General features: G+C 39.0%; 1 protein-coding gene across 2 annotated transcripts; it reads right to left on the reverse strand.

Annotated features, from left to right (window-relative positions):
* Nucleotides 1-3,468: 3,468 nt before the first annotated feature.
* SLC12A2 (solute carrier family 12 member 2) lies at nt 3,469-72,516 on the reverse strand. Of its 2 annotated transcripts, XM_063319479.1 has the most exons (27): nt 71,775-72,516; nt 53,536-53,655; nt 49,647-49,722; nt 49,031-49,126; nt 47,080-47,219; nt 45,354-45,464; nt 42,228-42,336; nt 41,659-41,786; nt 41,487-41,571; nt 37,610-37,758; nt 33,868-33,975; nt 32,745-32,868; nt 31,251-31,352; nt 27,578-27,733; nt 26,426-26,525; nt 20,468-20,579; nt 18,217-18,357; nt 17,902-18,008; nt 15,869-15,948; nt 14,406-14,546; nt 13,683-13,730; nt 12,016-12,138; nt 11,726-11,837; nt 11,158-11,244; nt 8,840-8,975; nt 7,309-7,376; nt 3,469-6,413 (listed from the first exon to the last, which is right to left on the reverse strand). In XM_063319479.1, the coding sequence occupies exons 1-27, from the start codon at nt 72,372-72,374 to the stop codon at nt 6,278-6,280; spliced, it is 3,495 nt and encodes a 1,164-aa protein (XP_063175549.1). In that variant the 5' UTR covers nt 72,375-72,516; the 3' UTR covers nt 3,469-6,277. The 2 variants fall into 2 exon arrangements, with proteins under 2 accessions (XP_063175549.1, XP_063175550.1); XM_063319480.1 differs by lacking the exon at nt 13,683-13,730.
* Between the last annotated feature and the right edge of the window lie 71,663 nt (nt 72,517-144,179).

Consider the following 144,179-nt stretch of genomic DNA (forward strand, 5'->3'; position numbering starts at 1 on the left):
TGTGGAAATCCTTTGCTTGTGACTCCATTTTACCATCTGTTTTGTTGAGACAAATTTAATTGCACAGAGATGTTCCAAGATTTAGTTATTAGTTGTAAAACACTTCAACAGAGTGATAAAGTTATTCTCAAGCTTAATAAGCATGGAAATACTTAGTACTACACTATTCCGTTTCCTCCAACACTTTAAATAGCCAGTACCTGAATATTTTGGGATGACTCAAAGCTTTTATCATCTTGCTCCTACCTCTGTACTTGTAGAAGATGGTGGATGTTTGTCTTGTTTGTTGCTTATGAAGGAAAAAATATCTTGTTGAATTGTTATGGATCGCTCTGAAACTAGATGGGACACATTTTGTTTTCTAACATCTCTTTTCTCTCTGCCTGCAGATTTTATCCTTCTGCTCTCTAAGGCTAACACAGATCAAAACAGCCACTAAGAAAAGCAAGCATCACCCAGTGCTTTATGAAATGGTGGCTCCTTGGTGGTGAATACGCTGTTTGAACTCAGTATCTCCCTGCAGATTCCTGCATCCTTTAGGACAAAACCAGAGTACTTTTCCCACAACGGGAGAGGGAGGAAAAAATAATATTAAATATTTATCTAATTCACAGTCAAGATTATGAAAAACTTAGTGCAAAAGAATACTATTTTGCGGATATGCGTTTATTGAGAGCACTACGTCCTTTAGCCCATGAAACCGAAGGAACAGTGCAGGAATAGTGTATTTGACAGAGCAGTTTCAGGCACTACCTGACATGTGGAAAGACAATAGTGCCACCTGGCGTTACTACTGCAGTTTGAATTCACGAAAACGTGTACGGAGAAAGTATTTCTTTCACAAAAAATGATCTTTTATTAGCAGGATTTTGCAACTATTACTGTGGACAGGAACTCAGGGGCTATGAAGGCGACGCACCTAGACCCAGAACCTCACACTAGAATTTGTTTAGACTACAGCTCATCAGGGTCAGTTTTCCCTAGCTGCCTGCAGGGTAGGAGCAGAGTTGTGAGGCCCTTTTCTCACCTCCAGGTCCTAGTGCGCTTAGATTCCTGTTAACAGCAAAAATACATTTCCGGCACACAACACCACGCACCAGCAAACAGCAGAGCACTTTACAAAAGGGCAGGCTTACGGCAAGCCAGCAAGGGCAGCTGTCCGCGGAGGCTGCACGGCATCCCACGCCACCCTCAGCCGCCGCCACGCTCCCACGGCCACCGCCGGCCCGCGGCGACGGTTTAACGGCCGCCCGTACCACAGGACAAGCGTCCCGCCCCCCGCCCCGCAGCAGCCAATAAGAGGACGGGGGGAGACGCCTGCAGCCAATAGGAGCGCGGAACTGCGGGGATGGGCGGTGCCGGGGTGTGCCCGGTATTCAGCGGCCGTGTCGGAGGGCGGCAGGCCTGTGAGGGGCGCGAAATGGGGCTCTTTGGAGGGAGGCTGCTTAAGAAGTTAAATTCAGCATTGCCTGGCATTTTAAATGCTGAGCGCTTCCATTTTCCCTCACCCCATGACATTGTGACAAAGATGGCTGTGCGGGCTACGTGAGGGCAGCTTCTCAGCCCTGGGCCTGCAGAAGCAGGGCAGACAGGGAAGGGAGACAGGCTGGCAGGGTGAAAGCAGAGTTCTGGAGCTGCAAAGCCAACCGTTTCTGGAAGAGAGAGAGCGAGCAGATCAAGGGTGAGACCAGCAAAGAAACCGTTCTCAGACTCCTCGTTCAGCTTTCAGTTCTGTGTCCACTGACACCAATGAGAACAGGGGTGTCAGCAGTCAACGCAGGCTTGACTTGCGCCTTGTCACACAGATAACTTCTGGTTGTGCACCTTGTCACCAAGTGTGATGTATACAGCCTAAAGCATAGAGTACAATTTCTTTGTTATTGTGAGCTGGACCTCTGGGCATATAAGATGCCTGACGAAATTTCAAGAGAAAGGTCTTCATGTTCTGTTTGGAGAAGGTGCATGCTAGTGCTGCAACACTTAACTCTTCCGGTTCAGAAGTTGAGAAAGTGGTGATTTTCCCCAGCTTGTTTCCCTCTCCTAAATGCAGGCATCAGGCTCCATCAACTTAATCCACACTGTTAACTCTGAAAACCTGTTCCACACCATGCTGTCAAGAGGCAGAGTAGCAAGAAAGATTTGATGATTTTCACCCAGCACCAAAGGGAAGCAAGGCACTTGTACTGGAGCAGAACAACATTCAATGCCTTCATAGTCTCACAGACCTGCAGCCTAGCTCCTGTGCCAGCTGAACATAAACCAGGTTTTAGGTATGGTGGCAAGCTTCACAGGATCCCACAGAGGTTATACAAGAAGTGTAGCTATACTAATGACAAATATTCACCAAGGTGATGGGAGTCGTGCTTTCCTGCTTCAAAACAAAACCAAGAGAGTTGTGCAGGGTGAACCTTCACTGTTTGATTGTGTAGTCACATGATGAGATCAACCTTGATCCAATTTTCATTTTTAGCTTTGAAAGCATACATGAAGTCACTCATCAGTGAATTCAGATAATAGTACTCTATCATTATCAAGCACTTCTCCAGCAAAGAGGAGGATCTAAAAAACTGCTACATACTTTCTTCTCTACCTCTTTACATTCTGAAACAGGTTAGAGCCAATGCCATAGAAGTTGGCAGTGTTAACAAATGTTTCAACTGTCCTCCAAACTTCACTCTCAGGGCTTAGACTTAAATGCATGAAGAAGCTTAATCATCAATTATTTAGTAAATTAAGGATATACAGTAGACGTCTGAATTGATTTGAGGTTAGTTTCAAAACAAAAAAATCTCAGTTACCCAGCTACACTGGGAAACACCAGAATTGATGAGGTTAAAAAGTTCTTCAGTGGTTCTAAGTATCTATCATTTGATAGGAGAAAACAACTTGCCATTTCTCACTATGCTCTTGAACTTACGATTTTTCAGCTATTTTCTAGTTGAATGTGCATTAGTGGAGTTAAGGCCAAGCTTGTCTTGCTTACAACCAGCTTTGCAACTGAGTCTTAAAAATTATTTTCCCAATGTATTTCCTCATATCCCAGTGGACTACTGTTTTCAGGAAGGAGGAGTTAGACAGTCCTTCGCTATTCTAAGAGGCAAAACAAATTACATATGTAATAGGAACAAGTTTTCAGATACTAATGTTCCAGCTTAATCATACCACGTATTGCAGACTGGTCTGCATTGTCTGTCAAGTCATGACAAATTTTAGACAGCAAAAGAAGGTTTATTTTTCTTATGCAACCACTGCTGTTCCTAGCCCAGTAGCAGCAAACATTCCCCTTGTACCAGACACCTGAATGGCTTTAAGTTCTACTCATGGTCCTATGCAAATTCTACAATAAAGGTAAGCATCAGGTGCATGCAATAAGCTTATTCACATATCAGGAACTATTTTCAGCATTATCTGTTGAAATAGGAACATCATTCCCTATCCCCCACCGATAAAAAAGGCTTTGTTAGACAAGGCAGTTGTATTGAACTCATTTCCTTTTATTGCAGTGACATCCCCCTGGTACAAAGTATTAACTGCAATAATTACGTTAAAACATTAGAAAAGCATTTGTGTGTGACAGTTACAGTACAGTATCAAATCTTACATCTTCAAACCAAGTGGGCCATTACCCACTAACGCTCAAATCTTTAAATTATTTTCAGTTATTTTTAAATATGTCAGAAAAAGCATATAAAAAGAATGTATGTAAAAGGAAACCTAAATACAAGTGAACAAATAAATAATTGATTTTCACCAGCTATTACTGTCTTTCTAAACCCATACAAAGAAACCTAATCTACAGAAGGTATGAATTGCCATGTGTAAGTGATTTCATTTTTCAAGTAATTAATAGTGATTGGAACATAACTAAATTTGGCGTCAAAATCAAAGCAGAAGTTGGAGTGACTGCCACTAACTGACATCTGTTGCAAACAATTACCATTAGCTGTTGAAATTTTAGTGTAGCAAATAATCATGAAACTTGACCTCATGCCTAGCGTTAGTGGACTTCTGAGGGTGCATGTGAAAAGCATTCTACGTTATTTCACAGACATTACCTTAACTATCCCCATATGCATATTTAGATATATTTTATATAATTTTATACACATATATGCATGTATACACACACTTCATTTGGTTTCTGTGTTACAGATCACAAGCAATGTTTTCCTGAATGGGCAAAAAAACCTTTTAAATAAGTGTACCTGTGCACATTTTTTTTTTTTTTTAAGATAGCAGCACTAAGTCCATGCCTTACTGTCCATCTGTTCAAAAGAATGTAACCCACAAAACAAGAAGAAACATGGCAATGATTCCACACATTCACAATGTGACATCCTTATACCCTAAAATACACTGTAAAGCCTGTAATCGATACATTGCTAAGTTTGATCACCACCCCCTCACCTGGAAGGAAACAGCACTTTTACTGCAAACTGTCTTGTCTTACAATGTTTATCATAACAAGCTGGGTTCATGCTGGCATCAGTTATCTCACACTTAGCAGCAAAACATGCATGTTTATTTTTCTTTTTTTTTTTTTTTTTGGAAGTGAAATGATTCAATAGTCTTAAATCCAATTGACAGAAACAGCAAAAAGATTTTCTGCAGTTTACCAAGAACTTGACAAGTGTCTACTGCACTGTGTAGAATGTTTTTATCTTTATTCACAACAACTCGAAGCTCTACCTTGCCACACAATGATTATGCTTTGTCCTTCAAAAGGAACAGTTACATTTCAATTTGATTATGTATTTAGCATAAAAATACATCTTTTCTGTGCATCCTTAAATGAAAGTCACTCAAGCACTGGTAAACTGATCCAGTAGCATCTCCTATGCTAATATCAAAAGCTTGTGAAATGTTTTTAGGCAATCCTTTCTATCCAAAATATAATAGGAATTTAAAAAACAGTTCACATTACTAACCTTTATACAAAGGCTCAAGTGAAATTTCTTGTGTAGGTGTTCATAGTAGACTAAATTATGAAGTTTTCAAAATACACAATGAAAGGGCACACAAGATTGGCAGTTTTTTTATTGAACATAGAAAATGTATAAAGTAGGAAGTATGGAATAGATCTAAACTGCTAGACAATCAAACCTGAGTATTATTTAATAAGACTGAATATATTTTCTGACAACTGAATGAATTGACCTAAAAACATCTCCCCTAGTAACTAGTGGTCCTTTTAACCATTTGTTGAAAAATGCGAGAGAACTGTAGCTTTTACATTTCATATTGGATAGCAAGATTCCACATAGTGTTTACTGTTTTCTGTTAGATAGCATCACATTGCTTATATTATCCCCATTCAAGCCTTAAGTTGAGTTTTGTTTCAAAATAAGTTGAAAGTGACACCAAAACATAATAGGCCAAGAACTAGGACAGGTCTCTAGTAAGATAAAATCTGTAGTAAGATAAAAAGCCTTAGCCAGTAAGATGAATTTGATTTTCTATTAAGAGTTACAGAGCAGAGACTGGTCACTATCCTTCGCCAAAGCAGCTGATGTTAGCTGTATATTTCAGACTGGTGCCAAAGTATACCTTGTCAGATGTGAGAAAATGATCCTCTCTGCTGGTAAAATTAGTTTTATTTTACATGTTCAAAATTTAGTAGCATGAATTATTGACAATAACATCAGGAATTTGTTTTAGTTCAACTGACCTGCCCGAATTCTCACCTTTACATCTAACAGATAAAATAACAAAAAACCAAAAACTTTCTGACAATAGAAAACATACAGTACTAAAAACTAATAGCTCAATGGAAGACTGAAAAGCAGCATTCATTTTTATTGTAATATGGAAGAGACTAGAAACTAAAAGAAGTCTGATCTAAACTATTAGTTGAAGGCAGATTTTGACATTCTATATAAATTCACAAAATAGGATGTATGGATGAGATTTGGTTAATTTCAGAAGGCACCTCAAGGCTAAAAGGCTTTTATAAATCTATAATCCTTTCATTGATCAAAAATAAAACATTTTATTGCTGCTATTCAAATAGCAAACAAAAAGCTTGTCTTGTTCTTCAGTCTAACAAGGAGTCCTCCCCCATTAAGCAAGATTAAATTACAGAAAATATAGAATAAAACTGAAGATGTCACAACTTTAGAAATACAGTGACTTTCCTTGTGTGCTTTCAAGTCAGTGAAATAGTGAAAGAAGAGTCACTTTTTGCCTTTGTAATGTTAATAAACTATAGACCATGTCAGTCACTCTCCCCTGGGCACTGAAGTACCATTTCATCGTAGCTGTCCCATGTGCAGTACTCTTAGGAATAGAAGGTAAGAACACTCTGATGATTCCCACGAACAAGGAGAATTGGTGGCAGATCTTTAGAAAGAGCTTCTAACCAGGCCATGTATAGTGCACTAGAAACCGCACCTTTTCGTGCAACTGGCAAACTCCTATAATTCACAAGAGAAAAAAGCATTCAATTAGAAACACCTGGTGGAGTACAAGTCATATCATATAAATACAAAAGTATGATTCTGCGAAGAGGTAGCTATTAAGTAAAATTTTGGAACCTTTTTGGTTTTTGGGTTTTGCTCAGAATTCAGTTCGTGAGTTGAGAATTCGTATCTTTAGCACCACAGTCCTTTACATCTATTTACCCCTCACTTTTGGCCTCTTACCACCATTTTGTAATTCAGGTAGTTTCATGAAGAATTCTCCTCAGTTGGAGATAATTTCTTGAAAGACTCTTCAAGATTTTAAAATACAGCTTTTTCTTAGGACGCTAGGGGTGGTGCAGTCTAACACTGCTTCTCACAATCCTTCCTAAAACCTGCCTTGCTCTTTTCTTTTGAAAACACTAAGTCTATTTGCCCTCCTCAAACTTCACTTGTAGTACTACTTCACGGAGTTCTGAAGCAGGTTCCTGAAGAAAAACACAGCAAAGAAACCTACAAAGTAATTCCATGGAAATTCGTTGTCAGGATGATGATCTAACTTACCTATAGAGATTTCCTAGAAAAATAACTGAAAGGAAGGACCCAAAAGAGAGGGGAGTACCTGGCATGTGGGAGCAGAAGGAATGTGAGAATCCTGAGCCACACTACAAATGTGGAGGTAGTCACCTAAAACATTGTGTCAGAAGCACAGAACTACACAGGACATTCTTCATTCATCAGTGTAGTAGCTCCATGCTTCTAATAAATACTTTCAGCACTGAAACCTTCTTGGATATTTCTATACTTTAATGCCAAGCACAGCCTTTTTCCTAACCTGCATTTATGTATGTTTGTATTTCAAATTACAGTTCTATATCAATTAGGGTAAGAGCACAAATCATTTACTTACATGACAATTATGTTAGCTGTACTTGAATGTTCTTTCAGCAGCTCATTTAGTCTAATCTGGCGGTAAGTCTGTAATTAAAAAGAAACTAGTTAGGAAGATCTTTTATAAAAAACTCCAAGTTCCTTTATGCAAGGAAAAATGAAAACCAGTTAAGATCAGTTCGTATGAGTCACTTATAGAAAGCATGTACTTCCACCTCAGTTTGGCAACTTGTTCGTTTTTCCTAAATGCCTACAGTTGCCCGGCTGGGAGAGAAGAAAGCAGCAAGCTTAAAATGTGCAAATAAGCCAAGTAAGTACTATGAAAGCTAAATTTAAGACAGTTCTTCTAATAATGATACCATCCTCCGTAGCTCCTAGAAGCACGGGCCCCTTATATTCTCTTCAAGGTTCTTTCAACTATATCCTAGAAGCTCATAGTGGGCAGGTGTTACAGAAGTAAAGCCCCATCTTTGTTTGGTAAGCCTACCTTCATAATAGGCCTTTTTTTACTACCCTATCCTGTCTTAACGTCTGAGGTAGCTTCCTCAGTAATTTTCAGTTCTTTTATGTCAACTAACTTTCTGGCAAAGATTTTGAGTTAACCATTTCTTACAGTTCTGTTGTTCTCAGATGAGATGAAGTCTAGTTAATCTCCAGGCTAGTGTCTGCAGAAACAATTAACCTATCAGCAGACAAAAGAATACATCACTTCAGTTACCTCACTGAAATGAATTTTGGCAGTGTTTGTATACATGAGGAACATCAAGGCATCAAGCAGTTCCTTAGCTATAAAGTAACTGTACTTTGTAAAATCGTCCCCCTTAGCCCCTTGGTAATATGCTGTTAAAGAGATCTCAGCAGCAGCTGCTGTACCTACCCATTGAATAGATTCCTGCCTTTTTCACACTTACAGTGCAGAATGACCTACAATTCCCATTTCCTCTCTACTGCAAATCCTCACAGAAGTTGTAAAAACTCAGGCAGGAAAAAGAAGATAAGGGTGGAATATACTCAGGACCGTCTTGAAGGACTTAGGATCACTGAAACTTTAACGAGTCTTTCTTTAGGTCCTGGTCTGTATCTGCATCCTCTTATAGGATGCTACCTGAGTCTTCTCCATAGAAGCACTTGAGAAGGAATACTTCTGGCATCTCTACACCACACAACTGCTTGTGAAAAATGTCAAGCATTTAATTGCTCCTTAACATCACTATTAGATGTCATGTGGTGTTTTTTTTTTTTTTAATAATGAAGCAAAAGTGTTAGTTTGGTCAAAAAAGACAAGCAGCTGAATATAGACAATGGTATTTTAAATTAACTGCTGAAATACTGTAGGAAAGTAGTTTAATCCACCCCCCTCAAATGCTGGAACATTTCTTTTTTTTTTGTGAACCATCTAAATGGTTTCAGATGCTGCTTTCCATCAGCCATTCGTAAAACAGCTATAAAAGGAGAATAACAAGAATGAACTCATTTATATCATATCCACAAATGCAGCAGGAGAAAAGAGTTTAACAACTTTTAACATGAAGTCCTAAAGAATACAGAACCTTTGTTTTGTAAAGCTCAAGTTCATTATCTGTTATCCTCCATGGTTCATCCTCCTTCATTTTATCTGCAACTTCTTGTTCTTTATCATCTTCATGAAGTCGGAAGGGCTCTATCATTTCTTCAAATGCTGCAATACTGTAACGAATAAGTGAACAGCCATATTAGAACAGATACACGTCTGTATGTCAGCAATGACTTTCATGATATCAGAAAGTAAGTTTTATTACCATTTAAAGTGAACTGAAATTTTTTTACTGCCAATTGCAGTTAGAACATCAAATCAGCTATTTGTATACAAAGACATTATGATTCAATAAACAATTAGGGACACCTGTAGCTTTCCCTGTTCCTCATGTAACTACATTTAAATTTTAGCCAGTTTAAAAAAAAAAACAAAACCAACTTTTGCTAGAGTTTTACTGGAACTGTTAGAAAGTTGAAGAGTACTACCTTAGAGAATGTATAGTAACTAACAGTAGCTTCGTCTGAATTAAATTTGAAAAAGAAGGAGTTTACATGTCGCATTGAAAAAAAATAGCTATCAAGTCTCATGCTAGTACCATTAGGATTTTGGCTCTGATATTTTTATTTTGCTTCTTTTTAATCTTTACAATACATTCCGAGAGCGCATTCAAATGCAAATAGCCACAGCCATCTTGTATAGTCTTCCTGTTGCACTTAGAATATGAGATGTTAATTTTAATGTACTTGAACTTTCGCAAGAACTTAAAAAGAAAACCTTCTGAAGACCAAAGAGGCATTCATTTCTACTAGAAAAAACAACTTACATGACCCTTCCTTCTCTACCCACATTAAGATGGCCACAAGTTATGAAAACAACTTGTCTTTGAATAGCCCCAGCCCATGAGATGTGAGAAAAATAAACAAGATTTTTAGCAGAACATACTGAAATATATGCCTTACATCCAATGAAATAAATGCATTTTGATGCTATTTGAATGAGCTTTTTTATAAAGATGGCAAGGTATTGCCAATCTCCTGTGGTTGCAAATTACAGTATGGGAAGTTTAACAAACTTTAAGGAATACCTCTTGGGATGTATTACTGATATTGTAATATCAGTATGTGTCACGTGTTAGCTTCCATATAGTTAAACACTCCCCCCATGCCCATTTACCTCCAGGAAAATCCCACACTACTAAAAAACCCATCTTTTTCTCCACCCTTGGTGGTCTTTACTGAAGTCAGTTGATACGATGACTTCACCTTCCTCAAAAGGGAACAATCAAATGTGATCTGCTATTTTTTGGCTGAACAAAAAGGAGAAGTATTAACAATATTCTATTATACAGCACAACAATTGTTAAAAATAAATTGTCTTCCTCCACTTAGTTTACAGCTATCGTTAATGCCAACTGATATCTTAAAAAGGCTTTACACATATCCACAGAGATAGAAAAAATGCTCTCAGAAGAAATAACTCATGGATCAATTCTATGAAATAAAAATAATTCCATGTAATTCTACAGTCTCAACTTTTTATGCATAAATGCCTGCTACCTCTAAGCTTACACATTTCTCAGTAGCAGGCTCCCAGGAGCAAAGACATCCAAAAGCATCAGAGTTCCAGAAGTACTCTAGTGTTTTAGTTGCTTCATATATTCTATACATTTAAGAAAAGGTGATTAAAAAGCAGGGTACAAAAAACGTAAGTTGTAAAACAACATTTCCTAATTTGCATGACTTATCAAATTATTCAGATACATGCATATCCATGTAAAAAATATTTTTACAACTTCAAAGTACTAAAGAAGACTTGAAGGGAAAGGAAGATACTATTTTAAGATCTTACACATTCTGTTATAAATTTGTACTGAAAGCCATCTAAAATTAATATTTTTTAAATTCAAAAATCAGAAACATCACATGTATGATCATTCCTGTGAAAATTACAAGTCCAAGCAATTTTTTAAAAAAGAAAAAACAAATCAGGCTATTTGAAGACCAAGCTTTGTTACATTAAACTAAGACTCCGAGTCAGATAAAGACCATTTAAGTTTTTGTGAGCATTTCTCTTTTTAAAGAAGATTGTTCCAGACAAATTGGATTTTTTAAAATGTATTTTTCTACATTTAGTATTACAGCCTAAGGGCCAGAGATTTAAAAAATACAAAATTCTATGTTCTTCGATGTAGGAGTTATTGCTTAATTTATTTCCTGCATTTTCATGAAACACTGGATGTTATAGGAACTACTCTTTCAAAACTGTTATGTAGGAAAGAATGAGGTTATTATAAATTCATGAAAGACATCAAGAATTCAACTAACAAACAAGTTGGGTTTTTTTGAGACTTACTTTTCTTTCTTTGGCTTAGTATTAATATCCCCAAGAACCATAATGTCCGAGAAGTCTATCCGAAATTTGCTGAGCAAAGTAGCCATCCTGTATCAGAAAAACAAGCCTTTACACATCATCAGATTTTTAATTATTTCACAGGGTAAACAGGTAGGTGTTTGGTAATAAAAACACTAGTTTAATAAAAAAGAGGAACTTAAATATGATAGGAAAAAAATTGATCCAACTTACCTGGCATATGGATATAAAACAACATGCTTTGGGAAAAAAAATAGATTTTTAAAACCAGAAAACTAAGAGAAGAGCTCTCCCTCAAAGACAAGTTCAGAAAATATTTGAAAAAGAAAATGTTAGTGTCAGACAATGCTGCAGATAAATTAATTTAACTTGAGGTATCCCATCCAAAATAATCTGGGGGTAAATGGAACTTTTTTGGAGAAACAGAATCAAATATGATTACACCTCAACCAAAGAACAACTGAAAGAAGGCTACTAGGAAGTGAAAGTCATCTACCAGGTAACATGCTCTATTAGCATTTGAAATGAAAATTTTTAAAGGTAAACTTACGCTCTTCTGTCATGATCAATCCTGTTTATTTTTCCACCAATGAACACCCTGATCTTACAGTCTTTCCACTTCTTCTTAGTTGTAATAAGATACGGAATCAACAGTGTCAAACCTGCATTTTGACCAGGATTTGGGAACATTCAGAAAACATATTATCATGTTAGAGTTTAACAGTACAAATTTGTAATCCATATATGAACTAACTGAAACATACCTATTAACAATTAGTTAAAAATCACTTCAGTATTATTTTTTTTATATGTTTGTTTTTTAAGTAGAAAACACATTACCTCCATCATCAAAGAGCCACCACACATCAATATTGCTTTTGCCTTGTTTCTTCTGAAACTGCGTACTAGCATCAAGAAGTCTTTGGTCAGCCAAATTTAAAGGAGAAGATGGGCTCTTTGAATCTGGAAAAAAGGATGAGGAAATTTCATTTTTGAAGTGTTTTGCTTAATCACCCTGAAATTCATCAAATGCAACTTAATATTTTGTGGTATCTCTAGGTTTAAATAAAAATTGTTTCTTCTCCCCCGACCCGATTCCAAACTTCGATTAAATGGATATAAACTGAGCTGTATTTAGGGAGTGTGCAAATTCACAACTTCAGAACTTAAAGTTTTAAATCTTAAGTCATTTGGCAGACACGTGAAAATAACAGATATGTATGATCTTTTTACAGTCATTTGCCTGGACAATTTAGCTTTGCATACATACTTCAGATCATTGTTGCTACCTCTTGCATACGACAAAACTTCCCTAAACAGATGTAAAGATGTAGATACTAATGTATGTGTAAATGCCATGTCCTAAGCACTTTTATTCCCTCTTTAAGTCCATTTTTCTTTAAAAATGTGGTGAAAATAAAAGCTAGTTCTGCATATTGTAATTCTGTCTTTTGCAGCAAGTACTGTTTTACATGTGCAAGGCCCTGAAGCACAATATAGACTATTTTCTGTAACAAAGTTATTGGATTTGGCTGAGACCAAGACAACAATGGCATTTTCAATTAGATTAACGGAGGTAAATTTATTTTTTTTAAAACTACAGAAAAAACTACCCCCTTTCTCTTAATTAAAACCTCAGCTTGAACAAAAGCCAGCAGTTTTATACTCATCTCAGTCATTATTTTATTAGGAATTTTAAAATTTTGAGTACATCTGTGACTGATTTACATTAATATACTACTTTACTGCATACTGGGACTTTTTCCAAACTGCCATCTTGTGCTTCAAGATGTAATCTCGCTTTCCATTATTAAAACATAACAGCTTCTAGCTGTTGAAATTATGAAGAAAATGTCCAAAAAAAAGGTAGGATGAATCTTAGTTAAGGCAAAAATCTTTGCTTAACTCAAAAAAGTCTGAAATAAACCAGGAAGTGAAAACTGCTCAATTCATCTCTCAAAATGCTTCACGTTATTTCAGGTGTTAATCTCATTGAGTGTCTGTATTATGCCTTAATTTGCAAGTTGTTGAATAATTCCAAATAACAAAGCAACAACTATGGCTTTAGAAGATCTACTGAATAGTCTGATGGAGCACTTCCACTATACCATTAGGTAGCATTTCCCTTCCTCCTAATTCAAGTAAGGACCTAGACAGAAACGTGAGACAAAGAGAACTAAGCAAGCTCCTGAACACATTTCAAATGTTACTTAAGAACAAAAGCTTTAAAAAAATAACAATTATCCAACATTCATATCTTAGACACATGCACAATTCTTTTGCAGTAGCAATTTGTTCTGGGAAATTTCCACAAAGTTGCATTTTTCCACAGCCTAATCCTTAAAGATGAAGCAATTCCAAAGCGGATATGAAGAAGCTAATTAACATTGCATGGCTGGTATTTTCCTCTTTCTCATATGTATATATGTAGAAAGGAGTACAAAAGGAAAACTGAAATTAACAATGCGAAAGAATGATTCAACACAAAAAACATGGAAAATGCCTGCCTTTTTTCAACAGTGGTTGTGTTGGAGTCTTTCCATCCTCGTCCTCCTCTGGAAGATTTTTAAAGATACAAAATAAAAAGGTTAATTTCCTTTATGATGTTAATGAAAACACTACTAGTGTGTATAAAAAAAATTAGAAAACAAAGATGTAGAATGAAATGGATTTTCATACAAAGAAAAGCACACAAATGCAGCCTACAAGACCCTGACATCTATTTGCACCTTAAAAAGAAAAAAAGCGTACATTGCTCACTTAACTATCAAGTCACACCAAGCTTTTATTTAAAATGAGTAGTTAAGTTGTTTATTGTCATGTTGAAGTATCCTTAACGATTTGTGTCTGTTAACATGAATATAATATTCTAGTCTGAACTGAAAAAACCTTCATAAATTTGGCAGCCTTAAAATCACACTTACATGTGTGACACGATTCTCAAGCAATTTTTCATGCCTGTCAAACTCATTAACAAAGAAAATCCATTGTAGGTCATTGTCTACTATCCGTTTTATTCTGGGGACTAGATTTATTTTACATACGGGTAAGCTCTAAACCAAAGTACTTAAGTGATTAGACATCAATGGCTGGAAAAGCATGACACACACCTGTTCTGCAGACAAAAAAATCCCTTACATAATTCCTTGGTGAGGGGAGAGAGGAACTGAAGAGGGAATGAGAGAGAGAAAGACTGAGAATTCAAGTTTCACTGCTAACGAACAAGTTACCTTTATGTAGAGTGGGAGTTCTTTCACTAGATGATGGAGCAAAAGCTATAGAAGTGTCTGTCTCAGACTTCTTGCTATAATCCACTTTTACTATGACATCCTTGGCACATGGAGATTTTTCTTGGGATGACAGTAACTCTTCTTTAAGAAAGCAAAGAAACACATTATAAACCACTTAATTGTTCCAAATGGTATCAAGAGAGGTATGTGACTATACTGTGATGGTTCACAGTTGGAGAAATAAATAAAAGCAGAAAACAACAACCAAAGAAATCTTCTATGAAATGCCTACAAAGAGGCTGCTCCTCCTAGCAGAGCTGTAATTTCTTGCTACTTCCTTCCCAGATTTTGCGTGTTGATAGCATTACCATGGGATAAACATAAAAGAGAGTTAGCTAATACTGAGGAAGTACAACCAGGAGGGAAAAAAATTACTTGGTGAAACGCTTTCCATTTCCACTGTAACTCCAAGACGCAGATGAGCTTTAGACAAGGTCTAGACCAAGTATGTCTCACAGCCTAGTTTTTTTTACAGATTTGGCTTCAGTGGAGATACTTGGTAGCTGTCAGAGTTAAAGCAATCTCACACTGAGTCACTAAGACTCTTCTGACACCTTGGAGTTTTATTTCCTAGTCTTCTCAGCAGTGTTGTTTTCACAGTACAGGTTCACTCTTAGTTGTTTCTCATACTCCTCTGCCCTCCTGCACACAGTGACAGGCTCTCTGCCTCTCTCCAAATCCTCAGACATTCATATGTTTCCAGGAAAATTCTCCCCGCTTTCAGGAGGATCCCCCAACTACAGAGCTTGTGTCACAAGCATTCTTCCCCCTTGTAGCAATGTTGTAACAACAAGCAAATTAGACATTATCAACTCAGTAGGCAGTTGCTGCCAAAGCTCATGTGCTTCCTCCATTAGTCTGCTCAAAATTTAACTAAAATTACACCATTTGGCTTCAGAACACTACCTACAAAGCATAACCAAGTCTTCTACATTGAAAATAGAAAACCTTTCCAAACTTGAGACAGACTGCTGCTGAGGACTCTACACTGGTGTGCATAGGGGTGCGCTGGCAACCCACACCAGACACATAGCATTCCTGGATCATGCAACATTTGTTGTGATTTTCACAATTTCTAGACTTAGGTCGCAAATACTTGATACCAATTTGGTAGCTTCTTTAGTGTTTTTCAGTAAAATAGTAAATCCTTGGGAAGCAACTATATACAGCTTAACAAGTACAGAAAGTTGAGACACGCAGAAAACCAAGTTCTGTTCTGAACACGGGTAATTCTTATTTTACATTTCAGTCTGGCTAATTTCAGTGATTTTTGCTCTATAAGAGGAGTGGTGTTTTGGTTTGTTAGTTTTTTTAATAACTTATCTTCATTTAAGATTTTCAGAAAACAGTATTCAAAGGGAATTACAACAGCTGTTCACCAGATGAAACAAAGCAAATCCTACCTTGGCCCTGAAGGTGAGAAATGTCCAGGCCTTCCTTTAGACGGATGACAACTACACCATACTGAACATCAAAGGCATCACTAAACAAAACGAACAAAAATGAAATATTTTACAACTTTTTCTTTCCCAAGGGACCAACTTGACACACCCTCTTTGAAGAAATTCCAGTGATTAAACACTGTCATTTAAAATCCCAAATCATCAATTTGTGTTACAATTTCAGTTTCAATTCCAAACCATCAACTGCATCAGTGAACCATTCACCATATCATGAAAAGCAACACATAGAAAGGATATCTGGTCTGTCTCCTCCCTCTTGCCCCTACATAAACAGAGATTAAGTAAAAGTACATGAACAGATCGGTCAAGATCTGCACAGATGATGACAAGATATTCTGAGAAATCTAATTTTTTATCTCCCCAACAATAAAGGGATTTATTTTGAGTAGATCTCCTTGATCTGATAACCAAAAATTTCTGACATCTTTCCAAAACATTTGGGTATTAAAAATCTATGAAGTTGCAATTTAGAATCAAATTAGCTGTACGTTAGCTATAACGTGCCTGTTCTCATTATATCTGATGGGGAAGGCATTTGTTCCTTTAAAAAAATAAACACGGAAAACTTCATTATTGTAGGAACAAGTGAAAACCTTGAATAAATTGTTGAGTAAAAGTGAAGTAGAATGAACGGCAACCCCCCACAAGATATAAGGCAGATAAAAATGAACTTAACCATAGCATACAGTTTGCATTAGCCATTAATCATCAGTTGTTTCATTAAAAACAACCATAAATCAGAGAACTCCCTCCCATGTCATTTCCACAGACAGAAATTTCTCAAGACTTCACTCATTAAAAACTTCTCTTTAGAAGCAGTAAGACTTGATTAGAAATATTCAAAGTATCGACATATTCTATAATAAATGCAAGAAAAACTGAGATTGATTCAAGAAGAAAATGTTTTGTCCATTAGTGAACATTTTTAATTCATTATTTAATTTGTGAAATGTGTACAGATTAGGTGTGTTTTTATTGTGTGCTTTAGAAACTTTCAATTTTCCAGAAATTTTCCAGAAATACGCTTGACCTACAGTTATTACCTCCAGAGGTCCCTCTTTTGGGTTGTGGAGAACCACATGATTTGTTGGCCTTGACAGATCTTCCAGCACAAACCATTCCAAAATAAAATAGGAAAAAAAAGAAAGACCAAGAACAAACCAACATGTTTCCTTATTTTTCCCTGCATTTGCTGCTCCTGCTTTTGTCTTAAGGAACTGGGAGAGTGTGAGGGTATGGTTTTTTCCTTTTCTAATCTCTGCCTGTAATCCCCCATCCTCTCTTTCTTTTAAATGCAGAGTAAATAAGAAGTGTAAAGCACAAATGAAGTGGGTTAAGCAGCGCATAAGGAAAACAAAAAACGCTCAGTGTTAAGTGCAAGTTTTCTTAATTGTTTGTAGCATGAGTTATTCTACTGTATTTTTCAGTGCGAATTGGTCTGCCTTTCAGTACTGTCAAACTACCCTGTGATTTCCTTTTCCATCTCCTTTTTGGCTATGATATTGTAAGATACACAGCACTGACACCCAAGGTAAGTAAAACAGTTCTTCTATATGAGAGCAAGTTTTAGTGAAGATCGAGCTTCAGATAAATTTGATTCATTCTCTACTACACTTAATCTCTACAGAACTAGTGTGCAAAAAATCCTGCTTTCAGTAGAAGCTATGCTTCAAAGAATTCAGCAGACTGGCACATAAGAGACTAGTTCCATCTCTAAAGATCGTAATTCTTGAACCTCACACCTCTAGACACAGAAAGAGTTCTTATATAGAAATCTAACCTGTTTAAACTATACAGACTTGCTTACTCATTTCCATATCAGAAAAACCCAAGGTATTGAAGACTGCTGGATCAGCAATATGGAAAATCTCAGTCTACCTGAAAGAGACTTCATGCAACTAAGATCTTCTTGACATATTACCAAACATACTGAACTGAAACGTAAGAGCTGCACCTCCGCATTTTCTACTTACTGGAATAAATTGATATAGGTTTCAACATCTCTCATGTCACATTGTCTCCAGTCTTTCTTAAATCCAACAACAAGGGTGTTAGGTCTCATTCTGCCCAGACCAGCAGCCTAAGAAGAACAAAAATTATTTTTTTAAAACCATGTCTTTGTAACAACTGAAGGGTCTATTTTCTTAAGCTGAAAACAAAGTATTTTTCATCAAAGTTTTAAGATAACTGCAAAATGAAAGTATTTCAAAGTATAAAAATGCTTCCAATTTTGATGTTCATCTTCACCACTTTCATTTAAAAAAATAAAGTTTGAGAGAGAGGTATACCTGCATTAAGTATTGTCCTCCATCCCTCAAGTCCTCCGCATGCACTGGTGCATAGAAAGCTTTCATCTTGTTTTTAATTAGCCATCGCTGATATTTAGCCAGATCAGTTGACAGTTCCTTCATAGCTTGCCTCCGAGGACCCTTTCAAAATAAGGAAACAAAAAGAGGAGAGGGAACAAGAACACAAGAATTATGAGTGTAAGTAGTAATAAATCCCCCTCCCCCTTCTTTTTTTTTTTAATTTCACTGCTAGAATACAATTCAAACTTGAAGAACCTCAAAATGTTCTTCCACACAATCAAAAAACCCCAAAATAACAAAATACCAGGCATTGTCAGCAGCAAAGAGCAGACCAGATTCCCATAGTTAGGAAGAGAGCTGTTCAAGCTTTAGCAATCTTGTTCCTGCAGAGTACAACCCACTTTCCCAGCAGGCGGCACAAGCTCATCCTTCAAAGAATAACGGAGTTTTAAAAGGAAAGGGATTTGTAATGAAGCATACACAGATACATGATGACTTAATATTAGGCTTTATGGGAATATTTGTTTCAAGCTGTACAAGTGTGCCTCTGTGTGTACATAATCCTTATCTGAAAGCCTTTGTCACAGTAGTGTCACTTCTGCAGTTCTGTGTTGCAGTCAAACTCATCTCCTCTTTAAATACTTTCTTTTTATTACTTCCATCAGGAGGAATTACTGTGTTCCCCCTAGACATCAAAATGCAGAATAAAGGACAGTCAAGGACACAGTAGCTCTGTTTTTGCAGAGGGATACAGATTCTGATGGTCAGGGTTGGTGAAGACTAAGGTAGTGTCATCCTTCTTGTAGGAAAGGGATTTTAAATAGTGATAGGATATGCTCCCAGAAAATCTCTTATCAGAATTGCTTTCCTACAAGGATGACACTATCTTATTCTTTTCAGCACAGCCCTACTTTTGAAAGACTGTAATTCCATCAGTGGTATCTTACTTGTCTAGTTTCTGTCCTTTGCACTCACTGAAATTTTAAGTTTGTATAGACAGGAATTAAAAGAATTAAAGTTTCTGAAGAAAGAACTGGTCAATATTTGTTTATGTTCTTATGTATGTTCTGTGGATTGCCTTAACTTGATTTGCTCTTATCTGTCATTAGCGCAGAAGCAGATCATATTGAGTAAGAGTGTTAAATTTAAATATATTTAAGGGTAATAAATCTTTGTATTTAAATTATGCTTGTTAAATGTTCTTAAGTGATGTGACAGAAAAAGTCTGGCCTTAAAATATGAAGCTAAACTATATAAGCCCTATATGCTAAAATGCGTTTACCAATGTTTATCAGAAACACAATTGCCTCTCTGTATCTAACTGAAGTTTGGGTACAGATCAGAGTACGACAGCCACCTTATATCACAGTTAACACAACTCACAACAAGCATGATTTTGAAGAACAGTTACTTGAAGCTTGCTTGCTTCCTTCCCCCTACACCAAAATGTCTACAGGTCTGCCATAGAAGGTACTGCTTAAAAAAAAATTAAAAAAAATAAGAACTGCTGAAATTATGTCCTTGCAGAATAGCCCTCACACATCCCCAATCCCCCCCAAAACCACCACCTTATATCCTCGCAAAAAACAGGGAAAGTTAGTGAAGTTAGTGAAGCTGGTCAGAAAGGGGACAGGAATGGAAAAATCTGTTCACATTACTGTTTCACCTGCTGATGAAATGAATCTGGTAACTGAAGGAATAAAAAACTACTTGAAAGGTTAAGAGCAATTTTTAACTATTGGCTAATCTGATACTGAATTTACTGCTCAAGGAGGTTTGTTTTAGACCAGGCTTTATAAGAAATCTACACAGGAATCAATCTCCCTGAAACAGTGACACTTGAGAGGAAATCTAGCTGTATACTGTGCATCATTTTGACCAACTGCTCTGTCCAAAGCCTGAGTACAAGAGACTATGACACAAGGACAGAAACTGACCCAGGCTGTAATCCCATGTTCACTTTACTCCTACAAAGCCTCCTCCCTCAGCATTTAAGCATCAAATGATCAAAAGTATTAATTTTGCAAAGTTTCCCCTGTAGTATACCTAACTGGAATAGTGATGACCCATACATCGAGTGGATCCTACCAGTAAATCTCTCTTTTTGCAGTTCTCCATGTCTAATAATGCCCCACACAAGCAAGAACAACAAACAAAAAGCAAACAGGTTAAAAAACAAACAAACAAAACATAAAACAAGGTAACTTTGAAATAAAGCTAGAGTACTTACCATATGCACATGGCCACAGATCATCAAGCCCACATTCTTGGTGAAAGCATGGACAAGGTGAAGCAAAGCTGGACGTGCATTTGGAGCACCTGTCATAATTAAGCACTGAGGTCTAGATTTGTGAATAGATGAGGAGGAAAAAAAAAAAGATGATGAGAATTCATTTCATCCGGAGTTGTGGGGCTTTTTATTAAGAGAAAGAAGTTTCTTCCAAATATTGGCAATAAGAACATAATCGTCGCTGGAGAGGTAGTAACCTCACCTACAAGATCAATTTTTCCATGACTGTCATCAAACCTATGATTAATTGGTTCCAAACTTAGTAATCCCACCAAATATGAAAATTTACACATTTAACAAGATCAGAAACAGATTTTAGAAAAGACTAGGTCAGAGGGATGAATTTCTTCACCCATTGCTAAGTCGCATCCCTTTGCATTTTCTAGGTTAAGATTTTTCCATACCCAATAGAAAAACTGGAATCACATGCTTTTGTGAAAATTACTATCACTCAGAAGGTAGAGCCAAACAACTGCAAGGAGGTTATTCTAGAAAACTTTCTAAGCAATTTTAAAAGATGAAGTGTCCAGACTTTTATCAGGAAATAATTTTTCATAAGAACCACGTACAGTCATCTGTCTCGATCTCTACAGCAGTTCCAGTTCCTTTTCCATATTAGAATCACAGAATAGAATTATAGAATTATTAGGTTGGAAAAGACCCTTAAGATCACCGAGTCCAACCGTTAACCTAGCACTACCAACTCCACCACTAAACCGTGTCCCGAAGCTCCGCATCTACATGTCTTTTAAATACCTCCAGGGGAGATGACTCAGCCTGTTCCAATGCTTGACAACCCTTTCGATGAAGAAATTATCCAATCTAAACCTCCCTGGTACAACTGGAGGCTGTTTCCTCTTTCCTATCACCTGTTACTTGGAAGAAGAGAAAAACACCCACCTCACTACAACCTCCTTTCAGGTAGTTGTAGAGAGTGACAAGGTGTCCCCTCAGCCTCCTTTTCTCCAGATTAAACAACCCCAGTTCCCTCAGCTGCTCCTCATAAGTCTTGTGCTCTACACCCTTCACCAGCTTCGTTGGTGTTCTTTGGACACACTCAGCACCTCAACGTCTGTCTTGTAGTGAGGGGCTCAAAACAGAACGCAGTACTCAAGGTAGGGCCTCACCAGTGCCAAGTGCAGGAGGACAGTCACTTCCCTAGTCCTGCTTGCTACACTGCTTTTCTGATACAGGCCAGGATGCTATTGCCCTTCTTGGCCACCTGGGCACACTGTCAGTTCATACTCAGCTGGCTGTTGACCAACACCGCCAGGTCCTTTGCTGCCAGGCAGCTCTCCAGCCACCCTTCCCAAGCCTGTAGCACTGCATGGGGTTGTTGTGACCTAAGTGCAGGATCTGGCACTTGGCCTTGTTGAATCTTACACAATTGTCCTCGGCCCATTGATCCAGCCTGTCCAGACCCCTCTGTAAAGCCATCCTACCCTCAAGCAGACCAACACTCCCACGCAACTTGGTGTCATCTGCAAACTTATAATATAAATAAATAAATATTGAACTGCTCTGGTTTAGAATATAGAACTCAAAGTATTTTTTGCCACAGGTTACAAACTAATAGCAGGCCAAAAATAGTTCTCCTAAAGCCACTGTGCTTAAAAGTGGCTTACATTAAGATCTGTATCTCCTCTGAATAACAATTAACAAAGTTTAAAGCTCAGAAATCTATATACTAGCTTCCCAAACAAAAGAGCTGAAGTACTTCCAATGCAGTTCTAAAAACATACTGATCAGCAAAGCCTTTCTTTACTGTATCAGCACAAGCAGGAAGTTACACTTGGCAAGAATTTTCCTATAAAGCTTGTTCCTACATCAAAGTTTGCAACCCAAAATAGACTAACAGCAGACAGAAATGAGGTTGCCACACTAATCACAGTTAGTTAATGCCAGCCTTTAGATTTGCGCTAGGGAAGGTTTTAAAATTGCTTCTTGAGATACTTAAGCAACAAACAAGTTTCTGAACGTAGACTTACTTTTCCTGTTAACAACACAGCTTGATCTTTGTTATACAATGTTTTTAAATAAATCAGGGATTTTAATATCACATTAGGACTTAGGACTTCAGAAAGAAGAGCTGTTTCATAATTAAACTTCAAGTTTTGCGGTTTATACCTATGAACAGCCAAGCCTTTTTAGTCTGGAATTGGAATGCCCATTAATACTCATATTAATACACTTGTAATTTAGTTTTACTGTCACATTCTTCAAGGTTGTGCTGGTACCTATCATAATTGGTTGACACATCTAATTTCAACTGTCTGTATGTATGCACTATAGACATTGTAAGTACCTATCCTGTACTACTTCAAGAAAATACAGTCACTTCAAAGAGAGGCCAGGAGTCAGAATGAGAGTATTTTTCCAACTGACAGGTAATACCATAGATCTTTTCGTTCAAAAAAGGCAGCATGTAGGAGATAACTGCTCGATTTGAAAAGAGACAGGTCAACATGACCTCCATCCTTGGAAATACTAAAAACTTGGCTGGATACAGCCCTGAGCAATTTGATGTAACATCAAAGTTGGATCTAACTTTGCAGCCAGATCTACGGTGAGTCAGCCGAGTTCGGACTGGACAAGACCACATGGTAAAGTCACATTCAATCTATGATTCTATTTATTTGGAGGAATTAGTTGAAGTCAATACCTTTTGTTAAAATTTTTTGATGCATCTTTCTTCTACAATAGCTTATTCCAGAAAGTGGCATAAATACTATAGGACAGAAAATTGCCTTCTTGAGTAGGACATTCCTGGGTTGCCATGCTGGCTGACAACAAATCAGACAACTATAGCCTGTTTGCCAGTACTGAAGTGCAATGAGAGTGCAATGAGAGTGCAATGAGAGTGCAATGAGAGTGCAATGAGAGTGCAATGAGAGTGCAATGAGAGTGCAATGAGGGACACTGTTGTGGGTGTTTATTACAGGCCACCTGATCAGGATGGGGAGACTGATGAGGCTTTCTACAGACAACTGAAGGTAGCCTCGCAAGCGCAGGCCCTGGTTCTCATGGGGGACTTCAATCACCCCGATATCTGCTGGGAAGACCACACAGCCAGGCATGCACAGTCCAGGAGGCTCCTCCAGTGCATTGATGACAACTTTTTGACACAGGTGGTACAGGAGCCAACAAGGAGAGGAGCACTCCTGGACCTGGTACTGACAAACACAGAGGGATTGGTAGAGGACATTAAGGTTGGGGGCACCCTAGGTTGTAGTGATCATGAAATGATTGAGTTCAGGATCATGGGTACTATCCACAAAACAACAACAAGAAGTAAAATTACAACCTTGGATTTCAGGAGGGCTAACTTCGACCTCTTTAAGAAACTGCTTGGAGAGATCCCGTGGGCTAGGGCTCTGGAAGGCAAAGGGGCTCAAGAAAGCTGGTTGATATTCAAAGACCACTTCCTCCAAGCTCAGGATCGATGCATCCCTAAGAGAAAGAAATCGGCCAAGGGACGCAGGAGACCTGCATGGTTGAGCAGGGAGCTTCAGAAAAAGCTCAAGTGGAAGAAGGAAGTTTATAATAAGTGGAAGAAGGGACTGACCCCTTGGGAGGATTACAAGAATGCCACCAGAGCGTGCAGGGATGAAACAAGGAAAGCCAAGGCTGCCTTGGAATTAGACCTGGCTAGGGACATCAAGCAAAACAAAAAGAGCTTCTACAAGTATATTGGAAGCAAAAGGAAGACCAGGGAAGTTGTAGGCCCACTGCTGAATGAGGCAGGAGTCATGGTGACGGAGGATGTGGAGAAGGCAGAGTTACTGAATGCCTTCTTTGCTTCGGTCTTTTCTGCTCGGCCCAGCCCTCAGGAGTCCCAGGCATTGAATAAAGTAACAGGGAAAGAAGACGACTTCCCTTGGGTTGAGGAGGAGCGAGTGAGGGACCAATTAGATCATCTAGATATTCACAAGTCCATGGGCCCTGATGGGATGCACCCGAGAGTGCTGAGGGAGCTGGCGGAAGTCATTGCTGGGCCGCTCTCCATCATCTTTGAAAAGTCCTGGAGAACAGGCGAGGTGCCTGCGGACTGGAGGAAAGCCAATGTCACTCCAGTCTTCAAGAAAGGCAAGAAGGAGGAGCCGGGGAACTACAGGCCGGTCAGCCTCACCTCCATCCCTGGAAAGATGATGGAACAGCTCGTTCTGGGTGTCATCTCAAGGCGCGTGGAGGAAAGGAAAGCTATCAGAAGTACTCAGCATGGATTCACCAGGGGGAAATCATGTCTGACTAACCTGATAGCCTTCTACGATGGCATGACTAGATGGATAGATGAGGGGAGGGCGGTAGATGTGGTCTACCTTGACTTAAGCAAGGCGTTTGACACGGTCTCCCACAGCATCCTCATAGGGAAGCTTAGGAAGTGTGGGTTAGATGAATGGACAGTGGGGTGGATAGAAAACTGGTTGAAAGATAGAGCTCAGAGGGTTGTGATTAGGGGCACAGAGTCTAGTTGGAGACCAGTGACGAGTGGTGTTCCCCAGGGGTCAGTACTGGGTCCAGTCCTGTTCAACATATTCATCAATGACCTGGATGAGGGGATAGAGTGCACCCTCAGCAAGTTTGCTGATGACACCAAGCTGGGTGGGGTGGCTGACACACCGGAAGGCTGTGCCGCCATACAGAGAGACCTGGACAGGTTGGAGATCTGGGCAGAGAGAAACCTTATGAAGTTCAACAAGGGCAAGTGTAGGGTGCTGCACCTGGGGAGGAACAACCCCATGCACCAGTACAGGTTGGGTGCTGACCTGCTGGAGAGCAGCTCTGTGGAAAGAGACCTGGGAGTCCTGGTGGACAACAGGATGACCATGAGTCAGCAATGTGCCCTTGTGGCCAAGAAGGCCAATGGCATCCTGGGGTGCATCAAGAGGAGCGTGGCCAGCAGGTCAAGGGAGGTCATCCTCCCCCTCTACTCTGCCTTGGTGAGACCGCACCTGGAGTACTGTGTCCAGTTCTGGGCTCCCCGGTTCAAGAGGGACAGGGAACTGCTGGAAAGGGTGCAGCGGAGGGCTACGAGGATGATTAGGGGACTGGAACACCTCTCTTATGAGGAAAGGCTGAGGGATTTGGGTCTCTTCAGTCTGGAAAAAAGACGTCTGAGGGGTGACCTTATCAACGCTTATAAATACTTAAAGGGTGGGTGTCAGGACGATGGGGCGAGGCTCTTTTCAGTGGTGCCCGGGGACAGGACAAGAGGCAATGGGCACAAACTGGAACATAGGAAGTTCCACCTAAACATGAGGAGGAACTTCTTTACCCTGAGGGTGGCAGAGCACTGGAACAGGCTGCCCAGAGAGGTGGTGGAGTCTCCATCTCTGGAGACATTCAAAACCCACCTGGACGTGTTCCTGTGTAACCTGCTCTAGGTGACCCTGCTCTGGCAGGGGGGTTGGACTAGATGATCTCCAGAGGTCCCTTCCAACCCTATGATTCTATGATTCTATGATTCTATGATTCTATGATTCTATGAATATGTCTAATGTGAAATAGCTAGTGTTGAGGACAACATCCACAGTATACACATCTTGGGGATTTTAGGTTGTATGAGTTTTCTCTTAAGTATGGGCACTGAATGCTCACTAGCACTTTCGAGCATATCTTCCAATGTAGTTTCATCAAAGAGGAATGCAATGGTACATGCAATGGTGCAAACCGTTTAGGCATCTAAGAATACGCAGGCATCATCCATAGACCTGCTTCTAAAATGCACTCTTAGACAGAAATAAAATCCTAACATAGTATGTCCAGAGGGGTGAAAATCAAAGTTGTTATAACCCACAGGAGATGAACAGGCATTTAATGGAAACCATGAAAACATCATGACACCACCCTACTGAATACATGGAAGTAGTTTCCTATGTCTTTAATATTAAGTGTTACCTGAAGTTTTTCACATGATCTTCCACTCCTGAGAGCCGAATAGAATGCTGTAGTGCATTCAAGTAAGTTAAAGCTTGTGTTGAGGATCCCCAGTTCACATCTGTTGGAAGATTTGAAGTTTCAATATTTTATTTAAAGCTGTTCATTGTAAAACTACATGATCACAAAATGAATGTTGAATGCCAACTGAAAACAGAGAAGCTACATCTTGGAACATTCTACGCTATACTAGTCAACAAACCCTACAGCTAAATAGACAATTCTGTTTAAAGTTAACATTGCTGTATAAGTTTTAGCAAACAAGTTAAGAGTTTGATATTGTACAGTTATATGAAGAAAGAATTGAGATTTTTTCCCCCCCAACATTTCAAAGATTTTTGACAACTTCAGAGTCAAAAAAACAACACTTCAGGAAAAAACATGTTGTATCACAACACAGGAAAAAGTAACCTCAAAACATTGCCTAACCGAAGTCAAATTTTTCAGTGAAAAACTGCTAGATAATCAGTTTCACATCCTTATAAAAGTAATAATCTAAAAGGAAGGAAAGATCCCAGTATCTTCTCTATTTATTCCCATATACATCTTTTGATAGCTACAATTAATTTATCATCCAAGTACTTCATAATATTCTTAGCTCAGGATGTAGGGTTTTTCTTATTTTCAACTTCAGGAACACTTGTTGGTTAAGTTTACTCCATCTTGCACTTACGATCATACAGTGCTCTTAGAAGAAGGAACAAAGTGTACAAGTTGTTGTTTATCACTATAGGAATGGTTTACTGGAAAAACAACCACCACTCAAAACCTTTTTCAATTTGAAAAGGTAAGGGAACATCATTCTCTCACTTCCTATCAAAACATAACATGCTTTCCTAGTGCCTTTGTTGCTGCACCTTATCCTACAATTTTCATTCAAATGTTTATGTCTAAGCACAAGGCATGCATCTCAATAATTTGTGAGGAAGGGCAACAACAGCAGTGATTATACAGGCATAATTACATTTCATTACAACTAAAAATTATGAAACAGAAGTTTGAACTAGTCACCAAACAGAAAAGTTTTTTCTTTTTTCCCTAAAGGCCATAATTTCTTCCCTTCTTCTACATCCCTCTTCCCCCACCGCAACCAAAAGAAACACCAAAACATACCCGGTTTCTTGTAAGTGACATAAATGTAAAGTCCAAGGACTATGACGTATGTTAGAAGTGCTGCCCACCAATTAATGACAAACATCACAATGCAGCACAGAATAGCTCCCACAAGAGAAATCCACATATTGTAGTATTTGAAAGCAGGGCGCCAACCTAGTCAAAATATAATTTGGAGAGAGAAAAGAGGGGGGAAAATTAATTAATCACTACTCAAAGAGAAGGAAGGCGCTGTTCCTCTTTTCCTTCCCTAATGTTCTGCATCACATTTCATTTGAACGTGTGATAGTTTCACTAATACACAAAATAATGACTTTAGCACATTTATGCTTTCAAATGAATTAGCATCTTCCTTACATAGTTACCTAAATGTTCCTAATTTTGCCCTCTAAAAGCAATCTCAAAAGGAAAGCTTGAAGATGCTTGTGCCAATACGTCTACTGAATCAGGAACCTTTGGCAATAGCTCCCCTGACAATTCATTTTTGCCTTCAAAAGTAGTATAACATGAATCATCAGCTCTTGACTTGCTCTCTCACATACTACTGTTTCTAGTAATGTATTTTTACTATTTGGCCAGAAATTTTCACCACGTGAAAAGCAAAAGGACAGATATATCCAAGCAGAACCTCAATATGTCAAAACTGTCAATGTTTCATGTGCTTATACTCTGAGGGTAGAGACGGTAGAGAGACTCCTAAGACTATTCTGCCTAATACTACTCTTGAGCTGTAAGCAGCTTGGCATCTTTGTTGTGAACATAGTGCTGTGCCACTACAAGTAAGTGCTGTGTTGCATGAATAGACCTTGGTGCTGGCTCAGGGGCTGTGCCTGTAGCTGTATCCAGCTCTTCCAGCCGTGACATTAAAAATTCGGGCACTGCTTAATTGATTTTCAAGATTATTTCCTAGAACCATAGAATGGTTTGGGTTGGAAGGGACCTTAAAGATCACCTGTTTCCAACCCCCTGCCCTGGACAGGGACGTGACCCACTAGACCAGGTTGCTCAAAGCCCCATCCAACCTGGCCTTGAATACTTCCAGGCATCCACAGCTTCTCTGGCCAACCTATTCCACTGTTTCACCGCCCTCACAGTAAAGAATTTCTTCCTAATCCGTAATCTAAATCTCCCCTCTTTCAGTTTAAAACCATTACCCCTCATCCTATCACTACACTCCCTGATAAACAGTCCCTCTCCACCTTTCCTGCAGGCCCCCTTTAAGCACTGGAAGGCTGATGTAAGGTTTCCTTCCTCCGGGCTGAACAACCCCAACTCTCTCAGCCTGTCTTCACAGGAGACATGTTCCAGCCCCCTCATCATCTCCACGGCCTTCTCTGGACTCACTACAACAGGTCTATGTCCTTCTTATGTTGGGGGTTTCAGAGCTGGTCACAGTATTCCAGGTGAGGGCTTACCAGAGTGGAGTAGAGGGGCAGAATCGCCTCCTTTGACATGCTGGCCATGCTTCTTTTGATGCGGCCCAGGATGCTGTTGACTTTCTGGGCTGTGAGCGCACGTGGCTGGCTCATATTGAGCTTCTCATCCAACAACACCCTCATGTCCTCCTCAGAGCTGCTCTCAATCTATTCTCTGCCTAGCCTGTATTTGTGCTTGGGATTGCCCTGACCCACATGCAGGACCTTGTACTTGGCCTTGTTGAATTTCATGAGGTTCACATGGGACCACCTCTCAGGTCCCCCTCGATGGCATCCCTTCCCTCCAACGTGTTGAGCACCACAGAGCTTGTTGTCATCGTCAAACTTGCTGAGGGTGGACTCAATCCCACTGTGTTCCCCCATGTCCCTTGGGGGATTTAATTCCATCTGGGATTTACCTTTCCTAACCTGATCCTTGGCTGCTTGGACAATTTCTCTGTATTCCTCCCAGGGTACCTGTCCTTGCTTTCACCCTCCATAGGCTTCCTTTTTGAGTTTGAGTTTCTCCAGATGCTCCTTGTTCATCCATGCAAGCTTCCTGGCTTTCTTCCCCGACTTCCTCTTAGTTGGGATGCATTGCCCCGGAGCTTGGAGGAGGTGATCCTTTTAATATTAACCAGCTTTCATAGGCCCCTCTTCCCTCCAGGGCTTTATCCCATGGCACTCTACCAAGCAGATTGCTGAAGAGACCAAAATCTGCTCTCCTGAAGTCTAGGGTAGGGAGCTTGCTGAATGTCCCCCTCGCTGCCCTAAGGATCATGCACTCCACCATCTCAAGGTCACTGTAGCCAAGGGTGCCCTTGAGCTTCACGTTCCCCACCAGCCCCTCCTTGTTGGTGAGAAGAACATCCAACATAGCACCTTTCCTCATTGGCTCCTCTACCACTTGGAGAAGGAAGTTCAATGCACTCCAGAAACCTCCTGGATTGCTTATGCCCTGCTGTATTGTCCCTCCAACAGACACCAGGGTGGCTGAAGTAACACATGAAGACTAGAGCTTGCGAATATGAGGCTGCTCCTACCTGTCTATAGAGGGCCTCATCCACTTGGTCTTCCTGGTGGGGTAGCCTATAGCAGACCCCCACTGTAACATCACCTGTCCCTGCCCTCCCTTTAATTCTGACCCATAAGCTCTTGGCTCCTTGTCCATCTTCATGCACTCCATCTGGCCATTGACATAGAGGGCAACACCCATTCCTCCTCTCCCCTGCCTGCCCTTCCTGAGGAGCCTGTATCCTTCCATTCCAACACTCCAGTCACAGGTGCCATCCCACCATGTCTCCATTATGTCAATAAGATCATAGCCCTGCAGGCATGCGCCTCTAGCTCCTCCTGTTTATTCCCCATGCTACATGCGTTTGCATAGAGGCATTTGAGTTGGGCCTCTGATGAAGCTAACTTACTGGAGTGGCTAGTATGCATTTCTGCTGCACTCCAGGTGCTCTCCTGTTGACCTGCGACCCTTCCTCTGGCTCTGAGCAGCTATTACTGGTACTGGCATCATACTGGTAGAAGCGGGATGCAACTCTAGTTTGCCACAAGTTTATCCAAAATCCGGTAAATACACATACACATCACCACTAACACACCCAAGATTAAAAAGTGATTAGAAAAAAAAGATTAGACGTAGAACTGTTGTGTAAATAGTGATGCACATGCTCTGGCAAAATCACAATATCTACCAGTTCAGCCACTTAAGAAACTGTAAAGGGTACTACTTCCGTACAACTGCATAGTGGACTGCATATGATCTACATCTGTTCTACATCATCTGGGTTTTGGCTTATTCCTATAATCTAACTAGCCTCCCACACCAAAGGCTGTAAGAATGTGGCAATGCCACCTGCAATTCCAGTTTCTTCTGGACTGGGAGAAAAAACATATTAACAGAGAAATCCAAAGAAGGCAAAAGGATGGTTTCTTGAATGTCAGATATCGAATTAGCAAAAAAAGTTTCTTCAAGAGTTTCTGAATAAGCACTGAGTATCTTGTGTTCCCTCAGCAAAGATGACAAAATCAGTAGCTCCCAAGTTCTACTGGATCACTCAGCCCTCAAAATTTCAGAAGACCCAAGTACACACCATATTACACTTGTAATTCAGATGCACCATGACAGTCAAATAGATACTTAGTAACTAAAATGAACTAAACATTAATTTATATTAATACCTTTTAAACTGTATTTATGCATAAAGAAATTACAGGCTACACTCTCACCCACAAAATGTAGTTCCTACCTGGAGATTTTGCAAGAGAAGCATGGAATACAGAGAAGTTAATCAAGGCATATGAGGCCAAGAAGAAGTTAGAAATAATTGGAGCAATGACGTTCAGTTCAGCTGTAAAATCAAAAACAAAGCAGGCTGTTAAGAAAGATATCATCCAAAGGCTTTGTAAATTCCAGAGTGAAAAACATGCTACAAACAACCTTGTTTTCTGATATACTCTAAGGAGAAGCAGTTTATTTTATTCAACAGACAGAGTTGTTATCCTAATGGTCTTTTATTTACTAAGCTATCTTCTAAGAGCCATGAAGTGTAACTTTCAGTTTTAAAAGTATTTATATTTTTCCCACCCTACCAAGTGTTCCATGACTGCCATTTTTGAAGCATTACATACTTTCTCAAACTAATTCATCAAGAAAATTTCTTTCCTACCATGGCTTGCTCAAACACCAGTGCACCAGTACTGGGGTTCAGAAGAATGTCAGAAACAGTAGACAGCACTACTACATCTGCCGTATGTATAGCTCAATTCTCAAACAGCAAAGAACAAGGCACTATTAAGTTTAAGAGACAATCAACTATGGTAAATGACAATAGCAGGCAAAGTTAGTGTGAGTAATGTGACAACCACGTTCGTTCACCTGCCTGCATTTAAAATGAAAAGTTGCATTAATGGTACTAGTATAGTGCATTACTGTAGACGAATATCACAACAACAGCAACGAGTACACCCTCTTTAGTGAAAGAGATGGAAGAACCCTTCCTTGAGGCAGCATGGTAAAAAACATTTAGATGTGTACTCTCATCAACAAAAAAAAAAGTGATCAAAATACATGATGTGCCATGTTACTCTGCAAGTTTCTACCTGTTGTAATCAAGCTTCCAGTCAGCATGCTGCAATAGGGACATCATGGGTATACCTGTGCCTTAAGCAGACTTGGGGGGAAGTATGAAAGAGCAAACTGTGAAAAGAAGTTTAAAAGCACTGGTACAGGACTCATGGACGGACAGAGCACAATTAGTTTGCTGCCTACACAGAACACGTGTAATTCTACCTAGACTACCTTTAGCAATAGCAGAATCAGCGCTTATCTCTACTGTGTGACTTAACAGAAAACCACACTGAAAGTATTGTTCATGCAAGCTTGCCATTTACTGGAGTTGTTTGTAATTATTAAAAATCTGAAATAAGCTTTCATATTTACAAGATACAAAATCTCCCTACCACAAGCAAAAGATGTGTTTTTATTGATTGATAGTATCTACCTTGCAGTTATTAAGAAAAGTGCAGTATTGCTGCTGTTCAATTCAAATTTATTGCAGTTCTAGACAGAATTATATATAGAAGACAAGAGAAAGTAACCCTCAGAATGAACAGATTTAAAATGCCGGCTTAGAATTCAGCTGTGCATTAGACCTCTAGGACACTGTCCTCAAGTCATGACATGGAATAGAATGCTTTGTAAAGGACAAAGATATTGAGATTTATTATAATTTCAAACTAACCAATTAGTATGAATCCAAGAGCAATTAAAAATGTTAGAAGATATCCTCTCAGTGGTTCATTGTTCTTCCCATAGCCTTTAGCAAACATCTGAAATGCTGGATAAATGTTGTCCTTGCACAAAGCCTAAGAAAACATAAAATCCAAGAGTCAGCATGCATTTTGATCAAAACATATTCTTACTAATGCTTACAAATGCTATATTCCACTGGATACTATCTTCATGAAAGTAGAAGGTTTACAGCCACCATGTACTAATTCTATTTGCAACTGTCTTTGTATCTTGACATTTTACATTTCCAATATTATTATTATCCTTCAGTAATTTCTATCTGTAAGAACAAGCTTTGCTCTTCTGTAAGTAATTGACTCTTTTACTTTACTGGTGTCTTACGATCACTAAGAGTCTTTCTTTAGAGACAATGTTTACTCAGAAAGTGGAAAATTTGCCCAATGTATACAATAGTTCTCTGCATCAATATTTGTGCTTCTATTCTGCAACAAAACCCCTTCTACGTTTGACTCTACACCAAACTTCTGGGAAAGAAGGTCATTTGAGGACACTAAAGTTTTACCCAATTAAAGAGAACTTGCAAGACAAAGAATGAGATTAAATGGCTAAAAAAGAAGGTAAAGCAAAATGCATTCAGGAACACACACACACACAAAATCAATGTAAATGATTTACATGAGAACCGGTACATAATTATTTTGATAATGTATTGTCTGAGGATTAAGATTCCACAGCTACAGGTTCTACTTCATGCTGTCTCCTTCTATGATTATTCTGAGAAGTGAACTAATCTGTTATCTCTGTATGTACTCCACTGTTATGTACAACAAGAAACATCTAAAGGAGTTTGTAGATTCCTATAATGTTAGTTATACCATAACTTACCTCTAAACTAACCAAAAACACATGAGCAAACTATAGCCTAGCTACGTTTAGGAACAGTAACACAGTATTTTCCCATTCTAAGCAACAGGCAAGTATTAGATCAATCTACTCATGTCAAGGAGTATGAATCATGATGGCAGCATGTCAGAGTCCCCTTCCAAAAATTCTGGTTCAAAAGTTAATTGAAATTATTCTTTAGAAGATTATGGGCTTGCTTCCATACTTACCTGGAAGATCTTGGGTGCACTCACAAGAGATGCTAATGCAGAAGACAGGGTAGCTGAAAAAATACCCGCAGAAATCAGTGGTGCAAATCCTGATACCATGCTCATTACCTGAAAGCAAAATAATTATTTTTTTTAAAAGAGTATGAAAAAGTGTACTATACAAATGGACGGCAACATTAACTACAAAACCAGATCAATAAAATACTATGTAGACTCCACTTAACAGCTGTTTAAGTATCATGCATTCATACCAACGAATGAACTAGGGACAAATCAGAGGATATAAATGGACCCTAATTTCAGAACAACCGAAGGTGGCTTCTCACACAACATATAGTCCAACCATGTAATTCTCAAGTCATAGAATCATATAACTGTTTTGGTTGGAAGACACCTTTAAGATCATCAACCTAGGACAGCCAAGTTACCACTAAATCAAGTCCCTCAGCTCTACGTATACATGTTTTTTAAATATCTCCAGGGATGCCGACTCAACCGCTTCCCTGGACAGCCTGTTCCAGTGCTTGACAACCCTTTTGGTGAAGAAATTTTTCCTAATATCCAATCTAAACCACCCCTGGCACAACCTGAGGCTGTTTCCTCTTCTCCTATCACTTGTTACCTGGGACCTGCCACTTGGCCTTGTTGAACCTCATACATTTGACCTTGGCCCACCGATCCAGCCTATCCAGATCCCTCTGCAGAGCCTTTCTACCCTCAAGCAGATCAACACTACCCCCCAGCCTGGTGTCATCTGCAAACCTACTGAGGTTTTTCATCCTTGAAAGAACACACAGAACTGGAAGGACAGATATCTAGTAAGAATTGCCCTGTTAGCCCTGGTGTAGTGAGACAGACGTATAGTTCCTGCTGATAAGGGACTCATTATGTTTGCTTGGCATTTACTGTCTAGATAGTTACTTAAATTTCAAACATTTGGGATAATGAAATACCATATTTTGACTACAGTTTCAGTTCTTTGGTCCAGCCATTGTGGAGAAAGAAAAAAATTCCACATAAAAAACAAGCAGCAGCTCCTTTAAAGTTACATTTTCATAATGAATATGGACAAAGCATTGTTCAGCTCCCCCTCCCCCTAACTTTTTACAAATGCTTTACAGATGCCTTCCTTTGTAGGAGAAATGTTTTAGCAGAACTTTCACACTGTTTCTGGAATGGAGCTTTATGGTACTTTCAACTTTTCATCCAAAGTTGGCCAAATTCTGCATTTAAATTATCCAAAGCTATAACTTACTCTAGGAAGTTCCAGGCTGAAGCTACAGAGCCCCAAACAAGTTTCTGAAGTTACTCTTCTACCAGGTGACACACTGGGCACAGAAACGTCATTGACTGTCAATGACTGAGCAAAGAAATGTTTGAAGCCCACAAGGACCTGTAATTCATTTGCACTGACTGCAACAGAAACTAAAGATGGTCTTTCTATGCAAGTCTGACTAAGCCTGTCTCAACAACTTAACATTTTAGCATCATCTAAGCTTTCCACGGGTAAATCATACTACAAGTCAATCATCAGTCATCATTCCACCTAAACATGAAGAGGAACTTCTTCACTTTGAGGGTGGCAGAGCACTGGAACAGGCTGCCCAGAGAGGTGGTGGAGTCTCCATCTCTGGAGACATTCAAAACCCACCTGGACGCGTTCCTGTGCAACCTGCTGTAGGTGACCCTGCTCGGGCAGGGGGGTTGGACTAGATGATCTACAGAGGTCCCTTCCAACCCTACCATTCTGTGGTTCTATGATTTGCTGCCCAAACACATCCAAAACCTGAGCTGCCTAAGCACTAACTTCAAACCAATTCGGTGCCAGAAGAACTGAATGCAGCACAAAGTGTACAAAACTGATAAAGCCATCAGGCTGTGCACATGAGTAAACCGGCACTTTCAGCCTCAGAACCTGCTGGCTTACAAGCTGCAAGATAAATACAACAATATTTTAGGGTTTCATTTATATTTGTGAAGTATTTCTTCTCAGTTATTTAACCTACAGAAAGAAGTTACATGTTTGCATGAAGGGTCTGAGAGGTACACAAGCTTGTAGCCCCCCACACACACACTGTGCCTTGCATATTAAAAAGAAAAAGAGAAATCTCTCTCCTTACAGCTACCAATCAAAGCTACTAAGTGGAGGGCAGTTCAGTTAGAAAATGGACAACAGTTTATCCATAGGTAGGCAGTCTCTCATGCAAATAATATCCTTCTGACATCTTCTGAGAAGATGGAATCAGGCTCTTCTCAGAGATGCACAGGAAAAGCTGCGAGGATGAGAGAAAAAACAAACAGCAAGGGAAGTCCAACTGAGTATTAGAAAAACAAAATTCCACAGGGAAAGGGGCTAAGCACTACAGCAGGCTGCCCAGAGGTGCTGTTCAGTCTTCATGACAAAGTTCTCAAAACCCCAACAAAAAGTGGGGCGTGAGGGGCATTGCATTTTCTATGCAGCCCCTGGCCTTGAAAGTGACTTCTCCTATCAAGAACACATTACTTTTTCCACCAAGAGAAGCAATAATAATTTTGGAGCTAGAAGTACTCTTCAGACCAAACGGTAAGAAACTAGAACATTACTAACCTATTAGAAGTACAAGCAACATTTATGGTAAGCCACCTTACTGAACTTATGACTTAAAAGAAAAGAAACAAACAGAGGAAACCAGTTCTATGCTATTCTCAGCTGTACCTTTGATCACCTGCTGGGCTCTTTTGAGCTTAAACAAATGAAGAAAGTAATCAGATTTTGCACAATAACTACTCCCACAAGAGCAATTCTGAAGTGTTTCTAAATACACACTTTCTCTAAACCAGAAAAAAATAACACCACACAGATATTCAAATAACTCCACTATAAAAATGTATTTTACTCTAATAGAGTGGCCTGCATTATTTCAGCATGTACAAAACCAGTTTTCCACCCAGCCTTGCAGGTAAGGCTGTCAGCCTAACGTGTGAGCTGTTCATGTAAGGAGTACGTGTACCACGTGTACTTCTTATCAAAACCCACAAGCCAGACACCGTTTTCATTAGTGGATTTCAGCTTGATCTCTAGCCAACTTCTTGCATGCCTATTAGAAAAACTTAGGGCAAAGATGGACTACCCCAAAGCAAGTTTAAGTTAATCAGCAATAAGTTTTCCTTGGTTTCTTCAAAACCCCTACCAATAGTTCTTGGACATCCCAATTACCTGTGAAGTACAAGTTGAAGCCTATGAATTACCCCATGACTTCTAGAGGATTTTTAAATACAGTAACATTAAGCTTTATGAAAATTCACAAGATTCTTACCATAAAAGAGGATACTGTGGCAAATACAGAAAACATTCTTTAAAAGTCAGCATATTTTCTAGGAAACTTAAAAAGTTAAGCAACAAGTTATTGACAGAGGCTACCTATGATTACTATGCATCACTATTGAACGAAGAGTACTTCTATCCATATCACTGAATGAGGACATTGTTAGCTGAAGAGAGAAACTGGCAGTCACACCACCTAACCTACGCAGTTTACTCAGAAGAAGAGTAAATATTTACACCACCTGTGTATAAACACCCTAAAGTTTTTAGCATAGTTACGTTGTTCTTCCACATACTAGCTAGAGTGTACCACTATTCCAGATAAACCTTGTATTTATGGAGACAGGCATTTTTAGACTATGATTTTTCTTTATATGCAATTCAAAAAAAAGAAGTAACACAAAAGCCAACAAACAGATTTAGGAAAAAGTTTTATACCTGGAAATTGTTCATCAGCCCATACTGACACCCTGTCTGACAGGATGAGAAATCATAGTTTAATTTGCAAGCTGCAGTAGTGCAATTCGTCAGCTCGGTGACAATGGTGTTATTAACGTTCCCTGTGGCATCTCGCACAACACAGGAACCTAGAGTGGACACAATCACAAAAAAAAAAAAGTATTAACAGACAATCTAAACTGAAGTACATGTGTCAACCTCAATTCTCTTTTTATCTAAGCATATTCTCACAGAGCAGCATTAAAATATGGCATTTACATTTTTAATACATTTCAGCACCAAGCATATCTTCACAATGAAGAACAAATACAAACAAGCAAACTAACTGCTCTCTTGCCTGAGATGATCTTCAGCTTTTGAATACATCTGAGTCTAGTAAGAAAAGGAAAGTTTGAACACAGAGGAGAACAATGTCAACAGAATTACAAGAAGTTTAAAAGCACAATTTTAGCTCAACATATTATTTCTCTGAATCATGAGTTTCCACACAGGTCTTTAACTGAAGTTAGTATTATGCACCATCACTTGATTTGGTAGCTTCTCTTTCTGTCAACTTTCCTAGAGGAATGCATTTTTGTAGTTTATGTATAGATACATACAGACCGGTGCGCATAGTATTGCTGTTACTTCTTCTCCAGTCAATATGGCTCAGGCATTCAAAAAAATTTAGTTTGTCATGAAAGACTGTTGCAAGACATTTTGCAATACTTAAAACAAGCCACCTCCTATGTGATTGTGGTATTGTGAGTTGGTTTCTTGGCGGAAAACAAAGTCCATTCCAACAGTCCCACTCCGACCACATTTTTTATAATTATCCTCAACTGCTGTCTTCGATTAATCTATGATTATTTATAATTTCACTGGTCAAGAAAATGCTGGAGACACGGCATTTCAGCCCTTAAGTACTAAGAAAAACTAAAAAGTACTAAAAAGCCCACGTCTTCTCCTTCAAGATTTTTTGTCTCAAAAAGGACAAACCAAACTAGAGCAGACTAAGTATTACTTAACATTCTATGGTTTAATAGTTGAAATAGTCAAATTGTTTGGACACCTGCAAATATTTCTAGGAACAGGACTTAAGTAAGGAGTGGGGAAGAGAACAGGGAAGTCTACAGAGCAGTAGCTAGTAGAATTCCCTTAATTTGGTCTTTTCCAATTTTCAGATTTATTTTTCAGTTACTTATTAGGCCAAATTGTTTCAATTTCAGTAAATTTTTATATTGATCATTTGTATTATGCTTTTCCTGTGGGTATGTGGAGGGGCTGGGTTTTTTTTGTTGTTCTTGTTCTCTTTTAAATGGGATTAAAAGCTCTGTATGAGAAAAAGTTTCTTCTCTTCCACTATGCAGGTATTTACCACAGCCATTCAAGCAGTATGCAACAGATACTGACAACAGCTGAACCATTTGGAGATACCATTTTGTCAGTAATAGATTGCAGTGTCAGACCCATTCAGTTGAGCAGCCCATTAAATAGCTACAGTGCACTATGACAGTCCTCCTCTTCCTCATTCCCTTTCTCATAGTTCAGATCCCACTGGCTGGCAGCTCTTCACACATGGAGTCAAAGTATGACAGTAAGGGACAATGGCACTATGAACAAACTTAATCTGAGCCTTACTACGAGAGAATACAGAACAGAAGCCAGCTGTGCAGGCTCCATTCTCAGAAGATACTTAGATGCAACTAAGAATCCAGACATTTTGTTTAATCCTCATTCAGAAAAGTTTTATTTATAAGATTCTGGCAACATTTTCCCTAAGAACCTCTAGGTCTTCTTTCCTGTAAAAACAGGATTTCACCTTTTCATAGGCACATTCCTGCCAAAGTCAAATGTAGTTTTGCCACACTATAAGCCTGGGAAGGTTAACAGACCATTTGTACCAAATTATCACCTAACTACACGCAACCAGCAAGAACTCAGAGATACTACCCTGAGTCCTTCAGACTGCAGTTGGGAGTGCTTAACTTTCTGTGGTGCTACAAGCAGCTATAGTTAGGCTCTCACTAATTAGTTTCACTTCCCTGTGTATTAACCCTACTCGGCATTTGGGGTTTTTTATTTGAGCTTCCCTTGGTTTTAAAGCAATAGAAGTTCTTTGAAATGCATCCTTCAAGAATTCTGACACAGAAGTTGCTTACGCAATCTTCATCCTGCCACTTGCAAATCTGAATTAGTCCCTTGCTAAAACTTTCTCCTCAAAGCTGTTATCTTTTTGAAATAGGCTGCCTAGCTCTACCAGTAGGACTAGCAATTTTCCTCTTCTGAGCCTTCTCTACTCAGTTTCTTAACCCTCTTACTTGCTACAGAGCATGCAAATACTGAGTTAAATTCAGAACATCGTGTACCCCAGACATGACTACTCAGTGCCATTTACTAGCCCCTTCAAAGTTTTAATGACTTGCCTATCACCACTATGGAAACTTACAGTGGGGAAAGGAAAAGAAGTATTTGTATTTGCCCAGTTCCTGATCTACTGCCTCTAAAATAGCTGAATTCCACTTGTGTCATAATCTCTGACTTCTGCAATAGCACTGGCCTTTTCTAACTAGCCAAATTCTGAGTGTAATTTATGAGATGCAACTAAGGCAGGACATTTCTGATGCATCAAACAATTTCACCATTTTGCCAACTGTTCCTTTCACAATAGGAAAAATTAGGTTTTTGATGTATGAAAGATGATCAAAGTATTCCATTAACAAATGAATATTAATGAGCTTTTTTATCTCATGTGGGTTCAAGTTCTAAAGTATTCAAATTTGGTAGCAGAGGTCTATGTGGTCAATCTAATTAGGAAACAAGTGTAGGTCATTATCCTGCATAAAGCACACTCACTTCAGAGCAACTATTTGGCAGAACTACAGTACAATGTTAGCCAATAGACTAGCGAGATTGGTATCTTTGGAAAGGAAGTTATCATTAGTGCTAAGATCAATGGTACTTTTATAAATGAGAATTTAATTCAAAAGGCAGCACAGCTAAGATAAGGCAAGGTCTTTCATGTAAGAAGACTGATCAGTACTGCCAGAAGCTAATTTACATGACACAAATAAGAACATTTCCAATCATAGGCAAGAAATAGGTGAAATACGATTACAATCTTATGTTCTTAAGGTTATTAGAATAGAATCATTTTATGGGTGTGACAAACCTGGTTGACCATTAGTGCTCTAGAGCAAAACTGATATAGAGAGTATCAAGCCCTGAGGCACTTCCTACAGAGAATTTCAAACCACCTTGGGGTGGGGAAGACCAGGAAGAGAAAGGTTATACAAGACTCAGTCAGATCAGTCTACTATTGTTTCTCCTCTTTCCACATGAAAACAAAACTACAGAAAATGTTTCTGAACATGGCAACACTTCAGAAAATGGGCTGGTCACATGAAGGTACTACTCCCTCTGCAGAACTACTGCTCATGCATCCTCACCAAAGAGCTGTTTGATCATCCCACAATTCACTTCAGGTAAGTCGCTGACTACCATAATCCTCAAACTAACACAAGTGTTTGTTCAGCAAATATTTTCTGAAAACACACTTTTCTAATCCAGGGATTATCCCACTGCTAAATTATAATAAATAGCTGCAACAGATGAGGGAACATCCCTACAAAGTCTTTTGTCATGTGTAGTATGAAGCAGTCACTAGCCTTAGAAAAATATTACTCATTTTAGGAAATTGTAAAAACAGCTGAAAATTGAACCTCCAACAATAAAAATTAGAAACCTCTGGCAATTATGTCCCCATGCATTAAAGTCAATTACATAACAACTTTACATAATTAATTACATAAACCATATCAAAACACTCCCTCAGAATGAATGTGAAAGGATAAAATTAAAAACATTCTCTATTTACCTACAGATACTGCAATTCCTGCGTAAACCAATGTAGTAATTAAGATGGCCAACAACGTTCCTTTAGGTATGGCTGACTGAGGATCCTGAAAGAAAAATGTCAGTGGACAGTGATGACACAGACAAAGGTACAGTCAGTATTTGTGAACAAGATTTGCTAATTCGCTACTCACCGCAAGATCACCTGAGATATTTGCACCAGCAAGTATACCAGTTGCAGCAGGGAAGAAAATAGCAAATACAGAAAAGAAAGTTTCCTCATGTCGGAAATCTGGTCCAAAATTCTCCATAAATATTTCAGCTGTAGAAAAAGATTTAAGTCTATCAATATTCATATAGAAGCTACAGTATTAGTCCATTCCAGCCATTATTAATTCCGTGAAAAAGCTGAAAGTCACAGCTCTATGGCCTTCTTGAAAATTAAGCGTAGAACATTTAAGTCCTAATTCGTCACTTTGATGCAAAATAAAAGTCAACACAGTAAACTTAAATAGCCTTTAAAACCAGAACAAGTACTTACAGTATCATCCAGCTTTTAAAAATTTATTATAATTTCTATTAAGCAGGCAGGACCAAGTTTTGGCCCAACCGCTTTAAGGAGCAAAACTGCAGAAGTTGAAAGAATCAGGAAAAAATATCTCTATAGTTAAATAGGACTATAAGCTATTTTAGATGTTTAAATTAAGATAACATGTCTTCTCTTTCCAAAAGTATTGTTACCTTACTAACTGTTCCAACATACCTTTATAACCAAAGAAACCTTTAGGCTTCTTGCTATCCAAAGGAATAAATGTTCCTATGACAAAGTCTCCAATAGCAAGTACGAGGATCACCAGTAAGACTATCTGGGCCTGAAAGATAATAATTGCAGTTACACAGAACAACTTTCCCTTTTTCATAGTTTCAAGCTTCAATGTTGTGGTTCAAAAATGTAAATATTTACGGGATTCCAAATTCTGCTTAGTCCTCTCAAGTTTGTTTTCCACAAATAAATAAGGCAATCTGGAGATAACATGTACCAGGATTTCTAATAAAGGAACATGAAGAACTTCTAAGTTTAACAACCGTTCAAAAGAGGATTTGTTATCACCATACCTCTCAAATTTATACTTTTAAGAACAACATACTTAAGGGAACTATTTTCTCTATACGCCTTCCAAAAGGAATGGATTTGAGGAGACTGAAGAAATTCACAAGAAAACAGCTAAATGCACACAAATGCTAGGAGTATTGCCTTGTTAACCATGATCATAATGCTTTGCCTTATACTTTAGTATGTGATATTTACTTTACTAAGAATTTTATTACATCAGGAATTAAACAGCTTTTGTTTGCTATTTTATGCAACAGACTGTTACATTCTCATGTTCTTAACCCTTATTTATTAAATTAAATATCAGACTACCATAATTACTTGTTTATTTCTAGTCTTCTTGAGACTTTTTTTCATTACAACCTAGATTTTTATCCACTGTTCAATAAAACCATTAAAAACCCTACACTTGGAACAAGAAGTAGTTTAAACCATCCAAGGCCTTGAAAGCACGAGTAAAGATAAATCCAGGCATTGAAGAGATGGTTCAATTTTTACATTTAAATGAGCAACCACACTGCCCTGTTACCTTTTGTATTATTTGATTCCTTATAAAGGTATATGCTAATGGCGAAACTATTTGTGGTTTGACCGTTTTTTTCAGGCTTAGGATCAGAACTTAATATGCAATAGCACTGTGGCACTGATGATTATTACGAAACAGTTTTCAGTTCTCACAGCCTCACAAGAAAACAGGGTAGTAGAGCGATAAACAAGAGCATGACAGCCAAGAGCAGAGTTAGAAGAAAACCTGAAGAAACCAGTTTGTCCATCATATTTAATTTCTCCTTTGCCAAGCCAAGAGAATAGGTGAAAGGTGTAAGGATGCAGCTGGGTGCCTACAGAAGTCTTCAATAAGCCCATGGAATTCAACATGAAGTTACCACAAAACACTTGCCACAAGTGGATTTATCCACTAACAAATCCAGGCTTCTCCCTGAAGCTAAGGGCATTTTCTGAATACCTTCCTTATATTCAAACTCTCAGACAAAGAATGGGCTTCTAAGACTTCAACACAAGGAGCTGTGTGGCAAGAGATCGCAAACTCTGAAAAGTCATTTTTTAAGCAGGCTTCCCTGGAATCCCAGTCTCTCTTAGCTCACTTCAAAGGCATTATTATAGATTCCCCTCGTCCCATTTTCCAAGGCATTCTCTAAGTCATGGGGGAGACACAGGAGACGTAGATACTTTAATCAAGAGGGAAGTATTAGCGTTTTGCTATGCTAAGCTGTATGTTAACCCACGTGAAGTGCTTGTTTGACAGGTTCAGTTGCTTACCATCATTCCTACTTGTCTTCTTCGATGATGCAGAAACCAAGCCAACAAGCCTTGATTTTTGCACTGAGCACAGGATTTTTGAAAGCTACGTACTTCCTAATCAGGATGATGCTGCAGTGATACCACAGTTCAGGTTTGACATTAAATAACAGGAGTATTTCTATGCAATCTATTGTTACAGAATTGCTCATGCTACAGAGCAAAAGCACAAAAATACTTCTCATGATTTTAAGTGACAGCAGCCAGAGGGTTAATAACAACTAATTCATTCAAAGGAAAAACTAAATGGTTGAGATTAAGATGGACAGTATTGTTTGGAAGTCAGGTTCATAAATATACCATTACAAATTGAATTTACAAAAAGTGAAGGACTACCTGAGAAAGGTAAACCATTTTTATTTTTACAGAAGTGTGCTCTTCAATTTACAAGTACAAGCCAAAGTCAATTTCTGTAGATTCTTTTCTCCCTGTGGTAGATCCAAGTAATGCACTTGATCTTCATTTCATTTTTCTACAATCCCTAACTCTCTCTCTCGTTTCGATTACGAATATCATCACCATGTTGATGCAGGAGCGTAAGAACCTGTTTTATTACTTACATGAAGATGCTTCTTCAGTTGCCTCTCACTGCAGGAAATGGGAGCTATTCTGAACCAAATATCAAACGGGAAGGGAGATCAAGTGAGGCTCTTAATTATTTTTGAGCATACCATGGACAGATATTCAGAAAAACCCTACCAGGTACAGAAAACAGTGAGCAAGCTACACTGCTTAGTAATGCAGAGCAGAAAGTTAATAAGGTAACCTCTGTATTAAGGTATCCTAGCATCTGTACGTGTTTGTTTCCACAATCAAGAGCTGACCTACGACTGTGCAGCCACAAGGTAAGGAAAGCAGGTTACTCCTCCTACAGAGTCAGTCATCACCACCAATGTTCACAACCCTCCTCAATGCTGGGCCTAGTGACTGCATCACACCCTAGCTGCTTCAAAGTGAAAACAAAACCAGAAGGGAGTGGAAGGGAAGGTGAGAATACGGGGTTTGAGTTAGCAGAAACTATACAACTTTAGACTGGCTTCAGCTCCAGCCCTGTATTTTCCATCCACAGAGCTCATTTGAAGTTCCCAGTGAGGAAGATTCCAGCGCTACTGCTCTTACCTTTTCTTACTGTGCTGTAGTTGCCCAGAAGAGGGTAATACCACTAACATATTTAACAGTGTCATCAGGAGTAAGTTATGCTGGATTTTATGTTCTCATAGATGCTTGAGCTTCCAGTGGAAGTAAGTGACCTAAGGTCTGAAATGCTGTCCAGACGTGCACATGCTAGTGCTAGGCAGAGAGCTGTTACATAAAAACTGCCCACTGACTGACTTCTACCAGGTCGTGCATGCAATACAGAGTGCAATAAACATATTAAAAATAAATGACAAAGCTGAGGTAGAAAATGGAATGAAAATTATGAAGCACCAAATAAAAGAAAACGTGATAGTTCCTTACTTTTGCCTCCCACTCCATTCCAGCAACGGAAATACCCAGCAATATAACAACTGTGATAGCTCCTATAATTCTGATATCATTCATTTCATCAACCATCAACGTTCCATTTTCCTAGGAAAACAAAGAAAAAAAATACACAGTCATATACTTTATCAAGAACGTATCTTCCCTACTGCAGAATATTGGCTGTAATTTATTACTAGAGTTAACCTTTATACCACAAATTTACTCACTTTAAATTCCCTGTATGGATACAAGTAATTTGGTTTCTGCCTTGTTTTAAATAATGTTCTAAATAATGATCTAAATGGAAGTGATCATTTCCATTTGTAGCCCATCCCCAGAGAGAACAGCATGTCTTCAACTGACAGAGAATTAATCAGCAAGGCAATTGCTACCATCTTGCACCTATACGTGTATTTTACTTGTTGTTCTAATACTACTCTTACTTCTTTTAATGTATTCAAAACTTCTTCCCATCTACAAAAAGTATGGTTGAGTTCATCCAAGTATTACATTTAATCAAAACATCCATCAGAAAACTAATACATGGTTCTGTTTAAATTAAGGAATTGTTTTTAATAAGCAGAACTCCTTTGAAACTGAGCTTAATATAAACTTAGTATAAACTTCATATAAATTATCACTTACAAGAAACAGTTCACTAATAGGAATCTCAGCTTTAACAACTTACGATTCATTGTCTTATATCTGTACTGCCACTCTTCTCAACTGCTGTCTTGGACTTCACCACAAGTTACACTTTTTTTTTTTCAGGGAGATAAACAGTGTGGGAAGTTTCCATTTTACACCAATGATAATTTATTTTTTTACCAAAAAGCTACCAAATTAGAGTAGTATTTTACTGATATAGCATTAGTAATCTTGTACTTCATTCTGTGTCTTTGAACTGGTCAGGGCAACCCCTAGTATCGATACAGGCTGGGGGACGAAGGGATCGAGAGCAGCCCTAACAAGAAGGACTTCGGGATATTGATGGATGAAAAGCTAAACATGAGCCAGCAATGTGTGCTTGCAGCCCAGAAAGCCAACTGTATCCTGTGCTGCATAAAAAGAACCGTGGCCAGCAGGTCGAGGGAGGTGATTCTGCCCCTCTACTCTGCTCTGGCGAGACCCCACCTGGAGTACTATGTTCAGCTCTGGGGCCCTCAGCACAGGAAGGACATGGACCTGCTGGAGTGCGTCTAGAGGAGGGACATGAAGATCATCAGGGGGCTGGAGCACCTCTCGTATAAGGACAGGCTGAGAGAATTGTGGGTGTTGAGCCTAGAGAGCAGAAGGCTCCAGGGAGACCTTATTGCAGCCTTCCAGTGCTTAAAGGGGTCTTATAAGAAAGATGGGGACACACTTTTTAGTAGGGCCTGCAGCAATAGGACAAGGGGTAATGGTTTTAAACCAAAAGAATGAAGATTCAGACTAAATATACTGAAGAGATTTTTTTACGACCCGGGCAGTGAAACACCAGAACAGGTTTCCCATGGATGGCGTCCCTGGATGGCATTCCAGGGATGGCCCCATGCCTGGAGACATTCAAGGCAAGGTTGGGCAGGGCTTTGATCAAACTGATCTAGTAAATGCCTCCGCTCATTGCAGGGGGTTTGGACCTTTAAAGGCCCCTTCCAACCCAAACCATTCTATGATTAGATGACAGCTCAAACTTGAATAAAGGATGGTGTAATCAACATAACCACTATCATCCATATACCTTGAGCAGCTCCACAACTGTCTCTGCAAAGCCAACAACATACATTGCTACTGCAACAGCATTGGCAAATGCAAAAATCAGACCTATAGCACCACCAAACTCTGGCCCCAGACTTCTGGAAATTAAGTAATATGCTCCTCCTGAAAGAAAAAAAGGAAATAAAAAATTATGTGAAAGAGACTAAGAATAGACGGTCATCAGCAGTCTGAAGTTTGCATGAACGAGATGCTATTTATTCTTGCATTTTCCTTGATGTACTGGAAAATAACCCAAAACTCAGTATTTTAGGGACAGGCATGCTGAAGTTTCAGAAATGCACTTAAAGTTTTTAAGAAAAGACACCAGTTGGAAATAATCACCTGACTTATGCACCATATCATATTTTTCAGCTGTGCAACCAGTTCTATAGTTAAAAAACAAATTGTAAAACACAAACAGCAGTATTACTGGGGTTTTTATTTCAAACTATTCAAAGCATTTGTACCTAGTTCTACTATTACATATTTTCATTAGCTATAGCTCAAGAAACTGGCAAAGCAGTCTAATAAACCCACTCAAGTTCCAAACCTCCATGACTTGTTTCTTAAAGCTCTGCTTATTAGGGGAATTTTCTGCCCCACAATGGGACCCTCAAAACAATCACATGGACACTCTTTTTCAGAACCTATTCTTTCTATTTTTGAGCTTGACAAATACAACATCTCAAAGCCCACATGTGGCAAATGGAAAACTGAGTATCTACAGCATTAGCGAAGAGTAAAATTAAAAAAAAAATGTAGGAAAGGCACATTCCTCCAATTTAAGGGTAAGCTTTTTCCAAGCAACAAAGTTCTCCAACTTCAGTCTGAAGTAACTGAGTGCACATTAAAAATTTTAACAAGAAATCCTAAATTTCACTGTATTACAGTTCTTGTGCAAAACATACATAGGTACACAGCTTTGACACACTGTGCAAATGAGAACGTTAACATAAGAAAAACATTACTGTAATGTAAGAAGATTTTCTTAGGAACAACTGTGATTTTATTCTATAGTTCTTCCCATTCAGCACTTCAAATTTTCTAATGAAGTATTATTTTGCAAGAGTGACTCTAAAAAATAAAGGCTCTGATATGAACAGGAAAATCAATCTGTATAACGCAATTTAAAAAAAGAAAGGGTAACTAAACTTGGTAAAATGCTAAGATTCATAGCTGATCCTTCCCATTGGGTCTGTTTAGTTTGTGATAATGAGGTTTTTCTCTTCACTCTTAATCAACAGAACTTTATAAACTTCTCTTTTAATTCCACCACATTTTCTACTAATAGCAGTCTTGTAATATTTTGAAGAAGTCTGAGCATGTCAAAGGCACCAACCACTTAAACTATTTTGTAGGAATTGCTGCGAACAGCACATAAACCATGAAAGAGAATGAAAACCACCACCCTCAGGAAAGCTGGAGATAATTAAGTGATTTCTTGAATAAAAAAAATCACTATAGAACAAGAACATGTCCCTTTGTATGCTCTCACATAAATAAAAGATGTGTTTTTTCGTTACTAAGTTTTATTTCAGAACATGAACACAGACAAGCACACATGCACACTCTTAAATAACGAGTGCAGATGCATATTAAGACCATATTCATTTCCAGATATGCGTTCTCTAAAAAAGTTTGTCATTCCAAAAATTGAGAGAAGGTAACATTTCTTCCACAGTGACAAAGAAAGCCACTAGTCAAATCAAATTAGTAGGCTAATTATTGATGTTTCATTAATTCTATGACTGCTCAGTCAATTACAGAACACAGGGAAGACTCTGCTTCTCAGAAAACTAACTCTTCTGTACATTTTAGCCACACTGTTTTTTCCCTGTTACTAAAAAAAATAGAAAATAAGTCAGAGGTTCCATCCTTAAGGTGTATGCTTCAGAGTAATGAAAGCTTTAAAAGCTTTACGAAAGTAGGTTTACCTCCTCTTACAAACCCATTTGTGGCTATTGCTGAAGTAGACAGTCCTGTAATAGTTGTCACAACAGTGGCCATTCCAATAACCACAACAGACAGACCTTTTGGAAAAAGAGGGGAAAAAAGGTGTAAGTCAAGCAGTATTAAAATGTACAAATCTTCAACTTAACTTGGTTTACAGAATTAGTCTTGCAAATACAACACAAATTTACTGTGTGTGGTTCCACACACTCAAGCAAAAGGCTTCTTCACTCCCCTTTTGTACTGAGAAGTTTACAGGATACAAACAAAACTGGATAAATGTCCTCTTTAATCAGCAAGGTAAAAGCTGCATCTTAGAGCTTTAAAGAAACACATGCCTTTTGCAGATGAGATATTTTCTGCAGTTAAGCCTTTGAAAAAAACTTACAGATGTCAATTTTAAATTACATACCTTACAGCTAAATGAAAAAGTCTAAGTAACTTCATACTGTGTAAAGTTTTGATAAGGGTAAACTACCTTAAAAACTGGCAATATTAAGGTCATTTTCTACCTGTTTAAAGTGTAAGCTCAGGATCAACATGTCTTTAGGATCATGTTTAAAAGTCACTGAAACAAAATTACAGCATCAGTACACATACCTATCCCAGCTTGTCCCACAATCCATGATAGTCTGATGAACAGCATCACACCCCAAATATTTAACATACATCGTACCTAAGATAAATGAGAAATTTTACATAGGTTAGGTCTTACACCTGCAGTCATTTCCACTAATTCTTAATTTCAGTTTTTAATCTTGTTGAAATCATCTTGCAGTCTTTCCTCACCACTTCTCAAATTATTTCGTGACAACAGATTTTTTTTAATTAGACAAGATAGGTTTGATTAAAAAAAAAGGGACCTAAATATGATTAAAAAGTTACTAACGTAAAGTTACAGTAATTCAATATCTGACACCTGTAGTACGTCTAGACAGAATAATAAAAAAAATGTAGACCCCAATATTTACTATTGAAAAATTCATGCTACAGATCACGTGACTAAAAGTAAGACTGTGAGGTCTACAATCCTAGTTCAGCTCTCCCACAAATCTCCCCTAAAAAAAATAGCTAAAGCAATACCCTACTAAATAATTTAATCTTTTTATAGAAAAAAAACATTCCTAAAACTTTTGTATCTTACAACACAGCTACACACTAACAGGATAGAGACGGGGTAGGAGGAGGAGGTGACGTGCATGGAAGAGGCCCCACCATATAATAAACTGCTAGAAAATGAGAAGAAATATGCCCTGTTCACTGATGGGTCCTGCTGGATTGTATGAAAGCATCAGAAGTGGAAGGCTGCTGTGTGGTGTCCTACATGACAAGTTGCAGAAGCCTGTGAAGGACAAGGTAAATCGAGCCAGTTTGCAGAGGTAAGAGACATTCATCTGGCTTTGGACACCACCGAGCGAGAAAAACAGCCACTACTTTATCTCTATACTGATTCATGGATGGTGGCAGTGGAAGCAGGTAAACTGGCAGCGCAGAGGCAAACGCATGTGGGTTGCTGAACTGTGACAAGATATTGCTGCTGTGATAGAGAATCTGGCTGTGAAAGTACATCACATCATGCCCATGTACCCAAGAGTAGGGCCACTGAGGAACATCAGAACAACCAGCAGGTGGATCAGGCTGCTAGGATTGAAGTGGGTCAGGTGGATCAGGCTGCTAGGATTGAAGTGGGTCAGGTGGATCTGGACTGGAAACATAAGGGTGAACTATTCATAGCTCAATGGGCCCACAACATCTCAGGCCACCAAGGGAGAGATGCGACATATAGATGGGCTCATGACCAAGGGTGGACTTGACCATAGACACTATTGCACAAGTTATCCATGAATGTGAGACATGCGCTGCAGTCAAGCAAGCCAAGAGGTTAAAGCCTCTTTGGTATGGAGGACGATGGCTGAAACACAAATATGGGGAGGCCTGGCAGATTGATTATATCACACTGCAACAAACCCATTGAGGCAAGCAACATGTGCTGACAGTGGTGGAAGCAACCACCAGCTGGCTGGAAACACACCCTGTGCCCCATGCCACTGCCCAGAACACTATCCTGGGCCTTGAAAAACAAGTCTTGTGGTGACATGGCACCCCAGACAGAAATGAGTCGGACAACGGGACTCATTTCTGAAACAGCCTCATAGACACCTGGGCCAAAGAGCATGATGCTGAGTGGGTATATCACATCCCCTATCACGCACCAACCTCCGGGACGACAGAACAATACAACAGACTGTTAAAAAGTACACTAAGGGCAATGGGTGGTGCACCTTTTAAAACATTGGAATACACATTTAGCAAAAGCTACCTGGCTAGTTAACACCAGGGGCTCTACTAATTGAGCTATGTGCCATACAATGGGATAAAGTGCACATGAAGAATATGCTAGGGAAGACAGTCTGGGTTAGTCCTGCCTCAGGCAAAGGCAAACCCATCCATGGGATTGCTTTTGCCCAAGGACCTGGGGGCATGTGGTGGGTGATGTATAAAGATCAGGAAGCTCGATGTGTACTCATGGGGATCTGATTTTGCATGAGAACAGCCGATAAATCAAATTGTGTGATGTTAATTGCTAAATAACCCTGCCACTGTATGTCCTCATTACTATAATTGCTATCAGTTGTACTACAGTAAGAATCACCTAAATTGATGACAGATGGACTTTGATGAAAAAACGAGTAAAGTGCAGTGGTGATGGGATCAGAACTGACCTCAGCAGCTGGTGCCCAGCAGCTTCATTCAGATCTACACCTTCAGCCCATGGACCATGGGCGTGAGCCACACTGGGCACACCAGCCACAAGATCCAAAAATACAGCATGCAACATTTCAGCACCATACACTATCTCACCTGCCCTGAGAAGCTGTTCTAAAGGACATTTTAAAGGGATGGCCCATAGACTAAGGGCATTATATCTGTATTACTATATATGTGTATATATATACACATATATATGTATGTACATATATAAAAATACATGTAAATAAAAAATAAGAGACAGGGGAAAGTGGTGGCAATTCATTGGAATCTGTAAGATCTGGACATGATGCAGATAGTATGGAATAAGGGGTTCCCCAGTTCTTCCCTGTGGCAGGGAAAGCTCGAGAGAGCAGCCATGTGGTTCTTTGTTGCCATCTGAGGCTAAACCACAACAAGGGCTTAGGGCTCTCTCTTATCTAAAGAGTACAGTACTTACAGAAGGTTCAGCTGGTCATTAGGACTAGAAGTGAGACAAGCACCTCTCCAAAGGGCAAAAATCAAAAGTTTTTAGAGATTTAAAAAGGCTTTTGCAAAATGCAGATCACCTGAGCTGGTAATATTCACCAAGGTGGCTCAAGCCTACTAGGAAATGCTAGCTGCAACTTTCAAATCACTGAAAAGGAGATCATCCTTCTTGAAACTTAAATAGACTTTGGAAGAAAGTGATCAGCAATTTTTATCCCTTTAATACTTTGCACTGTTGCTTCAAAAAATAGTCCAATACAGAATTTGGGTTTGGAAAAAATTCAAAGTCAGCTTCATACCTGCTTTAAAATTAACAACGCTGTCCTTGGTTGGGGTACATCAGTAGAAGTCCGTAATACCCATTTCACAGCTACCACAGGCACCCGACTTCCCTCAAGGTAGAGAATATGGCTACTTCAAGACTTGTAAGGAAGCTGCTCATACACAGTGGCAGCTTGCAGAACTAAAGTCAGGTATTCTGAATGCTCAGAACAGTTTAACCAAGTGTTGCACTTGCAGCCACCACTTTAAGTTCTTAAGAGCTCTGGAGAGTACATATTAATCACATTTTCTTGTTGCCAAAATATCAAAAATAAATTAATACAAACTTGTAATAAAATCCCGCATGTCACCCTTAATTTTTCACTACTGCAAATGAGGACAGACTCAAGTTTTTTCCACCGTGAGTATATTGTATTCAGTGTTAAGACTTACACAGCTTAGGAGATGATGACTTTTTGTAATAGTTCAACAAAATTTAAATACTTAATCCTGGTGAAGTTTTGCCATATAGAGGGAGGTACTCTCCTCAATTCAGTATTTTTTGCTTCTCTAAAAATAAATAGATAAAAATCAAGCTTTCTAACACTTCAGTCCAAAACTCTACAGATGGAAAGTGAACACACATTAAATGTATTCTCTCCATTTGCATTTGTCTTTGTCACTTAAGATTAATATGTAGTTTTTCTATTACGTATGAATACTTATATAATTTTTTCCTTCTTTGAAATTATGCAACTTCAAAACAGTAAAACCTGTGCTATAAAACCATGATCCCTTAAAATCCCGAAGTCCTGAAGTAGTTGCATCCTTAAAATTCAGTACAAGTAAGAGCAACCCTTCTTAAATTTATGGCATTTTTCACATTTCATACATATCTTTTCCTTATACAGCAGTATCACAATTCCTCTCAAAAAAGGTTATTAGAAAGATTGTATCTCTAAGAAACTGAAGTACAATACATCAAACATACCAGTACACCTTTTATCCAGCCAAACTTGACCACCCCTTTGCTATCAGGTGTATAAGTGGCAGCTGCTTCTCCAGCTGGTGTGCCTTCCTCACCATTTGCGTAGCCATCTTCAAAAGGCTCCTGGGAAATAAGAAAAATTGATCTTTTATGTGATTAACAGAGTAGAAAGGGCATTTGATACGTTGTAAAAAAAGAAAAAGTCTACTTGTGTAAACAGAAAAATTAAAGAATGACACAGGAGAAGTTCTAAGATTTTCCTTTATGTTCCTTGCATGAGGACCATCTCACAGACTCCAAGGAACAAAAAAAAAAAAAAAATTTACACAGACCACTTAGGTATTCTGCTTCAGTTAGAGCAAACTGTTAGCAGTCAGAGTAATAAGTGTTTTAAAGAATCAGTTCTACAGCCCTAAGAAACACATATCTGGTCTTTTACAAGAAGAGTTAGAAGACTTCAAATGCTGCAACTTCTACAGCACAGGAAGTTTTGTTTCTTAATCTGAAGCATATACTTTTCTACCACGTTACTGATCTCAGCTATAGCATTTTCTGTAGTTCAGACTTAGCTGTCATTTGATCAGTTTTTCAGGAAATAAATTATTCACTTCCCTGCAAACTATTCTACTATTCATTGCAAGATGATGCTGGTAGAAAGGAGGGTGGGAGAGTGTCATTTCAGGGAGGAGGGAAGAAAAGTCTCTTCCCTGTTTAAAAGGGAAGGATGAAAAATGCAGAAAACATCAGTCCCATGGACAAAGAGCAATGTGTGGCTTTTCTTTACAATTCAACTCTCAGACTTACAATGCAGAAATCTCAACTGTTTGATATATGTTAAAAGTATACGTGTATATACACATACTTGTTGCATGCTTGCTTTTCAAGAGACAGTTTTGTTTTGCTAAGCCAGGCAAACACCTAAACATTTCAACTCAAAGGTTTTCTAGACTTGCTGCAGGAAACCTGCAGGAAAGCACTTTAAGCAAAGTGTGTTAGTTATCCAAGGCAACAAGTATAAAGAACGAATATACTAGAAAGACCCCGAATACCATTCAGAGAATACTATTCAACAAAACACTTCAAGCAGTATTTGTGAAGCAGCCTGCATCCCAGAAGGCTTAGAAAACATTTATGCAATTAGAGGTTCAATCCCAATGAGGTAAAGGGCAAAACTCCCATCCGCTAAGTAAAACACAAAACAGACTGGACCCAAATTATGCTTTCAAGAAGTATGTCACATTCTGAACACAGTAAGAAAGTTTATTGTGAGATACATTATTAAATTCTTCCTCCTCCTGATACAATAACACCAAATATATCATCAGCACGGAATCCAGAGGAAATATTTATAGCATTGTCACTTAGGAAGGGTATTATACATAGCCCTTTACAATCAGCAGTAAACATGCAAACAGATTTAAAAAAAAAATAAATCCCATTATATCAACCTTATCCAAAGTTCATTATCCCAGACTCTTGCCAGTGCTTCTCCCACTGCATTATGAAATTATCATAAAAACAGGTCTACGTGCAACACATCTGGAGATCCTTTATGGCATAAGCTTTCCACCACCAGGCAGAATCATGATCAGTTTGCAGATCATTACCTTTAACAGACAGCTTTCTTAAATAGGCTTTCTTGTCTCCAGAAGGAATTAAAAAAGTAGATACATGTGTTATATATTTGTTTATATGTCTGTGTGTATATATATATATGTATATAATGTATTATATACATTAAACAGAGAACAAAAAGAAACTTAACAGGGAATTACCCAGTTTGCTGAACTGCAACTCTTCTGAATAGAAGAGAACTAAGGGCTGTGACTTCTTGAGAAATTTGCACAGCCTTTGACCAGATGAATCTACTGATTTGCTGATTATATGTATTCAGGCACTCAAACCAAATCAAGCAAGAAGTGGTGTGTGATCCATTTAGAGCGGTAAGAAAAACAGCAAGGATCAAAAAAAAGAGAACTACCATGCTGCTACATTTAAGATTTTACATAGAATTAATTCTATCATTCTAGAAGCAGAATAATAATTAACTAGTTTTAATTTAAAACACACAGCCAGAAGCCACTCATTGGCTGAGCCTATGCTGACCTGCCTAAACCGGAACGAAGAAAATGGAAAGCCCTCTAATCAGGCTCCTCATCCAACTCGGATGCACTTGAAGCTCATGACAGAAAATAATGAGCCGACATACCGCCCTGTTCTGATACCCTTGAGTACTTGTCCTTCAGATAACTTTCCAGAAATGCTGAAATAAACCTCAAAATCCTTCTAGGTATTAATGTCTCCCTCATCAGATTCTGCTGTTTCCAGCGGCACTTACCATAAGTTTCTCCCCACTTTTCCCCCACCCACCTTCACAAGTGGGGAGGAAAAAAGAAAAAAAAAGCCACAACAAAAACATTAAAACAAGGGACTGATTAATAAACATTCACAACCATGACAACAAAACCTCCAGTCAAGCATGCAACAGTGTAACTGTATATTGCAATTCCTTCATATAAAATCCATTCTTACTTCTCATAGAAAAGCTTCACATTATACTCGCAACAAACTCAATTTAATGACGTTGCATTAGGGGAGTCACAATTATATTACCCAAGCAGTTTTTATGCTTTGGCCAAAAAAACTGCCAACATTTGATAACATCTTCTAGTCTTACAAAAAGGCATGCCATATCTCTAATAAAAAACAATAAAATCGTTCTTTGAAAAGACTGGTCAGGGAGGATCAAGGAACAGCTGGAAGAAATCTGTATCTTCATGTCCTAAAATATTGACACATTATATGCAACTATTAATGCTGCAATACTGAGTCACAACACTTTTTTTTTTTCCACAAGCTAGGTTTTGTTTACTGCACATTTAGGTTTTAAGAGAAGGTGGAGAATATCCTAGTATCTAGCATAACAGACAATTACATACTTCAGCATATGACCATGGCTGGCCACGTATTGCTAGAACCTGCATCCATGAACAAGATGACCTCCAGAGGTCACTTCTAACCTCAACCATTATGTGATAGCTACACATTTCACTAGAGTGCTCAAAAAAGCGCATAGCTCGGCCTGTTGTGTTCTGGGAAGGAGACAGTGGCTCGCAAATGATATTTTGAGTTATCAGTTACCAGATCAGCTCCAAGACATGCACACTACGAACACAAGAAAGTTTTGTTCTGTATGTCTTGTCTCTCCACACTATGCAATATTTCTTAGGAAAATATTTTGAAGCACACGTAAAATGTAATAACCGAAAGGTTATTGCCGGTTATCAGTGCTAGTGGGTACCCGATAAAGTACCAGTGAGAACAGATATTACAGAGTGTGGGCACAAAAGAATTCCACTACACAAAGCTCCAAGTTCAGTCCTTTAATGCAAAATTAAGAAAGCACCACTGTGGTCTCAGCTGTAAATAAAGCAGGCATAGTATTTTTCATGCTTGTGCTCATTAGAAAACAATGCTTCTACTCAAGTCACATACTGAATGGAAAAAACCACACTAGCACTATTTTAGAACAGCAATACATGTACGATAAGATCTTCATAAACAGTAAAAAACACTAACACACTGTGGATTTGGAGGGGGTGTAACAAAAGGGGAAAGAAAAGAGAAGGTTTTAGCATTTCAGATCAGAAATGCTCTTATTAGCACAATTTTTTAATCAAAATGTCGTCTTTTATCTAATCAGTCCAAAGAACACTCAGAGTTATGGTGTTCACTTGCACCGTTAAAGAAAAAGTAAGATACACTTGCATGCTGACAACTCTATCTTACACTGATAGGAATTTAGCCAAGAAACGGTTAAATTCTGTTCCTACACAGGAATTTCTATTGCTGTATCACACTAGTGCACTGAAAAGCACAGATAATCTACTACTTCATCTCCAGTACTGGATCATAACAGTAAGTTATTTGTGCCAATTGTGAATAGCCTCCACATTTATTAGAAGTGGATTAATAATGAGAAAAGACTTGTTAGCTAGAAGAGATCTGAGATTTTTCACACACAGTTTGAAATACACCGATTCATGGAAAAGATTCTCATTGGTAAAAATGGCTATTTAGTTTTACTGAGAGTTCTTAATAGTGGTGTATGTCATGCAGCACATTTATTTGTGGTAAACTTATCTATCTTAAAGACAACATACTTAGGCTATGTTGAATCGTATGAGGTATTTATTTCAAGTACCACAACACAGAAGCCCCAAGTAAAGGGCATGATAACCAGCAAGTTTGTATCTAAGATTCCACAGCCCTCCTTCAGGCTGACTGCCTTCTTTGCAGCCTGCCTGATTTGGCATGTCCCAAGTAGTAAATAACTTCTTTAGCTAATCCTCCCTATTGCCATTGCTCTTGTGAAGAGAGAAGAGGCCAAAGAAGCATTCGAGACTAGACTCTTTTTCAATCTCTCAAGTTTGACCATTTCTGGGTTTGGTACATGCCATATAGTATGGGCTTCTCCCCATGCAAATTCCATAGAAAGGGTTCACAACAGTAGCTTTTACTTGTCTTAGTAAGTTACAGCACTGAAGCTGGTTTAAGTAGCTAGTGTTCAAAATGTTAAAGAAAATCAAGAGCCTAGTCTTTTTAAGCTCCAAATTCTGCAAGAAAATATAAAAATGACATTCCACTACACTTAAGAGAACAGCTCCTTACATTTAAAACTGCTTTGTACGTGCGCATTCTGATATTGAGCATGGTGCTCTCGTCATTTAAAACACTTACTGAGAACAGAAAATAAGGGAAGATGCCTGAGAACCATCTTTCACCAACCGAGATACTGACAGAACAATTCTGTACAGCAATACATCTCTGTTCTCACCAGCTACAGTCGAAGCCACAACAACAGGATCATGCTTTTACCTGACAGGAGCTTTGTTGTTAAAGGCGTTGCAGCAATCATCACGAACAGTGGAATCCTCCTTCACAAAAGCTAGAGACTTGCACACACCTTCTGCGCTCCTTCAATGCGGCTTCCAGTGTCGTTGCCAAGCTGTTCACTACGTCTCACCATAACCATTTCTTGTTTCAACTCACAAAGGTTAACTTTATAGGCATTGCCATTTTTAAGAAATTCCTTTTTGCAGAAGGAAGCAACCAGTAAAATGTATAGATCCAGCTGTAGCATGCCAGCTGCCTCAACAGTGGAAGAATCGTACTCACAGAGATTATACTCCTAAACAGCCCAATTCCATCACTGCACACAGTTAAGATTACAGCTACTCAAGTACAAAACTTGGCAGTACAGAAGGGTTTCAGAGTTAACACCGCTCAAAACATACATGGAGGAAAAGCTTCTGAACACTTGCTTTTGCTTTTCTAATTCAAATGTACTTTAGCCAAAGTGTGGATAAAATAAAAATGACAGATTAAAGGAAGTTATCAAACAGCAGCAGAATTACTAAACGTTTTACCCCAGAAGATGCTAATATTTCCCATGATTTTTAAAGACTACGTATCTTTTCTTGGATGAGCAAGCTTTCCACTTTCCCTTCTGCAATGAACTTTCAGACTCTTCCTCCCACCTCACCTGTGACATTTCTAATGATCTGAATAAAAGGTTTAAAAAGTGGTAGATGTATTGTATGCATAGAATAGTCCTGCTGACATAGGTGTTTGGCTCTGATGAGACAGTAACAACTTTTGAAAACAGTTTGCACTGGTACAAATATATTTAAGTGTGATACTGTACTACCACAGAATAAGCCAGCTATTAAATGTTGACTGTAGGACACTAAACTGTAACAAACATATCTGTTGTTTAAACACTGCTTTTGCAGCATGCTAATGTTCACAGTCATGATATTCACAGTTTGTACCTAAGGGTCTTTGATAAGCTGTTTTTGTTTTAATACTTTTATCTAACCAGTGGTGAGAGAAACCAAAAGCAGTGAGTTTCCTTTCCCAAATGTTTACAACTCTATGGAATAGTTTTAAGCATATTGTTGTCCAGGGACACAAGAGAGTCCTCTGATTAACACTTTATCAAGAGAAGTCTCAAATTTGGTTGTCTGACTGAGAACACAAAGTATTTCAGTACCTAAATATGCGAGGAAAAATAAGTTCTTACCAGTCTTGGACTTCATCTGGTGATGCTGACTATTGTTTGTAACCATTTTTTCAACCAACCACTGTTCAAAATGGCTGAGAGACTGTTGTTAACTTTGCTCTGTAGACTAACAAAAAAAAAAAATCACAGCAAGTTTTTATACCAAGTTTGAAAAACACCTCTGCCGGCTCTCACAGTTTCCAAGTTTTTTGGGTTTTTTTTTGCAAATGAAATAAACAGCTCTAAAAAGGTATTTTAAAATAAATACGGTATTTTAAAATATTTTACTCTACATAACACACTCTTAAGGGACAGTCAGTACTGGCAGGAACAGTCTATTTTGTAAGCTAGTAACACCAGCAATACTGTTGTTGACAAACAGCTATTTTCTTCCCTATACTGATCTTTATCAGAAGTGCTAATTATAAAGCTTTGTTAGATATCCTCATTGCTTTAATTTATGCCAAAATGAATTTACCTAAGCCTCCTTCGCATTAAAACCCCAGAATTATCCAGTAAATATCAATATCCACCAGAAAATATCAATCTCCGAGTGAAATAGTTACTTATTAAGAAAGGCAATTTGCTATTTAGACCTATCAAACAACGCAGAACAATTTTGTTAGACCTAGGAACTGGAAATTAACACAACTGAAACTCAATGTCTATGAAAGCAAAGTAACAAGGAAAAAAAATACATGCTGTCTACATCTCTCACTAGCCTTAAAAGAATTCTCTTTCTGGCCTAGCCTAAATACTTGCATAAAGTTATCACTGCATTACACAGTAACACTTGAAAGAGAAAAGATTATAAAACCAGAAAAATTATTCTGTAATGAGCACATCAAGAAAAAAAAATAAATCTGTCATACACCTGGACTTTAAATATTGCTTGCAGTTCTGCTTCTTCCTCACCAGTCCTCAGCTGGGATAAGGATTATGACAGGGTCATAATGAGTTAGTATGGAAACTTGAGAACTAGTGTGTCAAATTCTCAATTAATGCTCTGTAACAGCCCTCACTCTGATGAAAAAGCAGTGAAATTGCGAATTGTAAAACTAAAGCAGGTCACCACTTTCTACATCTTAATTACATCACTAATCTACATGTCACCAAGAGATGTAATAGTCTAAATCTTTGGTACTTCCAACAGGGTGGTAATCCAAGTGAACACAGTTACATTTCACTTAAAGATGGCTACTCAGAGTATCTTCCACAGACACCTGGAACAATTTACAAGTTTCTGATAATTGGTTATTTAAAAACAAATTTGCCAAACTAGCAAAACAGATTCAGGTGTTCAGATTTTTCAGGAGTTAGATGGGAAGCTTCAGTGATTAGCATTGCTACCAGTGGAAAAACCCAGTCAGGTAGCACACGCAAAAGAAGACATGGTAGTACACAAGCTCAAGACGTCTCAGTCTGCCTAAACACCTTCTTAGCATTCTTTTTATAAAACAAACTCAAAACCCACATGCTTTCAGGGAACACTGCTAGTTATTGTGCAATGGTGAGCTGTTGACAGCAGTTCAGAAAATTCAGCAGTCCTATTAGGTGCTTTACTGCTTGGTTTTAAACCAGGAATGAATTATAGCAAATTTGCTAATAGAATTTATAATTCCCACTCCTTGTTTGAAGTACACATAAAATGCTGCTACTTTCCAGTATCTTTACAGTCATAAGCTAAAAAAGCCTACTAACCCATTAAATGGCACCCAGCAGTTACCTAGAGCAACCTGAGATAAGTTACCCAGATAAAACATGATCCGTTCTTAAAACTCGGGATTCCCTTGGAATCAAGCATGAACAGCTTCAACTATTGGTTACTTGCCTCATTGAAAGGAAATCCTTTTCAAGTTTGCAGCCAAGAGACCAAAACTTAAGTGCTTTTGACTATATTACCTTCTCTACAATTACAAATTTAAAATACAGCAGCAAATGCTTTTGGCATCCACTTCCAGAGATTTTAAAAGAGATTGCACTAAAACACAGAGCATTAATGTTATCTTAAACTGAAATTAAAGTCTGTTGTACTTTGATTAGAGTGGAACAATTTTAAAAAGAAGAAATTTATAGTTACAATTAACATGTCAACTGAAGAGTTAGCCAGCTACATGTCTCTGCCAACACCTTGTATTTCAGTGTCTTGCAACTCAATACTGCTTTTAACAGAGAAACATTATGCAATATTGTGTGTGTGTGTGTGTGTGTATATTCTGATTTTAAAAGACATTTTTACTTTAATTCTTCTAAGGTGATAGAAAATCATGCATCCTTCCTCCTAACTCTTACAAGTGGTATTAGCTATTAACTAGGCTAGCAAGACTATTAATCAAGAAGCTTACTCAGGCAATTGATTTAAGTTTAGGAGTAAATAATTGTTCTTGCAAGGTAACATACTTGCAAAGGACAGATAGGAACTTTGTTTATAAAGCCTACCACCACTTAATGTCTTACATGCATACGAATTTTTGACCTATCTCTAAGCTTCCTAACTACATGAAGGCTATGGACTTCTCTCTTTAAGGAGGTGATTATGATCTTCCCCTCCTAATACAGAATGGATACAAACTGCAATCTGATAGGACTTTCGCTTGAAGGAAAAGGTTTGAAATCAATTTGGAAATGAAACAACAGCAAAACTGCCCATACTTAACAAGTACTTGAAGTGGTGAAAATAAACACAATCTGGTTCCTTGACTGATCTTGATGAACTTGTCACAGCAGTATTCCACAGCCACTAACCTGTGATGTCACTTAAGTAATCCAGGCCTTAGAACATTGCATAATATTCCAAGGGTGATCTCATCCCTTCCTCTACCTGCTTTCTCTACTGCATCAGCAGGAATTTTGACTTTTCATCCCTTTATAAGCAAAAAAAAAAAAGTTTCAATGCTTTCCTAAGCATCACATCAAAATCAAGGTAGATTATTAATCAGTGCCTCTGGAAACAGCAAGTGCCAACACCATTTGATCTAGTTGTCATAACATCGCATAGGAAATTCATATTCAAATCTCTGTATTCCTAACAGAGAAGCACTAGCCTTATTTACATAAGAAAAATTCCAGAGGAAAGCACTGAAGTCTAGATAGCCATGCAAAGGCTGGCATTTGAAAGCCTGCAACCTGAATGGTGTGACCAAATGGGATCCTTTCGAGTAGTTTTGTTGACACCTGCAGGTATGCAAGAGCAGTATCCTATCTGAAATATAAATAGTTGGGGTTTTTTCTCCATACCGAAAACATGACTTAAAGAACAAGAGCATTTTGCAAAACCAGCAATATAAAGAAAACTCTCTACATCTTCATTCGTACATCCCTCCTTAAGCACAGGACACTATGAATACTCCAGGCAAGATGATCAGGAGAATTAGAGACAAATGAGAAAAGACCTCTGTTCAGCAGCTATACAGTGAGGCTACCCTATGGCAGACCCACAATGCTTATGCTCTGCACTCCCAGAAACATTGTAGGTAAAGGCAGGCCTTCCTGTCAAGGAACACTCAAGGTGGTCTGCCACCATAAAAAAAGATACAAACTTCCCTTGCTAGTCCCTCCACTTCTTCTAGTTAACAGGAAATTGCACCATTAACATCTACTCACAAAAAAGTAGGCATGACTTGCTGCAGAAATGTAGGGGCAACCAACCCATCCAGCTTAAGAAAAAGAAATACATGTAGTCTACTTCACTCCTCAAGAATACATGTCAGTTCTGGTTTTCATCGATCAGTCCTCTCCCGCCCTCTCCAGAACCAAACTACTAGTTTCCCTACTGCACCAATGTATTTGATCCTTTCCAGAAGAACCATTGTACTGTGAATGATTATCAAAGCAATTATTCATTACTGTGCATTCACCATCATATTCATTTTGATATTCACTGGCATGAAAAGAGAAATCGCACTTCTCAGGAAAACAGATCCAGCTTCTCAACATGGGTAGTTTCCACTTGATTATCTGAAAAACATAACCCCAATACATCTCTAATGGTTGGAGCTGTTTTAAGCATTTCATACAATTTTCTTGTTATCCAGAATGAAGCAGATGCAGCATTTGATTGCTTAAGAGCTGAGTTAAATCCTATTGGCAAGCCTCTTGCATATTCAAGTATAGTCTGAAAAATACAGTGTTCAAAGAAAAAGTACAAAAGAATGCATTTCAGTCTTGCTCAAGAACTTGTTTTAAACACAGCAAATTCCCAAGTCTTCTATACTCCCCAGAGAAACTGATAATTTGAAGCATTCTTGCTCTTAGCACCTTTCAGTTTTCATCTACTTTTGCAAAACAGAAAGATGCACTTTCCATTTAAGAGGTGGGTGATGGGGAAGCAAGTAACCTTAATAAATTTGCCCGCTTTAATTAGGGAATTTAATTAATTCTAAGTGTAGTAAGTTCATGAAAAATTACATTTAACCTATTGTCTTACAATAGGCTAAACAGCCCATTCAAGCGGGCTGTTCATTAGCCTTCTTCAGGGTTTGATACTGAGACCAGTGCCGTTTAACATCTTTATCAGCAACGTGAACAGCTGTCAGCACCCTCAACAAGCTTGCCAACAACACCAAGCTGCATGGTGCCATCAACACACTGGAGGGAAGGGATGCCATCAGGAAGGACCTCGACAAGCCTGAGAGGTGGGCCTGTGCGAACCTTATGGAATTCAACGAGTGCAAGGTCCTGCACATGAATTGGGGCAATCCCAAGCAAAAGTACAGGCTGGTCGGAGAATGGATTGAGAACAGCCCTGAGGAGGAGGACATGAGGGTGGTGACTGATGAGAAACTCAACATAACCAAGCAAGGTGCACTCACAGCCCAGAAAGTCAACAGCATCCTGGGCTGCATCAAAAGAAGCATGGCCAGCATGTCAAAGGAGGCGATTCTGCCCCTCTACTCCACTCTGGTAAGCCCTCACCTGGAATACTGTGACCAGCTCTGAAACCCCCAACATAAGAAGGACATAGACCTGTTGTAGTGAGTCCAGAGAAGGCCATGGAGATGATGAGGGGGCTGGAACACGTCTCCTGTGAAGACAGGCTGAGAGAGTTGGGGTTGTTCAGCCCGGAGGAAGGAAACCTTACATCAGCCTTCCAGTGCTTAAAGGGGGCCTGCAGGAAAGGTGGAGAGGGACTGTTTATCAGGGAGTGTAGTGATAGGATGAGGGGTAATGGTTTTAAACTGAAAGAGGGGAGATTTAGATTACGGATTAGGAAGAAATTCTTTACTGTGAGGGCGGTGAAACAGTGGAATAGGTTGGCCAGAGAAGCTGTGGATGCCTGGAAGTATTCAAGGCCAGGTTGGATGGGGCTTTGAGCAACCTGGTCTAGTGGGTCACGTCCCTGTCCAGGGCAGGGGGTTGGAAACAGGTGATCTTTAAGGTCCCTTCCAACCCAAACCATTCTATGGTTCTAGGAAATACTCTTGAAAATCAATTAAGCAGTGCCCGAATTTTTAATGTCACGGCTGGAGGAGCTGGATACAGCTACAGGCACAGCCCCTGAGCCAGCACCAAGGTCTATTCATGCAACACAGCACCTACTTGTAGTGGCACAGCACTATGTTCACAACAAAGATGCCAAGCTGCTTACAGCTCAAGAGCAGTATTAGGCAGAATAGTCTTAGGAGTCTCTCTACCGTCTCTACCCTCAGAGTAAGCTGAAACATTAACCTAGCATCACAGTTTCTTTACAGCTGAAACAGATGTTGCCGTTTTCTTTGAATTAAAAAAAGAGAAACCTGAATCATCTGAAATAAAAGCAGTTTATTTGAAGAAGGAAAGTTAACTAGCAAGATGAAGACGCAAGAGATAAGCTTCCTTGTTAAAATGGAATTTTAGGAATTCTTACTTTTTTAAATAATTGCAAGTTTATCAGGCACAAACAATGCATGTTCATTAGTTTGTATGCATAAGAAGAAATTTCAGTAACTTTATCAGGCCTAATCAGCATGCTGAAATGTAGAAATAAATCAAAGATGTTCCATGCACTCAAGCTGCAATAACTGGATAGCTTCGAAAATACTGAAAGGCAAACAAGTGTAAGTTAACTATTTATAAAAGTTCTCAGCAGTGAACAAGTGACCACATTGCGATGGCTGTTACCTATATCAAAAAGGGGGGTAAAATGGGTTTGTGGTTGCTCATGTACAAATATTATATGCGGCTTTAGGAAAAAATCCAAAGGCTGCAACAGAAGACGTAATATGCTGGTTTGAATTACTCCAAGATATTGATCTTGCCAACCTCCTCATCTGGAAGAATGTTCTTAAAGAATGAAAATCATCTGAGGTTTAATCAAATGCAATATACCAAAAGGCAAAAAAGTTAAACTCAAGATTAATTCTGCAGCACCCTCCTCTTTAACTAGTTCTGAAATAGTTTTTGCTGAAAGAAAATCTACCTAGCTAGAGATAAGTTATTGCTCTTCTTTCAGTTACCGGTATTGAACTAATCACTGATACTGACAATCTGTCAATTAAGCTCAGTTAATTAAAAAACAAACAAACAAAAACCCCACCAAACAACAACACCCAAGCTCCTCCTAACAGGCACTCCCTCCTTCCTTCCTTCCATAGTTGTACTATTCTGGCAAATTACAATGCCTTTTCTTCTGAAAATATTTTATTGATACCACCATGCTGTCAAAAGATTGCGGAGACCACTGGTGTACTGGATCAGGGAACTAATCACACCCACTGCAAAATTTTGCAGTTGCAGGGGGTGTTTGCTTTCTGTAAACCAGATCAGCTCCCAGATCCAACTCAAAAATACAAACATCACCACAGCAGAGATCACAAAAGTTTATCCCTTTCAGCAGCAGCCCACACTTGTGCTGTCAAACTATATAACCTATTAACAGTGCTCAGTTACTTCCAGCTTCTCTAGAACAAAACAAAAACAAAGTAGTAAGAACAGTATTAGCAGTTTGCTGAAGACAGTTCAGAGTTTCAGTATTCCATAGGTGTTTTGGACTAAAAACATCACAGAGATAAGATAAGGGAGATTCAAGCATTAAGCAACGTAAAATTACAAAATACACATGGTCCTTACAAAATACAAACACTGAAGGACTAACTCGATTTACTGCTGCAAATGGAGCAGTATATTAATTTTTTTTCCCTTGATGAAGATGGTGGTAATTATGTAGGATATCAGGATAAGCAAAGTGAGGATTCTCCACACAGATTGAAAAAGCATATAACCATCACTTTGCATGATGCTAGCAAAGCCTCATCTGAGTAAAGATGCATTGAGCTCACTGTTCTTCAACAGGGATGAACGAGAACAGTTACAAATCATAGGCTTCTAGGGTCTCCAAAAGCACAGACACCAACACTAGAGAGCTTCTCTTATTTTAGTTCAATGAAGTTCAGAAAGAAAATTCAAGTTCTGCTTACAAATATAAAGGAGGGCGAGATGGAAAATAAGCTATGCAAATAAGTCACACTGACTCAAGAACTAAGAAACTTATTGACTGTGAGCAAGATTCAGCAAGGTAGTACAATAAAAACTATCTGCAAGAGCGTCTCAGTCTCCCAGCAGAGGGACAGGGGAGGAAGCAGTGTTTGGAGATATACCTTACATAACACGGCCATCTAACTTGATCCCTAGAATCATCTAGAATCATCTTTTAGCCTTTTATGCATCTTTAGCTGAGCTCTGTTTTCCTTACAGGCTAGGCAGACACAAACCAAGAACTGAAAATAAAAAAATACAAACAAACGTTAGAGGTGCAGCAGTCTCTCTCTTCAAGAGAGAATACATTCTCTGTTAAAAAGCAGTGCCATAAGCACAGTGAAAATGCTCTGTAAGACAAACATTTTAAGCTATCACGTGAGAGGAAAAACTGCAATGTTCAAGAAAATAAAAACCAAAGCTAGAAAGATAGTTTAAAAAAAAATAAAAATCAGTCATCCAACTAGAGCAAAAACAAACAAAACCCCCTCAATTCTGCATGAAGACTATCAGTAATTTCTTTCTTACTCCTATCTCCATATGTAGGGGACAGCTGTGTGGTTTTCTGTGCAGGATGAAGCAAAGCACACTTGTGTTTTTAAACAGGTTTTTTGTTTTGCTTTTTTAGTTTGGGCTGGCAGGGGGGGTGGTGTAAAGATCTTCCTTTGAGATCACTATCTTCTATCCTGCCAAGGGAACCAACTATTACTCTTAGTAAGTATCTAACAAACAGAACAAAGCTACCAGCAGAGGGCTTGGTTCACATAACATCTACTTACCACAGCTGTAAATGACTGCACAAAAGACATATCAAACCAGAATCCCTCACATACTGTGAAGTTTACTCTTCAAAAAAAAAAAAAAAGCTCTCCAACTAAGGCAATACTATACAGAAGAATTACAAACTAATGCACAGTGGTGGATTACTAAATCACAGTCCAATTCTGAGTAATTTAAAAGTATTTACCTTCCAGAATCATAAGGTCTGTGACATTACAGCATGGTAATTTTTACATTGAGGAAGCCGTAAAGGCAGATGGAATGTCTTCTACAGGCTATACCTTTACTTACAGATGTAGCTGACCTAGGCAAAACAAATATTCCTAAACTGTAAGATAGAAAAAAAAAAAATAAGAAAAGCTAGGACCCTTTTAATCTTCCTACTGCCTGAAGGCAGATCTCCTCAAGAGGGCAGGGGACACTGCTGCAACTGCAACAAAACCCTACATTTCATGGTATGCTGTCTCCCTCCCACCGCACTGTTAATAACCATCTTCTCACCTCTACATCTCTGGAGACTAATGCTCCTGCAAAGCATCGCCATATCTGTGAGATTAGCAACTGTAACAGCATCCCCAAATTCCCTCCCTCTAAAGCAGAGTAAGATTAATGCACACCAATTGGGTAAGCAACAGTTTGATCACCTTTGCTATCTGCAGCCAGTGATACATGGAGACAAGACCCCTCACTTGAAATTTAACATGGTAGATCAAAATCAGTAGTCTACAAATTCATCTACTTCAGGGTAGTGCAGCATGATCCAGCTGTGTTTCCACAACCGGTCTCAGGAACAACCCCTTTACTACTAGGAAAGCCACTGTCCGAACAACCACGTGAAACCTGAGCTGGTTAGACACCTATCCTACTGAGAAAGCAAGAAAAACCCTTGTCAAAAGGTACCCCTTCTGTATGTGTAGTGCATCCTCCTCAAACAGTGCATCTTCCTCCAACAGTGCTTTTATGTGAGAACAGAATCAGTACCAGAGTTAGACATACGAAGCTTGTAAACAAAACTAAGGAAAAAAAAATCTGTTCTATAATTGGCACTAGCATAAACATTACACTGTCTCACAACATTTATTTACCTCTTAGAAGGAAAAAAAAGAATAGCACAAACTTCAACTGCAAGATGAAAATGCCACCATCAAAGCAATGAACCACATTGCCGGTGAACAAATTTTGGTATCAGTCGTAACACAAAGTAACTGCCAACCTTGATGCACTGGGTCAAGAAGCAGGGGCTTTACGTAGTGCAAATTTTATGTAATGGTACTAGGACGTTTATACCAGCTGCCCTACTAAGTCTGACATCCATGCTGTACAAGTTAAGTTAGTACAAAAAACACAGCTAAAAAGCAAGCATAATCTTTCAAGTTCTTCAAAGTTACTGAAATATCTTCTTTAATGCATAGTATTGTTCAACGCTAGAGACCCTTACTGTTAGTCAGCAGGAACTGAAGTGACTTTGGGAATGGAAACAATACGCCCCTGAAACACAGTGAAAAAAGCACAATAGCTTTGTGAACATCTCTCATATAAAAGTACAGCGCCACCAGGATTTAAAAAGTTATCAGCACTCTGTGGCCAGAAATCAAGTACATAATCATAGATGTGGTATATTTTACACTCCAGAGACTGTGAAAAAATGTAGCTATCCAATACTATTAGTATGCATGACACATCCTTATTAAAAGCTTTTGTGTTCTCAACTTTATCTTGCAAACTGCTTCCCTAAGTCTGAAGCGAAAATAATTGCTTCCCATCTTCATACAAGCCTAAATGCTTGCTAACACATTAATTGCTTTGGAAATGAAACATCCTGCGACAAAACAGCAGAGTTACTATCAACTTAACTTCCGAAGTTTATATCACGGCAGGTTTTAAAATTAATACTGAGGTATACTATCAAATGTAACTGAAATAGCATATTCCACCCCCCATCTTTTTTTTGGGAGTAGAGGGGTGGGGAGGCAGGGGCAGAGCAAACAGAACACCACTTTAAAAAGAAAAAATCTTCATGTAGATACCTATCCATGCTGCAGAGCAAATTTCTGACATTTGAGAAAGGAATAATCTGAGTTAATTAATGCTCACAATGAAACTGTTCTGATAATGATCCTGTAATTAGGTCGTCTACAGCTCCTCAATGCCACAACATACCACAGAAAATTGCTTGCCATGCTTTGTAATGAAATACGAAGAAACTACACTTGGAGAAACTATAGTTCCAGAATAAGGTAGATTCCGCACTGAAACGTCTTAATGGTGTCACTAAGAGCTTTCTTGACTGCTGCAATTAACACAAACCTATCTGCCAAGCTTAGAAATTCAAGTAATGTTCTGTTTACAGAACAGAATATCTTACAATCTAAGAACCTGGTCATCCCATCACGGACCAGGAGTCAGAATCAGGAGGGATGGGCGTAATAAAAAAACAAACAAAAAAAAAACCCACCAACCTCCCCCAGTGTTTTCACATATGTTACGTGGTTTATTTTTAGCATACCTAACTCCATGCACAAGACAGTAATTGCCAACTTTCATTCCATACTAACTTAGAATCAGACTGCAGAACACAATTTAACTCCATCAGGAGAGGACCTGAAAGGCAAGAGTAATTTGCTGTTATGGTTAGTAATTGTTTTTATATCTAACCTCTGACACTGCAAGGGAGTACCTCTGTAACAGACCAAGCAATTATTTCTACCGGAACAGATGAAAAGTCAGTTTCAAAAACACCACACCCCCCAAAAAAACCCCACAGATCAGTGCAGACGCACTAAGCTGCCTAGTAATGGTGTGAAACAGGACAGTCTCAAAAGAACATACATTTTCTCAGGGAACTCCGCCTACAAGGATGAAAAAAGTTCTAGAAACAGGATATTTTTCACTTCATTAGGATATGGCACAAGTGTTCCATTATTTCCGTAAACCCAACAGAAAAAAAACCCACTAGAACATGGACTTAGAGCACAGCCAAACACCAAGAGGCAATTTTCAGACTGCAAGAAAACAGCATTGCAAGTTTGATCTGGCTTTAGTTCAGTCATGATCGTTCAATCATTATCTAAAAAAAAAAAAAAATACATCAAATTAATACCAGGTTCAGCTAAAGCTTGCCTTTTAATAAAGGCAGCCTACGATGCAAATAAGCTTTCACTGTAACCCGTCTCCAGTAACATACCGACGAGTCCAAAACAGAAGAAGCTTGACACACACACACAGCTTCTTAATTTCTGAAGCCTCGATCACGACGCCCTCACACGCCGGGCTACCCAGCACGACAGAAAGGGCTCCGTAAGGAGGAGAAGGAGCCGGGGCTGTGCCTGTGCAGCCCTCAGCATCACGCCAGGCGGCGGTTTGCTCCGGCGCTGCCTGCGCAGGGACGGGCACGCGTTTTCAGCGGCTTAGGCGACAAGCCTCTTGCCACTACGGAGAGCGACCACATCCTTCTTATTTTTTTTTTTTTTAACCACCTCTTCCAAACGCTTTCATTCCCCTTCCCAGGCTAACACCTCTGTCAGACCCCGAATTCCCTGTCTGCTGAAGGGGATAGGGACCGGCGGTGGAAAACCGCTGCGCCTGCATCAAATCCTCCCTCGGTTGCGGAAAACCCATTTGCTCCGCGGACCTACAGCTGTAACTACCTCTCAGCACGGGGACCTTCTCCCAAAAATACGGGGGGGGGGGGCAAAAACCCCCATTGCGTCATGAAAATTAAAAAAAAAAGGGGGGGGGGGGGAGAAAGACGCAAGCGACCCGGTGCATTCGCGCTGTTTGCGCCTCCCCGAGGCTCAGCCAGTTTCTGGCTTTTTTCCTCCCACCACAGCCGGCGGACACCGGGGACACACGCCGGGGCCGCTACCGCGGCCCGCCCGGCGCCAGGGGGCGGCCGGGGAAGGTGGGGGGGTGGGTGGGGGGTGGATGGTGCGCAGCGGCCGCTCACCTTGTCCAGCTCATCGTGCAGCTCGGCCAGGCTGGGCCGGATGAGCTTCTCGCCCAGGTCGGCGGCCGTGTGGCGGTAATGGTCGATGCGGGGCACGGCGTCCATGGTGTTGTGGCCGAAGGTGCGCAGGTAATAGGTGTTGGTGTGGGTGTCATAGTAGTAGTGGTGGTGCCCGCCGGAGTGCAGGCTGCCCTCGCTCAGCACCGTGTCGCCGCCGTTCTGGAAGCTGACATTGCCGCCCTCCGAGCTGCCGCCCCCCGGCTCGCCGGGGCTCTCGTCGCCGGCCGACGGGTCCACGAAGTTCACCCTAAACCTGCCCTTCGCTTCCTCGCTGCCCTTCCCCGCCGCGCCGCCGTCCCCGCTCGCCTTGCGGGGCTCCTCGGCCGGCCGGCCGGCGCCCTCCGCCACCAGGTCCACCTGGAAGCGGCTCTGGCTGGGCGTGGGACCCAGCGGTCTGCCCAGCGTACCGCCGCCCGCCACATCCTTGCCTTCCTCCTCCTCCTCCGGCCGCCGCTCTGAGCCCGCGGCCGCTGGGGCGTCGGGGCCGGGCGGAAGCAGCTCCCCCCGCTGCTGCTGCGGCTGCTGCTGCCTGCCCTCCATGCCTGCCCGATCCAGCACTGCGCGCGGCGCCGGCTGCTCTGAGCGCCCCTCGCGGCTGCGCCTCCGCCGCTTTAAGCCGCCAACCAGCGCCCGGGGCTGCGGCTCGCGGCAGCCGACGCCAGTCGCCCCGCGCGCGCCCTGCCCCGCCCCGCCCCGCTGCAGCGCTAGGTGGTGGTGATGCCGCTCCCCGCCCCGCCGCGCGCCCCCTCAGCGGCAGCCGGCCCCGCCGCCGCCCTCCCGCCCCGCACCGGCCGCTCTCACGCTTCTCCGCCTCCCTCGCTACGCCCAGGCGCCGCCCGCCGCTCTAACAGCGCCGCCCGGGGAGGAGCGGCCGCACGGGGCGAGGCCGCCCGCGGCTGCAAGCGGGAGGGAGCGGCGCCGCGGCCGGTGTGGGGCGGCGGAGCCGCCAAGGAAACAGCCCTCCCCACCACCATCCGGTGTCTTCCGACTGCCCGCGCCCGCCCTCCGACCGGTCCACCTGATCCCCGCCCGGCGGAGGCAGGAACTCGGGCGCTAACCGGCCAGCGCCACCTCGCTTCCCAGCTCGGGCGGAGGCGAGATGCGGGGGGCCGCCAGCGCCGCCTGCTTCACCAGGCTCCGCCCGCTCTTGGTTGCTGTTGCGGCGACGGGAGCGGCTCCCCGGCGGCGCTGGTGGGGAGGGCGGCGGCTTCTACTGGCTCAAAGTATGGCGGCTGCGGCATCCGCCTCGCGGCGACCCGGGGAAGGGGGGGGTGGTGCGCCGCGGCGCCCCGGCCCTCGCCTGACTGCCAGAGCCTTTCAGCCCGCCGGCCGCCGCCACATCTCGCGAGAGGAGCGGCGGGGGATGCGCGGGCCGCCTGTCGTCCCCCTCGCCCCAATCGCGGCGGGAGCCCAGCGGCCCCCGGGTGGTCGGCAGGAGGAGCGGCGTGCTGCACTCTTCCTCGCTCCCCGGCGCTGCGTGGGCGGGGGGCGGTCCGCGGGATGGAGGCCAGGTAGCCCTGGATGGAGATCTGGGTCCGCCGGCCCTTCGTCGGCTCACAGCCCTGCAAAACCCCCGGCCCCGCTTTGAGCCGCCTCGTGTTGATGTTTGCCGCATGCCAGCTGGTTGCTCTCTGTAACGTTGTCCGGATGTAAAGGGTCCGGATGTGCTGCTTGGATGAGTAAACACGCAGCGGAGATGTGCACCTGCGGGTTAGCGAGGACCGGTAAATGCCCGGCATCTTCAGGAATGTTTGCCCGCGGATACCTTGAAGGAGAGCAGAAGTTGGGCGGTCGTTTGAGCCCTACGTTAATCTTCCAGCCTCCAGATCTCTTCTGAGTGTGCTGTAAAAGTAATTTTCTACTCTCATAGTAGATCTAATGTCAGTGATACGTCTTTTTCTGTGTGCCGTGTTGCAGCTCTTCACCCTTATTCTCATAAATTGCATTATTTCCCCCAAAGGATACATAGAATCATTGAATCATCTAGGTTGGAAGGGACCTTTAAGATCATCAAGTCCAACCGTTAACCTAGCATGGCCAAGTCCATCACTAAACCATGTCATGTGCTACATCTACCTGTCATTTAAATGCCTCCGGGGATGGTGACTCAACCACTTTCCAGGGCAGCTTGTTCCAGTGTTTGGCAACCCTTTCAGTGAAGAAGTTTTTCCTAATATCCATCCTAAACCTTTGGTGCAATTTGAGGCCATTTCCATTTGCTCTATTGCCTGTTACTTGGGAGGAAAGATGAACCCACACCTCGCTACAACCTCCTTTCAGGGTGTTGTAGAGAGCGATAAGATCTCCCCTCAGCCTTTTCTGCAGGCTGAACAACCCCAGTTCTCTCAGCTGCTCCTCATAAGTCTTGTGCTCTAGACCCTTCACCAGCTTCATTGCTCTTCTTTGGACACGCTCCAGCAGTGCTTTAATTTAAAAAATGCAGTCATTCTTGCCTCCCCTCTCAGTGGAGCATAGGTGTCTGGATAATCCATTAAAGCATGGGAGGTTAGTTCTGAGGCTGTGAAAAAGAAACCTCAGACATCAGTAAAATCCTTCTGCTTCCGTAGTAAGAAATTAGAAAGGGATCCACCAACAATTTTCCATGATGTATTTTTATTGTCTTTATACTTGAAGGTAGTAGTTCACAGAATAGCAGGAGAGTTGGGCAACAGTTGCCAAAACAGTTTTATCTTACTGAGTTGCTAAAAAGCATCAAGAAAACATTCACTTAAGTAAGTCCTTTCAAGCAATGGCATCTCTTTATTTCAAAAACATTTTTGGTTGGTACTTCTTTGTTCCAAATCTTTTTTCCTAATGATGTACAATTTTGTGTATTTTTCCCCTCTGTCTAGCAAACTCTCAGCGCCAACATCCATTCTTTCGCTCACCACATCTCTATTATTTAAATTAACAACAAACTTGGTGACATAATCCAACAGAAGAGGACTGGAATTATAAAACAAAGCTTGCTTTTTCTTAACAGTTAACTTAAGGAAGAAGTACTTCAATTTTAATGGATGTGTACATGCGTAAAAAAGCTGAGGACACTTTAGTAGATTGAAAAGGTGGGTACAGGAATCCTGTTCAAACACTGTTCTAGAACAAAAATCATATACTTCAAAGTTGTTTGAGAAATTCCTTGATGGACTCCAAAACTCCCAAGAGTAACAAATCAAAAAAGATATGATTCAGCAAATTTTTAGAGTGTAAAGAGTAAAAATCTGTGAGTGAACTGGAAAATAAAATATTAAACCACAGCAAAATTTTTACTTTCGTCAGGGAGTAAGGACTTGAAAAACAGTGGATTATAAAGAGAACAACTCAGAATAAAGGACTGTGGTTCAGAATTGAAAGCAAACAGCACTAGAATGGCAAATGATGCCCAAAGAAAATCCACCACCATACATTTTTCGTAAGCAAACATAAACACTGCATGATCAACACCTGCACAGAATGTCATACAGTAAGGTGTTTGGAGGCAATTTAGATTTGAAAATGGTTATTTCTGTGCATTTCCTGCATAGATAAGTAATAACAGGAAAGAGGAGAGAAGCAGCTTGTGAAATCCCATACTCATGATACAGTTGGTGACGATGGGATTGTACTATTTTAAATCAAAACAGCATTTTAAATCAAACAGCATTCGATATGTACAGCTTGATAGGTATTGGCTACACCTGTGGAGCCCACACTGCCTCATGTCAGTTCTTCTTTTGTCTTTGTTTATGTTACTTCAATGCAATGCTCAAACATTTAACGTGTGGTGCAGTTCTGCTTTCCCAGACTCAGTGATTGGATTGGCCTTGCTCATACCGAGGTGGCAGATGGAGTATCCTTGCACTTCAGACTTCAAGAAGAGGTTCCTTCTTAGAAAAAGGAAGAGGGAACTGGATGGGAAGAATATACTAATAGGAAGAAAATGGGGCATAGAGAAGCCCTAAGAGAGAAGAGTCTATCATCCTAGTGGAAAGACAGTAGGGGCACATGATTCCACACAAGGCGAAACCTTACGGAAGTGAAAGAAAAAGACAAGGTTTAGCATTCATAGCAAGTAAACTTTGTGATGTGCGTCCACCTAATGTAATGTGAGATAATGCTAAATACTGGCTTTGAAGAAAGCAAAGAATTGAGGCTGCTACCACAGTCCCCATGAAAGACAAGGAAACAGAGGACCCAAGAATAAGAAGAAGATGGATGAGAAAAGTGTACACCTCTCAGAACCAAAAGCACCAGGGAGATTAAGAAATACTACTGTATGGAAAACTGACAAGAATAAGAGGAAAATGAACCAAGTCTTCATAAAGGTCCTGGGACTTCACATGGCCTTCATGTGAGAAGGGTAAGAGAATCTGTAACAGTCAAGGAGACAAAAGGCACACAAACTCCCATTAACTGCCAGGTAAAATGCCATTGGTACTGAAAACTACATGTTGAAGAACAAAAAAAACCCAAAAAGAATATTCACTGTAAGCTCTTAATTAGTTAACTGGTTTCTGACTTACCACTACTTAAAACATTAACACAGTAGAATCTGGGTGTCATTAGTGAGCAAATCAAAAACATAACACATTAAATAAAAGTGAGTAATAAATTACTCTAGCTAAAATTGTTTACCACAGAACGATAACAATTTTTTTTTTCTTTACAAAGTGTGGAAGGAGGAGTTGTGGAGGGTTTCAATGTCCTGTCAAAGATGCAAAAGCACTACTGAAAATTCTAAATTTGGTTTTCTAAATTTAAATTTTGAAGTTTCAAAACTTCAATACATTTGATTAATATTTATTTACACTTTACACACTAATATTTATGTATACTTACTGGAGAAAATATCAGATGCAGTTGGCTCGATGGCTGACTTATTAGCGGTATCTTTCGTCACCAGACATATCCTTTTGGCACGGCAGGGCATCAAAAGGGTCTGTGAGAATGGCTGCCAGCACTGGTAAAATGAGTTTAACATGTATGAAACTCCACCTAAGAAGATCAGAACAGAACAGCTGTCCTGGGTCAAACGAAGCGTTCAGTTAGTCCAGTACCCAGCCTGTAGCAGTGGCCACAAAGGAAAGACCACGTAAGAACAGGGCAAGCACAGGTCATACCAGTACTTTCCCAGCCTCCAACACTTTGCCGTTAGGACCTGGCTAAGCAAGCGAGAGGGGCTTTCTCTTCCATGGACTTGTTTGGTTTCCTCCTGGCGTTATGCAGTTTCCCCCGTGTCCTGTGGCAGGGACTTCCCCATGGTGTGAAGAACTGCTTCCTTTTTCTACTTTGAATTTGCCGTTTGCCAGCTTCACTGGATACTCTGTAGTGCTCATTTGATATTCAATACAAAACACTGGAAAATGCATCCACTTTGTGGTGTTATGATTATCATGGACATTTAGACCTTGACTACATCTCTGTCCTGTTTGCCTTTTTTCCAAGCAGAATTCTAGTTAAGTCCTTGCTCCTGCAGACACTGTTCCGCATGTCCTTGCTCCTCTCTGGTTCTAACAGATCCTTTTTGAGATGTGCACACAGCGTTCAGCTTGTGAGTGTACTGTGGATCTCCTTTTAGTGTGTGAACACACCACTTAGAACTATTTCCTGTGTTTAAACCAGCTATTTATCAAAACACGGACCTTCCCTCTTATTTCATTGATCCTTAGTTTGCTTAAAAGCCTTTGGCAAAAGACCTTGTCAAAATTATTTCAGAAAACCATGTAAATAGTTTCAGCTAAATCTTAACTACTTGCTTGTGATTGCCTTCAGAAAACCCTGGTATATTTCCAGTGTACAAGAGCTGTGCTAACACTCCAAAAATCGTATTTGCCCATGTGTCCCCTGATTCTGTGCTTTGTTACAGTATCTCGTGATTTGTCTGATGACAGGCATCAGACTTATAAGCCTGTAGATCCACAGATCTCCCTTCAAATCATTAAAAATAGTTATCTCATTTTCAAAGTTCATGTCCTCAGGCCCAAAGCTGGTTTTAAGATGCTGTGCATCAGAGTTAATAATTGAGCAGTTTCATCTTTGCATTCCTCCAGAGCTTAGGGCTGAGTGCCATTTGGACCTGTTGCCTTGTTACTGTTTGGGCAGATCTCTCCTATTCATGCCTTGCAAAGAAGAGCTCCAGCAGGGGAACATCTCCTGCTTCTTCCACAGTGCAGGCAGATGACAAGAACTCATTTTGCCTGCCTGATAGGGCCTTATCTTCTCTGAGTGCTCTTTTTATATCTTCATTATCCATTGGCCTTAGACTGTTGATAGGCTTGCTGTTCCGGATACATGTCAGGGATGATTTCTTACTCATTTTTTATTTTTTTCTGCATATTCTGTTCAGGCAGTAATGCTTAATTATCTGTTTTGTTTTGTATTTAATATATTTAGAAACAACTTCAGCTTTTCAAAGGATTACTTCTTTCTTCTAGTAACTTGCCTTATTCCTGCTGTTTAGTGGTACCAGCTTCGTCTCAACTTTTCTCAAGTCACTGTTGATTGGGGGTATAAATTTTCTCTGTCTCTCCAAAATGATATTTTTTAGCAGTCAGCACCTGTAAGAACCTAACTCTTTTTGGTCTCCTCTCCAGCTTTGTCATTGACCAGCTTACTCATTTTGTAATTTTTTGTTGTTCAGCATAGATCTGGTGGATTTGGGGGGTTTACATACCTTTTATTTCTGCAGGGCAAGCTATTGTTACTGTTGCAAAGCAGTTCTTCAGTGCTAAAATTTTGGAACAGGTGCTGTGTGTGCACTGCTTGAACCATAATGAGGGTTTTTTCCCCTCTTGTTTACCACTTACCTCGTTACTCCTTGATATGGTCATTGTTAGCATCTAGAAGTGTTGTTTCTGCATCGTGATCCCATGTCACATTTTCCCAGTCAGCACTGGGAATTGGCCTGATTCTTCTTTCCTTCTTTTCCTCACTTTGTTTGTTCTTTTTTATTCTTTCCTTCCTTCCTTCTTTTTTCCTTCCTGTTTGATAACAAATAGAGGCACAGTTAATATTTGTATTCTACTACTGTGCTGTTCATTGTGTTCTTTATAATTACTACAGGTGTTCATCCAAATCAGTGTTTAAGTAATACTGTCTTTCTTTTCTCAGAAATCTGGATGAACCCCTAACAAATACTGTATTGTCATGTGGTGTCGTACCTGTATTTGTATTATACTAATCCTAGCTTACAAGAAAAAAAGGTAATTGCAGCAACACTTCTGAAAGGTTGCCAGATAAATCCTATGATTAAGTCACTCAGAAATTAAACCCGTTTGCTGGCAGCCGGATGTGCTGGTGGAACAATCTGTTTCAGGGGCCTTTCTTGTTCTGACCATGCTTTTGATGTGTCTGTGTGTGTCTTCAAAATTCCACTGCCCTAACACAACACTGCCTTGTTTTTATTGACTGGGTGGTAACAAGAGTACCTTCATAGTGAGTCTAGTTATTTCTAGTATTTGAGTATTTCTAACATTATCAGGTTGAAGACTGACACGCAAGATAGGTTTTGGATAGCTTCTTCAAAGGACTTCGGCTTTTAATACTATGTTAGCAATATACTTACTCTAGGAGTGAGGTGGAGGCTATATCTCATCTCCATCCAGAAATGGAAATTTTTGCAAGATGCTGTGCTTTTTTGGTAGCTGGAGGAAGGAGACTGAGCACCTGCTGCCTGCCCTGAGTTTGTGAGTTTCCATGTCTACTTTTAGGGTGCTGGTTTATCTTTAAAGTTCTGGTTGTGTAAGTATGGAAGAGACTGCCTTTTATCCTGTGCCTGTATCAGTCCAGTCAAGACCAGCAAAGCCCCACGGGCTCTAGAAACCATTGCCAAGGTCTACATGTGACCAAGTGAGATTAAATGTGAAGACCTTATAATTATAGACTTCAATTATCACATATCATTCAGAGCACTTAACATCTGACTCATTCTCTTTTTGCCCAGTATTTGAAAATCGAGTCTGTATGTACATGTGTTAGGCAGAAGGGGAGATGGATATTGTTACCTTAAACTGCTGTGGTTATAGGCAGTTCGTCAAGAATATCTTGAGAATATAGATGAACATATTGCAAGAATTCTGGAAACATAAACAAAAAAACAAATGGGCTTTTTTGCAGTCCAATGTATCTTCAAACCGAAATTATACTCTTCCTGAATTTTTTTGTTATGTTTCTAGTTTTAGTCATTTCTACGTGTCTCAGTCTCTAAGGAATTTTATAGTAGATGAAGCTGTAGGGTAGCACTGAGGCGCTGTTGAAATGTTAAAGTGGACAGACCAACACAAAGAAGGGTTTGGGTTGGAAGGGACCTTAAAGATCATCTAGTTCCAACCCCCCTGCCATGGGCAAGGACACCTCCCACTACACCAGGTTACTCAAAGCCCCATCCAACCCAGCCAGCTTCCAGGGACGGGGCATCCACAATTTCTCTGGGCAACCTGTGCCAGTGTCTCACCACCCTCACAGGAAAGAATTTCATCACTGCTCAGTAACTGTTCAGTCTGTATCACAGAGTACTAATTTTAATTCCAACCTTGCATGCAGATTGCAGCCAAGTAGCTCAGGACACAGCTCACACAGTCTCTCTCACCAGAGATCCTCCTGTTTAATTTCTCCATGATCTGGGAACCTGTTCTGCTACTTCCTTCCAGAACACCTCTACAGGAGCTAAGTCCATTTTGCATGATTTTGTTCCTTCTGTTCATCTCTTTGCTCTTTAGAACTGTGTGCAAGAAGTTGTCTCAAACATTAAACTTCTGGAGATTGTTCTCTGGATATAGAGATGAGATAGACAGAATACAGGGATAAGGACCTGGTTTACTCTTCAGGGGTGTATCTAAGTGATTTCTGTTTCTCATTTTTCCTTTTCAAAGTGACGTGGCTTTTTTTGTTGCTTAATCATGTTTCTTGAAGGTAAAATAACTTCCATACCTTTGTATCCCATTCATTAGCTTCTGATTTGGAGTAGACATTCACTATGTAAAGAAGCCTAAGGAAGTGGATTGGCCAGCAGCCCACCAGTGCCCACAGAGAAGATGTCTATATTTCCAGAAGCTCAAGCCAGCTGACCACATTCTACTCATACAATTAATTTTTAGTTCTTTTCATTTAATTCTCCTTGTATTATGACAGTCAGTCCATTTTTTTTTTCATGTTCTATAAACCCTCATTATCAAAATTGACTGGAAGTTACCAATCATTTTTGCTGCAGTCAAGTTAACAACCTTGCCTACTTCATTCAGTGTTTGGAGAACTCTTAGGTTTTGTTCTGCCTTATTATAATATATTATTTTAGAATATTTTTTTCTGAGCTTTTCTTATGGGAAACCATCTAATAATTTCAAGAAATATCCCGGCACTGTTTGTAGTTACTGTTGAGCGACTGGTTGGTGAAGTGACAGAAGTTAAAAAAAAGTGTAGGAAACAAAATATGTGAGCAAATATATCCTGCCAGATCCAAGGGCCTGGGAGAGGGAAGGCTGCTCAGCTCCGTGTCCCCAGCTCCAACCAGCAGCGAGGCTGGAGACACGTTCCCAGCAGGCAGACGCACACAGAGCACACGTGTACACCACGTATGTACCTATACATGTGTCTGGACACACGGATCAGACAGACACACAGAACACTCGCATGGACACAGGCGGCACCAAGGGTCTCATCCTGCTCCTCTCTCCAGCAGAGCAGGATGGGGCTCCACGAGTGACAACACAAAGACGTTTGTGGATGAGGTGGGTCCCTCTGGCAGCCGGCTCAGACCCTCAGCCTGACCAGCAGCTGCCCTGGGGTCCAAGTCTCCCCAGTTGCTGGCACCAGGACATAAAGCCTCCAGGGCTGCAACCCCACCGCAACTGCTGCAACAGACTGCTGCACACGTGTGCTCGCACACACACACACACACATGTGTGCACGCACACATGCACACATAGAGCCACCACTCAGGACAGAAGGACTCTAGCCAGGATCTGGGACAGGCTGTGCTGCCCAGGCGCAGGGCATGGCTGACAGCGTACCCAACAGCCAACTACTTACTGGCCACTGGCCCTTTTTGCCCCTTTGCCCCTGATTTTCACACTCCTGGTCCTCCTCAGATGACCTCAACCCCCTTTTCCCACCCTTGGTTCCTCCCCAGACATCCCATAATAAATCCTATGGGACCCTAAGCTGCTCTTCCCCTGTACCCACAGCGTGTCCTCCAGCCCTGGGCAGCAATGCCCCTTTGTCTGAAATGATTTGATTTGTATTTTATCAGATCAAAAATAAGCCAAATACATGATTTAAATATTGATCAGCTGTTGTACATCTGGATGATTATAATGCAGTATTCTCAAAAAAGGAAAACAAGAAAATCCTAGTATTCCAAAGTAAGGTTATACTTGTCAACAGTAATTCAGAACTAATGGAAAGTACAGAAATCAACAGGATGACATTTTGCATTCACAGCCTCTGTAGTCCAAGTGATGCTGACAGGTTTGTATAGACTTATTTTACTGTTTTTTGACCATGGCTGTTCAAATGATTTTACTACCTCTCACGTTCCAAACTGTCATGATTTGCCTGTAATGTGTAACTACTAGCTTCAGTGTTTCTTACGGAGTTTTTCATGGTTACTGCCTGATGTTATTTGATCCCATTCATGTCTCAATGATACTTTCTTTGCATGTGGAATCATCCTTATATGTAGCAGTCCAGCAGCTTAAACTTGCCAAGTCTTGTATGCCGATCTTCGTTAAGTCAAATTGAATTAGATTTGAGATCTACCACTCATCAACAGAAGTTCTAACATGCATTTTAAGAAGAGTGGGAACCCGAGTAGGCACTGCCAAAGAGATTCATGTGTTCTACGTGTTCCTGCAATGCAAGAATTTTTCATTCCTTTATACTACCAAATTTATGCCAGGAACATGGGTACTAATTAATTCTAGGATGCTATTTAAGATGGGTAGAAATCTAAACATAATTTCACTCCAGGCTCTTGCTGGTTGGTGCCATAAAGGTATTTGACAAAATAGAGTAAAATAACTGCTTAAAACTGAGTAGTTAAGACTGGAGGGTGAAGTCTAATTGTTTTAAAGGAAATCCTTTTACCCACTGCTGATATGACAAACTAAACATCTCCCATATGCCAGCAGCATAAAATATTATTTATCCACTCATTATACATTTTTTCATGTTGCTTTATGAGTTTATAGAGTTTACGTGTCCAGGGAGTTAAGGTTATGGGAAAGGAAGATTACATTACTTCTGCCATATGTCACCAGTATCTTCTCTTACTCATTTAACATTAATTCATATTTAAATACTTGGGAAGGTATGATACGTAATTGTGATGCTTATGATGTTCAGTGGGCATCAAAGGATAAGATCCCGGGTGATGGGTCAAGGAAGATAGACCTTACCGCATCACTGAGGATGGCTGCATAGGGGACTCATGTCCCAGCATGTGTACAGCCTTGGGAGTGATAGCACGTAGGAGCACGGCCATTGGGAGGGAATCAAGTAAGCTTGCTCATAAGCAGTTTTAATAATGATTTCTATCCTTTCATCTTCAGAAGAGGAAATTAATGTGAGAATACAAGGGAACTAAGGGGGGAGAAGAAGTTTAATAATGGTAAAAGAGCATGTTCTGACTTGAACCATTTTACAAATGGGAAAACTGAGGCATGGAAAGGTGACAGCTTGAATCAAATCTACTGTGTGAGTGGAGGTGGATATTTTGAACATACAATACCCTCTCAGTTTTCATTTCCACATTTTAGTTCCACCCACAGATTCATTGGGAAATTACTAACACCAAAGGCAGTCAAATCCATTATAATCTTATAAGTAGTGGGAGCTGAAAACACAGGTTTGTAGTAATGCAGTTGTTTTCCCCTTGCTTTCAGTCTTAGAACTTATCTTAGAACTACAGATTGCATTACAGATATCAGTTGTAGGCCCTTTGTGTAGCTTTTTAAAGATATGTTGGCAGGATAAGTTGCTGTATAATTTATTGTATTCCTGAACAATGCTAAATACTGTGGTCAAGTGTTCCTTTTTCTTGGTGTATTTTTGTATGTGCTCTTGAAGTCTTTAAATGCATCCTTTCAAAGAGTTTATCACTAACCCCTGAAAATCATTACACCAGAGTTTTATACAGTGTAGCCCCATGTCTTTATATAGGGTAGAATCCAAACATTTTGCTTCTTATCCTTAAAAATATTTTTTAATTTTTCTCCTAGGGTAAGTTCACAATGACTGAATGAATGGTCCCTGTGACAGCTAAGGAAATTTCATGTTGGTGAAAATTCAGTGGAAAAGGTAGCATGTACATGGTACTTCTAAGTAAACATGAATGATTCAAATAAAAAAAAATCTAAATTGTGTTAACATAAGCTTAATAAAACCCCTACCACGGTGCAGCAGCAGTTAAAAAAGGGATAAAAACACAGTAAAATGCTATAATCATATTCGATAGGTAACTCATCTCCATTTGAAATCATACAGACATGTCTGAATAGTCTGCGTAAAAAAACCCCAGCAATAGATTAAGGTTTCCAATTTTAGAGGAATAAAAGTACTTAGAAGTGGAGAAATAGACTAAAAAGGCTGTGGTTCTTTAGAGAGGTCAAATATAAAGAGGCTTGGTACATATGTGCAAAATGCTGGAAAGCAATGGAAGAGAGAAAATAGGGAGCAGCAGTCTATCTTTCTACTGGGATGGGACAATCAATTAAGTTAAAAAGTAATGACACACAGCATAATTAACTTGTTGATGCAGATGCTATAGACTTAAATAGGGGGGAAGAAAGGACTAGTCGTTGAAATGACCAATAGAAACAGGAGCAGTTTTCAGGGAGAGGAAAATTTTGAAGATATTAATAGTTTCTGTCAAAGTATGAGTGAACTTTAACAAGGATTAGGAAGAATTTCTCCCCAAATCAGTGTATTAATCGTTGCTCTGAATTTCCTTATGCTTGCTTCTGGCCCTAATCACTGTTAAGAGACTAGGTTTCCAGGTGATGTTTGCATTATCTCACTTTATATAGTGAGATTCAGAGGCAGCTGGTGGCAAAAGTGATCATCAGGTACCTTTATAAATTCTGGAAAACTAAACTGGTGGCACAAAATCTGATGAAAATTATGGTAGGAATGTTCAAAAGAGAATCTACTCTTTTGATTTTCTTCCCCCTTGATAAAAGGTACATAAAATTCCAGCAAAACAGATACCAACTTCCTCCTGCTTTGATTGGTTAACCAATTCATATTCTCAAAACATTCTGTAAACAGTTCATTTAGACCAAGAGGTCTAGTGTAACTATAGACTTCTAGTGTAACTATAGCTCATTTCTATCCCGCATGTCATATTGTAAAATTTGTTTTATCCAGCTTCAAAAATAGCTACTTCAACTGTGTCAAAAAACATATGGCAAGCATCACCCCCACACATTGCAGTCTATTGTCATCACCCATTTATGTCAAAGGGAATTAATATCATAAGCACTCCTTAATCTTGCAGAATGGCCTGGAAGGAAATGCAGTAGAAATACTTTCCTGCAGCTGTCTCTGCACATCCTCTAATTGTGAGATCTGGTTATCCTTCTCAACTAGAATGCCAAAATGCAAAAATATCTAAATTTGTCTCTTTGCATTGCTCAGTATTTCTTCTTGTGTCTTTGCTCTGTCAGTAAGCAGTAGTTTTTCCTTCCTTCCCTGTACGGTATGATCTTTTAAAAGAATATTTTTGGTTTGTAATGGAAATGGTAGCTGATTCTTCATTACTTTTGTCCTCCTGGTTGGCCCCGTAATGACAAACCTCACAAGGTTGTTCTTTGTGTGACAAGCTACCTCCCATAGCAAAGACACACCTTAGAAGAGAATTTGCCTCCATTCTGTCACTGTCTTGTCTCATTTACAAGAGAAAATGTGACTCCCTATCTGATTGTTTCTCCTAAAGCTATTGCTAGTATTCTGTTTAAAATTTCTTGTCTTGTTTTGCTTCTGTCTTTCTTCTTGGGCTTTGTCTTAGGTTTTAGCAATCTGAAAGGTATTGGATCCCAGATTGTAGTTTTCAGTACTCCTCGAGGCCACTGAGTTTTAAAAACTGCTTAATGACCTGTACTGTATTGAAATAAATGGATGTATAATAAAGCTATTCAACTGAATAGCTATATTATATACATAGCTAGATGCCCAACTTACTTAGCAAATCATGCAAGCCTGTGTTTATCTCCTTTGCTATTCAGCAAGGCACTGAAGAACGTATTCAGCACTAAACTTGTCCAGGTCCACTAAGGTCAAGCAGTTTGTTTAAGAGCCATGCCGAACAGACGTAGATTGCTAAAAGAAATCCCTCATTGAACATTAGTTTGCGGTTTGGTACATGGAAAAAAAGATTAAAAAAAAAAAAAAGGAAGCTAATGAGGAGGTTTAGAGTTCCGGATTGAAATATTTCACCTCTCACCGGACATGTTTAAATGTTTTCACTGAGGTTATTTATTTAGTTGCTCTTTTTTTTGTACGGAAATGTATTTAATAGAAACTGGAAATAGAATTGAGTAATGACACTTATATTGAATTTCCCTGGATTTATTTTCTATCAACTGAGCCTAGTTGTGAGCCACAGACAATGAATTCCATAAAAGATTCTTTTAAGATTCATACAGGGTTTTTCTACTTGACCCTACAACTCCTGCTGCTCAGATGAACACATATACACCATCATGTGTAACAGAACTGTCCATCCATAGGCACTGTAGCTTGTTCTTGTGTTAAGTATAAGGAAATATTCTGCGTATTATTTGGGGGATACTCTTGTTAAATTTTAAATTCTAATTACAGATATGGCAGGAAATAACACACAGCGTATTTTGTGTGAAGGGGAATATACACTTCAGAAATACGATATTAGACCAAAAATTTTTTTTTTTCAAAATTCCTACTTCTGTTAGAACATGTATGCCAGCATTACTTTGCTAATTTGTCAATATTTAGGTAGAATATTAATGTGCCAATTTTCATGTTCCACTAGGAAAGCAGGTGCTTTCTTGTTTTACCAAATCAAACAGGTGAATGCTGAATATGGCATTTTGGAAGGCAGCACTTGTCGTTCCGCTCATTCCTTGATTCCCTGACAATAGGTTGATGAAGTATAGTCGTGTCAGGCATTTGGCAACTGTATACAAATAAACAGTCTTGTCAATTTATGAAAGGTTACCATGGTATCTTCATACGAAAGTGCAGGCTTTATTAAATATATAGAAGACACTAGAAAGGCCTTCCCTAGTAAGATTATCTGAAAATTGAGCAATGCTCTGTGAAAACTGCAACTTTGATTTCATAATCTAATCATTTTGCATGTATTGACATCTTCTCTTCAACCATATTTCTGATGATATTTCATTAAATTTTTTTCAGTTTTTTTTTTTCAAGTTTCCAAAGAAAAGGGATGACTTTTCTCAGAGAAACCAGGGCCACTTTAAAACATTATATAATGTAATGATTTTACCACTGAGGAAATGAAATTAGACAACAATTTTACATTAAAATGGTTGTATTAGCCATTAATACTTTGCATAAGGTAGTCCTTATATTTCTGGAAAAAAGTTACTCTTTTGATAAATAATATTCTTTTGGTGGTTGAATGAAGATTCCTTTAAGATAATTTATAAATACAAATATGATTCACTGAGAGTTCTGCAGTTTGAATTTTGTTTTTTGTTTATACAATATGCACAGGAAGGAAAGGTCAGGGCCAAAGGCAGAAAGTTTACAAATACAGGACAAAAAGTTACGGTACATAATACATTTTAAACTTTTGCAGCTGTTGCTGTCCCTCTTTCTGTACTATCCAGATGTACCAAAATTAATGTTTTTAATCTGGCTAATGTCATATTGAACATTAAACATTTCACACACACAATTGAAGGCACTCTTGATTTCTTCACCTGCATTCTGAATTGAACATGGGTCAAATTTCAGAACTATTTTTTACCAGTGGAGTCATTCTGCAGATATTGGGACAAACACAGTACTGAGATAAAGCATAGATTCTGCTGGCTAATTTTTCCATTATTCTGTAGTGAGATTGTTTCAATTCTAACTTACAATTATGTTGTGCTATTTTTTTTAATCCAATTGATAAAAATTGAATAATGCCGAAATCCTTGGCTAATTTATTATTTAATAAAAAACAAAAACAAAAAAAAAAACAAAAAAAACCACACACACAAAAAAAAAACCCAACACAAAATCTAAGGTCAAAATTTATTATCAATCTGTTTACTTTAGTCCTGCCCTTTCTGTGAAATATTATAACCTCTATTAAAATTCTTGTCAGATTTGGAGACTGGTTTGGTAGTAGATACCCTTTTGCTTTGTTCTGAATTTGGTTAGTAGGTCTGTAACATGATATCTTTATGCCAGCTTTATTTTCCTAAGATTTATTTTCTAAATAGGAACTAGCATTTCTTCAAAGTAGTGATTTTTCAGAAATAGCTGTAGCGGTTCATCATAGCAATACACTAACTGAAATGTATCCCAGTAACTCATAGGCAGTATGGATAAATAAATAAAACATCAGCATTTTTGCATTAAAACTTTGCTGGAAATACAAACTGAAAAAAATGATTCATTATTTATTACACATGAAAGTAGGGATTCTTTAGTTAAATATGAATTAAGTATGACAGTTACTCTGATTTAGGCAGTACCGTATTGGAAAATTACATATGTACACATACGCATTTGCCCAAAATGTTATGTGGTTAATTAGGCCTCAGTCATTTGTTATCTTCTTAATTTCACAAAAGAAATGCTGTACTTTGGTTTTCATGCCTTGTAAATACAGGTCTAACTACCTTGTCCATCAAATTATTGCCAAGGATTCCAGGGTGCAAATGACCTTCAGAGAACTAAATCAAACAGACAGTTCCTCAGTGGTGTTATGACTTGCAAAAAGATGCAGGGAAAATTCTTTCCCATCCCTCTCCCCACTCTTTTCCTGCTGGGATAAGGCTGTTCCTTTTCTTCCTTTGCTTCCTCTCTCTCTCTCTCTCCCCACAGTCATTAAAGGCCAGGTCTTTTTTTTTGCTCCCCACACCAGGCTTACAAAGTCGCTAGCATAAACTAACTTTCAGCAGGCAAAGTGCCATTCTCAGTGTGTAAATTTACTGCTTCTGTTCCTCATTTCTCCTTGCAAATAGTCTGCATTGCAGGACTACTCCGAGCGAGAGTTGCCCAAAGACAGCAACAGAACAGTCTCTTCCAGACCTCCCATCTGAACTGCCTCCCAATGCCAACATCCTACATCTTGACTGTGCCAAAACGCCTTCTCCTCCTCTTCTTATGGGAACACTAGGAACTTGCCTATCCTCGGTATACAAAACACTGGATTAGCCATTCAAGTTAAAGGTTAACTCCAAGAGACCTTTAGTTTTGCAATCCCATTCTCTGAGGAAATCCCTTTATTTTAGTGCATAGAAGCGTCAATTCACACGAAGTGAATGAACCCATTCAGCTCAGGTGCCTTGTCTCCCCAGAGTGAGCCTGAAATTGGTGGGGAGAGCACTTCTAGAAGGCAATTGGCCTAGCCAAGGTCTAATCACCCCCTGGGGGGTCCTAGCTCCTTCTACTGGTTATGGAGAGCAGATAAGCCAACTAAGTTCTTAAAATTTGTAAAATTAGGAAGCTGTCACACAAACCCAAGAGGTACGTTGGTACTTGCATCTAGACTCAGGGTGGCAGAGACTGTCAGGCAAAGTTAGGAGAGGGCAGGTTTTTGTCACCAGTTTGTGAGAAGAGAGCTGTTTTACACAGGGTTCTACCACTGGAGAATAAAACCTTTGCCTCTGGATTCAGTGTGTCCAGGTTTCTTCTTGATTCTTTTTCTCTCTTAAAAGGAAGCAGTAGAGTTACTGCAGCCCTGGGTTTCAACAGCTGAAGATGATCTAGGGAGAGAAATTTGACCAAGAAAAAAATGCAGTGGACTAAGATCATGAGAACAATAATAAGCAGGGTAGGGAGGAAGGAAAATAGATTTTGAGGTGTGTAATTGTTGCTTTGGAGTAAGATAAATCACCTGCACCAATGACATTTCATGATGTATGTTTGCCTAACCTGCTAATAAAACCTGCAACGGTAGACTTCCCACCGGCTCACTCTCTTCTGGTGTTTAACTAGCTTTGATGCTCTGCCCTTGGAGAGCTCATTTGAACAGACGTTTGTATCTGCCCTACCCTCACGCCACATAGTTCTCCAGCTTCTCACATGAAAGCTTCATTGTTAGTGTTTGTTCTGCCTTTTCATATCTAGACAATATTTCACCTAGCCAGGGCAGGTGTAATGTCAGGCTTATTCCGTGCCAAAAGTAGCAGATACATGGTCCTGGATCGGTCTTTACATTCTTATCCAACTTGTCAATACATACGTAGTATGTTTTTGTGGAATTTTTTTTATCTATACCACGAGTTGCAACATGTAAATGTTTGTGTCTGCAGTGAGAATATACTTTTCAAGGACATTTTTGGAAAAACAAGATAAGACTTCTAAGAGGCTATCTCCTGGTTATGCAAAAAGAACAATTCATTTAATAATATTACTTACAACATAGTTATAATAGTTTATGAATAAGTACTGTAACTTTTAAAATATCTGGTTTTATAATAACAATATTCCATCTCCTGAAGAGGTCATTCTACAGCATTTTCAGGATTAAATTGTTGTTATTCTCATTTACATCTTCTTACTTTTCCAAATATATCTTACATTTTCTATTGGAAACGCTTCATCATCTCTCTTCCTCCTCCTGTGAGTAGAAAGAGTTGGGGACTTAACAGTGATGGTGGAACAGTATTTGAGTTCCTGTAATATGGACTAGCTGTTACATTCTTAATGATCCTAAAACCGGGGTGAAAGTTTATATACCTATAGCCTTTCTTTTGTCTCAGTCAGTTCAGTAAACCTGAAGAGGTAAAACAAAAGCAGACCTGAGCTTTTGACAGAACTTTCTGAAATTCAATGGTCATTATCAAAATGTTATGTAAATGTTATAGCTCCACAGTTCCAGGTTTTGTCTCGGACCCTGATTGCACTTGAATTGTTTCCGAGTGATCAAAAGAGAAATTAATAGATGCCTAGTAAGAAAGTTCACTTTATGTTATTTACAGTCCAGTCTAATCTTAAGGCATTTAGATAGCTACGATAAACATCCCTTTGAACTGAACCTAACCTATTCCTGAAGGATTACAGAACACTGAAGTCTATGAAAGCACTAAATACAACTGCCGTCTCAAATTAATTAGTCTTCCACATTTCTTGAGTGCTCACGAATGGTTTCACAAAACTTAGAGGACTACACATTCTGCATTCACGTGGATATTCCGTATATATTATGGGAGAGCAGCAATTTGTTGTATTTTGTTCAGGGTAAATGATCTAAAAGAAGGGGACCTGCTGTCTTAATTATAAAGAGGGTAGGTAGGACAGAGGGGGTTTTTATGCTTTCCAAAGCAGGCGTCTATTAATAGAAATCAGAGCCTGGAATATATCCTCTAGTGTAGCCATAAGCAATTCAAAAACATAATTAACAAATAGCCAGCAGATGTCATTTGTGTTTTAGGTAGTTAATGCCAGAAGGCTATTGTTAGCATTACGAAGTACTTCGATAACTTGCACTTTAGGGAATACAAGATTTTCCTTGGAGTTTGGAATGTGCTGCTTATTAAGTTTTGGTGGGAATTGCATTAAAACATTGTCATCTACATTGTTAAAGGTTAGAAATCTGCATCAGACAAAACCTGTTTTTATTAGTGTGGCATTCACTGGGAAGTGGATGGAAATATGATTTTAATTTAAAATATAAATCTAACTTTCATGAGTAATTGATAGCAAAACTGATTAATTTCAGTAGAGCAACATCAAACTAAGTTCTCTATGAGTAAAGTTAATTTAAAAGCGATCTATCAAAAAAATCCCCAGAGTGAAAGAAGTCTGCTTCTGTTTAATTCGTGGCATTTCCATTCAGGTAACGTAAAATTCTGCGTCAGAAGAGCTGCTTTGAGCAAAACATTTAAACTTATAATTCTTATACATATTTAAATTCTGTTAGAAATGACTGGATGTTTTGGTGAGCAGGAATAGAATTATTTGGTGCAAAAATGTTGGCATATGCTAAAGCACTTTGCTGCACAGGAGTCTAAGTGGGGCTATGCAGAAACACTGATTGTAATAATAACAGAGCCAGAGACTGTGCCATCTTTTCCACACGTTCATGAACTGATGAGCACTTTCACATTTTCTTTCACCCTGTTTTCTACTAAAAATGTTAAAAATGGAACACGCTATCTCACATTCAAACAAGCCACTTACAAATATCTGTCAGGCATAATTGTTACGATTTTATAAGCATTCTGATGTGTTTTGAATATTGGGTTAGATTTGCTGTATTGCTGTGATCCAAAAATGAAAAATTTACTTGACATATCTTGGTAAAATGTTATATACTTCAGAAGAGCTTGGAGTTACATTGTCTAAAGTAAATGCAGTATAAGTATTTCCATGCATTGTTATATTTTATAATGTGGGAATATCTTTTCTGTGTGTCCAATTTATATAAAGGGGATCACTGAATTCTGAGAATTTGGTTTTTTTATATTTTTCTTATGCATATCAGTATTTTTATAGTATTATCAAATTGCCTTTTAATTATCATACACTAAAAGATTGTGATAATTGTATGGATTTTTGCATATCTTTGTGAAAATACACAATATGCTGCACATGGATTTTCCTGTGATACAAAATGTTTAAATGTCTTCTAACACAGCATTCATAAAATATTGTGTGACTATAAGGTAATGGAAACGTAGACACCAGGATGTGTGCACGCTTGTGTCAACTGGACATTATGCTGTAAGCCAGTAATTAAACATTTACAGAGGGAGACAAAACAATGTACCTTAGGCTGAGGTCTTTTGAAGTTGTACGTGTAGTGATATTAGAGGTAATAAACTATTCAGAAGGCGTCCAATAGTGGGCGAGTTGGAAACAACACTCGTATTTTCACAGTGATATTGTCAATAAAAGGGTCTTAGAGCCTTGCACCCTTGGACAGATGGTGGTTCCCTTGCAGCCTGTTGCCAGTATTTCTGTACCTGTGCAACTGTCTTTGCTTTTCAAACACCATGAGTCCCTTCTTACTGTGTGCGCATGGACAGGGTCACCCAAATGCTCACAACAGCCCTACAAACTAACAGGTGAAGCAGAAGCAAGTATTCTGAAAATTTGCCTGAGCAGAAGTGAGCAGTTTTTTTATTCCTGTTCCAGGGACCCTTCCCAGGAGGATCAATCAAGTGTTCATATGAACAAGGTGGATCTGGAGAATCACATAATGCAAGGTGTTGCCGAGCATTTTTAAACTTTAAGTTTACTTGGGTTATGCTGACCTGTGTTGAGCAGAATGATTCTAGTCATTTAGAGTTTGTCCCGATCTTCATATCATTTTACTTCCACATTTACAAGATATTTCTTTTTTGAAGATATGCATGTTTGTACACTCATAAATTGCTTTCAGTGTAATGATTAGGAGGTGCAATGTTATCAGAACAGCAGTTTTGCATAGCACAGAATGCTTGTTTGTCTTACTGACTGGCTGGCTGCAAGCAGGACAACGTGTACCTCAGAGAGCCTTCAAAGGTACTTTAGATATAAAGTACTAAAAAGGCAACAGTATACATTTCTACATATTTAACTTTGTACAATGATAAGTGAGGCCCTGTTCGTGTTTACTCTTTAGTCATTACTGGAACAAACACAATTAATAAAAAGAAAGATGAAGAGAGGATGACATGCAAGTTATGATAGCAATTTCAGGTTTCATTCCCATATTGGTCCAGCACAAAACCTCAGAATTACTCAGATGACTGTTTGCTACCATTTGTTTTTCTACCTTTTCATATTTAGAAAATGCTGTGTGCCTCCCCAGGGCCAAAACATTATGCAGAACCCAACTTCAAGAAGTCCCAAGGCCCCCTAAGTGGATTATTTATCTAGGCTGAAAATGTACAATTCCTAAGCCAATCTTCCTCTTGTTATGAGCCATCTGTCAAAATGTTCACAAAGGCTGGACCCCACAAAACACATGGAGGGGCCTAAAGGAAAGAGCTCTGTGATTTTAAAGGCAGGTGGCAAGAGCTTCCAATGGATTTAGGCTGGATGTTAGCTGGACTGGATGCGGCTGACTGTGCAGCTGGGTCTCACGATAACATAGTTCTTGGCACAGTTGAGGATTAGGACTAGGTGGGAGCTTTCAATCTAGCATATATGGCCATGTGAGATAGACCGTTATGGGTGTCACAGTTGAACTATTCACAACATGAGCCCCAGGCAGCCTTTCCTTACCATTGGCATTCTTACAACATGCCTGATAACAGTATCATGAGAGAAGACAGGTCCCTAATAGGTGAGAGACAGCAGAGGGCTCATGCAGAAAACACCTGGAACTTAAGGAATACATGGGAAGAAGCTGGTGTGAGCAAGTGATAGGTAGGGGGGTTTAGCAGATCCAAACTAAGCTTCTTGAATGATTACTACCACCAGGAAAGGTTTGAAGGCTGATTATCTTGGGAAAGACACATGCCTATCAGCTGGCTGAATCAGGTTAGTAGTAAATTCCCCTCCTAAGCTTTTCTTCCAAGCTTGTGCTCACTTTATCTTCTGAAAGGCCATTCTTTGAGAACCAGCTCTCCCAAGTAGTGTTTAGGAACCTCTGCGCCCAGCGAAAGGCTGAAATGCCAGTGCCTGCAGGACTGCCTGGAGTTTGTGGTACAGGCGTAGGCTAACCTTATTCTGAAATGCAGCCTGGAACATAAAGGCATGTATTTAGAAAACAGTTTCTAAGTATCTGTGGGCAAGATTTTGAATAATAAAAGACTAAAGCAAATGCCTAACCTGCACTCAAGTAGATTAATTAGAAACATACTGTTAGTTTTCCAATTTGTGAAAAACAGGCCATAGAAGTACCTGCTCATATAGTTATCTTTCTTTTTTACAGGATGTACTGATGTACAAAACATCAGCAAAAACCTATCTATCTGGTGTCCAATGCCGTCCGTATTAATGTTTCTCTTTGGGATGTGGTCATATTTACACAATGCATATATTTAACTGTATTGATTTGGGCCCTTTTCCAAATTCTGTCAGTCAGTCATGGGAAACATAAATAAATTATTTAACTGCGTACAAATCTGAAAGTGTTTGAAGTTACACACATCTTCCAGTTATCTCTCCTCTCAATAACATTCCAGACAAAAAAAAGGACTTATACAAGTAGAAGGCAATGTGTAAATGAACCTGAAAACATAATTGCTTGTGAAATCTCATTAAAGCTGAAAAGCAGAAAGGGGAAACCTACAGAGTAAAAGAAGCTGCATGGTGCACTGATTCTCAGATGACTGCTTTGCCTTTTCCATGGCTTCTAAACCCTACATATGTGGGAATAGATGTTCTATTTTAAAACACTAAGTAAATATTAAACTTCCACGCTTTCTGTCTTATTGTTTGCATTCTTTGACACTTGGCTGTAACTTGTTGCAAGTTTCTCAGATGAAATCACTTTTTAGCAAGATGGCAGATAGCTCCAAAGTAATACAAACAATTGGAATTTGTAAGGACGGACATTTCCTAAATGTTATAGTGCTTCTCACCAAGTGCACTTTTAGGGATCAAGTGATGGTAAGCTTTCTCCCAACTACAAGAAGAAAAACATTGCTGCACTCTCGGCATCAGCTAAGTTCAAGGAATCAGCTTTTCTCTTGCTCTTGCCTTACAAACAGCAGGGAAACCTGCATCAAGCACATGCTTTTTGATGGCCTGAAAGGCCATACTGCAGAACTCACTGCTGAAGCTCTTCTGTATTAATTTTATCTGCCAGCCACTTTCTAAAGAGGCATGATAACTCCGGGAAGCTTTCTTTTCTCTATGTACATATTTAGTTATGTAGCCCTCAGCTTTTGCTTTGTTGCCTGAGCAGGGTCATGAGTCAAGGTCATGAGTCAAAGTCATGATCAAATAATGTTTGCTTTTTTTTTTTAATTATTCATAAGAAATTAATTCTTTAAGTTAATGATTTGCAAAAAAAGAAAATGTGTGAACTATGGAGGTAAACAAGACCAAGTATTACACCGATTTGTGGATCTCTCTGGGAATTTCATCTATGGATCCAGGACTCCCTTGAATACACACTGCATTTAAGGCACAGGATATTGGTATTTTGTAATTATAATTGCTCTGATTTTGTGGTAGAAAGCCAATCCTAGAAACCAGAAAAAATATTCGAAACAGCAGATTGAGAATAAGTAGGATTTGTTCCTAGATTTGCTGCTGTCTTTGAGGGTAACCTCAAATAATCATTCACATCAGAGCTTTCAAAAGCATTCCCTGTTCCTGCAAAGTCAATTAAAGATATCTAGGAACTGACTTTCCTGTGATAATAGAGGCTCCTGTGCACTTCAGTAGGAGTATCAGAACTCAAAATAAGAAAATTAAATGGCATGTGTCTCAGACTAAGCACTACCATTAAACAGAGCTGTCATTGAAAAATTGTTATATTCCCCTTTCTAACCCTTACTGATATAGGCAGAATTGTCCTAATATTGACCAGAAAAAAACCCAAAAATGTAAAGTCAGTTAGTGTGTTCTGAACGTGTTCTGAACATCTTCTGGACATTAATGTAATTAATGATAAATACCTTTAAGAAACAATGTTTGGCCACAATGGTTTTTTTGAGGTCACAAAAACTATTCACTTACAGACTGATTTATTTTAATTGCTGATAATACATTATAATATGTTTGGAAATTAGGCTCACCCCCCCATAATTAACTTCAGCAAATTTGAGTTCTAAACACATGCTTCTTCACCACTAAGATACCATAGATTTAGTATCTGCAGCTTGAAAATATGGCCTCTTCTGTAAAATAGCAATCAGGTGTGCTAAATTTTGTTAAGAGATTCAATCTACAAAACAATGCCAATGAAGATTAAAGTATCTGCCTCTCTTACAAGAAATTGCCCCAAATCAGTAACAAATTTCCCTTCTGTCCATGAATGCCACTAAAATCTTCCACGGAACAACAAAAAAATTGGCTTGCTCTTTTTATTCTCAACAGAAAATTATAAACTGGATTCACATCCTATTGATTTGGGATCATCGTCAAGAGTTGTACGGCATCAGCAATTAGAAATACTCCTAAACTGTTCTCATTTGGAAATAAGAGAGAGAAGTGTCAACTAAGCTGCTATTAAAGTTTCCAAGGGTGGGAATTATCACCCCTAACTTTGTCCATCTAAATTTAAACATCAAGTTTAAATTATTTGTCTATTCTCACACTACACTAATGGAGAGAGATAAGCACCTCCAGTGGATGATTCATGGCACTTTAAGATAGAAATCTAAGATAGACGGGAAGTGCCTGTCTTTCCATTAGAGAAGTCACATAGATGCTGAATTTATACAAGACATTTAACAGGCGAAATTAGTTGAAAGAAATCCCAAGAAATGACATACTCCAGAACAGGAAAACCGTAGAAGAATTTGGCAGGGAATACAGGGAAATTACTGTCACCTGATTGAGACTACGAAAGTAAAGAAATAATTTAAACAACAAATCCTTAGACTGTCCTTGAGGAAAGGAGTAATATTAAGATTTTTTCCAGCTATCTTTACTCTGATTTTAGTTTCTAACAGTGAAGTGCTGGGAGGAACTGTATTCTTGATAATTTTGTGATGGCTTTACTGTATTTCATATATTTATTCTTCGTTTGAATTTTATGTATTTTCAGTCAGTGGCTAGAGGCAGAATGCAGTCAACTGCCATCTGCCTTGGACTTTTGGCCCACGTGGAGGAGAAGCCACGATGGCAAGGGATTCAGGCAAGGCTAAAAAATCCTGCATTGCCTGGAAGAGAAGCCAAGTCAGGTGTCGAAGGACGACAGGACTGACACCAGGGCTCAGCATTGGAACTAAAAGAAAAAGGGGATGCTTCAGTTCATTTCCTGACAGAAAGAGTCATAAAATTTATGAAGCTGTTACCTCTGGCATGGAAGGGATGGGGATAACAATAAAAGCATCATATAATTTGAAAATATATTAGCTTGTCTCTCTTCTGTATATTCTCAGTTCCTAACTTCAGAGGCATTCCAAAGAGGCTTTTGGATCTAGACAGACTCACCATGACTTCTTCTGCTTGTTTCCTGCCTCTGACTTTCTCTGAGATACTGGCTTGTAATCTGCTATCCTCCTACAGTTCCTTATGGCACTGTCTTAGTGCTATCCAAAAATACATGTGTTCCATAAAGAAACCGCCTATTTGCTTGGAACAATTATCGGTATCCTGGGGCTTGCTAGATTGTACCTTCAAGTCATTAATTTCCTTCCAGAACAGTTCTTTTCCAATGTAATGATCCAGATTCAATGAGCCATTTGGACAGTTACTTTAACACAAACTGTGCCAAATTAAACAGTTCAGGTAGGACTGAATCTCTAGGTAATCTGTGGTCATTCTGGTTTTTTCTCCTGTTTATGATTTGTTACACATGGATGCTCATTTACTTAAAACACCCAATGAAATTACAAGAAAATTACTTCACAGATATACTAAGGCGTGTTTTGGAGCCAACCTATTATACAGCGGTGTTGAATTCTTGCCCTGCCTACCCAGTTTTAGCAGTACTCAGGACTGCATAGCATATTCAAAGTCACGGTCAGATTGCTTGTGCGTAACTTGCACCAGACTGGCAATTTCCTATTGACAGTGTTTTATAATGTGGAATGGTATTGATCAAAGATGCACAGAAATTTAATTTGGAGCTATAGATGAGTTTTAAGCTTTTTCATGTTCCCTACCGTTTCAGACACTATTCTCCTTCAGCATTATGCATGCAGACGGGCACACTAATACCTTTATTACATAACTGTTCAGAAATGCTCCCGTTTCACAGGAAAGATGCATCTCATTCACACACCTTATGCAAACAAGATATAAATTGCTACACAAGTGAGGACATGCAACGTTATGCTTGAAAAGGCTATTCGAGTGAAGTCGTCATGGCCCTTCCCTGCGCCAGATAGTGAAACCCTCCCTCTGGCTTGTTTTCCTCTCCTTCTGGGAGTGACAAAATGCTGCTTTTCCATCACTACTGGGGATGAGCGGTGCAATGAAAAACAACACCCCCTTTCACGTTCAAGGTTGGGTTGACCCCTACCAAACGTACTTGTATGCAGCAGATTCGATGCTGACTGGACAGCTTTTAAAGAGCTAACCCCAAAGACGCGAATCGTGCAAATAAGCATATGGGTGAGCTTAAGGTCTTGTAAACCCTTATCATCACCCTCACCTTTGCCACAATCTGAATGCAGCTGTAGAAAAGCAAACTGCTCAGCAAGCGATAGGATGGTTGATGCTTGATTTTGAAGTTTAAAAAGATACGTGTTCCTCTAGCTGGAGGCTTCACACAGCTGGGGCACATAAGCAGTTTGTCTCAACTGCAGATCTGTAGTCAAATCACAGTTTTTTTACCTCAGCTGCAGTTTCTGTCCTCTCAACAACCCATTCGCAAAGCCTTTAAAAAAGTAGTGATTGAAAGACCTCTACTGACTGGTAAATTTGTGCAAAAGTTACTGAGGGGGAGGAGAGGGATGCAGATGATACGATTATGTTTTGACAAGAGACTGGACTGTGATGATTCCAGAAGTTTTTCCTTTAGTTAATACCTAAATGATAGGAATCGAAACCAAATTGTATTTCCAGATTTTCAGTCACTGAAAGACAGTAATCTTTAATTACAGTCTGATAAGCACTATTCTCCAGGAGAGCACTAGAGCACCAAAAAATTGTCTCAGCCATCAATAGACTTGTAAACTATAAATATTAGCTGAGGCTAGATTCCTGGCAATGAACACGCAAATAGAGAGAGGAGCAACCTTCTTTAGTAGTTCACTATTCTTAGTAGTTCATTATTTCTTTAAATTTTTTTTAAGTTCATTATTCTAAGGAAGTTTCTATATGCAGCGAAAGATATACTGATATTCTCTAACTTGAATTAAGTCAACTTTACATTAAATTTAAGTCAATTTTGCAATACGTTTCCTGAAAGAAAAGAGGAGGTACACTGAAGTATGAATGGAGAGCAGACATAGCAGGTAAGATGCTAAGAGCTGCTTTTTCCTATTCCTTCGCTATTCCCCCTCCCCCTGTCTAACTCTGGTACTTTTCCTGTAACGCTCCTCACTGCAGGGCAGCTCAGGAGTGTTTTGGCAGGGAACAGTCTGCTTATTCTCCCTGGAGACTGCACAGAGATCATAAATCCTTTTGGACTTCTTAACCCTTATATATAACTGACAGCTTTAATCTTCTGCATTACTAAATTTGAGCAAGCGGCAGTGCCAGCATGCGGAGAGAAGGCACACATGTTCAAATTACTGGGTAGCCAGTCACACACTTTCTCGTATTATTATTTAATGGATTTTGCAAGCAGAATCTGCCGTGCACTGGAAGTGCTCTGTTTGAGACACACCAGTGTCATAATTAATACTTAGGAGAGAAACAGGTCCCTGAACTTTCTTTTGTTAAGGAATTCCTTGTTTTAATCATATTAGTGGCTTATGACCACTTTTCCCTAAAATTATAATTTGTGCTATACTTCTTCCCCTCTTTCTTTTCCTCTTGGCATAACTGGCACTTCTCTTCTGCTTTCTACTGTTAGAGGGAACCAGGTGCCAATATTAATTATTATGGCAAGGTGATATGTGAATGCCGATGATCTTGTAGAAAAAAAGGAAATGATGATGTGTTAAGCCAGTCAAGTCAACTGTTTAGATGATAGAACATTCTGTGCAAATCTTTTTCCAGCTGGCTAAATAAAATATAAGAGAGAAAGCTACCCTTACATGCCTTACTTCTCACTTGTCTTTAGACCAGTATGATTATGATATGATTCCAGTGATTTTTTCACTGCACTGCTCCACTTATATTTCAGAGCATTTTAATGCACGAGGAAACATTTATCCTGCATATAAAACAGAGAAAATAAATTACATATTCCAAGTGGCGTATGATTTTATTGTTACAGTTAGGGAGAAGATTGGTGTCTTGTGTCTTCTTGTCGCATGAGTATAAAGCTGCAAGAACCATTTGTGAAAGACACTGGAATGCTGACGTATAATGCTTGGGGTTTTTCCACTGTTTTAGCATGCTTGGCATTAGTGTTTGACTGACTGTGTGTTTCTGAAGATGACAGAACATCCTCTCTTTTTTAGTTTACAGGGTTTTTTGGCCTCTTTTACATAAGGATTGCTTTCACAGCACTGGTTGCTTAAGGCAAGTGCTATCTAAATGTGTTTGAATGTATGCAATCATCAGAGGCATGTTTTGCAACTTTCTGTCAGAATCCAATAAATATACAGCAATTAAAAGGGAGATTATGAGAATCTAGTAGGCGGGCAAACAAGTTTCTAAAAGGCGCACTTTCCACATTTAAACATTTGCCAGCATAATTTTTAAAAGAATCCAGCAGTTCATAAGCTGCCGTGAGGCTCCATTGTCTGTTAGATACCATAAAAGAACATTTTATTTGGAGTTTAGAACCAGAAACAACATGTGAAATTTGTTGCAGTGGTGATAACATTAGGTGTGACAATTTTACCAAGGTCACAATATTTCATCTGAGCACACAATACCCTCTTGATCATCAACAAAAGAAATCCAAACATCATGACATTTAAACAACTCAAACTCCTTTAGTGACAAGCTAGACTGGCAGTCAGTAGTACCCAGTGAGGTAGCAATAAGGGGTATAGTTATAAAGCTCTCCCTCTTCCGTACTATACAGATCAGCTATCTATGAGATGATTTCAAGTGAAGGGTTTATCATCCATGGTACGCACAGGGGAAGCATAAAAAAAAGGCATCTATTCCTGATTCTGCAAAAATTGACTAAAGCAGCTTTTCCAAGAATTGTAAAGGCATATCAGAGCATAGGGTTCTCCAGCTCTGATGCAAAAAAACTAAATGATGCTTTTATTTTAGTATGATTCAAGACCTGCTGCAGTTGTAAGTCATGTATACTGAAGGTCCATAGGGTTTTCAGAGTTTGCCTTGATTCTGTGTAACTGTCCCCGCTTTTCATGGGAGTTACTGATGGGAAATTGTCAGTCAGGTGCAGTTGTAGCTCAGTGGCAGTTCTGGCATGTATTAAGTACTTCGAGAATATTTCACTCATATTCACTTCAGGCTTATATCAGAAGCTGAATTCCAGAATTGACAGAAACATGTGAGCTCCGTGTACCAGAACAGCGGTGATTTCCTATGAACTTCTTAGTTTTCTCAGTAATGTGTATGTTATTAAGAAGGTTCCTCCTACCTGTTTTAAGGATTTTAAGCTCTTACTAGAAAAACAGTAGAAAATGGTATATTATTTGCCATGCATAATTAGGCTCTTGCAACATGAAGACAACAGGATATCAGGCAGTAACTCCAGAAAATGGGTAGAATATTTAAGATACAGATATAGGTATATACTTATAAAGGACAGTTTTTTTCCAGGTTGTATGTGGGAGGTTTTGGATATTATCCAGGATGACTCAGTTTGTCTAGCTTTTCTGAGTCTGTGACAACCGAAGTGACGTAAATATGAACTACAATCATCACAAGCCACGCTGCTTTTTAAGGTCTCCAACGTGCCTTACAACACTTACTTTCCCTTAAACAGCACAAGTGTCCTTAAGATACTATTTCCTATTTTATTAAAAACCTTACTGATATGACAGTCTTCAATCAGAAAGCTTCTTTGCACATTGACAACAGCAATGCAAACAATTAAATCAATCCTATTTCTTCTCCCAGAATCCTAGCACCCTGGTTCGTTGAGCTTTCTGAAGGTACATATATTGCTCTCAGCTCATAGGGACCTATTTTGAAGACTCTTCAGTATATGCCTCTGCATCCATATAACCAGAATGAGAGGACAAAAAAACATCTGAGAAGTATTTCAAACTACATACACCACGTAAGTTGCCCCAGAAAAAATCAAGAGTAAGTAACAACATTGCTTATGGCTCTCAAGCTTGACCCATGGGAAGTTCTGTGAACAAAAATATCAATACACAGTATTAATATTTCCAGGATACAGAACTTCTTGTTATGACATAAAATTTCCATAAAATTGTTCCTAGCCTTCTACACCATGATACAAACACTGACATCACGGACGAGCTATTTCTTTAACATCATCTAACAGATAATTAACCCCTCTGAACAATCTCACTTTATTACACAGTGAGCCTGATGGAGTTATGGGGTTTGGAATTCAGTTCCTGAAACTACAATGTAAGGACAGAATTTTCAAAAATTTGAGTTAAATACTCAATTCCCAACCAGCCTGTTAAGGTATTACCAAAATCCCTGACAAAGGGGCTTATACTGAAAATTGAGTTTCTTCATAATTTTTGTAAGGCTCACAAATTAAACAGACCATGCAAATGGTCCATCTAAGCATGTGCCTATAAAACTGCAAAACTATTTTATGAAGGAAATGTTGAAACAAGTTGCTCTCTTCTGTGCTGATGCAGAAATAGCTATGTTTCAGGCCTGATACGTAATAAATGCTTGTGTGGAATTGAAATAGACTTTACAACACAAAACTCGGCCTCACCCTTCCTCCCTCCGCTTTGTTTCAGGCAGGGGCATTTCTGGTGTACTCCCTGGGCTGGAAGGAAACTGCAGTTTGTTTTTGGAGCTTTTGCCTTGAAATCTTTCTGTCCTTCCCCAGCTCCCTTTTCTCCTTCTCGATGTCATGTCTGTAATGAAATAAGAAGTTCAAAAGGCCGGTGACTGACAGTTTCTGAAGCAGGTGGCGTTTATGATAAAGGCCTGGTACTTTGTTTTCTCTCTGGTATGCCATATATCAGCAGTCAGTAACATGCCTTGAGTCAGACATGCAACTGCTCTTAATATTTGAGATTTAAAAAAAATATTCTGTGATGAACTTTTGCATGTAAGGACTTCAAAGGAATGTAAAAGAAACATAAAACTGTTGAGCACATGTGAAATGTGGATTTAAGACATCAGATGGTCTTTTCAGTAAGTTCATTAAGATGTTAGTAGAGCAGTGTTATTTATCTTTTCAACACTCTTCATATTCTGAACATCAGGAATCCAGCTCCCTGTTAGTTAGAGCAAAATCATTTTTAACTGCGTGTCCATTCAAGCTACCAAGTAATGCCAAGTGAAAGAACTGTTTCTAACTCTGGAAATGGGAATCTATGTAGGATGCTATAGAAATGGCAGTCTTTGGAGAGGAATTTTAAATACTTTAGGAAATATATAATGTTATCTTTGCTCTTCTAATTTTTACTCTGACACAAAAACCAGTAAAAAAGGTACAGTAGACTTGCAGAGTGTCTGAGGAAAGAATCTGCTTGCAATGCTTACATTTTTAAGGCAGTGGTAGTGCTTGGGGTCTGCTGTGTCCTGTACCCACCACAGGGTGAAGGAAGATCTGAGGGAGGTAGGCTGTTGCTCAGCTCCAGGGGAGTCTGTACTTTAACATAGTGGTGTGCCAAGAGAGGACATTCTGGAGAACATTTCAGGAGCCTGCAGGCCCCTGCATGGTCATTTGAAGCCATTGCCAGAGTAAACTACATAGCATTCTTGTCCCCGAGTTTATACCAAATAGGAGGGCAGAAGCTGCTACATAGGTGATTTGTACAGTCAGGCATGTCTGTCTGAATGGTAACTATCAACCAATTTCATCTCTATTTCAGAAAGATTTTTTTTTTCTCCTTACAGAACAAAAATTTAGAAGAAAAGCACTGAAAACAGGAACAAAAATTTGAGGCAGTTAAGTTTTTGGTACAGAACAGATAGGAAAAGAAAAACAGAACCAAGGAAGGGACTCACTAAGCCAAAACAAGATAGTGTGATACGCTAACACACTGTAGCTTTGGAGTGTCCCAAACACACTGCAATTCCACAATAACAGCCCACTTGACAGGCGCTCCAATCAGTGTTATTACCATGTTTAGGGACACCAACAAAGAGCCTTCCTTTTTGTAAATGAAGGCAACATTTAGTTCAAGTTGAGTGTCTCAAGATTTTGCACAGTTCATACTTATGTTGTATTCTAGAAACTCCACACCTCCTGTAACTGGAGTGGTTAAAAATAAAGATAAGAGTTTTTTGTAAAAATATTTACTGATTTTCATTCCAGAATGCTCTGATTATTTTAATGCGAAGTAAGTTTTCTCCGTTTTTGTTTCTCTTTTGCAACAGAGTGTGGCAGAACAGGTAACTCCTGAGCTATAAAAATATGAAAATCGGAGGAAAAAATATAAGTAATCTGTTTTTCTTTCAGAAAACTTTCCTCACTTTGAAAAAGATTCAAATAGGAATGGGAAAAGAAAAGCCCTGAATACTACATTACATTGTTATCAGTGGGGAAAAAAGAATAATATGATGAGACAGAAAGAAAAAAAGAGAGGAGGAAAATATATCTGACAACTCATTTCTAGTTAAGTTTCAAAAATCTCCCATTTGTCAGTGAAAAAAGTTTTTGTGAAACCATCTGATTTTCCCAAAACTACAAAAACCACACATCCTTATTTCCTCCCCTGTGTCTGATCATCTTGCCTGTCAGTTTATCACAGTAGCATATATTCTAAAACCAAACAAACACCCAGCCTGTCGTATTTATTTCATGCTACGTGAAAGAGAGGTCAGACTGAATGTCAGCTGTGAATCACGGCCTTCAAGTATGTCCTTCTGCAGAACACCAGCAGGACAGCTTAATGCATGGAGGACTGTATATTAATTCTAAGTGACTGGCTTCCTGGGTATATCTTACTCAGCCATGTGCAATCTATTGTGTCCTCTGTAATGAAACCCACAGTGATGATATTTAGAAAGTTAATACGTCCAAGCAATGAAGCCATTGATTCCCATCCAAGAACTTAATCAACAGGACACATTTTCTTCAACTGTGTTGTCTCATGAATTAATTAGTGCAACTGAAGATTCTTGTGTGTTGAAAATGTGCTTGGTTATTTACAGGCAAAAGCCAAACGTTTTCAACCAGAACAGATGATTTGCTCTGCTAATCTAGGGCATGGTTAACCCAGTGCTTAGTCACTGAAAACAAATACCATTCTAATAGCTTCCTGTGCAGGGGGTCAAGAAGAATATCACATTTTCTTTTTTGAGTCAAGAGTATCTTAATTCCAGAAGCACAATGCCTTGTAGTCCCGAGAGAAAAAGAAGGCATAATAAAACATGAAGCTACATCTTTTGTGACTCATGGATTCTCTTTATTTTGCTGTCTTAATTCTGTGGAAAATTCATGCTGCCAGATTTACTTTCTCCTTAAATGGACAGAAGGCCAAAGAGAACCTAAGGGATTTTCACTTCTATTTTTTGTAGTTTTTACTAGCTGCACAGATTTACCTGGTTTAACTCACATGAGAAATGAAACTCTCATGCTCCAGTCAATCTGCTGCAGTAACATGAGGGTTAACTGCTAACACATGTTGCAGAATTCATACACTACTACTCTTACTAAAATAAGCTTTTAAACCTGCCCTGAATGTTTTCAGGCTTTTTTTTTGTAACGAGCAGGGATAAACATCTTTTCACAGAATCACAGAGTCACAGAATGGTAGGGTTGGAAGGGACCTTTGGAGATCATCTAGTCCAACCCCCCTGCCAGAGCAGGGTCACCTAGAGCAGGTTCCACAGGACCATGTGAGGCAGGTTTTGAATGTCTCCAGAGAAGGAGACTCCACCACCTCTCTGGGCAGCCTCTTCCAGTGCGCTGCCACCCTCAAAGTAAAGAAGTTTTCCCCTATGTTGAGATGGAACTTCTGTGTTCCAGTTTGTGCCCGTTACCCCTTGTCACTAGGCACCACTGAAAAGAGTCTGGCCCCATCCTGCTGACACCTGCCCTTTAGATATTGATAAGCACTGATGAGATTCACTCTCAGTCTTCTCTTCTCCAGGCTAAACAGAGCCAGGTCTCTCAGCCTTTCCTCACAAGAGAGACACTCCATTCCCTTGATCACCCTTGTAGCCCTCCACTGGATTCTTTCCAGCAGTTCCCTGTCCTTCTTGAACCGGGGAGCCCAGAACTGGACACAGTACTCTAAATGTGGCCTCACCAGGGCAGAGTAGACAGAGAGGATGACCTCCCTCGAACTGTTGGCCACATTCTTTTTAACGCACCCCAGGAGACCATTGGCCTTCTTGGCCACAAGGGCACATTGCTGCTTCGTGGTCAACTTGTTCACCAGGACTCCCAGGTGCCTCTCTGCAGAGCTGATTTCCAGCAGCTAAACCCCTAACCTGTACTGCTGTACAGGGTTATTCCTCCCCAGGTGCACCACCCTACACTTGCCTTTGTTGAACTTCATTAGATTCCTCTCTGCCCAACTGTCTAGCCTGTCCAGGCCTCGCTGAATGGCAGCACATCCTTCTGCTGTGTCATCACCCCTCCCAGTTTTGTGTGATCAGCAAACTCACTGAGGGTACACTCTGTCCCTTCATCCAGGTCGTTGATGAATATATTGGACAAGACTAGACCCAGTACTGACCCCTGGGGAACACCACTGATTACAGGCCTCCAAGTGGACTCTGCGCCGCTGATCACAACCCTCTGAGCTCTGCTATTCAGCCAGTTCTCAGTCTACCTCACTGTCCACTCATCTAACTCACACTTCCTAAGCTTACCTGTGAGGATGTTATGGGATGTTAGTGTTAACTAGTTATCTGTAAAAGAGCTTAGTTTCTTTGACAGTCGTTGCTGACAAGAGAAGGTCTGTAACAACTCCGTAATATAGATGATGCAGTCTGGGCTTCTGTATGTTATCATATTGGCAGAGTCCGCACATATATGGTTGTTATATATCAACAGAAAGATGCAATGAATAAAAATTAACCCAAGTATATAAACACAGTATGATAATCAACAGCTGCCTATATAAAAATTAGATATCATATTTTTTGCTATGACTTTTTATCTTGTCTTCATGATTCTACTATCGTTTCAGGTTAGACCAGAGGTTTTTCAGTGGACAGACTGTTTCTTACTATGTCTGCACAATTGTAACAGAATAAGAACTCAGTCCTGCTTGAAGTCCTCTAAATACTCCTATGGTATTTCAAAACCCACTGCCATAAGCAAAGATGAATCAGGAAACTGTGCTAGTGCTTATTTATGTAATTAAAACTACAATGTAGCTCTCTTCCCCCTTCCCTCCTCACCGCCATCTTCAAGCTGTATACAGTTGTTGGGATGATCATCTGTCTTAAATGGCTTTCTGGCTTTTAAATTAAACTATTATAATGGAGCATGCTCCTGATCCAAAGGTGGAAAGAGGAGCCTGGCACCTAGAGCAATTAAGACTGAAATATGATTATACATGGAAATTATCCAATTTCAAAGGAGCTTTAGATAAATGATTCTAAAACTCTGTAGTTTCTCACTAATCAACAGTTAAAAAGGCATACATATTGGACCATCAGGACCTGAAAATCAGAGAGTTGAACTGGATTTGGCTGACAAGTTTCAGCTTGGTGAGAATTCAGAGGGTAAAATAAATTCTTTTCTCTGTGAAAGAGAAATTTCAACAGCAACTGACCTTTGAAATGAAAGCTGTACTCATTTTGCTCAATCCTGTATCCTGAAAGTTCACAAGGTGGTAAGAGCACCTTATTATGATTAAACTCTTGAATGTATTTGCTGATAAGCTGATTCTTTTCTTTCTTTCCCTTCTCATTACTTAATTAATGAGACCTACTGTTGTTTCAGCTACATGGCTGAAAGAACAGCATAATCCATTACGTTCATTTTAGGAGGAGAGTTTGTGAAATACTTGGCTTAAACAGGTATTTTGGAGACCAGGACTTTGGCTCCATACAATTGCATTTGTGTCCAGATGTACATACAAATACACATTAAGTCATTTTCAGTATTCAGGAATCATACATCACAGAATTGGAGGTGCAAGCTTAAGTAAGCGTATTCAAACTCAGTTATCAAAATAACATACATTGCTAGTAATCCACAGGGAGACGTGGAGTTTTCAAATGCATTCCAATAATTAATAACTAGTCTAATAGCAGAACTAATCTATAAGTTTTATCCAAAGCTAAAAAGACCAAAATCTGAAATGTTTACTGAACAAATAGTAGATCTGTACCAGAATGCATAATGCATAAGTTACATTGCTAGTACCATCTTTCAAGTTATAAGACATCTAGAGTCTCACTGTGTAACCTAACTGCATGTAATCGAAGGTGGATAACAAATCAAGCAAAAAAAAATTCCAGGAAAAAAAAAGTTTCATATTCATGGTACTTGAATGTCACCTTGAATAATAAGATGGTATGCAATGCTGGTCAAGTCATATTTTCCCAGATGCTGTGCATTTCTTGCGTTCTGGGAGCTAAATTTCAAACACGTAGGATGCAATCTGCAGCAGACTTGAGAATTGTTGTTGCAGTTGAAGTCAAGAGTTTGACTTTTCAATGATCTATTACATGCTAAACATTCTGAAAAAACCTACCTGTTAAGCATTATAAAACAGTGTAATCTGAATTAATTTTAAGTTTAATGTTTTCCTAATCTCCTCCCCCTCCCCAATTAGAAAACTACCAACTATCTTCACAGGATGTTATTAAGCAACATTTATAAACAACCAAGAGGCAAGTCATTAATGATAATAAGTACCCAAGAATGAAATAGCATATTAAAAATTTGCAAGAGGAAATAGACACAGGACCTTGGATGCGGATTAAATCATGTTAAAAGAAGCCCTAAAATCATGAGACCACTGGAGGAAAACCTAGGAGGAAACTAATCTTTCTGTATGTACAATATAATTTCAATAATGGGCAGTAAATAATGCACAAAGTCTTGCACCAAATGATAGCATATCAATACCGGCTGGCTATTCATTTTGTGATCATCACCCGTTCTGGGAACTATAAAAGAAGGGATTCAGCTGTTCTGATATGAAAATACTTCAAATACTTGTTTTCAATGAATAATATTTCTAAGGGAACACATACTATCTAATGTATAGGTTACACACCTAAAATAATTTTCTGCAGTTTTGAAAAGTCTGAAATAAACTAAGAAGAGTACAGAGAATCAATGAGGTAATTTTGTGCTTGTTTTGCCAAATCACAGTCTGGGACCATCGCACAATGGAATATAGTTATTCTGTCACAATCAAAGTTGGAGATATTTTAGGCAAGAGCAGCTCTGGATTTAAATATGCATATACCTCAATTATTGATGTTGCTTTTGGGGAGCAGCAGTGAATTTAATCTTAGTAATATAATCTAAGCAGGCCTGTATTGAAAAAAAATCCAAACTTTGTTACTAATCTGTGTATGCATTTTCTTAATATATAGGCATGCATTGTTCTTTAAAGCCTTGACTGCCATTTGAGCTGGCTTTTTTACTGCTGACATATGTGTATCTGAGGATTACAGTAAAAAAAAGTTATGGGTACTCTGGGGAAAAAGGCCTCTATAAGTAGGATTTGATTGACATGTACTTCTTTTTCCAAATATATCTCAATCCATTCTCAATCTGTGTGAATTAACTGACAGTCAGGCTGTCTACCTCCATTTCTCTGGATACTGGAGTAGTCAGGGAATCATTACCTTTTCCAGGAGCTTGCTTTGTTGAGAACAATGGTTTAGAGCTGTGGATGTATGCACTCTGTTGGGGCTAAGAGGAAGAGATGTTCCCCATTTGATTTAATTGAGTGCATTTGTGAACTGTAGAACTACAAGCTGACCTGCTAAAATGGAAATAAAGATGTCAGGCTGGATCTAATCACTGTTAAAAGGCTGATTTTTAAAGTGAATTGCAATAGTTTAATTGAAAAAGATCCACGCCCCTTCTATGTTCTGAGTCTGAGAAAAGGCCTTAAAAGCAGCTGCTCTCTGCAGTGTGGAAGGTCCTCTACGTGGAGGAACTGACAAACTTTTCTGTAGGGCAGTAACGCCTCTACTGCCACTATGCCAGTAGTGAAACTTGCCCCTATTAAATGTGTGTGTGGGTTACTTAATTATACTATCTGGAAAAACAAGCCCTTTCTCTCTTTTTCATGTTCATAGAATCATTTAGTCTGGAAAAGATCTTAAGTTCATTGAGTCCAACCATTAACGTAACACTGCCAACTCCACCACTAAACCATGTCCCTAAGCTCCACATCCACATGTCTTTTAAATACCTCCGGGATGGTGACTCAACCACTTCCCTGGGCAGCCTGTTCCAATCCTTGACAGCCCTTTCAGTGAAGAAATTTTTCCTAATATCTAAGCTAAACCTGCTCTGGTGCAACTTGAAGCTGTTTCCTCTTCTCCTGTCACCTGTTACTTGGAAGAGGAGACAACAGTTCTCCCCCGGGGCCTCCTTTTCTCCACACCAAACAGCCCCAGTTCCCTCAGCAGCTCCTCAGAAGTCTTGTGCTCTAGACCCTTCACCAACTCCATTGGTCTTCTTTGGACACAATCCAGCACCTCAATGTCCAAAACTGAATACGGTAGGTGAGATGCTGCCTCACCAGTGCCAAGTACAGGGGGATGATCACTTCCCTAGTCCTGCTGGCCACACTCTTTCTGATACAAACCAGGATGCTACCGGCCACCTTGACCAGCTGGGCACACTGCCAGCTTGTATTCAGGCAGCTCTTGACCAACATCCCCAGGTCCTTCTACACAGTGCAGCTCTCCAGCCACTCTTCCCCAAGCCTGTAGCATTGTATGGGGTTGTTGTTCCCCAAGTGCAGGATCTGACACTTGGCCTGGTTGAATCTCATACAATTGGCCTCAGCCTGTCGATCCAGCCTGTCCACGTCCCTCTGTAAAGCCATCCTACCCTCAAGCAGATCAACACTCCCGCCCAACTTGGTGCCATCTGCAAACTTAAGTCTTAGTGTGAGAGTTCCTCTCACTTGTTTAGCAAAGCAAAAATTCACCATCAAAGGTATCCTCAGTATTCCTCTGTCCTTCACCCACCTGAAATTTCTGACTAGAAAGTAACTTTTCCCACTTATCTTAGCAAGAGTCTCACAGCCTCTTTAGTGTCTCTTGGACACGAAGCAGAGGGAGATAGTTGAGAACACAGGGAGACATCCGTCCCATGTACCGCCACATGTGAATGGCAGGTCATCACAAAAGAATGTTCCTAATGATCGTCTTTAAATCTTCTTTCCCTCAACTAGAAAGCCATTTATTTGAAGTATCTAAGTTTAAACTGTGTTACTTAGTGACTGTGTGCCCTGATACCTTCCTTAGAGCAAATGGAAGAGTATAAAATTGTCTTTTTTCTAGTCTTCAAACTTGCTCCTACCAAGATAAAACCTAGATGTAAGTAAATATTGTTTTCATGAACCTTTTGGATTCCTCCTAGTGTGTAAAACTGTAGTCACTACATACCAACTATTCTGTTATTCTGCTTAGCATATGAAAATGCATTCTGCATAGCATATGAAAGGCTCCTGAAGCAGCTTTTAGAAACCTTTTCAGTGCAGTTCTATTGATATTTCCAAAGAATTTTGGAAGCAGAGAAGATTACTTATTCAAGTTCTATTCAGCGTCTACATCAAGGAGTATTAAATATACAGAATAAAGCCAAACAATTTCTTTCCTTTGCCTGTTTTACCAATTGGTGCCTAGCACTAAAAGTTTAAGACAAAGCTGGAATGCAGCTAAGAAGGAAGTTAGGAATTTGTGATTTGTAAGTCCTATTGATACATTTCCCCTTCCTTTCTCCATCTGAAAAAAAAAGTTTTGGACATTTTTTCAGATGCTTGTAAGATAGCTATTTTTTCCTGAGACTCCTGACTCACTTCCTATCTTCCTGTAAATAATTTTACCCAAGAATTTGTCATACAGTATTCTCCCTACTAACAAATCTTCAGTCTGTTTACGTTCAGAAATATTGCAATACGCTAAGGCTGGAGAGTAAAGAGATAGTAAATATTTAGATGTTCTTTCTGAAGTATTCTATTTCATATGCCTTTCTGAAACTGAGTAATTCAGTCATGGAAAAGAGATGTACTTTAATGAACCTTCCAGTATGTATCAAGATAGGAATCCTCTCTGCTCACTTGGCTTACTGTCAACACTGTCAGAAAGGAAACGGTGGAAAATAAAAGCCTGCACAGTAAGGTTTAACTAAGGTCATGGATGCATTTAAGAACATGTAGTAGATGACTGTCCACATGAAATGGAAGATAAACACAGTTTTGATTATATGTGTGTATATATATATCTTTTTTTTTTAAGGAAGTGGATGTTTAGAGACTAATCCAGAGATCCCAAGTATGTTGTTTTACACCATTTTTAAAGGAGAATGCAGAAGTATGGAAGATTCTCTGAAGAGGAATATACTTGTTGGCAATATTCCTCTTTTGTGCTAAATACCTGATAGTCAAAACTATCATCATGTATTTTGTAAAATTACTCATGAAAGCAGCTTTTAGAAACAGAAAGTAAATAACATGCGAAATGTTACCTGATTGTGCTTTTTATATTTTAGTTCTCTGTATTATGTTTAGAAAATACTACCCCAAATAAGTTAGTGTCTTATCTAATATCACACCATGTCACATTTACTGCCTTGGCTTCTTCTCTGTATCAAACCCTTGCTAGACTACTACAGCAATATTAACCATTATAAGCATTAAGTCACTAGAGAGCTACTTGAAGAAATAATCCCAGTTCATATACAATAAAGCCATGCTGGATCTGCTTTAATTTACCCTAGGAACTGGGGTTTACCTCTGTTGCTGCCTGAATGGGGCTGAAAAACAAGAAGGTAGCATTGGACCAGCTCCTCGCATCCTACGTGACAGTTTAACCAGATATATGGAAGTGGTCCTTAGCATGGAGGCCTCATTTAAAACATGTGACAGATTTTCTTACAGTCCAGATACTTCAAAGTAACTTCTTCAAATTAAAAATATCATAAAAAGTAGCCAAATCAACCTTACAGTTAAAAAGAGAAGCGTCCTTATTTTTTTACACCATGCCTCTTTGTTGATCTTATTTTGGAAATTGCTTGTGAATGGCTGATACTAAATCTACCCAGAATAAATCTGATAAATCTGATTAATTCAGGGGATAATACGACTTAAATAAAGCACAAATACAGATTGCCAGCAATGTCATTAGTTTTAGAAAATGCATCTCTAAAACATGGCAAAGTTTGCAAGCAAGGAGACTTACTTCAGTAACTACCAGTTTATTTCAAATTATCTATGTGAAGGTACACATTCTGATATCCTTTTGAATTAGAGGTGTTAATCTGTGTTTAAAGTATGGTGACAGTGAGGATCAGAGATTGGACCACAGAGAAGACAGAAATATCAGCGTGACTCACCTGATTTAGAAAAATCCTACACTTTATATATGCCTCAAACATGATTTAATTTCACTGATATGCAACAGCTGCTGATTAAAAAAAAACAAACAAACCAAGCACAGCACAGCTACAATCATAACAAACAATGACCTTGGCTTAGATCTCGTAGCCATGGTAGCAACTGAAAGGACTCTTCCCATAATGTGTTAGGAGGAGGGTTTTGATCGCCGTTTCCCATGACTGGGTGTCTCAACAACAGAGCAAGGCTGAAAAAAAGAGTTCCGCGGAGGTTACTCTGAGGCACAAGATAATTTCTGATCACACCATAGGAATTTTGCTTTGGCCCTGTAGGGAATATGCCTGCCCTAGAGGCTCTGCTTGCAGCTACTTTTGGAATCATAAAACTGCACCTATAAATGGTGGTGAAGTTTTATGATATTTATTTATGTTTATGTTTATATAGTTAAAGTTATATAGTTATAGTTAGTTATAGTTAGATATATTTATTTATCAAAGGAACAGAATAATCTGTATGTGAGAAAGCTTTTCAGTGTTTCCTGTTAGTTTGAGCAGGGTCAAAGTCAAAATTCTGGAACATATTCTCAGTCTGACTTTTGGGAATCTCTTTGTACCCCTTGCATTAAATGAATGAGAGGAGTGCTACTACTTTCTACTTACAGAAATGTGGAAAAAGTAATTCATCCCTTTCATAACCAAAAAAGTTTAAGGAGGCTTTTCTGACTTTCCCCCTGGCAGCTACAGTGAATTGCTCACTCTTTAAGTCAGTTAGCTGGTGCATTTTTTCCTTATATCCTTAGGAGAACCAAAAAGCATGAATACTATGTGATCAGCTTGATTACCGTGTTCATAGACGACAAAGAAAATTTGAAAAATGGGAACATAGCAACTGTGGAGTTGCACAAAAGTTACATAATGTTATATGTAGGATCCACTTCTGTTCCAAAGGATCAAAGCACTGTTCTTCAGACAAGAAAATTTTCAGGTCACTATATATATACATATATATACACACTTAGGCTACAATACTGCATATATGACAGGTTAGCACACATGCTACCTCATTGTAAAGCCGCTCACTTAACCTTCCTGGCAGAATAAATTAGTAAGGTCACAATAAATACCAACTTTAAACGGACAGAACTCCACAGCAGGCTCTCAAGCTGCAGTCCTCCAGCCCGTGAGGAAGGGAAGCTGCCAGCAAGAAGCCAAATTCTGGCTGCACCCTACCTGCAAAGGGGAAAAAACCCGCTATGTAGTACGTACAAAGAAATGGCTACTTGCATGGAATCCTTTAAATAATCCCTGAAATGTGTAAGAGTAAATATGCTAAAGAAATTCTACTTGATTTATTGTGAAGGGAAGCTATTACGTAACTGACAGTTCTTGTCTGAGAGGCTGGCCTCACTGATTTTGCTAGATAAGCATAAAGCAGTCAAATTCAGAGTATCACTGGAGTGTAGCAAAATGGGGGAGAAAAATGGGGACTTCCCAGTTATCCTGAGGGGTAAGGACAGCTATTGCCAAAAGGCTGGAGTGAATCAAACCTGCTCTGTTGGGAATCCCTCCTGTCTGGAAAAGAGTTTGATACCTAGTTTAATTTCAGTGACAGAGCACTGCAATCACCATGACAGATGCAGTGATACTTGCGGAAATTAAATAAAAAATCACAGCAACAAGCGGTGTCAGTGTTGTCTTTTCAAATCTGCAAAGAAGCACAAAAACAACTGGAGTAGTGAAGAGTGTGCAGGAAATGGCCACCAACGTCGGGTGCCTAAAATAAGAACAGAGGATACTAACATCACTTAGTAATAATACTTTCCCAGAAAAGTCACAGACTCCCATAACTGCCACTCTGAGGACTCCTCCAGCATATTTAATAGGCCTCGATTAATTTTTCTGCCATTGTTTGTATGCTCACTTTTTTAACACATGAAAATTCTCATCTTTCCCCGCTTCCTGTGGTAAGAAGTTACCTAACCTACCTCCTTTTTGTTTGAGCTGAACCTGCCAGACCGTAGTTTTGTTAGATGTTTCCTAATTCTTGTATTTGAAGAGCCAATCAACAGTCATTGCTTACTTGCCTTTTCCCTGTCCCTAGTGATTTTTAGGGACTGCTGTCTGGATCCTTTTCAGCCTTTTCCAAAGCGAGGACCTCCAGTGTACGTGTTCCCTCCTCCATGCCACTCCTGCTCGTGGATCATCTGCTTTGCTGGGATTATGTGAACCTTTTCTTATCCTACTGCTTTTCAATATGGAGCATTCAGAGCTACATACAGAATTCAGCATGTGGCAGCTGCTGGCTTTACGCCATGCCACCACGATGCTTTCCATGAAAGCAGGGTGCAGAGGGGAAGGGGGCGGGGGGACCATGCTAATAGTCCAAATTGTTTATTTTTAAACTCAGAGCTACCACACTCATTTTCTGGATTCTGACTGTTTGAGAGGTTAACGAGCGAGTAGGCAATGCTGTTTGTAAATGCCTGCCCTTAAAACTGGTTTTACAGCCAGTCTTGCAGAACATAGCTAGGCAGGACTATGCATTGTCCGTGGAACAAAACTACTGTGAAAGCTAAATGAAAGGTCAAAGAATTTGGCTTCATTCCTTATTGGGAAATGCACAGCAAGTATGTAGTAACTGTTGTCAGCGCTTGAGGGTGGGTGGTCTCTTGAGAATGGAAGCTGCATGGAAATTCCTGTGTGTTGGGCAAAGAAGGAAAAAGAAGGCCAAGAGGGGAGTGTCTTTACCTCTTGCTGTGTGTGATTGAACTGCGTGACACTAGTGACTGAAGTGAAAATAGTGTCAAGTGTACTAGGGGTAAACTGGGAAGTGATCATTCATTCCAAGTGCTGTTAGTATTCCATTAGTACTTGCAGGTTTAAAACACGAAATACATCAAAACCGTAACTTTTTGAACATTATGTGGGGAGAAGTTTACAGAGAGACGAGATGGCCTGCAAGTTGCAATATTTTTGCAGACCCACGAAGATGACAAGCGGGAATAAAGTTCTCACTTGATGGGAGCTGTTTATTTAGTTAGCTTTCCATTCTACAGCTATACAAAATATTGGGCAAAAATGTCAGTCTGAGCTTTTCTTCTAGCAAGAGTTAAAAAATAAAACTTAAATATCATTCTATATGTTCTGCATATATTGCCACATTGTTTTAATTTGAAGAAATGGTAGTATACACATTTTAATAATTTGTATTTGTTAGCCATGCTTAAGTACTTAGATGTTAAACCACCTCTGAAACACAGTTTTTCTTTTCTACATAATCTGCTAGAGTTTATAGCACTTCGTTTTCCCCTCTCTATAGCTTGATATTATCCCTTTGTTCTTTAAATCAGTAAGCACGTATATAAAAGAAACAGCAGAAAAAAAATCAGTTTTGTTCTACAAAGATGATTTATTACTTACTGGAAGGATGTCCCTGAAAGCCTATATTGATATTCCTCAAGGTTCTGGTATTTAAAGGAATTAGGGCACCTAAAGATTACATTCCTGTGCAGAACTTGCAAAAAACTCTGCATATCTAATTCGTTTAAAGATAAATGTCAGCTTTTGAAAGTCCCACTGAGGCTTCTATCCACATCTTGAGTTATTTCCATGAATTAAAGAAAAAACTGTTAACATCCCTAGGTGATAATTGCCTTTAAGGAAAAACAGCAATACAACTGGCTGAAGTATGGGTGGTTTAAGCGACTACATTGGCTATTCCATTGGCAGTTCCACAAGAGATGCCTATGTTTGTACTTACAACGTCGAGGAGACTATGCTTACAGAAAATTACTGCAAACACTTGCATGCAGAAGGGCATGCAAGCTCCTAAACCAAATTGGAAATGGTCTGGGAGAGAGCCTGTATTCAAGCCCCTTTTTCTCTCCAGCCGTCAAACAAGTCCCTGCAATTTGAATGAAGGTCTGCTTTTTCTACATTTCATATACACTGAGGCAGTTTAGATTAGAGGTCACAGTATTGCTGTTTTTCATTTCCAGCATGCCTATGCAAATGAGATGTTAGCTCTTGTGCCAGACTTCTCAGTGAGCTTTGGTGATAGGCAAGATTTGAAGAAAACAATATGATCTTTAAAAATACTGTTTTGCAGTTCCTTCTCTGTTTAGCACCTCAGTTTATGTATCTTTGTCTTAGAGTAAGCTGAACATTCCCTCCTTTGAGATGAAGGCTGTCTTGTTTCTGTTATCCAAGATGGCTACTACCTTGTTCTGTACTCCTCTCATGACCCATAACTTCAAAGGAAGGCTAAACATTTAAGATCCAATCCCCTTAACCGAAGAAGATAAAGGCACCTTAAAAACATATTCCTTTTTCCATGCCGTTTCCAAGCCGGATGATCGTCTCCCTTGAGACTTTGTTGCCTTGTTTCTTCTGAGTGAGCACCAGTATGCCACATGGTATAATGGGCATACATGGACACAAAGACTGACTCCTGACCTCTCATCCCACTTCTTCTGGTGAAGAAGACTTCTGATTGCAGTCTCCTTTTTCACTGTCACAATGCCGTGTTCACATGTCATGGCACATGGATAAAGAATTATAAGTTATGGAAAAACAACTGCCAAATAGATGATACTGTTATTATGTTCATAACTCCTTTTTTCTCTGTAAGGTATGCTGTAAAGATTATATTGCACCCTAGATTTACAGACTGACTTATATGCCAGGGAACAGCAAGAATGGGGCTGCTCCAAAACAGACAGTGAGATGGGAGCCACGGGTCCCAAAAAAGCTGCAGTCTGACCGTACCTGGGCAAGGTGAGCAGGGCAAGCTAGTGACAACAAGAGCGACCACCAAGAATCCAGAAATCATCAGACAACTGCAAGGAAACATCAACCTGTCAAGTCTAGTGTGCAAGTCCAGGAAAGACCTGACCACAGGTCAGGTAAGGAGCCTGAGCTTAAATGGAGCTCCTGGGCCAATGGATGCAGATCTTGGAGGCTGGATGCCTGGTGAGGCTGGTCAGGGCAATGAAGGCTTCAAATCCTTTCCCTGTTTTAGACAGGTTTATGAGAATTCCTTTTGAAGCCCCATGTCCTCTGTGCAGCAAACTGAACCCCACCACCACCAAAAAAAGTCCTCCCTCCCAATAGCTATCTGTTACAATAAGCCATGTATACAGGCATTTGCTCTTTTATTCTCCATGAGATGCGTACAGTGAATGTAAAATGAAAAGGGAACACTTTACAGTAGTTTCAAAAGTCTGAGGATCAGGCCCCATTTCCTTTAATATAAATACATAAACATGAATAAATAACATAGTAAATCAATCCATACTGTCAGTTGTAAGCAGAAATCCACCAATATGCTTGTGGTGTTTTGTATTCAAACAATTCATTTTACACACATCAGTGCAATTATTAGGTCTTTTCTTCCTATATTACTTTTGTTCTGTTTTCTCATAACTGAAATATACTCATTATACTTTTCTTTAGAAGGAACCAAAACATAGTGAAGTGAAAATTTATTTGCAGCCTTGTACAAACATATCTTTTCAGTGACGCATTCTTTAAAAATTAACATTTTTTTAATTCAAGGTTTAGGAAAAGCTTAATCATTTACTATCTCCATAGTCCTCAGACATATCTGACAACCTGTTTTACAACTTTAATATTAATGACAATGCTCATTTTTCAACACAGACAGCGGCTTCTAAGTTTCGGGGTGTCATAGACCATCCCTATTTCTTCTACTTGCTTGTGTCCCCCAACTGCCTTTCCCATATATCCCCTCCACATACTCTTTATTTGGTTACATCTTTGAGAAATAATGCTTTTTTATTATGTTTCATTCAGGAGAAATAGTTGTCATGAGTACTCTAATTTATTTCCCAGGTCACTGATAAAACACTCTCATTCTCACTCTCACTCACACTCCCTTGTAAACAACTTGGAAAGAAATTAATGTGAAAAGCATTCCAATCATAAGCTAAGTATTGACGAAAAGCAGGTTTTTCCCCCAAAATATATTTGTAGCTACATTGCCGTAGTTAAGACCTACTGCCAAAGCCTTTTCGTTTTGTGCCATGTTTTCATTTGAGATTTTCTTTCTGCAAGTGTTTATACTAGTCATTAGCATGTCTGTATGTATGGGATGATCTCATCTCAACACTAAACATTTCTGAAACAAAAATATATAAAAAAGTAACTAAATGATTAAGAGTAGAGTGCAATCAGAATAATTGTTTATCCTAAACAGAGAAAACCTCATATTAGTGTTTGTCTATTTTTGCCTGTGAAATAAAATAGTGGTCGACTTGCAGAAGTGCTCAGCTTAACTTTTAAGGAGTGATGTTTAAGGGTACCAAATTCCTCACAGGATCACATCATCACATATATTATGTTAGCTAATAAGCGGTTTGATATGATGCTGCTTTTGATACTTAGAACAAGTCCCATGATTCTGGATTTGGTAACTAACCATAAAAAATACCAAGTCCAGGATTTGTATGCAAGTAGGCAATGCAACCAGCTTAGACTCTGTTTTGCATCAGAAAACACTTACAATAAAGGGTATGCATACAAAAAAGCAACTGACTCAAAGCTCATTGAAGTCAAAGGGCTTAACAATGATGCTTAAACTCTTTGCTCCGGGACCTGGGTGATAATCGGCAATAGTACAGTTGTTCTAAAAATTTAAAATATTGCACTGCAGGATTTTTATAGGTATGCTGTACAAAAAGTAGACAGAGGCTGTTCTGAACCTCCACTCTCCTGCAGTTGGATAATTTCTGATGGGAAACGTGGAAGACAGGGCTTTCAGAGCATGTCAGAGCGGGGCTCTTTCCCCAGCCTTGTAACTGCCTGTCTGCCTCTGTAACCTTACTTAAGTCACAATCTTTTGTATCTGCCAAATAAGAATTGTAATGCTTGCTTGTCTTTGTAAAGTACGTAGAAATGTAAAGATCTGTTTGCTCTGTACATTTCACTTGCTTTGGATCATAGATATTCAAGACTCCCAGTGAAATCAATACAAGATCCATGAAATGAAGTTGCAGGTTATAGTCTTTCATTAATATGAGTATGTGCATATAACTTGATGATAGTGTCTTTGAAAACGATGCTTTATCACTCCAGAAGGAGATTTGCTGACTCTGTAATAGCTTCTACTTTCCTGTGAATTTACTAAATTCTTACGTGACTACAGGGTGTTTGTTCTGTGACTAACTGAAGTTACTCACTGTTTTATGCAAGATTATAAATCTTGCTAATTATTATAGTTTATGAATTTTTATTTTCTACCACAAGCTTAGTTACGACTTTTCAGAAAGTTGGCTTTCAAGATCATGAATAATGTCATGTCTGGAAAGACCAAACAGGATCAACATAAGTATTTTACTTTAATAAATGTGATAAATTCATTTGCACTTCAAATTCATTTGAAACACTGTAAGAAATTTCAAATGCAAATAATTGTTTTGAAATTATCAATAAAACTTACATTTAAAATATAAAAATGGGCCTTTGGATATTTTCTAAACATTTCAAATTTTTATTTTTATTTTTACAAAAAAATATTAGATCAAAACTGCTGTGATTTGTCTAACAAAGTTTCTCTCACAGCAGGTTTCTCTAGTGGAAAATTGATTATATATATTTTTTTTACCAACCCCAAGTTTGATTCTATACAGTAGCAGCAGCCTCAAAGTCCAGAGGGCCCAGGGGGTGTTATGGATAGCTCATCTCACGGCATGCGACAAAATTAAACTGCCACATGAAAGTGATCCATTCAGTGGTTTGATATCTCTTAATGTCCTTCTTCATACAGCTCACTTTCCATGCCCTAAAATGATACAAAGTCTACCTAAACATTCTTCATCATAATGTGATTAAATGGTTCACTAAATGAAATAAGTTACAGTACTTAAAGAAGCTATAGACCTAGAAAAAAGACTTGAGTATAATAATGAGTGGCAGTTAAGAGAGACTGTACATCAGTCTCTAGGAGAGACTGTAGGAGAGATTGCAGAGTCTGTAGGAGAGACTCTAGGTTATCTGAAATCTTTGTAGCAGAAAGACTGCATTTAAGCTGTTGTGAAAAAGGATTATCCTTACATCGCAGAGGATGAATACGGTTTCATATTTTAGTATGTTTTATACTGTGCCACTAAACAATAGATCGTATAAGAATCAGAAGTCTTCCCTGAGCCCACTGGTGTATATATAAAAAGATCTTGCTTTGCAAGAAGTAACATGCCTCCCCTTTCCTCCAACTTAAGCTGCTGATGAAGTGTGGTCAGGACCATACCTCTGCCCAGCCTGTGGGATTTAATCATCTGAGGGAGAAGAAGAAAAGTGCTTAGACTGCAACTCTGACCGACCCATAACATTCATAAGGCTGTTGGTCAGCTCGTCGGCATTCTGTACAGGGGTCAGACACATTGTGGTTCTAGATTTATTGAAATTTCTCTTTCCCTTTTAAAAAATATTCTCTCCCCAAGGATCACTCCCACCATGTTGTCTGAATAAGGTGGAACATTAATTGCCATTTCCATTTCCTTTTTTAGTCAACTACAGACATGAGAGAAAGTATGGATCTTATGCTTTCTCATGTAGTTTTGTAATCCTAACATCCCTAGGGAATTTGCCCACTTGACTGGAATTATCCCACCACAGTTTTTTTAGGTTTTTTTAGGTTGTCTTTTTTTAGTGTTATGAACATTTACTAAGTGTTAATTAAATGTGTTCCAGATAAAAATAAAAAGCAATAGCAACGGAATTGAGAGAATATCTAAAGAAACTTCCTCGGCTAATTTATTGCTTAGCAATAATTTTGTAGTCAGTTCAATAACTAGGACTCCCAAAGAGAAATGCATAGTTTGACATTTCTTCCTTTAAATGCAGTTGCTTCGTAACTTTGAACTCTAGTTTTTCTGTTTATTTTTCAGTGCTTTCTTTAATGAGTGTGACTGCCGCATTCTTTCCAGTTTAACCGATACCGTGTGTCCCTCATCCAAGGTTATTCATACCTTGCTAATTATATGATTAAACTTATCATGAAGGCTCCCTTTTATGATTTGGCTTTGAAATTTGTGTTTGTTTTTTTTTTTTTTTCTTTCTAAATGATATATGAAATCAGGAAAAAGTTCTCTCTATTGCTGGGAAACATACTATCGTACTTATGCGTCTGAGAACTGTGTGGATGTTAGCTGATTTGACATCCCATTGTAAACTCAGTAATTTCAATTAAGAAAGTTCTAGTTCTCAGAAGTTTCCATAAGATTTATCCTGACATTTTTACCATTTGGTACTTTTGATAAATACTTTTAAGAGATTTTAGGCACCCGAATAGCCTTGGACTTAAAATCTGCTACCAGCTGCTGCATCTTCTTTTCACTTTACTCTGAAGTTCATCCCAGTTGCTTTATCTTCTCATGCTACAGTGAAACTTGAGTAGATGGCACCAGAATCAAACAAAGCATAGTGTCTCTCTCCCACACTGGTCTGAGATCTCTACAGGGCTCTTCTGTCATGCTTTCCTTTAAAATAAACTTTAAAAAAAGGTCTGTTCAATTTTAATTTCACTTGACGTAAGTGAGAAATTTCCTTTTACTCTAGTCACTTTATTACACATATTCTTAGAAAAGTAAAAAAACCAGTTAAACTGTTGCAATTGATGCTGTTAAGTATAGATTCCTGCTGGAAAACTTCTGAAGTTAAACTTACACCAGCTGTGTCTGAAGAGTTCAAATTCCTTTTTATCTGAATTTTTTACCACTGAATATTTTGATACCAAGTATGTGAAGACAGATTTGTTATCGCTACTGCAAACAGATAACAACTATGGTGACACTGACAGAGAGGAATTTGGAATAGCACTTGAAAGATCTCTGGGGCTCACTGTAGAATGAGTTTGAATATCTGGTGATTTATTAGCTTCTTAAACAATGACAAATTCTAAGATCTTCAAATCCAGTACCTGACTTTTTTCCATACTGTTGAAAATCACCCCTTTCCCCAGTTCCTGAAAATAATATAGAACAAAAGGATGAAGACAGTGGGAAGAAAGCGTATGAAATGAGGGAAGTATAGAATTCACAGCAATTCACAGTATATCCTAAAGAAATTCAGAAAAAAATGTAGACTGAAAAATAATGGCTGCAAGTACAAATGACTGAAGCCAGATTTTTAAAGGGATTTAAATACCTAAACCAATGAGAGTAACACCATTTTTTGTCTGCCCCCCTGCTCTGAAACTTCTGAATCACCTTGAAAAGTGGCCACTTAGGTTATCCTAGCGAGTTTTTTGAGGTTGTTTTCTATTCCTTGAGACTGGGGATTTCTAAATTTTGTACTTCCCTGCTTATTTTTAAACAACTTTATTTTATTTCTTACCTGAAGAAAAGTCAAGAAACCAGTTCTGGTTCTGTGGCTCTTTAGAGGAGCCTCGTGCTGGTATCTGGGCACAAGAATGCTGTGAATCTGGTGGAACTAGTTAGTGCTACATTTATGTGTCCTATGAACCCCCCAAATAAATGTGAAATTACTGTTTATGTTAGCCAGAACAGGACTGGACAACCCACAAGACTGTTCATACATTTGGTCTAGTCACTCAGCTGTAGCAGAAAGGCAAATGCTCGGGGAAGATAAAACCAGGAAATCCCAATAATGACAAGAAAACATAACCCAGATTACTACTCCTTTTTGAGTTCACAGGCTACTAGGATAGGTGCATGGAAATAAGGGACAATATCGTCAAACATATTCTACAGAAAAACAGTTTCCCTCAGCCTACCAGACATTTTCCTCTTATATTTCTACATGCAATTACCTCTACAATTCAATTATAGTAAACTTCAGTTTATTATTTAAAAAGTCGGTTCACTAGTGCTTTGGTTTTGTTAATACCAACTGAAAAAAACTCTACAGTTACAGCTGAAATCAACTTCAGGGGGAAACTCAAGCTTAATAAAATCCACATTTATCTGTTTATGTAAAGTATTCTCCCTACATAGCATTTGAAGCAGGGCTTCATATAAGAAATGCTGGACATTTCACCACTGAGTATATGAGACAACAAAATTTTCATAAATAAAGGTCAGTGATGTAAACTCTCCACATAGAAAGCTCCAGGCCCTGACAGAAAGAGCTCTTTCTCCATGTCGCAAATCTGTGTCCTTCGCGCTGTTACGGTAAACATACCAGTGCCCCTGTGTGGCTAACATTTCCTGTTTACATAGGTAGTGATAAACTCTGCTAGAAATTTTCTTCTTCGCCTGCCACTTCTCATCTAAGCAGCAAGTGCAGAAGCATAAGGTTGGAGTAATATCATGTTTCAGTATTGTCTCAAACGCGAAGCCAAATCTATGTTTTATTTCAACCATGCAATTCAACATTCTCTGAGGTCAATAAGCATTGTCTTTTGTTTTGTGATTTATGATCAGTTTTGTTAAAAGGCAAGGAATCTTCAGGTGATATTTTACATTGAAAACATGTACTCAATGGTCATATTGTTCAATGCTGCTCAGTAAAGACTTGATTGTTTCAGCCTTCTCATTATTCAGACAATCAATGAATTAAATAAGGAAAGTGCTTTTGTGCAGCATAGTCTGGCAAGTCATCTTGTAACTCAGCAGCAGTAACTCATCTGACACTTTTCAGGTCAAACCATTTTCCCAAGACAAAGCAATGAGGGAACAAACTGAAGCAGGTTGTAATTTTGTGAACGGAGAAGCAGAAAAGTATCATACAATAAAACTAACGAATGGTTTGGGTTAGAAGGGACCTTTAGAGATCATCTAGTCCAACCCCCCTGCCATGGGCAGGGATATCTTTCACTAGATCAGGTGGCTCAAAGGCCCCTCCAACCTAATATTGAACACATCGGATGATGATGGGGCATCCACAACTTCTCTGGGCAACCTGTTCCAGGGTCTCACAACCCTCATTGTAAAAAAATTTCTTCCCTATACCCAGTTTAAATTTACCCTCTTTCTATTTAAAATCATTACCCTTCATCCTGTCACTACAGCCTTAGCAAAAAGTCTCTCTCTTTAAGTATTGAGATGTCCCCGGAGCCTTCTCTTCTCCAGGCTGAACAACCCCAACTCTCTCAGCCTGTCTTCATAGGAGAGGTGCTCCAGCCCTCTGATCATTTTTGTAGCCCTCCGCTGGACCCGTTCCAACAGTTCCATGTCCTTCCTGTGCTGAGGGCTCCAGAGTTGGACACAGTACTCCAGGTGGGGTCTCACCAGAGGGAAATGGAGGGGCAGAATCACCCCTCTTGACCTGCTGGCCATGCTTCTTTTGATGCAGCCCAGGATACAGTTTGCTTTCTGGGCGGCAAGTGCACATTGCTGGCACATGTCCAATTTTACATCTATCAGTATTCTCAAGTACTATGACATCTTGAGCGTCTTTGACATCCCACATTGTTCTTTAGTATGCATAACCCTCTTTCTTTTAAGAGAAATCTGAATATGATCACTAACAAACAAGTACTATTTAGCATGAAAAAGAGAGAAAATCTTTCAGTCGCATACAGAAAAGTGGTTTTGTCTGCTAAAGATGTTAAATAGCCTCTGAGCCCTTTCCCACCTTTTATAAATAAATTAATAATTTTACATAATTAATAATATATAATTAATAATTATATATTTATAATAAATTAGAGAATTATTACTGTGGGTATTCCTTCATAATACTTTGACTTGTGTTATTAAGGCATCTAGGAGTTCCGAGATACAAAATACATTTTCAATGGGAATATTACTGTGCAAACATGAGCGAAAAGAGTTTAACAGTCCAAATTAAAGGGCAATATAAGGAATTCTCTTCCTGATGCTGTGGTGGATTTGGTATCTTGTTCTTCATGGATATTATAGAAACATTATTTGTTCTCTAGTGCTATCATCTGAATATTCTTTGGAGTAAGATAGCATTAATATAGCATTAATATAAGGTAGGAATCCTTCCTTGTGACACATCAAGGCAGTGAAAGCTGCAGTTTGAGCACTATGAAAAATATTTCCACCCGATGTTTAAAGCAAGTCCTCGTTCATGACACCATGGAGTCACTACTGCAGGGTTCTGTATTTCTCAGTATCTTGCCTTGTACACTGCCAAGAAACTTGAAAAACTAGCACCCACACTACTCAAACACTTAAGCAGTCTGGCTTCCACTGCTTTAGCCTTTTTTCCTTTTGCAGTGGAGGCACATCAGTGTTTTTCTGCAGGTATCACTGCATGTATTGGATTTGAAAGTAGGTAACTTCCTACAGCATATTGTACTCGAGAAATACAGCAGCATGTCTCCTGGTGACGATAAAGCAATATGTGGTGTTTCATTTAGGCTGCCGACAGTGCTAAGGAAGTGTTCCGTCCCCCATCACAGCTTGCTCAATAAGGCAAGTTAGGGTGCACACAGAGGTCATTTGCATTGATTCATGCCTAACCTCTGCAGTCTCTCCACATCAAATTTACAATAAACACTTTCAAAATTTCATTACTGTAGGCAACTCTGAGGTAAATTACTGATACACATGCTTCACCTCTTAAAAATAAGACTAGCCTGAGAGGTCTAGTACTCCTGCTGGTTCCTTTTGATAAAATGATTCATTTCCATAGTGCAAAATTTCTTGTTACTGAAGGCATTACATTTTTTTCTGCTGATCACATTGTGAAACTCTGAACTGTTTGGATATATGTCTAACTTGTTAAAATGCACTAATATTCTAATAATAAATGCAATTAATACATTTCATTTTGCATTTTGCAGAACAATCCATTTCCTTAGAATCCGGATGCATCATATTTTGGCTCAACTGTTGAATTTGTATCTTTGTAAAACTGCAAGTTCTGAAGGACCAGAATCGTGTTTAGTTCTGTGACTGCACAGCACTTGACATTGTTTGGATTGGTTAGTTAATTAAATAGTAGTCCAAATAATCAAATTAATTGAAAGTGTAAGTGAAGCTTTTAAAGTTATGCAGTAAAAGATTTACCAGTTTTAGCAATGACTTAATCCCTTAATTTTAGTAGGCATGCTCAGAAGACTGTCTGCAGAAGAGTACCTATTTCATAAGCCCTAAAAAAGCTATAATATCTTCCACAATGAGTAATTAAAAAGAAAACATATGCAGCAAATTGAAGTTATTTCTATAGTTTGGTGGTTCTGTTAGACAAAACTACTGTTCTTATTTATGCGATTTGATTTTCCTTTCATCTTGAATAATGAAAACAGACAATTGAAATTTGTTTTCTAATTCTTATTCTTCAGCACAATGCTGAAAATCATATTGTCTGCACTAAAGGAAATGCCAGAAAATATTTTCATAAAAATATTTAGCTCACATATTTCTATTTATCTTTGATTTTAATAGAAAATATACTAAGGTGACTACATTTTCACCTGATGTTATTTAAAAAATGATCATATATGGTTTATAGGAGATTTAAAATACAAAACTGAACTTTCAGAGGCAAAGTTCTGTTGGCAACAAACCGCTAGAAAGCTAAAATACAACTTCCTGATTCATGCAGTTCTCTCTCTCTCTTAAATAAAAGATGCAGAGTGCTAATTTGTGAAAACAAACTTTTAAAATTAAAAGATAAAGAATAACATTTATAATCACTGCTATTTCCACAGTTAGAACAGCATTTGTTAGTTTTATAATATTACCATATTGGTTATGTTAGATACGTTACGATACTTTAAATGTCTTGGCCTCATTGAAGTTAATGCATGTTTAGAAATACATGTTTCTTTGCTAGCTCTTGCTCTTTCAAAATTTGATGCTACAAGAGGCTTAAAGCGGCTACACACTGGCTTAAAGAATCTCCTCTGCCGGGTCAGACTACAAATACAGAGATATAGATAGATTTTTATAAAAATGCCTCAAAACATAATGTTGCAAACTGAAAGGCAAGAATATATTTTAAACTTCTTATGACCAAGACCATGAGTTACAAGCCAAAAGGGGTTTAGGTTCTGAAAATTCAGCAAGCACTCTGAAATTGAAAGAAAGTCAGACAGATCTCAGGCTAAGAACTATTCAGGAATTGTTCTTAGTACCTCATTTAAACTTACACTGAAACCAATGAAAATAATTCACCAAACAGCTCACAGTGGTTCTCTGTTGATCTGTAGTTTGTCCAAACAATATTTTTTCAGGAAAGCTTGAAGTGGCAAATGAAGGGCTATTTATTTCCTACGGCAAACACACTAAATTGGATGATTACTTGAATACACTTGATAACAACTGGAAAATGAATAATACTTGCGTCTCCTAGAAACTAACTTGCTGTCTGTGAAAGGACCTCATCAAGTTCTAAAAATGTAAGATCCCTGATTTTCTCTCATTCGTCTAGTTTCAAATGAACTTTCTCCTCTTAAATTAAAAGAGAGCAAACCTGGCATCATAAAGATCCACATTCTTCTGAATTTTAGACCCAAATACTTTTTCCCCCCACACAATTATGCTCAGACAAAGTTATGGTAAAAGTAATTCATGAAAGGTAAGAGCAATGAAAGAGAAGCAAGACATGAAAGCAACCCTACCATTACAGAACCAGGACTGTATTTCCAAGACAGTCACAATATGAGACTTCATGAAGGTGAGAGAGAAGAAGGAGCTGCCTGATGAAAAAATGCAAGGTCAGAAACCCACAGCATCACTATCTCTTAAACAAATAAATTCTCTTCTTTCAGATCCTTTAATGTCTGGGTTCTCAGATGCTGTGGCTGGTTTTTTTCTCATTAATTTGTGTTAATTAAAAAAAGATAAGATGATGTTCCAAAACAAGCTGTCAGACCTATGCATAGCCTAAATCCAGCTCCTCTGGTCATCCAAGGATTAATTCTTCAGTCAGAAAATAAAGAACCTCCAACCTTGCCAAACATAACAACTCCATTCTGCCTTCCAGAAAAAGACTCCTGCTCTCTGAATCACCCTGCCTGCACAATTCTCAGTCTGATTCCTCAGCAGAAGCTATAGCCAAAGTCCCATTTAATGGGTCTATTACCATTACAAAGCTGTAGAATTCCCAGATTTTCTAATAGATGCATTTTAATATTGGTGTAGCTATTTTATCCGGAAAGAGTTTTAAAATTTTGCAAACAGGACCACTGTAATGCAGCTACTTTGGGAGCAAGCAGCAGTAATGTATGGGGGCAATATTGTGGCAAAGGTTCAAAAGGAAATCTGCCTCTTCAAAAAAGTCCTCTGAAATCTGTGAAGTCCAGTCTGAGCAGGGAGATCCTCAATATTCAAGATTTTTGGGAGGCACTACGCATAGTACATGTTTGGAATTACATTGGGCTAAAGCCTATCTTTTTCTTTGAATATTGTTCTGAAGCTCAGATAAAGAATGAACAGAAAGCCCCAGAAATGATGGAGCAGTTTCTGTGGCACCCCCTCTTTCCACAGCAAAAGGGAAGACAGTGAAACTGTACGTGTCTCCTCTCTGGGGAGCACTGATTCCCATAATGGCCCTGTGTAAATTCAGTCTTGAAGCGCAGTTTGCAGCAGCCGCTTTCCCTGCTCAAACATCATTAACACACCAACCTGCAACATATCCGTACACATCCGCAAAAGTAATTTAAGCTGATTTTGTGTTCCATGTAGCCCCTCAGCCCCACGTGAGATGTAAGCAGTAGTTATTGAAGTCTAACCTTTCAGGAATAAACAGTTAAATGAATGCTGCTAAAATAGGAATTGGTGCAACCAGGCTATCCAATTTAATCCAAACCAGGACTACCCAAAAATCATATGGGAGCCCTTCTGACTTTTAAAACTTGTATTCTTGCATTGTCAATAGTTTAGAAATTCTACTCTGTGACTCCTACTCAAAGACCTTTCCATCTGCACCTGCAGATGTGTTATTGTGGAAAGACAATCCCTGTTTTAAATCCTTAGGGATTCTCAGCACTATGAGAAATTTACTTTCCTGTTATTTTTCATGTTGTCTAAATAAATGTAGTGTTTTTCCCTACTCAGCACGCTAAATCCCATATCCTGTTTCCCAAGTCTGATTCTGAAAGACTGAGGACTTTGAAGTATTTACTGCCGTCTCATAATTTGGTTACTGTGAACAAATAATTCCCAAGTTCTTTACCAAAGTTCCTTCAATTAAAGAACCTCAAGGACTATTATACCAGGGCCTATATGTCAGTATACTATTATACTTTGATTACGTGCTATGAGTGGTGGTCATGCACCTACAGTCCCTGAAAGTTGAGTCGTTAACACAAGTACAGAGAAAGGCATGTAAGTTAAATTTTCTTTTCTCATATCTGTTTTCCAAACCACCACACTTCCTTACTCCAATACCATGCCCATTCATCTTAATTCTTCTCTTACACTCTCAACCTCTTGTCCCTTTCTAGCTTCACCCAATCTGGGATGTGTCTCATAGCCCTCAACCATCTACTTGCCACACAAATACCTCAATAACTTTTCCCTTTCTGCTGAGCTTGTGCTTCTTACTTCATCCTGTCATAGTCTGCTCCCACTCCCTGAGCAGAAAATGTTAAGTAGCAAGACTGGTTATGTATATGGAACAGGCACTAAGATGAGCTGGTAAGGGAAATGGGAGCCATGGTGGCACACGACTCATTAACAGCAGGTGCCTGTACAGAGGGGTTTACCCCATGGCTTAAGGCCACATACCTGCAGTTGCAACCTGCTGCCACTTGCCACTATGTAATGGATCTACAAGCAACAGACTCTTCCACTCTGACACAGCAGAGAAAACAACTTAATGTTTCTTCAACATTCACCTCAGCTATCATTTTTACCCTCCTCTCCTTGCCTTTGACACAGCATCTTACACCAAGAAATGAATTTCTCAGAAAAGAGAAGAAAAGAAAAACACCCAACCCCCGCCGCCTAGTCCCCATATGCCCCCAGTGGCATTAAATTCTCCATTTTTGTCCTTCCTTAGCTGTCTTTGCATGTATCTACAGGATCATGATTGCCACAGAGTAGGGAAAAACAGGCTAGCTTTCAACTAGTAATGTTAACCATTGTAAATTCACCTACAGTAACACAGAATTCAATATCAACCAGAAAACTACCCCAGAAGCTGTGGAAATGTTTGGTTGATTAGACTATGCTGACATAGCTAAACTGCTAGAGGGGATATCTCAGCTGTGGAGGGCTTTGCACACTAACCATCAAGAATAGAAAGTGTAATGAAGAGAAGGTGTGAGTGTTTCCACATTATCAGATTATACAACTTGGTGTATAGATAGAGCTGTACAAATGCCAGAAAACATATTTTCTGGTCTAGATAAGAACAAAGTAATTTGCAGGCTACAATAGCTCTCACCCAGAAGGAAGATTTATGCAAATTGGGTGGATAAATGAGTAAGATAAATGTTCACTTGAAAAAAAATATAGTCCCAATAGTAAAAAAAATGGTGTATGCAGTTATCCCACGTGTACATGAATACATACATAATTTGCGAATATAATTGTAATGATTGTATATGCAGACGAAACCACTGTATGGGCAAATTACAGAATAACTTTCTACAGGCATGCATAAGTCAACACATCGCAGTAATTCTAATTCGTCCATGTAATATATACATGAAATGCAAATACGGTCCTGAAAACCTGCTTGAACTAGATGGTAGTAGACTGTTTATCCAGTCCACCCAAGTGTTACCTTTTACCTTTTTTGCTTTATTTTCAGAGAATTAGGCCTCATTTCCTTAGCAGCAGATAGGTTATCTGGTGTGTACATCTTGTATTCCAAAATGGAAATAAGAAAGAAGCCATACAGGTAGGTAGGCAACTTTGGCCCAGTGATGCAGAAGGATACAAGAAGGAGTTCCTGGAAGCTCTTGCATCCAGCAACATATGGCAACACAGCATACTTCTAGTATGTTTTGGGTACAAGACTGACTAGAACTATGGAGGGCAGCCATAGTAGCAGAGTATGTTGACCTTATACATTGCTCTGACTACTGAACTTGTGTAGGAGACTGCACACACACAGCAAGGTACCGAGTACCAATGACCCGGTTTTCCCTTAGAGCAGACGCTTGGCAGATTTCTTTTACTCTGATGTAAGTAAGAAAATAATCAACCTATCTTAGACCATCTGAAATGTATAACTCCATCTGGAGTAAGCCATTCATTGCTTTGGTGAGAAGTGTTTCACATAAGACATTATCACTGTTGGAAAATCAAATATACTCCTTAAAATATCAGTCTTTTTAAGCTTTATACTAGTTCTTTTACCCAAAGCTTAAAAATTCTGTTCCTACTGATAACACAGTATTGTTCACGTTCCATGGAAAACAGTACATTATATTTTGCAGGTCTTAAAAGTGGCCCATGTTTAGCTTCTTATTTCAGTACTTTTTTCGTCTCAGGCAAGTTACAACTTCAATCAGGAACAAATGCAGATTTCCCAAGGGCTATAGTTGTACCATCCTGTCTATGAAGCCATGTGAAATGCTATGACTTGGATAGCTAACACTGAAATATTATTCTGGCAATAGTAAACATTGAAATATTATTATGGCAATAGTAAAATACACCTTGCTTAAAGCCTTATTTTAGTTTTAGCACAACTATGAGAAAAATATGGAAGAATAATTTTTCAGCGAGTTCTTATTCGCCACCTGGTCAGTTGCCGGTAGCTATTTAGAACAGATTTTGCTGTTCTAAACATCCTCAGTTTCAAAGGGATTACTTGGAGAATAAACAACTACCCCATGGGAATACTGATGGCACAATCTGGCCCCTAGTGATTTTTTTTAACTTGCATCAGAAGTATGTAAGCTACACCTGGAGGTTTGTATTCATGGTTTCAAACTCTAATTGCTTCATAGGCTTTATAGTGCTTTTAATTAAAATCCTACAAGCTCAATTATTTATGTGCTTGACTAACCCACCCAATTTGTCTGTCCCACCTATCTGTTTTAGAGAAATATGTGATCCACAATGCAGATTAGAATAAGTTTAAAGACTACTGTAATTGATGGCCTCCTTAGAACCACATCTGATGTTTTTTTCACAGCCCCAAGCCCTAAACATGCTGAGCAGCAGCACTGTCTGGCTCTCCCCAGTCCTGCTCATACCCACCTTGCTCTGCCTCCATCTGAGAGAAATTCTCTCTGCACTATTTATTTTGGGAATCCAGCCCTCTGTTTAAGGTGGGATCCTGCCATTTAACATTACAGAAAGGTCATTAAAATAAAATTCATTCAAGTCTGAAACTTTGCCAAAGACTTTCTTCTGCCCAAAAGATACAGAACCAGTTTCCTAACAGAGGATAAAGACAAAAGGCAATGGCATTCCTGAAGTCCATCTGGGAGTGTGTGGAAAAGTTTGAAAAAGCTCTACTGTTCTTACACAGTTCAGCCTAGGTATTGGAGATTTCCCCTATTTTTCTTTCCTTATTGGACATTACTAAGGATATTTGCTTGAAGACAGAGTATTTGCTTAAGTATTCATCTTTCTTTTTCTACCTATTAAAAATCTGAAATCCTAATCCTCTGTTTGTGACATCACAGCAGGACTGCTATGGAAATTATTACACTGCCAAAACTCAGAGGACTATGACACCAGGTAGAGAATAAACAGGAGAGGCAGATGAACTGTTGGGAAACAAGGATCCCTTTTTATCCAAATATTTTCATTAATAAAGAACAAGGGAAAGGAAGGAAAGTACATGGTATGTTTCTGAGGCCCAGCTGCTCTTTTAAACAAGCATTCAGGAGGATGAAGTGTGAAAGGGCCCTGTCACTCACAAGAAAAAGGCTTTAGTTTTGCGTTTGGTTTTCTTGTTTTTTGGTTTTGCATTTTTTTTCTTTTATTTAAGCTAGACCTTTGGCTCCTATGATTTATTTACATACCTTGATATTTTATTCTTTGAAGTTCATGGGCACCAGTGTCAGGAACGGTCACAGACAGTCATCTACTGTGCTGGGTTGCTACCTGACCTCCAGAATCCTCTGTCAAGGATACGGTATTGTCAGTTACCTTCAGAAATGCCGAGTTCTCCAAAAACGAAGATATTACAAAAAAATGAAGTCTTTTTACTTCTTTTCAGACTACTCTGCTGCTACAATAATGTGTCATGTTTTAAACTTCTCTTTCATAGCTGTGAACATACAGCAGATAAAAGTTTACATTTTCATTTGGCATTTAACCCCAGAAAACTGAGACTTCCGTGAAAACACTGAATGTAAAGTGGTAATGGGCAGGTTTTAATGCCTCAGTAACAACTGTCTGCTGCTGTATGATAATGGCTGTACTGGACTTCCACTGTATATTAATTTTGTTGATAGAAAAGTCACTGAAAAGGAAAACTGGCTGGGCTAGCAGTCAGAAAAAGTTGAATGAAACAGGGATATATAATGATAAAAAAGTAAAAATATTATTTAAGGTACATAAGGGACTGACTGGAAATGGAAGCAATTTCCAAAACGGAATCAGGAGTCTTCTCTTGGCAGGTAGTATAAAGAAGAAAGCAGAAAAAAGAAACACATAGACAATTTTTTCCAAAAACATAAGGAAAAGGAAGTGATGTTATAAGTGGATTCTAAGGTAAATAGCACAAGAGATTGTAAAAAAATAAACTGAGATTTTTGCTAGTACTATCCAAGGTGTGTTAAAGAAAGACAGTAAGAAGGGTATATGTCCAAAATGTAGGATCTATGGCCAGGCATCAAATATTATTAATCACACAGTGAATGTATGATTGGAGAGGAGTGCATGGCAGATTTCACAGTGAAGGAGAGCAGCTGCCTTGCAAGAGATATCTTCACAAGAAGAGATCATTATCACTGTGGTCCAGACAGAACTGTAAAGAAATGTGATACTTTACTCATTATTGCTCATGAAGCATAGGTTAGAAGATCAGATAAAATTGTTGCTCACAGAACAAGAGGTAGTACTTTACCAGGAACTTTTGTCTCCCATTGCATGGGAGAGAACTTTCTGTTTGAAAATAAAAATTAAAAAAAAAGAATGATAAAAGCACTCAGTTGGACAAAACTGGGCACCTGAAAAATATACACCTTATTCTAATAATTTTGCATTCAGTAGTACTTCCCAATGGGATCACTACTCTGTACATTGGAAATTGACTATATCAGGTCCATCAGAAAGCAACAGTGATGAATGTCTCTAAAATGCTAAGGCAATAACGTTCTAAACATGAATGCCTAGATGTAATCTGGATCTGTGCTAGTAAGTGAGCTACCCCAATTTTTTTGACTCCAACTTCTCAGGTGTGTGGGGGGGGGGAATACAACTGCAATGTTTGCTTGAGTCAGCTGATGTGAATAACTAACCCAGCTGATGGCGAAAGCAGGGCAGAGCAAAACTAATCAAAAATGAGCTATCTGGAGCAACTGGATCTGACAAGCAAGAACTGCTCTTTCATTTGCATGCTTACAGCATAATGCAGGCTGCATCATGCCTGAGTGCCATGTGGCCAGTCCGTCTATAGCTAACTGAATAGCTCGACTAGCACATGTCAGAGGAAAGCAAACATAGTACCATAGTTTCCTTTACTCAGCCCTAAAATAGCTGAACATCTGTTAGTCTCCAGCTCAGAACTGAAATGAGCCCTAGCACTTGTGGAGATCCCTGAAGCAAAAAATTCAAGGAACACAGGCAGAGTTCCTGGCTCTTCCTCATATGCGTTTAAGAGGTATGAGAACGGCAGTAACCACACATGAGTGTTCAAACCAGGCACATCTGCGTACACAGATTAGAGATTTAATATAAATTTGATGCCATGATTAAGTCCTAGTCACAGAAACATAGGACATGACCTGGTAGCATTCACTACTGAGTTCTGCTCTTAAAATCTTGGAAAAAATAAACTTGAGATTTCTGTCTGTATTATTTCTCTTTAACCTGTCTCACACAGTCTTTGTTTATGAACCAAAAGTTTGTTAGTTGACCCTCCAGTACCTTCACCTGCTGATGCTTTACTCTTCTTTGACCCTTGAGAGGACAGATAATTATCTTTCTTCTCAAATAGGCTAAGCAGTGGAACAGGGATTGGCACGTTCTCTCAAAGACGTGGGACTAGCATCTACACCGACTGTTGCAGAACGTAATGGGAATTATCGGGCTGTTTTGGAGGTGATGGACCAAAACTAAAAGACTATCACTCATTCTCCCCAAATTCCCCTGGTTTAGCAGTGCTGCTGGAGACAAAATGTGACAATATTATCTCAGCTGATTTGTCAGGGGCAGAACATGATATGCCTCTCTCTTTCCCTGTTTCTCCTCAGTGAAAATCTCCAGTTTAGGGTGGAAAACGCCAAAGCAGTATTTTTTAATGTGGAACCCTTATGGTGTTCTAAATACCATTTGTATTTCAGAGGTTGAACATTCCCACTTTTTTCCTAAAGAAAACTTGGGTTTCATCTAGGAATCTCCACGGAAGTCTTCCTTCCTGGGGAAAAGATGCTGGTGGTCTCAAGGCCAGCAGGTATCATGAAGCGTGAAGTCAGGTTGGGAAGCCCGACTCATAGAAAAGTCAGCATGATTACCTAAGCTACAACTCAGGCACTAGCCAAGCATTTCCCTACATGAACTTTTCCAGTTTGATACTGGAATGTTTTTATAGGCAGTAGAAGCTTTCAAAAACAAATCCTGAATCATTTTCCACTGGGAAACCGTGGCAAATTCATAGAAGATTTCAATCCAGTCATAATAAAAAGAATATTACTGGCAAAACATGAGCATACAATACATGCAAGTATCAGTTCAATTAAATGAGAATGCTCACTTTTGAAAGTAGCAATAGAGATGAAGTTAAAATGTTGAAGACAAGGGTGTTATTCTAGGTTTTTGGCAAGGAAAATATTATAGTGCTATTTTTACTGGAAACATAGCACAAAAAGTTCAGTCTCAGCAAGGGTTTAGGAAGAGAGAGTGGAAGCTAAGATATTTCTCCAAAATGCATGCTCTGTCTTCTGAACATCATGAATGGTTAAAATGTTTTTCATGCATATCCATGCATTCATATATGGATGAAGCCATAAAATCCATCGTTTCTAATATGCTCTCAGATTTGGGGAAAGATTGTAATTAGACAGTTATCAAATAATATAACATTCAGTAGGGTGGGGCACCATCTTATTAAGTAGCTTTAGTCTTCAAAGGATTTCCCATCCTTCATATGAAACCCTTTGGTTATACCATAATATACTGATCACTAGTAGTCTTTTGCATATACTCATGTATTTTTTAAGCAAAAATCTAATAGCATTCTCCCTGGAGCCCAGATGTTTCTTCAGGACCAAGGAATATTTTAAATTAATGGGGTCTTATCTTATTCACTGTTGTTCAAATCCAAAACAAACATAAACCCCTTCAATTCTAGCGTATACTTACATCAAGAATGTTCAATCATGAATTACTCTCACATTGCACTAACATGACATGAAAAAGCAATATAGACAATCCATGCTGCAAATTTCACAGTGCAAGATTGTAACTAAATCATACATGTATTTAAATAAGGTTGCACTGGTGAGGAAGAAGACTAATAAAGAAAAGTAAGTGTGGGGTTTTTGTATTTACAGCACATGCAAGTACTTTTTATTCAATTTTCTGCACCTGGTGCAAAGGAAGAAGAAAACAACATACTACAGGAGGGCAAAATACTGTGTAATAATCAGACTAGTTGTTAACAGAGATTATCTTGATCAAAATCATCTGTAACTTGTGTTAATAAACCCCTGTAAACGATTGCCTAATGCTGGATTATTTTGAAGCTAAATGAAACATTGTTCACAGCTGAATATACTTCATCACATAAATGGAGATTAAAGCAGATTTGACAGCACCATTATGAATAATGCATTATTTTTAAGAACAAAGTGAATAAGGTAGTCAGCCGGTATAAATCTGGGATAGGAAAATTTTCAATCAGTTGCATCATTCTCCATAATAGACAAAGGACAGCAGTTTCTTGGGATGGAGAGAAGTTGTGCTCATGAATGGCCGTGATTCCTAAAAGGCTGCCAATGAGATACAAGGAGGGGAGAGCACTTAAATTTTTTGTGGAAGTTGTGCATCCTCATGCAGACTGCATCTTCACCTATGTCAGTCTTAATCAAGGATCTCCAAAAAGGGGAAACGGAGATCTAACTAGGAGTAAAGTTGAAGTAATGACAAAGAAACTTTAATTTTCACAACTTTGCACAATCTATTCCAGAAAGTCTTTCCATTCCATTCATAAACCTTTTTACCATATAAGAATTTCTGAAATAAACACCCTCCAAAAATCCAGTCTGCCAGTTTTTCTTGGTGGTCCTCCATTCACTGCATTTAGTGATTCCATAACACCTTGAATAGTAGAGCTATGGATGCTCTAAGCATTGTATCTTACTTTTAACATTCACATTTAATAAATATTTATTATCTGTGCGACTTGGAAGTTCTTTAGTGTTCCCTGAGGGAAAACATCCTTTTGTACTCAGGCTAAAACAAGTTTTATTTCAATTAAGACAACTGGATTAGGTCCTTCAATTTGAAAATATTACATATATGTGTGTGTGTGTGTAATTTTAAAGTATACATATTATATGTAATATAAACACAACATAAAATTTATTATTTATATACTTGTGTGAGTGCATTATTTGGATATATATACCTGTATATTTAGGGGTGTGTGTGTATGTATATATGTTTATATAAATCATATGTATAATCCATATGATGGTACAGTGGTTAGCAAATTAGAAATAAGAAAAAGCCCTTAAGAGTATATTTTGCAATCACAGTCACACGGTGTACACTGCAATAAAACAGTTTGACTGATGTGAACAATCATTCCTAATGTAAAATTCTAGGCATAGTTTCCATTTCTTTTAAGATGAAAATCTAGAGGCCTGTAGTCCACAGAATAGACAGCCCGTCCCTGTGGCAAAAGTAAATATGCCACAATATGCCTCAGGCATCTAGAAAAACAACCAGAACAATAACACTGTTTTACTCTGAAACAAGATACTCTTTTCCTTTTAAAGTCAATACTTTTTGAAACAATACATCTTGAGGTAACTTCACTAAAAGTCTGCATCAACGTACCCCATGCGATGCTTTAATTTAGTGAACAAGTATTGTGTGCTATGAATCACACCAGTATCTACCATGTCATTAATTGCATAACTGCTAGAGAATACAAGAACTAAATACTTTCGTTCAATTATTGTCTAGAACTTTTATGTTAAAGAGTCAAACAAAAGAGAAATGATTACTGTCTGAATACCTAAGGCCATAAAATCCAAGTCCCGGAATACTGCATAAACTGAGAAAAAGCACCTTTCCTAGACCTCTGCGAAGGACATTTAATCTTATCACCTTTTCCTTGCTAAGATAAAGGGTTTTCATATATACAAAAGTTATGCTATGAAGTGTGATAGCTTAACCATATGTCATGCACCTGGTACAACATTTGCAGCTCTCACGGCCAAATAGGATGAGTGTTTTGAGGGTATAAAATTTCATAAATTCAGGGGGCGAGTTTTAGGAGGTTGGAGTCTAACAGGGTGTGTCAATGAAAACAGATGAAAGAGGACTTCAGAAACACTGTTTAAGGAAGTGCAAAATAAATTGTTTCGTGGTTTTTTTTTTAATCTTCATATCATACTTATCAAGATCCAGATCCAAGGACATAGGATCTTATGTTTCCCTCTATTATGTTTTCTGTAAATCACTGGAGATTAAAACTTCCTCCCTATCTTGCTCTCTCTTTTTCTTTTTCTGGGAAAAGTTAAGTATTTAGAAATTACCAATTGTTCTTCCACTCACATAGGCTCTTGTGCCAATATGGGAAATAATACTGAAGTAAAGCAAAGACTAATGACTTCTGTCTGCTCTTTAAAAGCACTTAACAAGTAGTTTCACCTAATTTTCTTCATTGTATTTGATAACTTTATGGGCCACCCGAAGTGAATGAGGTTTGCTATTCCGTAACAGGTCAACCACAGACTTATGCAATTTCACCCCAAATCTTGGCTCCTCTCCTCTCCTCTCCTCTCCTCTCCTCTCCTCTCCTCTCCTCTCCTCTCCTCTCCTCTCCTCTCCTCTCCTCTCCTCCTCCTTCTCTTCACCCTTCCTCCCACCACTTTTTACTCTTAGGATGCCAAGGCATCAATGCATATTTCTAGGGAAAACCGAGACTTCAGGATCTGACTCTTCAAAATAGGATAATCTTTTTGCTCAAATGTCAAAGCTTTAGATTCATGTATTATTGGCTACCACCATACCGGGGTTTTTCCTATGTATATAAAGAAACAGGGTTCTCTTACATTTTTTAAATATAATTTCAACTACTTAGGTTTGGCTTTTTTTCAGACTCCTCTTTTAAAAGAAAGCAAGTGCTATTTAATGACCTTAATGATAGGTCAGGGTCTTTACTCCTCCATCTCCAACGACTCAGAAGAAAAAAAAAGTCTACTATCACTATCTTCTTTTGTAATTGAGCTCTTCCTAAGCTCTTTGTCTGTAACCAACATGAGAGTTTGTCTGTTATATCCACTGTTAGCCTAATTGGTTTTACTAGTGTAGTTCTTTTTTTGATGCTGTTTTCCTGAATAATTGTCTATAAACATTCTAGTTTAAAAATGTAATTTGGCAACATGAAGCTTGATTTAAAAAACTTATAATATTTTATCACCTTTACCAAGGACATAATTTTTTCAGCATCAGCAGTAGTGCTGTTTGGACACTTTCAATCATAATATGGAAAAATATCATTTCCAACTATGTTTTGGGAGCATTTGTGTTTGTTTACAGTCATCTGCTACCATCTGATTTTTTCATTCACATATAAAAAGCAGTTCCCAAGAGTGTTTGGATAAACAGTCATTAGTTAAAACTCTGCTGTTTATGAGAACTTTTATCCTAAGAATAAGTTTTTTGCTGATAAGACTGTTATTTTTCCTGTGTCCAGTCTTGAGCTGGACACCTCAGGTACCATGTATCTGCAGTACCTTCAAGTTCACTCAGCACATCCATGAGACAGACATTTTCTAGGAGCTTATTGTCTGTTTACTTTCACAGCAGCAAGCAGTATTTCTTTATCACGTTCAGCAGTAATCAGGCTTGCCCTAAGATTTTTGGCCAACTAACTAAAAGATGTACTCAACAGAAAGTTGTTTTTCTCGAGAAAAGTCTTTTTGATGGTTACTATAAAAGCTTGATTAAAAGTATGTTTCCATGGTTTGATTATGTTCTTTGATATAAGCAGACGGTCCACATGCCATCTACTCACCCCAGACTCCCTCTTGCTCTACAAACTTTTCAGTTGACTGCATTCGTGCCTGTTGGGTAGAAAAAAGTTGGTCAGAACTCAGTTTTCCTCAGTGCTTGTGAGCTCAATCAGCAACAGTCATAACTCTGGCAAATGTTACTGCTTCTCAAGGACAAGGTAACCTTAAAAAATGCAACCCAGTTCTCCTGGAGCAAATATTAATAAAATAACTATTTAATCCCTTAATTCAATGTCAGGAGGAAGTCTGCTTTTTGTTTTCTTATAAGCTGTTTTCCATCAAAAGTGTACTTGTTACCTTCTTACCCATCTGTTCCTGAAGCACAGGAACCAAAGTGCCTGCTTTAGAAAATTACCACTATTAAAGGAAACATTTAAGCATCTGTTTAAATGCCACTAGAATCAATGGGAAATAGGTATGTGTATTCATAAGTCACATGCATAGTGACTGTCTTAGAGTCAACACTTTGCCCTTCCCTGGGGCTTGCCTTTGTTGAAAAAAATGATTAACAATGGCAAGACATAAATGCCCTTAGGGCTCTTGTCTCAGGCCTGCTCAAACCACACCAAGTTTCTTCTTCTCACCTCTTTACTCATTTCTCCCTTTTGTTTGGATTGGGTGAGGTATTATCAGTCTTTGTCAGACAGAAGAACACACTTAACCCTTTCTCACCGGGGTCAATGCCTCAAAGTTGGTGACTGGTTCTCCTAATCACTGATAGCTTTTGCCTGCTCAAAATAAGTACTGAATTTCAGATATGAACCGAAAACTTATAATATGGCTAATGTGACCATGTTTGCACTTCATAGGTACCTTTAAATTGGACTTATACCCTGTAGTGAGACCAGGACTTGGGATATAAGATTTCTAAGTTCATATTTTTTAGTTACCATTCATAAATATAAGTTTTAGACTTACACTGCTTATACATTCATTCTGTAATGCTTTTTAGGACATTGCCCTACCAAAATAGCAGCCTATGTTGAGTCTTCTTTAGTTATATGCCTGTTTTATTGAAAAAAACCCCATGCAATTCATATGTTTATTTCATTGTCTGTTTTAGTGCCAACATATGAAACTTGGATAGGCAATTCTTTCGGTCTATGTCAGACAATTCTTTCTCATAATCACCTTATTTCTTTTATAAAGGAAACAATTCTTTTTCATGGAATAATTTGGATTAACTACTTCTAGGTCTTGACTTTCTTACAGGGACTTTATGAATTGTTCTTGGCATTTACTGGATACCAAAGGTAAATATGCATGATTCTATCAGCTTTCACCTTATTATCTGGTATGGTTATCACAGGCCAAGAACCACATTGCTGTAAATGGGTGCAACTCCACCTGCTTCAGTTACAACCTGCTTTAAGTTAAAAGAACTTAAAAGAACTAGACCTGTCTTCACCAAAGTGAGAGGGAAGATACACAGATACCTAAATCACATCCAAAGTCCTATAGTTCTTTCATTAAAATCAGTGAAAATGTTCAGATTTTCACATGGCACTTCTAGATCTAAAATGTCCTAGCAGAAAAATTTGTGATTCCCTGCTTAGATGATAAACAGAACTGAAGATTTCTATCAAATTCCACTTGTGACAATTTTATACTTACATTAGCTTCTTTCCTCTTTCCTTGCAATAGTCTATTTTATTACAATTTATTATAAAGCAAATAAAAGCAGGCATTATTATTATTATTTTCCTTTGTCTTTCTTCTCAAA

The sequence above is a fragment of the Chroicocephalus ridibundus genome, chromosome Z (assembly GCF_963924245.1).
Source record: "Chroicocephalus ridibundus chromosome Z, bChrRid1.1, whole genome shotgun sequence".
In the NCBI taxonomy this organism is placed as follows: Eukaryota; Metazoa; Chordata; class Aves; order Charadriiformes; family Laridae; genus Chroicocephalus; species Chroicocephalus ridibundus.

Coding starts and splice junctions, on each gene's coding strand:
- SLC12A2 (XM_063319479.1), bottom strand. CDS start 72,374: ATGGAGGGCAGGCAGCAGCAGCCGCAGCAGCAGCGGGGGGAGCTGCTT. Junction 27,734..31,250: donor TTCTCTTGCAAAATCTCCAG/GTAGGAACTACA, acceptor TATTTTGACTAG/GTTGGCGCCCTGCTTTCAAA. Junction 26,526..27,577: donor TGTCACTTACAAGAAACCGG/GTATGTTTTGGT, acceptor ATCTTCCAACAG/ATGTGAACTGGGGATCCTCA.